At 40.0% G+C, this 144179-nt stretch overlaps 1 protein-coding gene across 2 annotated transcripts; it reads right to left on the minus strand.

The window, feature by feature from the left end:
* Window positions 1–37904: 37904 nt before the first annotated feature.
* On the minus strand, window positions 37905–105092 carry LOC101428609 (zinc finger protein 665-like). 2 transcript variants are annotated; one of them, XM_058280738.2, is made up of 4 exons: window positions 104879–105092; window positions 81786–81872; window positions 67198–67324; window positions 38924–46073 (listed from the first exon to the last, which is right to left on the minus strand). In XM_058280738.2, the coding sequence occupies exons 2-4, from the start codon at window positions 81798–81800 to the stop codon at window positions 43840–43842; spliced, it is 2376 nt and encodes a 791-aa protein (XP_058136721.1). In that variant the 5' UTR covers window positions 81801–81872; window positions 104879–105092; the 3' UTR covers window positions 38924–43839. The 2 variants fall into 2 exon arrangements, with proteins under 2 accessions (XP_058136720.1, XP_058136721.1); XM_058280737.2 differs by lacking the exon at window positions 81786–81872 and having other exon boundaries at window positions 37905–46073; window positions 104879–105087.
* Between the last annotated feature and the right edge of the window lie 39087 nt (window positions 105093–144179).

Consider the following 144179-nt stretch of genomic DNA (forward strand, 5'->3'; position numbering starts at 1 on the left):
TTTTCAGCTATTATTTCCTCAAATACTCTTTCTGTCCCTTTTCCCTTCTCTTCTTCTGGAACTCCCATAACATGTATGTTCTTGTGTTTTGTGTTGTGATTCAACTCCCTCAGCCCCTGTTCAAATGTTACTATTATTTTCTCTCTCAGTTCCTTTATTTCTTAAAGTTCAGCTGTTCTCTCTTTAATAATCCTTATTCTTTCTTCCATCATTTTGAGTCTGCCTTTGTATGCCTCTAAACTGTTTTTGATCCCATCTATTGTGTCTTTCATTCTCATGAGCTGTTACTTTTCTGTTCAGGATTTCAAATTTTTCTTCTTCTTCTTTTTAAATATTTATTATTTATTTATTTCTCTCCCTTTCCCCCACCCCCCAGTTGTCTGCTCTCTGTGTCCACACACTGTCTGTTCTTCTGTGTCCACTTGTATTCTTGTCAGTGGCACCAGGAATCTGTGTCTCTTTTTGTTGCATCATCTTGCATGCATCAGCACTGTGTGTGGGCCAGCTCACCACATTGGTCAGGAAGCCCAGGGTTTGAACCCTGGACCTCCCATGTGGCAGGTGGATGCTCTATCTGTTGAGCCAAATCTTCTTCCCTCAAGTTCTTCTTTGTGTTCACTCAATGTTTTCTTTTATTTTTTTAAAAAAGAGTTGTTTTATTTATTCCTCTCCACCCCCTTATTGTTTGCACTTGCTCCGTCAGTTCTTCTTCCTTATTTCTTTAGGCAGCACCGGGAACCGAATCCAGGACCTCTGATATGGGAGGGAGTTGCCTAATCACTTGAGCCATCTCCATTCCCTGTTTTGTTGTGTCCCTGTGTTTCTGTGTTTTTCTTCTTGTGAATCTTGTTTCATCAGCTTGCAGCACCTGCCTGTCATGCCAACTTGCTGTCTTGCTCTTCCTCCCTAGGAGGCACCGGGAACCTCTGTTCCCTGCTTTGTTGTGCTTCTCACTATGTTTTTCTTCTGTGTCTCTTGTGTCAGCTTGCTGCACCTGCCCATCATGCAGCTTGCTGTCTTCTTTAGGAGGCACCAGGAACTGAACCAGGGATCTCCCATGTGGTAGGCAGGAGCTCAATCACTTGAGCCACATCTGCTTCCCTCAATGTTTTTTTTAAGATTATTTATTTATCCCCCCCCCCATTGTTTGTGCTCACTGTGTCCATTTGCTGTGTGTTCTCTGTGCCTGTTCATCTCCTCTTTAGGAGGTACTGAGAACCAAACCTGGGACCTCTGTGTGAGAGAGGCACTCAATAGCTTGAGCCACTTCAGCTCCTTGGTTTGTTGTGTCTCTCATTGTCTTTCCTCTTTGTGTCTCCCACTTTGTTCTGGGTGGTGTCCAGTCTTTGCCTGGTGTTCAGAACCCTAGAAGATCTTTTTTAAGGGCACTTCAATCTGTCTTCTAGCTATTTTTCTGGGGGAGAAGAGAGTCCCATGTCTTTATATTTCACAATCTTCCCAGAAGTCCCCCAATTTCTTTTTAAAGTTGAAACTTACTAGAAACGGTAATTAAGTGTTAATATCATCATACAGCAGAAGAATAATATCTAAAATTCCTGTATCTGTGGATTTAACCTAGAACCTCCTACTGTGATGGTAATCTTAGACTAATATACCTTTGTTTATGGTTACTCCTTGCTTATGGTTATTTGATAACAACTTCTGCTCCCCCCATGGCTCAGAGGAAGGCAAGTTTAAGACCCACCTGTCTCCTGCCTTCCACTGGTATTAGTGACACTTTCTATGGTGACTCCAGGTGACCCTGGATCTCCCATGTGGTAGGCAGATGTTCTCTCCATTGAGCCAAATCCATTTCCCTCAAAGAGATATTTTATTTTTATTTATTTATTTAAAATTTTTATTTATTTCTTTCCCCTCCCCTCTCTGTGCCCCAGTTATCTGTTCTCTGTGTCCATTTGCTGCGTGTTCTTCTTTTTGTCCACCTCTGTTGTTGTCAGCAGCACAGGAATCTGGGTTTCTTTTTTTGTTGTGTTATCTAGCTGTGTCAAGTCTCTGTGTGTGCAGTGCCATTCTTCAGCAGGCTGCACTTTCTTTCACTCTGGGTGGCTCTCCTTATGGGGTGCACTCCTTGCACGTGGGGCTCCCCTACGCAGGGGACACCCCTACATGGCACGGCACTCTTTGCACGCATCAGCACTGTGCATGGCCCAGCTCCACACGGGTCAAGGAGGCCTGGGGTTTGAAGCACGGACCTCCCATATGGTAGACAGACACCCTATCAACTGGGCCAAGTCCGCTTCCCTCAAAGAGGTATCTTAAATGTTATTTTACAACTAAACTTATTTTGCAAGAGAATTAAAATGGTAAGTAACATTAGTGAGGTGTGTGTTTGTGTCTCTTTTGGTATCTGCCTATTTCTTCAGTATATGTCTTTATACATTGGGATGGCAATATTAAATTAACAACTGAAAATTTTAAAAGAGTTCTATTTAATTGTTAAAAGTTAAAAGTGCACTTAAATATTTGAATAAATATGCCTGGACCCCAAATTAGGCTAAGCAAGGTTATATAGAAATCTGAATATAGAAACAATTGGGGGAAGCGGATGTGGCTCAACTGATAGAGCATTTGCCTACCACATAGGAGGTCCAGGGTTTGGTACCCAGGGCCTCCTAAACCAAGTGGTGAGCTGGCCCATGTGCAGTGCTGCAGTGCACAAGGAGTGCCATGCCATGCAGGGTTGTCCCCTTTGTAGAGGAGCTCCATGTGCAAGGAGTGCACCCTGCAAGGAGGGCTGCCTCACACAAAAAAAGTGCAGTCCACCCAGGAGTGGCACACACAGAGAGCTGACACAGCAAGATGATGCAACAACAAAAACAACAACAAAAAAGAGACAGATTCCTGGCACCACTGACAAGAATGCAAGCAGTCACAGAAGAAGATACAAAGGGAAAGGACACAGAGTAGACAATGAGGAGTGGGGGAAGGAGAGAGAAATAGATAGATAGATAGATAGATAGATAGATAGATAGATAGATAGATAGATAGATAGATAGATAGAAACAATTGGGAAGGGGGAAAAGATTTTTCTAAGCTCTTTGACCTACCCAGCCTCCAGAGCCTTTTCTTTGCAAGAGCTATGAGGAAGGGGCTAGGTGTGGCAGATTAAAACTCTGTCTTCTTGGCTGGGGAATTAAGAATCAGTTTGTCCTGTAATTCCCCAACTTAAACCTTTTAATAGCCTTAAAATAAGGGTGGTTAATAGTCCTATCACCAAATTTCAGAAAATAAAGAAGAATCCTTGAAAACAATGGAAATTTCTAAATTGTAATGAAAACAAATTAACTGTAATATATTCAAGAACCTAGCAGTCACTATGCTTTTAAAGTTATTCACAGTTGTAGAATTTTATTAAAGAGGTTTTAACCACTTGTAAAGGGAGGAAAAAGAATATTACTCGCATAAACAATAATGGTTTGAATTTTATTTACCTTGCGTGTTATTTCCCTAGGTTTATTGAATATTAATTAAATAAATTATCATTATATGTATTAAATCTTTAAGATGATGAAAGTTATATGTTACCAGATTTTGTTTAGGTTCTTTGACTATGCTGGAGAAATGAACTTCAAGAGCATGTCAGGTGAGTAAGGCCAGTAATTTATTCAGGTACAGAGGGAAGAGAAATAGGAGAAAATAACAGATTGGGGTCCCAGGTAGAGAGGAAGGGGGTGAAGAGTGATAAAGAGGAGCTGATTTGCAGGCTACAATTCCCCATTATAGGTTATAAATGCCCAGGTTTACTTGTGTAGTGATCCAAGTGGGGGAGAAGCAGCTGGAGTCCAGGGTCCAGAGGCAAGAGAGCAGGAGAGAGTGAACTCAGGCCCCATGTTGCTTTTTGAACTGTTAATTATCCCATCCCTTTGCTAATGGCAGGGAGGAGTTCCAGCTGTTTACTCTTTTGATTGCTTATTTCTCTTATCAGTCTCCCAGGCGGGCCCAATGATAAAGTCCTTGGGGATTATCCAGGGCTTCTCCTGGCTTCTGGAGGAAATCTTCTTCATAGTGGCAGAATCTTGAGGAAGGTTTTCCAGCAGACATCTTGGGGGTTATTGATGTCCACGTGGACTCTCTGCCACGTTCCAGATCCATCTATTGATTCCCTATCTTACTAGCCTACTTCATTCCTCCCTCAGAGAGTATACACCTTTAATCTTAAAGGGGTGCTGAAGGGAAATGATCATTCTTCTGTAGCTACTTCCTGCTGGTTAGGAGCAGTAGGCCCTACCTGACAAGGTGTAAAATGCTCCTGGTATTCTATCTTCATTGGTGGAAGATGGATCTGGCATCCTGGACAAAGCTGGATGAAGTTCCCATATGGCTAACAAGATGTCAATTCTGGAAGAAATAAACTTAATTAAAATTTTGAGAAATATGGTTTTACTAAGAAGACAGAGGACAACAGAAGTAGAAAAGGCCAGGTGCCTGCAAAGGCTGCATTTTCCCAAAGTTGGTGGGAAACAGTACTTTTCCTTGAGTTATTTTATGCTTTTGGTTAACTCTAGAGAGAAATTGCAATAGAAAACGGGGTTAAGTACAAATTGTCAGTCCTAATTCCTATGGTAGAGGAGAGGAATGAGAAGAGGCATTTTCCTTTTCAGTTAAGCTAAAGGAGATGAAAACAGACACAGTTTCTTAAAGGGGTATTTGGTTCACTATTCCCCTAGCAATAGGCATTTGGGCTAGAGTTAGAGGGAATAGCTGACTGTGACATAGACACTAGTTAGCTTTGTTTCTTGAGGAGGTATTTCAGGCTGTCCAATGACTGGCATGTACACATCTTGTTAGGTGCTTCTAGTGAGTTGGCACTTTCTTGGGCAGCTGGCTTCACTTAGGATTAGTGCACCAAGCTGACATTCCTTTAACTTTAATAGCTGTGGGAGTGATCAGAACTAGAATAAAGTTCCTTACATTTTGGCTCTAATTGAGCAACTCCTGGTAATTTCTTTGACTGTCTTTACCAGGCTTTGTCTTTCAAAAACCCATTTGGCTAAGCTGATTGGGGCATCCTTCCCCAGATGAGTGGCTTGGTGAAGTCCATGAAGGGCTTCCCACTGCACTGCTCCTAGCAGGTAGACTTGAGTATCCTTAACAAGCCACCCATCAGCTGTTGAGGATTTGGACCTGAAGGGTATCAGGAATGTAAGAAAGAGAAAAGGGGGAAGGAAACAAAGAGCAAGAATGAGTGAGCTGGGATCAGGGGGTCTGTGAGTAATGACTCCTCAGACAACTTTATTGTTTACAACGGGCTCTCTATATACCCCAGTCTACATGAGAACTAGCAACAACATGCTGTCTATGTGACAACAAGCAGTAACATGCAGTTAACTATTAGCATTACTAAGGAACTCAAAAAATCTTATCTCAAGGTACAAAGTCTAAGTGTTCTATTTACTACAAAAGGTAGGTGCTCATCTTTTCTTTCAGCCTTTAATAGCTTCATCCTGTTTGCCAGGCACTCTTAATTACTGCATTCCTTAGGTTGCAAGCATAGCCATGGAGACAGTGTCTCTCCTTGTGAGGCCACTGTGCCTTAGTTTCCAACATTTCCCACTTTTTGTTTTAGTCGAGGTGACCATTCCTGTCTTAGGTTGCCCTCCTCTTGAGAGTCTTACCTGTCATTGACTACCAGTCAAGCTCTTCAACTTGGGGAAATTATTGAGTGCTTTTGCTAGCACCAGATTATTCACATGTCCCATGGCTGTTACACTTTGCAATTTTCTTCTAAATCACTGTCCGGCACAGGTGAAAATCATGAGCAACAGAACAAATAGGATTAGCCCTATTTTTAAAGCTGATAGGAAATGCTGTGATTTCCACCAATTAATTGGATTAAACTTTGTAATATGCAAGATCATGTCTGAAGAAAATCCTTATCATTGGCTACATGAATTTGATTATGAGACTTTTCTAATTTTTTTCTTTGTAATTCAATTATATCCAGAGAGATATTACTTTTATGGCCTAGCAAATGATTCTTAATTTTTAAAAATTCTATATCAGATGAATTATAGGCAAGAGGAGTAATACAAAAGTTGCTTTCATTCCAATCACATTTCCATCCTCTTAAGTTTAAACTATACAATTGATCTCCAATATGCAAAACAGTAGATTCTAAATCATTAACCCAATTATTTAACTGTTCATCAATGTGTTCTTGGCTATGCCACAAATCACTAGCATTTTTATGCCAATCATGTACATATTGTTGTGTTTGTACTTTCATGTAAAGCTACCATAGCAATAACAGCAGCTGTAATGATTCCAATCAGTCCCAAAATGCTTATAATAAGCAGTCCAATAGAGTGTCTAGTCTGTTTCAAGAATTATGCCATATGTAGCAACTACTGACTTTCAGGAGACAACTGCCAAATCCATGTCATTCTCACAGGTATCCAGATGCCTTTTCTTCTTCTGGCCATTGCTATTATTTCTCCATCCTGCAACACACTTCCTGAAATGTATACAAGGCATCATTTTCATAAAACAGTGAGTCATTCTTAATAGTTATCTTACCAGTTATGAAAACAAATGGATCTCTAACACAGACTTTAAAATGATATGTTTGATTAAGGGTCAAATACTGTCCTGTCTTATTTATATTTCCCAGCCATTCATATGGAGGGGCAATTCCAAGAAAAACTTTCCACAAATTCTTTTGTAGGTTATGACTATGAGTGTCATTAGCCCAAGGGGCCGGTATCCATTTTCCTTTGTAATGTTAATGGTTCCTGCCATAATAGCATAAGGAGAGGGCACACAGGCCCAAAGTCCATAGGCAGACACAAGCAACAAGTTCACAGTTCCAGGATTTGTAAAATTAATGTGATGCATGGCAGCAATTGCCACAGGTCTTAGTGAAGTATTTTAACCTCTGGCCATATTTCCACATTTCCCCCTTTTTGTTTTTGTAAAGTAATAAATACAGCTCGGATGGTTTTTTGTTGTCTTACTTCCCAGAGGGTTTGAATTGTGCATCTGAGGGCTTATTCCTCTCAAGGGCAGGAGGGATCTGATGTTCGGTCATTGAAGTGGGCACAATGGACACTCATGAGTAAAGTCCATGAGCTGTTGACAAGTAACAGGCAGCTGGAACTGCTGGGCTAGGCATCACAAGGTCTGGTACACACAATGTTTTCCTTTCTGGTGGAGCCACTCTGCCTCTCCTCAGATTTCAGTGGTAGGGTCCTGGATCTTCACAAAGACATCTTCATCAACAGTCCTAAAAGGAACGTTAGAGGAGTGGGCAGGGACATGACAGTCACCTGTTACTACTAGCAGGTATCCCAGATGTATTTTCATAGATCTGAGGGTGATTTACAACAGTTCATCATTTCTGTTTTGCTTTTAGTATTTGCAATCTACCCCTGGATAGGGATGGCAGTCTTTAGAGTGACCAAACACTATTGGGTTAAGTCTATCACTTTTAACAGGGCCTCCCATGCTGCACACAATCGCTTTTTCATATTTTGCTTTTAGCCTCTTTTCAGAATTGTGATTAAAACCCAAGGTGTACTTGTTTAGAATTTTGCCTTTGCCACAAACCCCATCCAAAGCCAATATTGGTGCCAGCCACATCCAATTTATAGGCTAAGTTAAAGTCCACAATTTACCTTCCTTTTATTATTATTTAAAGCAGCTTGCTGGAGGTTTTCCTATTTCCATGAAGGACTTTTCCCAATTAATACATACAATGGTTTTAATATTTGAGCACTTCAACAATATTACAAACTCTATTAACATGAGAAAACTTTCCATTCCATCAGTTACAACAGAGGGCATGGTTTCATCCCACCCAACCAAACCACATTTAGGAATTTGATAGAGCAGCAGGGACTTCACAGCCTGACCCAATTGTTTGCTTATTTCAGGCTCTTAAGATAAGATACTATTGTCTCTGGTGTTTCTTTTCATTCTGAAAAAAAGATTACTGGTTAACATAATGTCATCAGTAGAGTTTCAACCACCAATTTTTTTTTAGTGTGGCTAGATTATCATCACCATGACAGGACAGATGGTTGGGCTATGCACACAGCCTTGGTGAGGCACTGCAAAAGTCCATTGTTGGGTTTTCCACAGGTAGGAGAATGCAGGCTGGCCTGATTTGCCTAAGGAAATACTAAAAAAGTCTTAGCATGTTTTAAAACAAAGTGATAGTGACATAGTTGGATATTAATTTCCTGCAACAAACTAGCAATATTTGGGACTGCTGCATACTACAGTGTTATTTTAGTTTATGATAAGAGGTTGTTTCTATGGCACATACCTTTTCATAATAATTAAAACTATAATTAGCCACATTGTACTTCTGTTTAATATTATGCTGAAATATTGATAAATTTATACACTCTTAGTATTCATTTGAACCTTTTACTCATATAGCTTTAATTAACAGAGAGTTAAAAAATCCTCTTAATTTTATAACACTTTTAAACACCTTCTACTTAGATGAACTCAACTATTACTGGAGGAGGGGCAACCAATACCCCAGGATTTGTTTGAATTTGTCCAGTTTGTAGTTGCACAGTGTTTACAGGGATCAGCAGAAGTTTAGAAGTTTTTATTCTGGACAGTAGAATCTTGGGGCAGGGCTCCCTGCAGTTATCTTGGGGCCACCGGTGCTCACGTGGATTTCCAGTCAGGCTCCAGATCCATCTATTAATTTTGTTTTACCTTTAAAGAGTTTACACCTTTAATCTTACAGGGTGCTGAAAGGAGATGATTTCTTTTCTGTAACTGCCTCCTGGGGCCATGGGCTGTAGTCATTGCCTAACAAAGTGTAAAACTCTTATTTTATTTTAACTGGAGGAAGAGGGATCTGGCATTCTGTACGAAGTTGGATGAAGTTTTCATATGGTTAATAAGATTTTCATCTGAAAGAAACAAACTTAATTAAAAATTTGGAATACCTGTTTTTAAAAGAGGACATTGGATTACAGAGGTAGACAAGGTTAGGTGCTTATAAAGATGGCACCCCTTTTTAAAAGCTGGTGGGAACAGTATATATATATATTTTTCTAAGTTATTTATTTTCAGAGAGAAATTGTAATAGATACTTAGCTTTGTTTGAAGACACATTTTAAGCTGTTTAATGGTTGGCACTCATGTGCTCTGTCAGGTGCTCCTGGTGAACTGGCACCCTTTGGGCAATTGGTTTCATTCATGATTAGTACACCAAGTTGGAAATTTTCTTAGTTTTTAGCTGTGGGAGTGATCAGAACTACAGAATAAAGATTTTTTTTTACATTTTGGTTTTAATTGTACAATTTCTAGTAATTTTGACTTATTTAATAGGTGACTCATTATTAGCAAGCAAGCCTCATTTTTGCTACACAGTAGAGTACAGTAGAATATAGTAAGTTGACTGAGCCTGGCTGAGACTGCCACCTTATTCTATAGACATGTTTATTAACTGTTTAGAAAATGAATTTACTAGGAATTTAACATGTATAATATACTTCTGCACTTGATCCAAAATAGAAAAGATAACGTTATAATTATTAGGCATATATTTAGTACAGGATAAGAGTGCAGCACTTAATGTATTACTTAATGCAAAGGATTTAGAGTATCAATTAATAGTTTTAAGTTTCAGGTTTGTAATACTTTACATGTTATCTCTCCATGAGAGCAGGCCATAATGCCAGTTGTGTTTAAGTTTTATTTACAGCATCCTGGTATCATGGCTCCACTTTGCATGTTCTTCACACAGTGAGCAAGTCGCAGCATCCTTGATCTTAGTGAGATTTTCCAGTATTCTACTAGCCTGGTGTGTAGTGCTCTCTGGCACTATGGAACAGTGCCAGTCTGGAGGCAATATTCATTGTACACTTGGCTGTACCAAGTCATCATTGGCTGCTGCAGGAGCTTGAAACTGCAATGTAGTTTTCACCGATTTCAGAAGCAAAACCAGAGGCTGATATGGCAAATTTTTCTAATTGAGGGGTCAGTGACCAGCCTAGCCAATAACTCACATGGAGGCAACCTGTAATGTATTCAAAGCCTGGTTTGAATGCACAAAAGAGTTTGACAATGTTAAAGTTTAGTCCTTGTTTTTATATATATTTTAAACAATTTAATGCAACACATTATATATCAATTGACTGTTTACTTATACAATTTTACCATTAAGATAATAGTAGGTATTTTATTGTAGTAATAGAGGGAAAAAACTATTTTTCACTGTTAAAATGAAAACAGAAGATTCTTAATAGAATCAAGATAATTTTTATTACTATTTATTTAAATATACACCTTGTGGTGGCTTTCAGACAGGTTTTATTATCATGAAGTTATTCTTTGCAACTAATATCAATCCAAGTTTTTAGTTAATAATGACTTTTAGAACTATAATTATTTAAACATTTTCAGCTTGGAAGATGTTCTACAAACTTTTTATAATTGACCTTATATTTCAATAAACTTATTAAATTACAATTATCTTATATTTCAATAAACTTATTAAATTACAATTACTAACCAAAGAAATTTATCTTATTTATTTAAGAGAGCACATTTACAGTTTTTCTTCTTTAGCTTAATTTTATCAATGTAAACTTATAATTTTTATTGCTCAAAAGATCCTGTACATACAATGCCAATTTATTTAATGGGCACTTCATAAACCGATGGAGATTATACTCAAGCTAAACAAAATTGAAATTATTATAGTTTATGCAAAGAATGTTCTTTCTTTTTTTTTTTTTACAGGAAGTTAAAAATTCTTGTTTGTTATGAAAATGAATAATTTTCAAAAGCATACAGATTACCAGGTTTTAAAACATATTATAATTACTTAATTTGTTTAAGTATAATCCCAGAAAGATTTTTCCATACTTTTTATGGACTTTTTTTTTACTTGTTGGAAACTGAGGCACGGTGGTTTCACAAAGGGAGACGTGCTGTTTTTATGGCTACGCTTCTAACATAGGAATGTAGCAATTAAGCTTTTCAAGTTAACAGGATAGAGCTGTCTGGGGCAGGGAGAAATACAAGTAAACACACTTTGTAGTTTGAAAGGAATACTGAATCTTTGTACTTTGAGATAAGTTTTTAAATTTATGAGTCTTGTTAATGTGTAGTTACACTGCTTGTTATCTTTTTGGTTTGAGTATATATAATGCCACATGTAGAAAATAAAGTTGTTTGAGGAGTCATTACTTGCAGACTCCTTGATCCCAGCTCATTAGTTTTTTGTTTGTTTTTTTGTCCCCCCCCCCCCTTTTCTCTTTCTTACATTCCTGATATGCGGTCACCCCTCAGGCTGAAGTGTGGTTTGCTGGCCTGGCGGGGGAGCAGCCGCAGTAGGCCTAATTCCAAGCCGCTGCCCCATAATAGGGTGGCTGGTCGGACTCACCGCCACCCTTGAAGGGAGCTCGGCATGGGCGCAGAGTGCCCTCGGGTCTCCCCTTCTCGGCAGCCATACTTCCGCGGCCACCCCTCCTCCCGGATAGCGCCACACGATGCCTTATGAGGCAACACCCTTCTTCTTACTCCCTGCGCAGGTGCAGGGCGGAAAATTCCAGTCTGCCTCCCCCCCCCCCCCCACCAACAGCAGCAACAGCCAGGCACAAGGCGGGAAACTCAAGTCTGCCCTCTACCCCAGCAACAGCAGCCACCAATCCCTAAACCCTGCCACTTCCCCCAGCAACAGCAACAGCCAATCCCTAACCACCACCCCTCCCCCTTCCAGTACCTCCCACCGACCTTTCTCCCCAGTAACTGCTTGCGGCAACCAATCAGAACATGGCATAAGCTTCGACCAATCAGCCTTCCCCAGCCCCTATAAAACTGTAGCCACTTCCTCAATAAAATTGGACCTGCGTGTTTACCTCGTCTCCGCGGTAGTTCTTCTGCTGTGCACCCTCCAGTCCTGAGAGCTCCCGACAAGGGCCTGGCCTCCCTTGTCCCCAGTTCATCGCCTGCTTCTCCGGGCGACCCCTTCATCGCCGGCTTCACCGGGCGACCCCGTCAGCCGAACCGTGCAACCCCTGTGAGACCGACCACTCGTCTGCTGCCAGACCGACCCCTCGTCCCGAGCTGGACTGACCTCTCATCCTGAGCTGGACCGACCCCTCGTCCCAAGCTGGACCGACCCCTCATCCGCAGCCAGACCCCACCGCCACCGACAGAGCAAGCCGCCGCACTGATACACTTCGGGTCCAAATCTCTAACATTTACTTACTGAAATTTGTTAACAGAACTATTAATTACTTTTATTTTATGGCTGTTAAAAGGTTTAAACTGGGAAATTACAGGGCAAACTGATTTTTAAATTTTTAGCTTACTAGATAGGTTTAATATGTCACACTTAGTCCTGCCCTTAAAACTCTTGCAGAGAGGAGGCTCTTTTTTAATAGTTTTTATAATTAGATTTTTATAAGACTCTGTTGATCTTGCTCAGTTTAATTTGGGCTCCAAGAATATTTATTCACATATATAACTGCATATTTAATTTTTTAATAATTTGAATAGAGCTTTTAAGAATTCTTACTTGTTCATTTGATACTATCATCTTCATATATGAAGACATACACCGAGCAAACGGGTGGACACAAATAGAGTTAGATACAGAAACACAATTCATTGATGTTACTTATAATTTGCATTATTTTATATACTGTTTAGCTTAATTTGGGTTTCACAAATATTTATTACTTATATACCTGCCTATTTAACTTCAACAATTTGAGCAGATAGGCAGACATGAATAGTTTGTTATAAAAACATAACTTTAGTTACTTAAAACTTTCATTTTTTACAAAAAAGTGTGACTGCAAAACATTTTAAAGATTCTTGAAACTTTTCTAATTTGCACTATGACTGTGCAGTTTTGCACAAGAATTTTGTTTTTTACTAATGGTTTGTAGCTAAAATGTTTCTAATGCTTTAGCACTATTTTTTTTTTACCAGAACTTCATACTTTGTTTTGTTTTTTTTTATTCACAACCTACATTTATTTTTTTTGAAGTTAATTATGCTATACACTTTTTTCTTCTTTATTTTTTTAAAATGTTACATTAAAAAATATGAGGTCCCCGTATAACCCCCACCCCCCTCATCCCACTCCTCCCACATTAACAACCTCTTTCATCATCGTGGCACATTCATTGCATTTGGTGAATACATTTTGGAGCATTGCTGAATCACATGATAGTGGTTTACATCACATTGTAGTTTATACTCTGCCCCAGTCCACCCAGTGGGCCATGGCAGTACATACAATGTCCAGTGTCTGTCCCTGCTGTACCACCAAGGACAACTCCAAGTCCTGAGAATGCCCCCACACCAGATCTCTTCTTTCCTCTCCCTACCCTCAGCAGCTACCGTGGTCACTTTCTCCACATCAATGGTACAATTTCTTCCATTACTAATCACAACAGTTTCATTACACTATACACATTTTTAAAAAATTTTTATTTTATTCATTCATTTAAAAAAATTACATAAAAAAAATGAGGTCCCCATTCACCCCCACCGCCCCCACCCCACCACTCCCCCCACAGTAACACTCTCCCCCATCATCATGACACATCCATTGCATCTGGTGAGTACATCTCTGGGCATCGCTGCACCCCATGGCCAGTGGTCCACACCATAGCCCACACTCTCCCATGTTCCATCCAGTGGGCCATGGGAGGACATACAATGTCCGGCAATTGTCCCTGGAGCACCACCCAGGACAACTCCAAGTCCCAAAAATGCCTCCACATATCATCTCTTCCTCCCATTCCCCACACCCAGCAGCCACCATGGCTACTTTTTCCACAACAATGCCACATTTTCTCGATTATTAACCACAATAGTTCATGAATAGAATATCATTAAGTCCACTCTAATCCTTACTGTATTCCTCCTTCCTGTGGACCTTGGCTTGGTTGTGTCCATTCCACACCTATGTCAAGAGGGGGCTTAGATTCCACATGGATACTGGATGCAATCCTCCTGCTTTCAGTTATAGGCAGTCTAGGCTCCATGGTGTGGTGGTTACATTCTTCAACTCCATGTTAGCTGAGTGGGGTAAGTCCAATAAATCAGAGTGTAGGAGCTGAAGTCTGTTGAGGCTTAGGGCCTAGCTATCATATTGTCAGTCCAGAGATTCAAATCCCCTAGATATATCTTAAACCCCAGCACCAACTACAATTCCAGTAAAGTAGCATGAAAGTCTTGTGAAAAGAGATCCCATCTGAGTCCAGCTCCATCATGCAGAAACACCAGCTCCAAAGAAGGGCCAACTGACATGGCAGTGAACTCCATCTGCCATGACCATAAAACCTGTGGGTCTCTTTAGCCCTCAAAAGAACCAATACCTGGGGTTGTATCTACTTTATCTGTCTCTGAGACTCTGCTCAGGTGTGCATAAGGGCAATCCTTCTGACAACCTCCAGACTCTTTTTTAGAGACTCATAGCCATATAAACTCATTTGTCCATTCCATTTCCCCCTTAATTTAGGTCAAACAGCATTTTTAACTCCTGTTATTATATGTAGACAGGGATATTCTGCTGGTCCGCGTTGAACCTTTTATTCAAGGTCATTTTCTAGTTACGTCATCAGCTGGTACTTGGTAGTGATCACTTGGTGCCAGGGAGGCTCATCCCCGGGTGTCATGTCCCACGCTGGGGGGAAGGCATTGCATTTACATGCTGAGTTTGGCTTCAAGACTGGCCACATTTGAGTAACACGGAGGCTGTCAGGAGGGATCTCCTAGGCACAATGCTGCTCTAGACCTTGTTCTTATTTCAGGTGTATAGGCTCACAAGCATAGTCATTAGTATCAGGGGCTCACTGTTGGACCCTCATTTCTTTCTGGTCCTTGCTGTTGCACCCAGGGGACTGCTGCTGCTCCCCTAGGGACCATGACAGAGCTCCCCCTGGCCAGGAACCCAGTACCCCCCCAGCTGTTGTTTTTAATTGTTTCCACTATGAGTATATCCAAACATTTCCATGCACCCTGGACACATGCCTTGTATAACTCCCTGTCAACCATATGTCCCCTGTCAATAACATCCCATACCAGTATTCATCCACTGCCATTGTTGAACCACTCTGTGATCCAAAACTTCCTGAAAAGTGAAGCCCAATATAATGCCAGGTTCCCTTAATAGTAAAATGGAATATAGCAATGAGTTTAAAGGTTAGATATAGAATACATATTGATTTGGAAAAATTCTACATCCTATCTTTTTCTTTTCTTTTCTCCTAATTATTGAGCTTCTCTTCACAAGAGCCATAGATCACAGTAATTCATATATACAATATACAGTACTCCCACATATCCAATATAAAACCTTTTCCCTTCCACAGTGATAATCTTTTAACTTATTCATATCATGTTTACTGAAACTGATGTACAGATATTGAGAAAATAGCTTTCAAACAAGGTAACATTTGTGTTTACATTGTGGTTTATACTTTAGGCTATACAGTTTTCTAAATTTTTAGTTATCCTATGTTTTACAGTATGGTTTACATTATTAGTCTGTCATCCCCCATATGTTTTTGGTGTAATATTACATGTTTTATATCCATCCTTGTGTACTCTTGTGAAGCACTTCTATTGCCCTCACAGTTACTTTGGTTCCATCTATTCAATATCTATTTCCCCCTCCCCTGGGGGCCGACAGTGACAGTCAATCTTCATTTCTTGAGTAGCCATGTTCAGAGATACTTACAACAGTGTTGATGGCTTGACTTGCTCAACTGCCCTAATGCCCTGGGAGCCACCATTTCTCTTGAGAGAGAGAGTTCCCTCTATTTGATGGCATCAGTCCTCCCCAGGATGTGAGTCTACCTTTACTCTCATTATATGGGTCTCTACCCAATGGTATAACCCACTCTGGCAAAATGAGCATTCAGATATTCCCTAGGAGTCTGTCCTACATCAGATTATCCCCTTTGAGTACCTTAAACAGGTAACTTTCCTAATTATATTTTGAAAAGGTTTTCTCAGCATTTTATTCTCAACCAACACCTGAGAATCTCCTATGTTCATATGTTGCCTCACCCTCCCCCCAATTTCTTGGGCAATATTACCCATCCGCCCATCCCTAACCCCCCTCAAGCCCCCAAAGCCCCACCCAATGGTAACCCTATGCCCCCATTTTATTCCTTCCTTGTACACATACTTACCTCCAGCTTATCATAGAGTTCACCTATGTAGATGTCAGTTTACATCCTTCCTCTACCCCCTGATTTCCTGTAAGCCTATCTTCCAGTCTCTAGCTCTCTGAGGCAGCTTGCTTATTTCATATCATTGAGGTCATGTAGTATTTGTCCTTCAATGCCTGGGTTGCTTCACTCAACATAAGGTTCTCAAGATTCATCCATGTTATCACGTGTTTTTATAGTGTATTTGTTCTTAAAGCCGAATAGTATTCCATTGTATGTATATACCACATTTTATTGATCCACTCATCTGTTGATGGGCATTTGGGTTGATTCCAGCTTTTGGCGATAGTCAGCAATGCTGCTATGAACATTGGTGTGCATATATCGGTTTGTGTCCTTGTTTTCAGTTCTGCTGGGTATATACCCAGCTGTGGAATTGCTGGGTCATATGGCAAATCCATGGTTAGTTTTTTGAGAAACCACCAAACTGTCCTCCAGAATGGTTGGATCCTTCTGCATTCCCACCAGCAGTGGATGAGTGTTCCCATTTCTTCACATCCTCTCCAACATTTGTATTCTTCTGTTTTTTTTTCACAGCTGCCAATCTTATGGGAGTAAGATGGTATCTCATTGTAGTTTTGATTTGCATTTCCCTGATAGGTCAAGATTTGGAGCATTTTTTTTCATGTGCTTTTTAGCCATTTGTATTTCTTCTTTGGAGAAGTGTCTGTTTAAATCTTTTTTCCATTTTTTAAATGAGTTATCTTTTTATTTTCAAGATACAGGAGTTCTTTATATATGCAAGTTATAAGTCTCTTATCAGATATATGGTTGCCAAATATTTTCTCCCATTGTGTAGGCTCCCTTTTTACTTTCTTGACAAACTCCTTTGAGGTGCAGAAGGCTTTAATTTTGAGGAAGTCCCATTTATCTGTTTTTTTGCTGCTCGTGCTTTTGGTGTGAAGTTCATGAAGCCATTTCCTATTACAAGCTCTTGTAGATGTTTCCCTACACTGCTTTCCAAGGTCTTTATGGTCTTGGCTCTTATATTTAGGTCTTTGATCCATCTTTAGTTGATCTTTGTATAGGGTGTGAGATGGTAATCCTCTTTCATTCTTCTACATATGGATATCCAGTTCTCCAGGCACCATTTGTTGAATAGGCCATTCTCTCCCAGTTGAGAGGGTTTGGTGGCTTTATTGAATATTATATGGCTATATATATGAGGGTCTATATCAGAATTTTCAATTCAATTCCATTGGTCTGTGTGTCTCTCCTTATGCCAACACCATGCAGTTTTCACTACTGTAGCTTTGTAGTATGTTTTGAAGTCAGGTAGTGTGATTCCTCCTATTTCGTTATTCTTTTTCAAAATGTCTTTGGCTATTGGGGGCCTCTTTCCTTCCCAAATAAATTTCATAGTTAGTTTTTCTAGTTCCTTAAAGAATGCTGTGTTGATTTTTATTGGGATTGCATTGAATGTGTAGATCAGTTTTGGTAGGATGGACATCTTAATAATATTCAGTTTTCCTATCCATGAACAGGGAATATTCTTCCATTTATTTAGGTCTTCTTTGATTTCTTTGAACAGTCTTGTATAGTTCTCAGTGTATAAGTTTTTACATCTTTAGTTAAATTTATTCCTAAATATTTGGTTTTTTAAATTTACTATTGTGAATGGTATTTGTTTCTTGATTTCCTCCTGATCTTGCTCATTATTGGTGTACAGAAATGCTACTGATTTTTGCACATTAATCTTATAACCTGCGACTTTACTAAACTCATTTATCAGTTCTAGAAGCTTTGTTGTAGACCTTTCAGGGTTTTCTATGTATAGGATCATGTCATCTGCAAATAATGAAATTTTGACTTCTTCCTCTCCAATTTGAATGCCTTTTATATCTGGTTCTTGCCTCAGTGCTTGAGCAAGCACTGCTAAGACAATGTTAAATAGAAGGGAAGAGAGTGGGCATCCTTGTCTTGTTCCTGACGTTAGAGGGAAGGATTTTAGGATTTCTCCATTGTAAAAGATGTTGGCTGTGGGTTTTTCATATATACTCTTTATCATGTTCTAAAAATTTCCTTGTATTCCCATCTTTTGGAGTGTTTTTATCAAGAAAGGGTGCTGTATTTTGTCAAATGCTTTTTCTGCATCTATAGATATAATCATGTGATTTTTTTCCTTCAATCTGTTTATATGGTGTATTACATTGATTGATTTTCTGATGTTGAACCATCCTTGCATACCTGGAATGAATCCCACTTTGTCGTGGTGTATAATTCATTTAATGTGTTGTTGAATATGATTAGCAAGTATTTTGTTAAGTATTTTTGCCTCTAGGTCCATTAGAGAAATTGATCTGTAATTTTCCTTTCTTGTGGTGTCTTTGTTTGGCTTTGGTACTAGGGTAATGTTGGCACCATAGAATGAGTTAGGCAATGTTCCTTCTGTTTCAATTTTTTGGAAGAGTTTCAGCAGGATTGGAGTTAGTTCTTTCTGGAATGTTTTGTAGAATTCACTGTGAAGCCATCTGGCCCTGGGCTCTTCTTAGTTGGGAGGTTTTTAATGACTGATTCTATCTCTTTACTTGTGATTGGTTTGTTGAGATCATCAATTTCTTCTTTCATCAATATAGGCTGCTTATGTGTTTCTAGGAATTTGTCCATTTCCTCTGAATTGTCATTTTTGCTGGAATATAGTTTTTCAAAGTATCCTCTTATGATAATCTTTACTTCTGTGGGGTCAGTGGTGATGTCTCCTCTCTCATTTCTTACTTTGTGTATTTGCATCTTCTCTCTTTTTTTCTCTGTTAGTCTCGCTAAAGGTTTGTCAATTTTCTTGATCTCAAAAAACCAGCTCTTGGTCTTGTTTATCTTTTCAAGTGCTTTCTTATTTTCTATTTCATTTAGTTCTGCTCTTATCTTTGTTATTTCCTTCCTTCTTTTTCCTATTGGATTACTTTGTTGTTTTTTTTCTAATTCCTCCAAATGTGCAGTTAGTTCTTCAATTTTTGCTCTTTCTTCTTTTTTGATGTATGAATTTATGGCTATAAATTTCCCTCTCAGTACTGCTTTTGCTGCATCCCATAAGTTTTGGTATGTTGTGTTATCATTATCATTTGTTTCAAGGTAGCTTTGATTTCTTTTGAGATTTCCTCTTCGACCCACTATTTTTCTAAGAGTGTGCTGTTTAATTTCCATATCTTGGTGTGAAATCTGGGCCTCTGGCCCTTGCAGATTTCCAGATTCACTCCACTGTGGTCAGAGATATTATTTTGTATGCTTTTGATCTTTCTGAATTCATTAAGCCTTTCTTTGTGGGCTAGCATATGATCTATCTTGGAGAAAGATCCATGTGCACTTGAGGAAAATGTATATCCTGCTGTGTTTGGGTGTAATGATCTGTATATGTCTATTAGATCCAGCTCCTCTAATATACTGTTCAAATATTTTACTTCTTTAGTGATTCTCTTTTGAGATGTTCTGTCCAGAGTTGATAGTGGTGTATTAAAATCCCCCACTATAATTGTAGATGCATCTATTCTCTCATTTAGTTTTTCCAGCATTTGCCTCACATATTTAGAGGCACCCTTGTTAGGAGCATAAATATTTATGATTGTTCATTCTTCTTGACAGATTGTCCCTTTCACTACGATGTAGTATCCTTCTTTGTCTCTCACAATTGTTTCGCATTTAAAGTCTATTTTGTCTGATATTAATATAGCTACTCCTGCCTTTTTTTGGTTATTGTTTGCTTGTAAGATTGTTTTCCAACCATTCACTTTCAGCCTCCATGAGTCTCTGGGTCTAAGATGTGTCTCTTGTAGACAGCATATAGATGGGTCATATTTCCTTATCCAATGTCCCAGTCTGAATCTTTTGATAAGTGAGTTTAATCCGTTGACATTCAGTGTTATTACTTTCAATGAATTATTTATGTTAGCCATATTTTTATTGGACTTGTGTTTGTCTTTTTTTGTTTTTTGTTTTCTTCTCTTTTTGTCTTTTTTGTTTCTCTTACACTCTCCTCCATCTCTTCCTGTCCTGTTTTTTCCTTTCTTCCTGCAGAACTCCCTTTTGAATTTCTTGAAGGGGACTTTTCTTGTTGTCATATTCCTTCAATTTCTGTTTATCTGTGAATATTTTGAACTCTCCACCATTTTTGAATGCTAGTTTAGCTGGATAGAGTATTCTTGGTTGGAAATTTTTTCTTTTAGTACCTTGGCTATCATACCACTGCCTTCTTGTCTCCATGGTTTCAGATGAGAAATAAGCACTTAATCTTATGGAGTTTCCCTTGTATGTGATGGTTTTCTTTTCTCTTGCTGCTTTAGAATTTTCTCTTTGTTTTGAGCACTGGATAATTTGACAAGTATATGTCTTGTGGTGTGCCTGTTGGGGTTTATGATGTTTGGGGTGCATTGTGCTTCTTGGGTATGTACATCTGTCTCTTTCAGTAGATTTGGGAAGTTTTCAGCCATTATTTCCTGCAACACTCCTTCTGACCCCTTTCCCTTCTCCTCTCCTTCTGGGATGCCTATTATATGTATGTTTGTGCATTTTGCATTGTCACTCAGGTCCCTAAGTCCTAGCTGGATTTTTCCTATCTTTTTATTGATCAATTCTACTGTTTGATTTCTGATGTACTGTCTTCCACATTGCTAATTCTCTGCTCTGCCTGTTCTAATCTGCTGCTATTTGCTGTGAGTGTATTTTTGATTTCTTGAACTGTCGTGTTCATTCCCATCATATCTGTTATCTTTTTGCGTATGTCTTCAATTTCCTCTCCAAGTATTGTCTTCATATTGTTAACCTCTTCCTTTACTTCATTAAATTTGTCTCTGATATATGTTCTGAGATCTTTAATTAGTTGCATGAAGTTCTGCTCCCTTTCCTGGTTTTTAGTTTGTTTTTCAGATTCAGCCATATTTTGCATATTACTGGTTTAGTTTGTAGATTTTTGTTGCTGTCTGGTCATCATTTTATCTTGACAGGTTTAATCAGTTCCTTAGCTTCTTTGTCTAGTCTTGGGGATTAATTAGCTGTTGTTTTTGCGTATTATATATTCTCTTTGTCACTTTGTTCTTCTTATTCTAATTTCTTATTGCTGGCTGAGTTCACTCTGAAGGAAAGTATTAGGGCCAGGGAAAGGCAATTGTGTAAGAAAGGAAAATGTGTAAAGTAGTATTGGTAATAAATGTTAACAGAGCAACAGTATGAGATCTGGGAGGATGGATATTAGATTCATGTAAGTTGTGTAGAGTTATAGCAGGAAGTAGAGTACCTATAATGAGGTAGTTGACTGAATATGGGAGGCATATGGTATGAATTAAAAAGCTATTGTTTTCATGAGAGAGGGAAAGAGAAAACAAAGACAATAGTTTCAAGAGTGGATATAAGACAGAAAAGAAAACAAAGGTATTAGAAATTAAAAGTTAGATAATTTGGGGATCAAAGAAAGGGAGGTGGAATATAGGAGACACAGTAGGTGATGGAGGATATCAAGATGTGGGGGAAAGGGAATAGTGTAGGTAGCCAAAATCAATTCACACAGAAATGAGGCAATGGAGGATGAGGAAACCCAGCAAATGTGAGGTGTTCCTTGTAGCACCTATTGTATAATTAAGATAAAATAAAATAAGAAGAAAATGAGGGACAAGAGAAAAGAAAAAAAAGAGAAGAAAGAAAGAAAGAGAAAGGGGGGTGGGTAAAGAAAAGGGAGGGGAACAAGTAAGGAAAAGAAAAGAAGATATAGAACAACAACAGCAACAACAAAAAACTCCTAAATAAATGAAAAAAAAAAGATCTTGGGGGATACAATGGGAGAAAATACTAGGAAATAATGCAATATTAGCAACTAGGACAATAAAAAATAAAAAATAAAAATAGAAAAACCCACAAACTTTGAGGGCTAGGACAATCAAGGATCTCAGATGGACCTCAGGGCATGGTGGATTCAGGGATGGAAAGTCTGTGATATTTCAGACTCAAGAGGTGTCTCTGGGTTGTGGGTCACCAGAGTTAGGGGACACAGACCTGGCAACCTCAAATCCGGTTAACAGGGAGCCTGGGAGCACTGCAGTGTAACACAGCCTTCAGGGATCCCTGCAGCTGGGTGCCAGCCCTACGGGGGAGGTCACATCCGCAAACTCTGACATATGTGTCAGAAACCCACAATTCTCCCTCTCACTAGGGTCTCTTCTGTGGCTGTATCACCAATTCGACTTCAGGACACCTCCCACCCTGCAAGCCCCCGAAACAGCCAGCTGGGGGCGCCTCTATATTGCAGCCAATTTAAGGATGCTGCAGATCCGCAGCCAGGCCTAGGGGGTGGGGCTCTAGATGGAAGTGTTAATATCAGTGTCCGAAACTGAAAATGCCCACGCCTTGCAAAAGATTCCCCTAATTGGCTTCCAGATGCCTCCCACCCTGCAAGCCCCCGAAACAGCCTCCTGGTGATGTCTCTTTATTGTGAGTGATTTAAGGCCGATGCAGATCGGCAGCTGGCTTGGGGGCGGGGCTCTAGCTGGAAGCACTATTATTCGTGTCCGAAATCAAAAATTCCCTGCCTCACAAAAATCTCCCGTTTGTCTCACCAAATCGGTTTGCAAAGGCCTCCTGCCCTGTAAGCCCCTGAATAGCCTGCTCAGGGCTTATAAATTCCCCAGTAGCACAGAAACTCCAGGAATCACTGCTGGGGTGCCGGTGCTGCAGTTCTGCCCACCCCAAGGGGGAGCATCCTGCATGCAGCCCCTAAGTCTGTGTAAGAGAGCCTCAGTTTTATCTTTTACATGAATTTTCTCTGTTACCTTCCCACCAAATCGATGTCCAGACACCTTCTGCCCTGCAAAATCCCAAAACAGCCTGGTCCTGAAGAATTTCTAACACTGCCCAGCCACTTCTTTGCAGGAGAGACTATAAGGTGCACTCACTCAACCACCATCTTGCCCTGCCTCACCCATCCTTTACTTTGAACCCAGCAGAATTTTGGATAAGTAATAAGACTAATTTTATGTATATTTACCAAGGCTATTTAAAGCTTCAGGGAGACAGACTGGTTTCTCTCATGAATTGCTACTCTTAGGAATACTGACAGTTAAAGCAGGAGACTTCCTTTATTCCTCCCAGTCCTTGGAGATAATAAAATTCCAGTGGTCATTTAATTCTTAGTTACAGTTTTTATTAATTTTTTAAACCTGTTAATTTCATAACACTTTTAAACTCCTTTCATTCGAATTATAACATATTAAATAAACTTAACTATTATTTTAATTTTTCCTTTAAGGTAAAGGAACAAATTTCTTGCAGTTAGTTTGAAACAAAAAGCTACTTTTCAGGATTTGATTTTTAGAACATTATTTTCTCTTAAAAGAGATAAGACCCTTTCTTCTTCAAACACTGAGGAACTGATGAGGTTAAAAGCACAAGAAGCTCTTTTGATAAAACAGACTTTTTAAAATATTGATTATTCAGGAAACTTTTACTAAAAGAGACTAATGACTTGAGAGACTTTGAGAAAGAACAACAGTTTTAACTTTGCATCAGTACACTATTTGATACTAAACCTTTAAAACTTTATAGATAGACCCATCAAATCTTACTCAATTTTAATCATAAGAATTTCTCTTCCACAAACCTTCTACACTTTCAATATTCATTCAGGTTTTGTTCCACACTCTACTCTTTCCAATAATCAATCATTTTATCTTAGGACAAAATCATCTCCTGTTTCCTTAACAATAAAAACATATTCCATATATCCCGCATACTAAGTTACCAGGCAAACTTTCTACAACATATAATTGCCATCAACACTAAACAAGCTTGTTAAAATAATGAACTTTTCTTCACTTTAAATACTTAGTAGCATGTGATACCAGAAACAGTCCCCTAGAAGCAAGTTGGCAGGGGAGGCTGGCCACCAACAAGTTTTCCTGTTATAAAATTACCTTTTATTATTAGTATTATCAATTCAGGTTTTGTTTAATAATGACTTTTTGGAATTAGCCATTTAAATACCTTAATTTAAACAATGTTTCCTTAAACTTTTTATAATTATTTATAATTTTAAGACAAATTTTATCTTCACAGAACACATTCCCTTACTTAAATTACCACAATACCTTCTACAACTTGCCACATGCATCTGAGTTCCAAGAGCTCATGAAAATCAGCCATCCTATTTTAGGACAAAACACATCCTTCCAGAAAAAACTCATTAAATTTTAGTCAGCATTCCTACAAACTTTTAACTTTCTTTAATGTTCATTTAAGTTTTACATCCTTCATATTATCCTGTGAAGAAAATACTCATTTCAATTTAGACAAGAACTATTTTTTAATGAAAAGACATAGTAATTTTGTTAAGACTTACAATTTTTTGTTATTGTAGAAATCCCATTAACATTCAAACTTATGTATTAATACAAGCACTTATTTTATATTTGGTCATTTGAATAGAGCTCTTTTCAAAAAAATTTTTATTTATTAATTTATATCACCATCTGGAGGTATCAGAATATACACTGACATTGAAAGGCAAACACAAAACAATTACAACACATTAGCAGAAACATACAGTTTACAATTGACTCATAATTTTTCACAAATTACACAGAACAGAAATACAAAAAGACAAACAATTAAGACAGACAAAAAGAGAAACCAGACAACCTGAACTGAAGTCAAGAGTGACGTCTCGCTCTGACTGGTGGGTGGAATCTATTTGCTGCATCCAGCAGATCCATTTCCCCACATTCCACAGATTCTGCAGAGGTTTTCCAGAAAACAGACTCACCGAGGGATGTCCCGTTTGCTGATCCTGGGCCCAGGAACTCCTGACACTCTCGAGATAGAATTTAGGTGGAGACAAGTTCCAGGGCCGGGCAGCATCTGGGGCAGAGGAACATCTCTCTGAGACCTTCCCCTAGACCGCTGGTCCATCCCCAGAATGTACCCATATTCCTGAGTCTGAGGAGATCAACCCTGCTGGAGTGGGGGATCTCATCACTCAATCTCACTGGGTCCTCCAAATGTTATAGATTAGTGATATTGACCAGACTCAGACTTTGAATATAGTTCCAATTGAGAGTTTTACTAGCCGCGCAGCGACTGTCTCATCCTACGCAGAGGAGAGAGCAGCCCCGAGTCTCAGGAAAGAGGTGTTTTTATAGTCTTTTAGGAGGGGGAGGGGTTTACAAGCAAGCAAGCAGGCACAGAAGTGGAACACTGCAGTTAGCTGAAGATAGAGTATCTATTTTTTTCTTCTAAAAGCCCTATGTTATTTTATTGGCAGTTTTCTTGTGGGCAGTCCTGAGTTATTTATTGGCACTCTCCTTGGAGGCCACCTTAAGTTATTTACTGGCACTCTCCTTGGAGGCTGCCTTAAGTCATTTATCTATCTGAAGGCACCTGCAATTCCCACCTCCCAATGTAGTTCTATTCCTATTTTCCCAGTGTGGCCTTACCGTTACATTGAGAGACTTTGAGAAAGAACAAAATTTTTAACTTTGATACATACTACTTGATACTAAAGCTTTTAAAACTTTATAGATAGACCCATCAAATTTTATTTAACTTAAAAATAAAAATTTCTTTTCCCTGAACCTTCTACACCTTCAGCATTCACCTAGGTTTTGTGTCACACTCTACCCTTTCCCGATAATCATCATTTTATCTCAGGACAAAATCATCTCCTGTTTCCTTAACATAAAAACACATTCCATATATCCCACATACTAAGTTACCAGGCAAACTTCTTACAACATATAATTGCCATCAACACTAAACAAGCTTGTTAAAATAATGAACTTTTCTTCACTTTAAATACTTAGTAGCATGTGATACCAGAAACAGTCCCCTAGAAGCAAGTTGGCTGGGGAGGCTGGCTGCCAACAAGTTTTCCTGTTACAAAATTACCTTTTATTATTAGTATTATCAATTCAGTTTTTGTTTAATAATGACTTTTTGGAATTAGCCATTTAAATTCCTTAATTTAAACAATGCTTTATTAAACTTCTTATAATTATATGCACATAGGCTATAATTATATTATTTTAAGAGAAATTTTACCTTCACAGAACACATTTCCTTACCCAAAGTTACATACAATACCCTTTATAACTTACCATATGCATTCAAGTTCTATTCTGCATATGTTCTTTCTGATTTTATGAAGACCAGCTGTTTTATTTTAGGACAAAATACACTTTTTCTAAAAAAGACTTATTAAATTTCAGTCAGCATTCCCACAAACTTTTAACCTTCTTTAATATTCATTTAAGTTTTACATCCTTCATTTTATCCTGTGAAGAAAAATAAACTATTCACTTCAATCTAGGCAAGAACAACTTTTTATGAAAAGACTTACAGTAATTTTGTTAATCAAGACTTACAATTTTTATCACTGTAGAAATCTTAACATTTAAACTTATGTATTAATATAAGCACTTATTTAATTTTTGGCCATTTGAGTAGAGCTCTTAAAATTTTTATTTATTAATTTATATCACCATCTGGAGGTATCAAAATATACACTGACATTGAACAAACAAACACAAAACAATTAAAACACACCAATACAAACATACAGCTTACAATTGACTCATCAACAATGCTTTTGTATTAAAGCAAAGAATTCTAGTAATTCATAACTTTTTACAGGCACCCCATTAACTTTCAATAAAGTTTTAAACACTTGCGAATATGCTTCCACACGTCCTATTTGGTTACCCGTTACCCTGATGACTTCGTGGAAATGTTACTTACTTAATCTTTTTTTTTGAAAGATGTATTTATTTATTTATTTCTCTCCCCTCCCCCGCTGGTTGTCTGTTCTCTGTGTCTATTTGCTACAAGTTCATCTTTGTTCACTTCTGTTGTTGTCAGTGGCATGGGAATCTGTGTTCCTTTTTGTTGCGTCATCTTGTTGTGTCAGCTCTCCGTGTGTGCGGTGCCATTCCTGGGCAGGCTGAAATTTCTTTCGTGTTGGGCAGCTCTCCTTACGGGGCACACTCCTTGTGCATAGGGCTTCCCTATGTGGGGGACACCCCTGCATGGCACAGCACTCCTTGTGTGCATCAGCACTGTGCATGGGCCAGCTCCACACGGATCAAGGAGGCCTGGGGTTTGAACCGTGGACCTCCCATGTGGTAGGTGGACACCCTAACCACTGGGCCACTCTTGAAGCCTCGAGTCACACTGCTTTGGACATCATTCACGACTCTCGTAGGAGTCCTTTTTTGTGATTCCCCATACTGTTTTGGAAGAGTCACTTCTTTGGGCCCCACGTTGGGTGTTAGATGTTGGGAGATTTGGACCTGAAGGGTATCGGGAATGAAATAAAGAGAAAGAAAGAAAGAAAAAGAAAGAACAAGAGAGCTGGGATCAGGGGGTCTGCGAGTAGAGACTCCTCAGACAACTTTATTGTTTACAAGGGGCTCTCTATACCCCCGTCTACATGACAACAAGCAGCAACATGCAGTTAATTATTAGCTTTACTGAGGAACTCAAAGAATCTTATCTCAAGCTACAAAGTCTAAGCATTCTATTTACTACAAAAGGTATGTGCTCATATTTTCTTTCAGCCTTTAACAGCTTCATCCCCGTTTTCCCAGGAACTCTTAATTACTGCATTCCTTAGGTTGCAAACATAGCTATGGGGACAGTGTCTCTCCTTGTGAGGCCACTGTGCCTCAGTTTCCAACAATCACCCTCCAGGGTGAACCACAGGCTAGGTGCCCTGGTTGGTTCATCCTGGGTATACTGTGGAACTCTAAGTACTAGTACAGTTGCTGGAATAAGGGGTAGGAGTGAAACCTGGGTTTGTGCTGCCACTTTAGCAGCTGCATCAGCTTGAGCATTTCCCTTTGCTATAGCAGTGTTTGTTTTCTGCTGCCCCGGACAATGCATAACTGCTATCTCTTGAGGTAACAGTACAGCTTCCAGTAAATTTAGGATTTCTTGCCTGTGCTTAATAGGTGATCCACTGTTAGTAAGCAAGCTCCTTCTTGCCATACAGCAGAGTGAGCATGAAGGACCAGGAAGGCATACTTACAGTCTGTGTAAATATTAATCCATTATTTTGGCTGCTAGTTTTAAGCTTCAGGTAAGGGCAATCAGCTCTGCTTTCTGGGCTGAAGTTATAGGGGGAAGAGCTTTGGCCCCTATGGTTTCAAATTGAGAAACCACTGCATAGCCTCCCCTTTTAATTTCTTTGAAAAACTACTTCCATCTGTGAACCATTCAATGTCTGGGTTCACAAGAGGCTCACCTTTTAAATATGGCCTGCTTGAGTAGTTTTGGTTAAGAATCTCAAGGCAGGAGTGGAGAAGGGGCCCCTCAGGATCTGACTTTGGACCCTCTACTGATAGTAGGGTGGCTGGGTTAAGAGTCTGACACACCCTTATCTGCACTTCAGGGGTCTCTAGAAATTGAGCCTGGTATTTAATTAACCAGCTACCTGTAAGCCACTGGTGGCCCCTGGCCTCAAGTACATCCTTCACCTGGTGTGGGGTGAAGACTGTGAGAGGCTGTCCCCACAGTCAACTTTGATTTTTCAATTAAAAGGGCTGTTGGCCCCACTGCTCTCAGGCAAGGAGGCCATTTTTATCTTATAGACATGTTTATTAAATACATAGAAAATTAAGTTTACCAGGACTTTTAACATGTTCAATGTCCTTCTGCATATGGTCTAATAGAAATATCACCATAATCATCAGACATATATCTAGAATAGGATATGGATACAGTATTTAATGTTAATTAATGTACTACTCAATGCATAAGTTTTCCTTTGAGCTGTAATTAATATATTTAAGTTTCAGGTTTGCAATACCTTACATATTATCTCTCCAAAGGAGCAGGCCATAATGCCAATTTGTTTAAGTTTTACTCACAGTATTCTGGTGAACATTGCTCCACTTGGTATGTCCTTTACACATTGAGCAAGCCACAGCACTATTGACCCTAGAGAGAAGCTAGGAGACTAGTTTCCAGTATTCTACCAGCCTAGTGCATTGCACTCTTTGGCACTATGAAACAGTACTAGTTTGGAGGTGATATCCATTGTACATATGGCTGTATTGAGCCATCATTGGCTGCCACAGGAGTTTGAAACTGCAATATAGTTTCCATTGACTTCAGGAGGACAACCAGAGATGTAGTAGATACCCTTATTGTTTTAGGCATCAGTGACCAACATAGCCAATAACTCAAATGGAGAGGCAGCCTGCAGTGTACTGAAGGCCTGGTTTGACTGCACAAGAGTTTGACAATGCTGAAGTCTATCTCTCTATTTTTATACACTTCTTAAACATTTCCAATGCAATGTGTACCAAGAAGACATAATTAGCAGGTATTTTACTTTAGCAGTAGAGGAAAAACTACTTTTTCCATTTTTAAAATGAAAACTGAAGATTCCCAATGGAATCAAGTTAACTTTTAATTACCACCATTTGATTATGCACATTGAGGTGACTTCCAGACAGTTTTCATTGCTATGAAGTTACTTTTTGCCATTAACATCAATTTAGGTTTCTAGTTAATAATGCCTTAGAACTAGCCATTTAAATGCTTCAGTTTAGAAGATGCTTTTACAAACTTTTTATAATTGACTACAACCACATAGATTGGCTAGTTTACCTTAGATTACAATTAGCTGGGAAGTGGATGTGGCTCAACTGATAGAGTGTCTGCCTACCACATAGTAGGTCCAGGGTTTGATACCCAGGGTCTCCTGGCCTGTGTGGTGAGTGGGCCCACATGCAGTGCTGCCACATGCAAGGAGTGCCATGCCACACAAGGGTGCCCCCACACAGGAGTGCCCCCATGCAAGGAGTGTGCTCTGCAAGGAGAGCCACCCCATGAGAAAAAAGTGCATCCTGCCCAGGAGTGGCACTGCACACACGGAGAGCTGATGCAGCAAGATGACGCAACAAAAAAGGACACATATTCCTGGTGCCACCTGACAAGTATGCAAGCTGACACAGAAGAACACACAGTGAATAGACACAGAGCAGACAATGGGGGAATTAGGGGGGAGAGAAATAAATAAAAATAATTCTTTAAAAAATGATTACAATTAGCAACCAATAGAATTTACTTTATGCATTTAAGAGAGGGCAGCCCTACATTTCTTCAACTTAATTTCATTAAATATGAACTTAGAGTTTTCATTTGTTAATTTTTTTCTCCCCTCCCCCCCCAGTTGTCTGCTCTCTGTGTCCACTTGCTGTGTGGTCTTCCATGACTGCTTCCATGCTTATCAGCGCCACTGGGGGGGATCTGTATTTCTATTGTTGTGTCATCTTGTTGTGTCAGCTCTCTGTGTGTGTGGCACCATTCTTGGGCAGGCTGCACTTTCTTTTGCACTGGGCGGCTCTCCTTATGGGGCACACTCCTTGTGCATGGGGCTCCCCTATGCGGGGGACACTCCTGAGTGGCATGGCACTCCTTGTGCGCATCAACACTGTGCGTGGGCCAGCTCCACATGGGTCAAGGAGTCCTGGAGTTTGAACCATGGACCTCTCATGTGGTAGGCAGATGCCCTATCCATTGGGCCAAGTCTGCTTCCCTCATTTGTTAATTTGATATTATCATCTTGATGTATGAAGTTACACACTGAGCAAATAGGCAGACATGAATAGTTTGACATGGAAATACAACTTTGTTACTTAAAACTTTCATTTTTTTACAAAACAAGTTCAACTGTAAAACAACATTTGAAATATCTCCCTGAAGGCTTTTTTTTGCACTATGACCATGCAGTTTTACACAAGAATTTGGTTTCTTAATTAATAGCTTATAACCAAAATGTCCCCAATGCTTTAATACAAATTTCCTTTGCTTTAGAACTTTATATTTTAGTTTGACTTTAGCAGACTTTGGCGGAGCAAGACTAATTATATGTATATACACTGAAGCTATTGATGCCTCAGGGAAACTGGTTTCTCTCATGAATTGCCACTTTTAGGAACTCTGACAGTCAAGGTGGGAGACCTCCTTCACTTCCCAGTCCTTGGAGATAACAGGACTCTGGCGGCTGCTGACTGGAAGAGTGGACATTCAACCCTGAGGGTCAAGAATTCCACCAGGCAGCAATTTAGTCCACACTTGGAGCCATGAGAGAAGGCAGGGTCACTAATACCAGTAGGACAGGAGACAGGGATGTCCCAAGTTGTTTTCCTCTGGGCCATAAGGGCAGAAGCTGTTATGAAATGACCATAAGCAAAGGCAAGGGGTGAGGCTAGGCTTGAAGTGACCATAAATGAAGATAAGATTAGTTTAGAATTTACTCTTATAATAGTAGGTTTACACTAAATTGACCCAATTATAATTCAGTTATTATCCTTCTATTTTATAATATAAAGGAATTTATAAATTATCTTAATGCTTACTTACAGTTTCTAGGAAGTTTTTACTTTAAGGCGAACCAGGTACCTTTATTAACTAAGTCACAAGAATTTTATTAGTAACAACTTTGTGACTAGGCACAGGCAAACTTACAAAGTTAAACACAGATTTCAAAGTTGAACACAAAGTTAAACACAGATTAGAACAGAGAATTTTATACCTTTAGCATTTCTAGGAACTCTTAGACCTTAATTGATGGTACATGAGGTTTCTTCATTTTGATCACTTTTCACACTTTTTATAGGTACAACCAAGTTTAAAGTAATGGAAGTTTGAGGTTTATTTATTTGTTTAAGGAGACGCAACATGAGGTTTCTGGGCCTCAGATCTATCTGTTCTCTTTTCTTACACAGGTTTAACCGGAATTCAGGGTCCTACACAGAGGCTGCTCTTGGCTATACTGAGGCCATGTAGACCAGCAGCAGGCAGAATTTCCTGATTTCTAAGAGACTCCTATGGGGAGTTTGCTGGCATGTTAGAGGCTGCACCCATTATTCTAGGAAGAACAAAGAAGCAACTTTTTAGTTGACTGATCTGGTGTCCCAGAGTCCTAGTCTGACTAAAGTTCACCACTCCCTATAATTTGGAGCTGATGCTCTGTCTCAGTATCCTGAGAATTTCAATATTCAGAGCCAGCCTGGCCCACAGGCATCCCTAAGTGGGTGACCTAGGTCCTGGGGAATATCTGATGCTTCCTCTGGAGATCAGATCAATGTGCCCAAGTCGAATTGGTGGGAGACTGAGCAGCAGCCCCAAATCAAAGCACCCAAGGTGTCCATCTCTCAAAGGATATTTGGCTGCTCTCTGAATGGATGGGTCCAAGGAATGAGGGCTATTCAGTTTACTTCTCTGTTCTTGGCACCCCTGACCATTACAGGGTCTGAGACCAACTGACTCAAACAGAAGTTCCTGAGTTAAATCTCAGGAAATGTTTGGCTGCTCTCTTATTCCTGCCACCCCAGGGAATCACAAAGCCCCTGCCACCAGCCATTCCTGGGGCCACCTAGACTTGGGAGACAGGCCGACTAGCTTTCAACCTGAAGCTGCCAAGCCGAATAGTGCTTATTCCTCGAATATTGGGAAAAAATAAAGCCATCCTAGTTTTATGACTTTACTGTCTGATAGTTTCCTAGTTAAACCAGCTTTCAAAAGATCATTAAGTGATTAGAGATTAATTGCTCCAGCTAACAGGCCCCGGGGCCCTAAGACAACAGTTTTTTTTTGCTAGACAAAGGCACTTTTCATTTTCAGTTTTAAAAACAGACCAAAGCATTCTAACAGAAACCTGTAAAGAGAAGTTCAGTAGCAAGAGCTAGAAAGGTAAAACATGGGTAAAGGTTAGTTATGCAAATGTATCCTGGCCTGTGACACCCCCGAGGAAGAGAACTCCCAGGGCATCCATTTTGGCTCTGCCAGCAACCTTCCCACTTCATCCCCAAGGTAGCTGGGTGTGGTTAGATAGGAAAACTGCTTGCAAAGGTGTGGACCCAGTGGGAGGGGTTTCTACCTTTGCCAAGATCCCCCTAGGGAGAGGGTGGGAGAAGACAATTGCAGGCAGGCCCAAGGATAAAGACACTGGCTATTAAAATGACTTGAAAAAGAATCTTTGCAAGGCCCAGTGCTCTGCCGGGGAACCTCTGTCTTGGCAGGGCCATGATTTAAGCCACTGTCCTATGGCCCAGCCATTTTGGCTGGGGTCAGATTCCATAAACCTGGGTGCACAGCATGGATGAAGAGAATTCCCAAGTCCCGGCCCCTTCCTTCCTGGAATTACAACCTTTGGGGGCTCATAGGCAAGCCTATTCAAAATAGAGAACCAAAGAAAGGTGTTAAACAACCTGTAGGCCATAGTTTCACTCACTAATACACTCCTGGACTGGCTTACCACACACATTACTGGATTTCATTTAGGCTCTTTGACAATGCTGGAGAAATGAATTTCAAGAGCACATCAGGTGAGCTGGCCAGTAATTTACTCAGGTAGGGAAGGAAGAGAAATGGGAGAAAATAACAGATCAGGGGTTCCAGGCAGAGAAGAAGGGGGTGAAAAGTGCTTATTTCTCCCATCAATCTCCCAGGAAGGGCTAATGTTAAAGTCCTTAGGAAATATCCAGGGCTTCTCCTGGCTTCCGGAGGAAGTCTTCTTTTGAGTGGCAGAATCTTGGAGACGGTCTTCCAGAAGCCATCTTGGGGTTTCTGATGTCCATGTGGACTTCTTGCCAGGTTCCAGATCCATCTATTAATTCCCTATCTTACTAGCCTGCTTCAGTAAGTTCTTATTTAATGAAGTTAAGATAAAGGCAAACTTCATTGGTTGCTAATTGTAATTTAATAAGCTTGTAAAGTAACTAGTCTGTGTGGCCATGGTTAATTATAAAGAGCATATACAAGCATTTTCTAAGGAAGCCATTATTAACTAGAAACCTAAATTGGTATTAACATGAAAAAGTAAATTCATAACAGAGAAATCTGTCAGGGTACACCTCAGACTGCATAGTAAAGTGGTGGTAAGGAAAGATACTCTTTCATTGGGAATCTTAGTTTTCATAAAATAGGGGGAAATTAGTTTTTCCTGTGCTGCTGAAGTAAAATACCTGTTAATTAATGTTAGAGGTTTCTCCTTACAAGTTTTGCAATGATTAATAGGTCATAAGACTGTGACTCCATTCCAATCAATTGAGCAAAGCTGCCAAAGTGCAGGGAGCAGCGTATTTCCCCTCAAGAATAAGCCTTATTTCAGTGGGAATGGAGCAGATAAGGACCCATCCCTTCCAGACCCCCACATTCCAAGAATACCCTACCTCCTAGCCCACTCCCCCCAAACCATGCATGAGAATTCACTTTTACAGCCCCTTATTAACCAGAGGCTATACTCAGAGTCTAACCCCCTCCGCATGAACTGCCTATTGATGTACTATATAAATTCACATCTGCACCTTCAATAAGCAGGCTGAAATCTAATCTTCAGACCCCCTCCATTGGGAGAATTTCCCAATAAACTCCTGCCTGCCTGCAAATGATTAGTCTCTGTGTTCCAGTGAGCATCATTTTTTTTCTCTAACAATTAACACAATCATGGTAAAGGTGTAAAAGTAAAAAGTAAAGTACGAAGATAGTTAAGTTCATTTGATATGTTATACATTGCATTGGAAGTGTTTAGAAATTGTAGAAAGATTACAAGAGATAGACTTCAGCATTGTCAAACTCTTGTGCACTCAAGCCAGGCCCAGATACTCTGCATGGTGGCACGGTGCCCCTCTCCATTTGAGTTATTGGATAGGTTGGAGACTGACCTAAAACAATAAAGGTATCTACTATATCTCTGGTTATGTTCCTGAAGTGGATGAAGAGTCTGACTTCTGCAGCAGCCAGTAATGGCTTAATACGGCCAGATGTATAATGGGTATTGCCTCCAGACTGGCTCTGTTTTATAGTACTGAAGGGCAATATACACCAGTGAAACACTGGAGCCTTACATTCCTAATCTCTCTCTGGGACCACTGGTGCTGCAGCATGCTGGCTGATTGAAGGGCATACCAAGTGGAGCAATGAGTACCAGAGTACTGAGTAGAATTTAAACACAATTGGCATTATGGACTGCTCCCATCCAGAGATAACATGTATGGGATTACAAACCTGGAGCATAGATTAACTACAGCTCAAAGAGGAACTTGTGCATTAACTGTACCTCCATACCTGATGAATATGATAAAATCTCTTCTAAAGCATATGCAGAAGGATATTGAAGATGTTATAAGTCTTGGTGAACTTAATTCATTTTCTAAGTAGTTAATGAACATATGTATAGGATAAAGGAATAGCTCTCTCAAGCACTGGCTTTATTTTACTTGTCATATGCTTGTCTCATTACCTGTACTATCTTTGTAGATTTATGTCTAGGGCAGTGCCTCTCTTCATACCTCTCCTAGTTGTCCTCAGAATAACCACTGCTGTGGGAACTAGGGTTGGCAGTTTATACCCAAACCCAGCAGGTCCACCAATCTCTCCCTAGAGTTAACCAACAGCATAAACGAACTCAAGGAAGAATGCCATTTCCCATCAACTGTGGAATAAAGTAGCCTCTGAAGGCACCTGGCCTTTCTTGCTCTCATGGCCCAGTATGTCATTGCTGGCTCTCCCTTTTGGGGCCTCCTTTCCACCATCTTATCCTTTCAGTGGCATTGTATATCTTCAAAATCCTATTTATTTCTTACAGCATCAATGCCTTATTTGTCATGTGGGGATTTAATCCAGTTCCAACCAGGGTGCCAGATCTGTCTTCCCTCAACTGCAATAGAATAGCCAGGTTTTACACTGTCAGGTAGGGCCTATTCCCCCTTACCAGCAGGAAGCAGCTACATAAAAATGACCATTGCTCTTCAGCACCCCCTTAATAAGGGTACAAACCCTTTGAGGGGGGAGTTGAGGCAGGTTAGTGTAGTGAAAGGGGGAAGGCGGCTGGCCTAGCAGACAACATGGCTGACAGACCACACGGCCATGAAACCCTGCCTGGAAATCTCCTGATAAGGTTGCTGGAAAGATACTGCAAGATCCTGGTCATGAGAATCTCACTTGGGGTCAAGAGAAAGCCTGAGATACCCTATAGGGGTCTTACCATTGTCTCCCTGGGGCACAACCAATCAAAATAGCAAACAGACTTTTAAAAGCCCTGACCTGGGGTCCCACATGTGCAACTCACCCTGCAGTATGCCCATGACCCATGCCTTGTCATGGTCTGTTTACTTTTCTTGCCCTTGTCACTTAATAAATTTAGTCCCTTGCCTACCCTATGGCATGTCCTTGAATTCTTTTATGACATAAGAACCTACAAGCCCAGAAACCAGATCCACCTGGTTAACACTAGGACCCCTGGACAGGTGTGAATACCTCAAGCATCTTTTCCAAATGACATGCCCACTTGGGTCAGAAACTACTCCCCATAAAACCGTGTGTGTGTGTAGGGGTATTTCAGCCTCTGCCCTCCAGATTCTCAGGCTTCCCTCCCAAGCCCACTGAGGCCACAGATCTTTTCTTGGGGGGCCTGCTCTGATGTCAGACTGTTTAGGGCCTTGGATTGGGGCCTTTTCAAAGGACTGGGACTTTTCAAAGGCCTGTAAGGCTTTTTTATTATTTTTAATAAAGCATCAAAACAAGATTTAGGATTTAATACAATAGTACATATTTTAGAAGAAATAGCTAGATTGTGACAGCTGGTGTTTTTTTTTAACCTCAAAGACAAAAGGAAAAGAAGTATTGGTTCCCAATATGAAAACTGCAACTTTAATATCTATTTAAGAAAATTACACACTTTTTAAACAAATCAATTTTATTGATAAATATTAATAAAACAAAGAAGTCATCCAAAGTGTACAATCAATGGTATTTGGAATCATTACATACTTGTGCATTTATCACCTCAATCACCATTAGAGAATTTTCATTGTTACAAGCATTATGCTGGGCTTTCATCTTTTCTATTCATTTCTAAAGATTAACATATCGTTTTTTGTTTGTTTGTTTTTTTACCAATTCTGCACAAGTGAACCTTCACCTTTACATTCTCTAACCTCATTCTATTTTCTGGTGACCACATTCAAGTTACTAAATCCATGAGATTACACAATATATTTAGTTTATAATAGCACAAATATACCGTATTTATCCTTTTGTGTCTGGCTTACACTGAATGGGTGTAGCTGAGTGGTTGAGAACCTGTATTGCATGTATGAGGTCCTGGGTTCAAATCCTTACACTTCCAAAACAAAAAAACCAAAATCCCTCTCCCCTGGTGGTGTAGTGGTTAGAATTTAATAAAATTGTACAAATTTCAGAAGGAATGGCTAGATTCTGCGACACTTGGTTTTTTCTAAATCTCAGACAAAAGGAAAAGAACTATCTCCAAATACAAAAGCTGCAACTTTAGTATTTAAGAACTATCCAAATAATACAATATTGATGTCAAATAATGGACACTTATAGTAAATTGCACTCCTTCACAACAACCTATTAGATAGGTAAAGGACCATTATCACAACTATTTTATGAACCAAGAATGTGAGGTATAGAGTTTTAGGAATTCCTTCCAGATCTTCACACCTGAATAATCTCCTTGAATAAGATGAAAGCTTTACATAATAATATAAAAATTATAGAAAATTATACTTAGTGTGGGATTTGGGATTATTATGTTTGAGCTCATGTAGGCAGGGGACTTTAACCTAAAAAAAGCATGGTCTGGATACCCTGAAGTCACATTTATGAGAACAAATGGCTGACAGTTGGGAAACATGCAGTGATTAATGTAGAAGTGTTCACCAGACAACTGGAATTTTAAAAAATGGCCAAACTTGAAAAATAGAAGAGAGGATGTACAAATAGACAAAGGTGCTTACCAGGAGAAGGAAAGATTGTATAGCTCTGGACTTAGAGGAGAAACCTGGAGAGATGTCGCTTATGAATATTATACATGGCAAAGGGGTTTTGCTGTTGTAGTGCAGGTTAACTCAACACCTGACCTGAAGTTGCAGAGATTAGCCTGGATTATGTAGATTTGCACAAAATAATAATCTTAGGAAGGAGATGCCCAAGAAAGCTGGCAGAAGTAAGAGATTTGAAGCATGAGGATATATATCCTGATGGGGAGGAGGGGTACATGGAAAGCGGGAGGAGGAAATGGATTCTGCCAACACCCTAATGATGCTGGAAGTAGATTCTTCCCCAGAGCATCAAGATTAGTGCCGAGGTTGGCCAACACCTTGATTTAGGCCCAGTGATACTCTAAGCAGGGTAACCAGCCAAGCCCAAAATACTTCTGCTCTGAGAACCTGGATTATGCAGGTATTGTGTTAAACTGCTAAATTGTGGTGATTTTGTCAGTAAAAGTAATGTATTAATACATAAACAATTTTAATAAGGTATTTATGCAATGAAATAGAGGGAGATGGAGAGACATATAAACACAGAAATACTTCCAATAATAGATTCTATTCTTGTTTCAAAATCTATGTAAATATGTCTTCATGGGCTTATTCTCTAATGGAATTGTTTTCCTCAATCAGTAATCTATGAAGGAGATATTTTCATACTCTATTGCCTAAATCATGACATCAAATTCCCTACTGATTAGTCAAGAACCATTTTTATGGAAACAGTTGTTGATATATGTTCAACATTGAATGTGTCTTTCTGTCTTCTGCTCTCATGCCTATCATGGAACAGGGGCTACTGAGCAAGTTGACTTGTACACATGGTGATTATCCGGGTCTTTTGGAGATTTAGGAGTGGTGCATGATCACAGTGGCATATTCTTACTGTGGGTTAATGTTAATTTGTACCTTCAAGAATCTACAAAACAAATTAACTGTGCCCCCACAGACCTCTACTTTTTTTTTTTTTTAAGGAGGTACAAGGGATTGAACCCAGGACCTTGTATACGCAAAGCAGGCACACTAAATGCTGAGCTAAGCCTGCTCTACTCTACTTTCATTCTGAAGAACACACTAGATCCTTGCTCAGCACAGACTCCTGCCCTATCCCAAACTCTCCAAACCAGAGCAGGTGCAACTTGGTTGCTGCACCTCTGAATACCTGCTTAGATTCTTGTCAGTCCCCACCCTACAGGCTGAAGCTTCAAAGTACTGGTCTGCCTGTGATCACAATCTGTGGTACAAGCCAGTCCTTCCACCCAATTTTCCCTACTTCTTATGGACCCTTACTGGCCTCTTCCCCCTTTTCCACCTCCTCCTTCCAATCCAAGCCCTCATGCAGGTGCAGGCAGGGTGGCCCTCTTCAGCCTGAGTCCAGCACTTTCCTGGATGCAAATGTCAAGAACCACTGCAAGGCCCTGGGACCGCATACCCAGAACCACTGTGGGCACAGCCACAAACAGGGTCGCCCAGAAGATGAAGGTGGAGCGGCCCCTAATGGGCAATTCCTGGCTCACACATCAGGGTAGCACACCTATGGTCACAGAGCCCAGCCTTTCCCAGAATCTGCATCGAATAAATGGTTCTCTCTGCCTTTCTGGGATCTGCAGGCCCTAACAGAACATCTTCAGTCCAGATTCCATTTAAAATAAGTCCTAAAACCAGCAATTGACTTGGACCTGGTGCCACTTTATGGGTTCCCTTCTCAGAAGAGATCAGAAGAGTTGGGGAAACTCCTCCCCCTGCATGTTCCCTCTGGCCCTCACAATTTCCTGGGACCATGATGCTGATAAAGAGGATTATAGAACTTCAATTTGCTGAGTAGATTTTTGTCATTTTCGTTGAAACCTGTGCATTGTCAGTATCTCCTACCACTCTTCCATTCCTTGAGGTCCTTCACTACTTTCACATATTAAAAAGAAATATACAGACACAAATGAACTGTAAAGATAGACCTCAAATCTACTAAATCAGTTCTCTTTTCTGCCTTGTTTTTGTCCATCTATAGTTGCCATCAAACAAGATTTTTGTGATTAATGATGAGACAAAGAAAATCTCAGCCCTTAGAAAAGAAAGAGCCAGCATCTAAATCCCTCTGTGAAAAGTGTACATATGGTACCCCAGTACTCTCTTCCCAGATCTTATGGGAAGGCACAGTAAATTAAATTAAAAATACACTGGAGGACTTCCAGGAAGGTAGAGAACTACAGAGACACAAGACTCACTTCCCTCTCAGAAAAATAGTTAAAGAACATGCCAAAATTGCCTGGAAAAAAAATGTCGAAGGGTTTAGGAAACCAGGGAAAGGCTGGCCACACAAAAGAGGGGTGAAGAGTATCAATAAGAAAACCGAGTAAAAGGTGTAGCTAAAGGCACCCATCCACCAACCTCAGAGCAGACAGCTTTGAGCCCTACAGCCTCTGCCCTTCAGCTATAGACAGAGGGAGTCACAAGGCTCCACCTCCCCAGGAAAGGGGAGAGGAATGCACCTTAAGGCTGATTCGGCTTTTGGCCAACAAATTTGGTCTGCTGTGTCCTACAAGCCATTTGAGACTGGCTGGAGTACTGCCATTGTTTGCCATGGGAGCAGACATGGTACTAAAGAGATCCAACCCTATCAAACACTCTCCTTACTGGCTGGGGCTGATTGCTGAGAACACAGAGTGGAGTGGAATTATTTCCTATCTGGGAAAAAGAAGGTGCTGCCAACAAAGGTTGGGAACAGCTTCTCAGAAATCTTGAGTTCTGGAAGAATAACTAAAGGAGTAAAATGAAAGACAAAAATATGAAATATACAAGCCAAAGAATAACCTGGTAGAAGTAAAAGATGCATCGATGTGAATGGATTAAACCCCCAATCAAAAGATACAGGTTAACAGAACAGATTAAAAAACATGATCCACCCACATGTTGCCTACAAGAGACTTACCTTAGACTCAGCAATACAAATCAGCTGAAAGTGAAGAATTAGGAAAAGATACTCCAGGCAAACAGTAACCAAAAAGAGAAGAGGTAGCTATACTATCAGACAAAACAGACTTCACATGCAAAAAAAGTTATGATACAGAAGGCTGTTACATGTTAATAAAATGGACAAACCATCTGAAGAAATGATAGTCATAAATATCCAAGCATTTATCCAGGGTGACAGAAAATATTGAGACAAAACTGCAGAGAGAATTGGACAGCTCTATCATAATGGTAACTTCAACACACCATTCACATCATTAGAACTAGACATTAAGATAAACAAGGAAACAAGAGAACTTGACCTATATGATAAATGAGGTAGACCAAAGAGACATACACAGAACATTCTAAATCAGCAGGTTATTCAGTCTTCTCAAGTGCTCATAGCCTTTCTCCAGGATAGACCACATGTTAGGTCACAAAGCAGGTCTCAATAAATATAAAATGATTTAAATTATACAAAAAACCTTCTCAGATAATAATGGAATTAAACTGGAAATCAATAACAAACGGGCAAGGGGAAAATTACCAAATGTGTGGGGGCTGAACAACACACTTGTAAACAATCAGTGGGTCAAAGAAGAAATTGTAAGTTAAATAAGTAAATATATTGAGATGAATGAAAATGAGAACAAACTTATCAAAACATGTAGGACACAGTGAAGGCAGTGCTAAGAAAGCAATTTATAAACTTAAACTCCTTTATTAAAAAGAAAGAAAGCTAAAATCAAAGATCTAACTTAACTGGAGAAACTAGAAAAAGAACAGCAAACCATTCCCAAGGCAAGCAGAAGGAAAGAAATAATAAAGATTAGAGGAGAAATAAACGAAATTGAAAAATAATTGAGAAAATCAACAAAACCAAAAGCTGGTTCTTTGAGAAGATCAATAAAATTGGCAAACCCTTAGGGAGACTAACAAAAAAAAAAAAAAAAAAAGGGAGATGCAAAGAAATACAATCAGAAATGAAAGGGGGGAATTTATGGCTGACCCCTCAGAAATAAAAAGGATCATAAGAGGACATCATGAGAAACTGTATGCAAGCAAACTAGACAATCTAGATGAAAGAGACAAATTCCTAGGAATGCACAAACAACCTACACTGATGGTACAAGATATACAGGAACTTAACCAATTACTTTTAAAGGAGACTGAATCAGGTATCAAAAATATCCCAACAAATAAAAATCCAGGACCAGACGGTTTCACAGGTGAGTTCTACCAAGCATTTCAAAAAGAATTAACACCAATCCTGTTTAAATTCTTCCAAAAAGCAGGAGGGAAAATTACCCAACACATTTTATGAAACCAAAATCATTCTAATACCAAAGCCAGACAAAAATATTACAAGAAAAGAAAATTACAGACCAATCTAATGAACAAAGCTGTAAAGAAAGTGCAACAAAATACTGCAAATCAAATCCAACAGCATTTCAAAAGACTTGTACACCACAACCAAGTGGTATTTATTCCTGGTATGCCAGTGTGGCTCAACATAAGAAAATCAATCCATCTAATATTAACAAATTAACAAATTGAAGGACAAAAACCACATGATCATCTTGAAAAGAAAAGGCATTAGATAAAATCATCCATTCTTGATAAAAACTTATAAAAAGATATGTATAAAAGGAATAGCCCACAGTATGATAAAGGGCATACATGAAAATCCCACAGCCAATATCATAGCCAGCGGGAAAAAGATGGAAACTTTCCTTCTAAGACCAGGAAAAAGACAAAGATGTCCAATGACACCACTGTTATTCAATATTGTGCTAGAAGTTCTAGCTAGAGCAATGAGACAAGAAAAAAATAAATAAGTATCCAAATAGAATTTGAGAGTCTTGAGAGGTCATATTGTTGTCAGATCATTCTTTTCTTATAGGCATGGCCCATGGTCATGGACCTGAACATGGTCATAATGAAATGGAACTTTCAGATTATAAACAATAAAAGATACAAGGAACACCATTAGAAGCTATCCAGGAGAAACTGGCTTCACAAGGCTTAAGGGATCCATAGGGACACAAGGAAGCTTGGAGATATGTGTGTGGCTTTACAAACCAATGTTTCTTTCATTGGTGCATTACTGAAAGGATTCAAATGGGATATGCTGCATTTGTAGTAATTGTAGGCACTGAATATTTCCTGGAATCCTCAAATAAAGATGAGAAACATCACTGAAGATAGTACCTGGAAGTATCTAAGTGACTTCTTAACTGTTACAAAATAGGAGACATCTTTACTGTAGCCTACTTTCCTGTGTGTTTGTCCCTTAAACAATACCTGTAAGATTTAAGAAAACTTTTTTTTTAAAAAAAGTATCCAAACAAGAAAAAAGGAAGTAAAACTCTATTTGTGGATGACATAATCCTATATTTAGAAAATTCTGAAATGTCTACCACAAAACTACTTGAGCTAAAAACAAGTTCAGCAAAGTGACAGGATATAAGACCAACATGCAAAAATCAGTAACATTTCTGTATACTAGTGATGAACAATCTGAGGAGGAAATCAGGAAAAAAAAACCCTCTATTGACAAAAGAAACAAAAAGACTCAAATACCTGGAAGTCAATTTAACCAAAGAAGTACAGGACCTATATTCAGAAAACTACAAAACAATATTAAAAAATCAAAAAAGAAATAATCAATTAGAAAGAAAGACATTCCATGTTCATGGATTGGATGACTAAATATCATGAAGATGTGCAGTTATTTTCAATATCCAAATTGATTTTTTTGGAACCAAATTTATATACAAATTGGTACATACTACTAATTAGCTAAAATTATTTTACAGAACATGTGAATTTACTTGGTTATTTAAAAATGTTTTTTCTCCTTTATTGTGTATATTCATTCATAAGGAGAAATGAATAAACAGGGATCATTTGTGTGGCTTCTACTCATGATGTGTATGTGTATTCTGGTGTCTAGAGAGGTGTGAGAACTGCTTAAAGACTTTGCCACATTCATTACATTTGTAAGGTTTCTCTCCAGTGTGAATTCTTTGGTGTGTGTTCAGGGTAGACTGTCGCCTGAAGGCCTTGTCACATTCGTTACATTTGTAAGGTTTCTCCCCAGTATGAATTCTCTGATGTTCCACAAGGCATGAACTATGGATAAAAGCCTTCCCACACACATTACATGCATGTGGCTTCTCTCTAGGATGTGTATGTGTCTTCTGATGTCTAGAAAGGGGTGACCGCTGACTAAAGGCTTTACCACATTTGTTACATTTGTAAGGTTTCTCTCCAGTGTGAATTCTTTGGTGTATCTTAAGGTTAGACTGCCGCCTGAAAGTTTTGTCACATTCATTACATTTGTAAGGTTTTTGCCCAGTATGAATTCTCTGATGTTCCACAAGGCATGAACGATGCGTAAAAGCCTTGCCACACACATTACATGTGTGGGGTTTCTCTCTAGGATGTGTATGTGTCTTTTGATGTCTAGAGAGGGGTGATCGCTGACTAAATGCTTTGCCACATTCATTACATTTGTAAGGTTTCTCTCCAGTGTGAATACTTTGGTGGGTCTTGAGGCCAGACCGTTGCTTAAAGGCCTTGTCACATTCATTACATTTGTAAGGTTTCTCCCCAGTATGAATTCTCTGATGTTCCACAAGATACAATCTTCGCCCAAAAGCTTTACCACATTCATTACATTTGTATGGTTTCTCTCCAGTATGAACTCTCTCATGACACCAAAGGTCTGAACATTTCATAAAAGCCTTACCACACTCATTACCTTTATGTGGTTTTTCTCCACTATGAATTCTCTGATGATTCACAAGATGTGAATTATGCATAAAAGTCTTGCCACACACATTACATTTGTGTGACTTCTTTCCAGCATGTGTATTCTGATGATTAGAAAGGTGTGAGGACCGCTTAAAGGATTTGCTACATTTATTGCATTTGTAAGGTTTCTCACCACTGTGAATTCTTTGGTGTCTCTTGAGGCTAGACTGTAGCCTAAAGGCCTTGTCACATTCGTTACATCTGTAAGGTTTCTCACCAGTATGAATTCTCTGATGTTCCACAAGGTTTGACCTTCGCCTAAAAGACTTACCACATTCATTACATTTGTGTGGTCTTTCTCCAGTATGAGTTTTCTGATGTCTCACAAGGCTTGAACTATGGATAAAAGACTTGCCGCACACATTACATGTGTGTGGCTCCTCTCTAAGATGTGTATGTCTATTCTGATGCCTAGAGAGAGATGAGAACCGATTAAAGGCTTTGCCACATTCATTACACATGTAAGGTTTCTCTCCAGTATGAATTCTTTGGTGGATCAAGAGGCCAGACCATCGCTTAAAGGCCTTGTCACAGTCATTACATTTGAAAAGTTTCTCTCCAGTGTGAATTCTTTGGTGGCTCTGGAGGCTAGACCAGAGCCTAAAGGTCTTGCCACATCCAACACATTTGTATGGATTTTCTCTGGTATGGATTCTTTGATGTCTCGTAAGGTTTGAGAACCTGTTAAATGCTTTGCCACACTCATTACATTTGTATGGTTTGTCTCTAATGTGAGTTTTCTGCTGGTGTGCAAGCAATGAATAATGCATGAAAACCTTATATTTATTGCAAACGTTGGTTTTGACACTACGAGGAAATTGTTGAAGTGGTGAAATTGAGAAATAATTTTTGATAGACTTCTCAACTTGATTACATTCATAAATTTTCTCTTCAGTTTGAAATCTCTGCATTTCAACATCTGACTGAAATTCAACTCTGTTTTCAAAGGATTTGACATACTTGTTCCCTGCATAGCTTATAGTATTTTTTAGAGTCAAAGAATTCCTTAAAAATGTCGTGTCATATTTGAAGTATTCATACGCAAATTTTCTAACAAAAGCACTCTGCTTTAGAGGGAAATTATTGCAGGATTTTATATGTCCTTGATCTTTTCTATAAGCGACATTATTGTAGGTAATAGGGAGTTTTTTGCAATTAATTTTGCCATATCCCTGCAGAATCTCATATTTATGCATATCTTTCCAGACTTCCCTGATGTCAAAATCCTCAATGCCTCGGCTTTCACGTCTTTGCAATATGACTGGTTGGCATAATTCTCCCATATTAATGTCCTCTTTTGGCAATAATACCTTGATTTCACATTTAGGAGGGATTTCTGAAAGATAAAAAAGACCATAAGCTTCCTATTAACTAGAGTTGGAACATGAATATATTGCATTGGAAAACATATTATTACACCAAAAGTGATATTTAAAGTGAGCAGAATTTTAAAAGTTCTCCATCATGGTCTTCAAATGTTTAGGAACACAGAGACCGGGATCCTTCAAAAAGGGTGATTACATGTAATTGAAATTCTTTTATTTGAAGCTTAGCTTCATATACCCTATGATCAATCCATTCACACTATGTAAACTTACGTATGTCCTGAAACAATGAGTATTTTTCCACTGCCATCAAAAACCACAAATCAGTTGGCAGTGGACATATGGATATCTGATGTTTGGAGAGAAACATATTTGATTATAGACTATCTACTGCATAATTGCTGTATGCAAGGAAATACTAAGGCACAGAATTTGCAATATAATGTAAATAATACACAAAAAACTTTTGTAAAGAACAACAAACTTTACAAAAACCACTGGAGGAATAAGAAAAAAAAATTCTGAAGTTATTATAAAACTAACAGCTATTTATCCATCCAGTAAAGGCATTTTGCAACATTTTATTCTAGGAGCAGCATAAAATATGAGAATTGAAAAACAAGTTAAGAATCACTGATGGCTGAAATATTAATCTTGGATAAAAACCAACTTTTATAAAGAACTCTGGGATTTTCCAACCCTGTGGTTAAAACTACAATGGTGAGAATGTTCTTTTGGCAGATATCACAGGGGAACATAACTATTGCAAGGCATTAGGCATGGGGTGATATGTGGGACAGGGTGCACCTATGGTATGCTTCTCTGGAATATGAAAATATTCATCTTGTCATAGTGTGTTATTGCAGTGGGTGGAGGCCCACACAACAAACGAGAAAATATTAAACTCTCATCCTGGAAAGTCCTGCTATGTTCCCAATTAGAGGGGCAAGAATCTCAAGGGAATATAGGCAATACCTAATAAAGTAAAATAGACCAATATGTCAAACCCTCAATATTAATGCATGTAACTATGAAGCTTACTCTTCAAAAATTGAAACTTAGTGGTTACAATAGGTCCCAAGGAAGGATTGGGGTGGGTGGGAATGGAATAGATGGAACATATGGAATTTTTAGGGCATTGGAATTGTTCTGCCTGATCTTGTAATGAGGGATACAGGCCATTATAAATTTTGTCAAAACCTATAAAAGTATATGGTACAAAATGCAGTCCATAAGGTAAACTATTGACCATGGTTAGTAGCAATGCTATAATATTTGTTCATCAATTGCAACAAATGTACCATACCCATGTAAGATGTTATCAGTAGGAAAAATGTGAGAAGGGGAGGGGGTGGGATTTAGCAGAATTCCCTATATTTTCAGTGTGATTTTTTTATAATCTAAAGCATCTCTGAAAATAAAGCCAAAAAAAAAAAAAAAAAAAAAAAGGACACTGGGGTGTATCCTATGGTGATTAAAAAATATTTTACTTTTTATTTTATTTTTAAGTTATTTTATTTCTCATTTTTATTCTTTTTTGTTTTTGTATTTTTATTGTCTTTTTTTTTTAAAGTACATAGATCACACAAAATATTTTTTATTTTTTATTTTGGGGAGGTTTTGGATTGCAGAAGGGTTGCAACTGTAGCAGGGGATCATTGGCACAGGGTGTAAATGGTATGGAGATGTGTGGGGAGGGTTGCCGTTATGGAATATGAATATGTTCAAGGGTACACTGGGTATTGTCTAGGTGGGTGGAGACCTACACAAAAACCACAAGAATAATGAATTCCCATCCTGGGAATTCCTGCTACATTCTCCAGTAGAGCGGCAAGAACCCTTAGAGTACATGGGCAGTGCCTAGCAAAGGAGAACAGCCCCAATACACGAAGCCCTTGATGTTGATGGCTGTACTTATGAATCTTGTTCCTGGGTAACTGAAATTTAGCCTAGTATTATTGTCTAAGAGTAACTCCCTGAAACCTCCCCTTATTGCTCAAATGTGGCCTCTAAGCCAATCTCAGCATATAAACTCACTACCTTGCCCCCTCCCCAGCATGGGACATGACTCCCAGGCAAAAGCCTCCCTGGTACCAGGGGATTATTACCAAGTACCAACTAGCAATGCATTTGGAAAAATACCTTGATAAAAGGGTTTTTATGGCTAAGAGATTTCAAAGTGAGTCGGGAGGTCATTCCAGAGGTTATGCTTATGCACATGACAGGAGGACCCATTGACTGCCACAGTAAACAGTGCCTCAAGCAGGGATACTCCTGAGGACTCTAGAGGCACCTAGACACTATAGGCAGGGCAGACAATCTCAGGAATTCAGCACCTTGTCAGTGAGCCTTACTTGGAATATATGTTCCCCAATGTACCAGAGTTAGACTCATATAAATTTCCCTGTACATTGGCTCTTCTGCCCCTTTTATACAAACCTACAATTAGCACTATACTCTTTAAATGTATGTACCAGAGAGTTAAATCTTCAGTCTGTTCACATGCTGGTTAAGCCCTGAATCTCAGCAGATCTGCTATCCAGAAACAGGGTGGGCGTCACCACCCCAAAATCCTCGAGATTGAGGAATGAACAAACATAGGGGAGAAATACAACTATGGATGAAAGTAGACATTATTATTCTAGCAGTGGACGATCTTGTGTCACTGATATAAAGGCAGAGTTTCTGAGGGGAGGGAGGAGGTAAAAATAAGTGTAACAGGGCATTTTGGGGGTGCTGGAATTGTTCTCAATGACATTGCAATGATGGATATCACCATTAAACATTTGTCAAAACTTACAAAAATGCTCGGTGCTAAGTGTAAACTACTGATGATGGTTAGTAGCAATGCTTCAATATGTGTTCATCAACTGGAACAAATGTGCAATACTAATCAAAGATGTTGCTAATGTGGAAATTGTAGGAGGGGGAGGGGGTGGGATATAGGAATATCCCTATATTTTCTAAGTATCATTTATGGAATCTAAAGTCTCTTTAAAAATTAAGTTAAAATTTTTAAAAAGACAACAGGTGTTCAAGAGGATATGGATAAATTGAAGGTTAAGTACATTGTTGGTAGGAATGTAAAATGGTACAGCCACTGCAGAAAACAATATGGTAGTTTCTAAAAAAATCAAAGACAGAATTCCAGCAAAGATTCGGCAATTTGTCTTCTAGAAATAAACCCAAAGAAAATGAAAACTTGGTCTCAAATAGATACTGGTACAATAATGTTTATAGCAGCAATAGTCACTGTACACAAAGGGTGGAAAGAACTCATGACCAGCAACAGTTAAATGGATAAAGAAAATATAGTATAATACACATAATGGAATATTAATTGTAAGAGAGAATGACATTTTGAGACATGCTTCAACATGGAAGGACCTTGAAAATATTATGCTCAGAGAAATAAACAAGACACAGAGGGACAAATAATCTACCATGTCACTTACAATGGATGTCTAGAAATAGTAAATTTGCAGAGTCAAAAGTAGATTAGAGGTTACAAGAGGATGGGAATGGAGAAAGAATATAAGTTTGGTGGATATGGAGCTTTGTTTAAAATAAATAACAACTTCAAAGACCACCATGAATAAAGTGAAAAGACAAATCATAGAATTCAAGAAAATATCTGAAAGCCATATATATAATGAGGGAATTGTAGTTAGAACACACAAAGAACTATTACAACTGAATAACTGATAGACAAACAATCCAATTAATATGTGGTCTGAGGATGTGAACAGACACTTCTCCAACAAAGATATATATATATATTGAATAACCACCCGAAAAAGTGTTCATCAACTTAGTTATCAGGAAAATGCAAATGCAAACTACAATTAAAAAAATCATTTCACACGCACTATGATAGCTAAAAGAAAAAAGAAAGGCAGAAAAATAGGAAGATGACGGACTAGAAAGAAATAGGACTCTCTTCTCTCCCGGAAAAACAGCTAGAGGACAAGTAGAGATAGTCTGGGAAAAATCTTCTGGGGTTTAGGACACCAGGGAAAGCAGGACACCACACGGAAGAGAGAGGCACAAAGGAAAAGAACCACAATGGCAAAACTATGACTTAAAAACACCCAGGAACAGAGCAGGTGGGGCCATGCCACTGGCTTGGAAGGCAGCAAGGTCTACAGAGATCCAACCCTCTCAATCTTCCTCTCTACTGACTGGGACTGGTTCTTGAGGACATAGAGAAGAGAGGAATTATTTCCTACCTGAGAAAAGGGAGGGGGGTGCCAACAAAAGTTGGAAACTGCCTCTGAGAAAGTTTGAATTAGAGGCTCTGAGCCTCCAGGCAGGATACTCTATCACTTTGATCTGGTATGTGTTACAGTGAATGTACTCTGACCAGGCGTTGAACTGAGAGGTTTGTTCAAAGAGTCCCACCTCTGGGCAGTCCAAGGAAGTGCACGTGAGGAAATTAAGTAAATTAGGGGAAGCAGATGTGGCTCAAGTGATAAGGGCTCTGCCTACCATATGGGAGGACCCGGGTTCAATCCCTGGGGCTTCCTGGTGAAAAAGAAGAAAAGAATGCATGCCTGTGCAGCGAGCCAGCGCCCACATGACAAGCAGAGTGCCCGCCTGATGACCTGAGTGCCCATGTGGGTGCCCACGTGGTGAGCCAAATGCCCACATGAGTGCCCACATGGCAAGCCAAGTGCCTGCATGACTGCCTGCTTGGTGAGCCAATGCCCGTGTAGCAAGCCAGTGTCCATGCGAGTGCCTGTGCGGTGAGCCAAGTGCCCATGTAGCAAGCTGAGTGTCCACATGGTAAGCCAGTGACTGCACAAGTGAGTCACACAGCAAGATGATGATGCTGCAACAAAAGAGAGACGAAGGGGAGAGCCAAGGTGAAGCACAGCCGAGACCAGGAACCGAGGTGGGGCAAATGACAGCAAACCTCTCTCCCCATCAGAGGTTCCCAGGATCAAATCCTGGTGAATCCTAGAGGAGAAAGACAAGAAGAGAAGACAAAAAGAGAAAGATAAAGAAGATCACACAGCAAATGGACACAGACAGCAAAAACAGCAGGGTGGGGGAGGGACAGGGGAAGAAAAAAAGGTAAATTAGTGAGAGGTTTTTTCTGGCCTTTACAGGCTAACTTCCCAAAGGCCTCGGAAGAGGTTCTGAAGCCCATTACTGGGTCCAGGGCCCAGATTTGAGCAACTAGCAGAGATAATCCTAAAAACCCAGAACAGGCTGAATGAAGAACCAAAGAACAGTAGTAAAACACAGCCCACTTCCACTAAAATCCTTACAAAACAGAGAGAAATTAAGCACCTGTATAAACTCACCATCCTAATCAGATGCCTAGACATCAGCAAAAAATTACAATCCATACTAAAAAAAATGGAATGAGTGCCATGAAAACGTATGTATCAAACCCCAGAAGAAACAGAGGATTTGAGACAATTAATGAGATGTGCGCAACTTTCAAAATTCAAATTAATGAGTTGAATGAAAATATGGGGAAATGGATGTGGCTCAACCACTTGGGCACCCACCTATCACATGGGAGGTCCTGGGATTCAGGCCCTGGTTCCTCCTAAAGACAATGAGCAGATGCCATGTGCTGCTCCAACAGAGCTAGATGCCACCATAGCAGAGCTTTATGACTCCTCCTGCCACAACAGGGCTAGATGCCACCTTCTGCCGCAAAAGAGCTACATACTGTCTCCCACCACAACAAGCTAGCCTCTGCTTCCACCACAACAAGCAGAGGCAACAGCCAGCAGACACCACAGCCCACAGGGAGCAGATGTGGCTCAGTCTGTTGAGCACTCACCTTTCATGTAGGAGGTCCCAGGTTCAGTTCCCAGTACCTCCTGAAGGCAAGCAAACAATGAACAGACAGAGGAGTGAATCATCTGGGGGAAGAAGGGAATAAAGAAAAATAAATTTAAAAAAAAATGTATATAAAAAGGGCAATATGGCTAAAGAAATGAACAATATCAAGAAAACATGGAGTGAGCACAAAGAATTTGAAATCCTGAGTAGAAAGGTAAGAGTTCATGGGAAGGAAAGATACAATATGTGAGTCCAAAAACACATTAGAGGCATACAAAATCAGACTCAAGATGATGGAAGAAAGAAAGGGATAATAAAGACAGAACAGCTGAAATTGAAGAGACAAAAGAACAGGGAGAAAAGAATGGAAACAACTGAGCAGGGGTTCAGGGAGTTGAATGACAACACAAAATGCAACAACATACTTATCGTAGGAGTTCTAGAAGGAGAAGAGAAGGAAAAGGGGGCAGAAAGAGTATTTGAGGAAATAATAGCTGAAAATTTCCCAGCTCTCACAAAAGAAATGAACGTATATGTCCAAGAAGCACACCATACCCCAATGAGAATAAATCCAAATGGACCTACTCCAACACACATACTACATAAAATGTCAAATGTCAAAGATAAAGAGAAAATCCTGAGAGCAGCAAGGGAGAAGTAAACCATCACGTACAAGGGACACTGAATAAGAGTGCAGATTTCTGATCAGAACCCACGGAGATGAGAAGACAGTGGTATGGGAGAATTAGGATACTGAAAGGAAAATTGCCAGCTGAGAATTCTGTATTCAAAAAAATGAAGGTGAGGGAAATCAGATGTGCTTCAAGTAACTGGGCTCCTGCCTACCTCAAAGGAAGTTTGGAATCAGTTCCTGATGCCTCCTAGAGAAGACACACAAGGCAGCAAGCTGATGTGATAGGCTGGCACAGCAAGCTGATGCAATGAGATGATGCAACCAAGAGATACAACAAAGCAGGGAGTGGAGGGGGCTGAGGTGATTAGGTGTCTCCCTACTCTATGGGAGGCCCTGGGTTCGGATCCTGGTGCCTCCTAAAAGCAACAAGGAAGGTGAACAGATGCAGCAAGTGCAAACAATGAGGGGTTGGGTAGAAATAAAATAAATCTTAAAAAAAAATATGAAGGTGAGTATAAAATGTTCATAAGACTAAGAGAGTTTGTAACAAAGAAACCACCTTGCAGGAAATATTAAAGGAAGCCTTACAGCCTGAAAGAAAAAGACAGAAGAGGGAGGCTTGCAGGAGAGTATAAAAGAAAGAACAGCAGAAAGGATAAGCTAAAGAGTAAAAAGACAAAAATATGATGACATATGAAAACCAAAGAATAAAATGGTGGAAGTAAATAATGCATTTACGATCATCATCCACGTGGAATCTAAGACCCCTCTCAATAAAGAGGTGGAGTGGACATAACCATCCCAGGGTCCACAGGATGGAGGAATAGAGTATGGATTAGAGTGGATTTACTGATATTCTACTATGGAACTATTGTGATTAGTAATGGAAGAAATTATAGCATTGATGTGGAGAAAGTGGCCAGGGTCGCTGCTGAGGGTGGGGAGGAGGAAGAAGAGATATGATGTGGGGGCATTTTTAGGACTTGGAGTCATCCTGGGTGGTACTGCAGGGACAGATGCAGGACATTGTATGTCCTGCCATGGCCTACTGGGTGGACAGGGGAAGAGTATAAACTACAATGTAAACCATTATCCATGTGGTGCTGCAGGGCCCCAAAATGTATTCACCAAATGCAGTGAATGTCCCACGATGATGAAAGAGGTTGTTGATGTGGGAGGAGTGGGATGAGGGGGGTGGGAGGTATATGGGAACCTCTTATTTTTTTTAATGTAACATTTAAAAAAACACATTTATGGGAAATGGATGTGGCTCAAGTAATTGGGCTCCTGTCTACCATATAGACCCATGTGGAGAGCTGGCCCATGTGGAGAGCTGGCTCACACAGAGTGCTGCCTTGTGCAAGAAGTGCCCCCTACACAGGAGAGCTCCCCACACAAGGAATGCCGCCCTGCACGGGAATGCCCTCTGTGCAAGGAGTGCCACCCTGTGCAGGAGTGCCCCCCGAGCAAGGAGTGCTGCCCCGCGCAGGAGTGCAGCCCGCCCAAGAGTGCCACCCACACAGAGAACTGATGCAGCAAGATGACGCAACAAAAAGAGACACAGAGAAGAGACAATAAAAGACAAAATGAACTAGGGAGCTGAGGTGGCGCAAGAGAATGATCGCCTCTTTCCCACTCCAGAAGGTCCCAGGATCAGCTCTCAGAGCCGCCTAATGAGAATACAAGCAGACACAGAAGAACACATAGTGAATGGACAGAGAGAGCAAACAATGGGGAGAATGGGGAGGGGAGAGAAATAAATAAATCTTTTTAAAAAATGCATGTACAGTAATATCATTGAATGTGAATGGATTATACTCACCAACCAAAAGATATAGGTGGGAAGCGGACTTGGCCCAGTGGTTAGGGCATCTGTCTACCACATGGGAGGTCCGCGGCTCAAACCCCAAGCCTCCTTGACCCGTGTGGAGTTGGCCCATGCACAGTGCTGATGCGTGCAAGGAGTGCCGTGCCACAGGGGTGTCCCCCGTGTAGGGGAGCCCCACACGCAAGGAGTGTACCCCGTAAGGAGAGCCGCCCAGCACGAAAGAAAGTGCAGCCTGCTCAGGAATGGCGCCGCACACACAGAGAGCTGACACAACAAGATGACGCAACAAAAAGAAACAGATTCCCGTGCCACTGGCAACAACAGAAGCGGACGAAGAAGAACATGCAGCAAATAGACGCAGAGAGCAGACAACTGGGTTGGGGGGCAGGGGGGAGAGAAATAAGTAAGTAAATAAATAAATAAATAAATAAATAAATAAATAAATAAATAAATAAATATTTTTAAAAAGTAAGCTGCATTGTTCCCTAATATGTGATCCATCCTGCTCCATGGGCACTTGAGAAGAATGCATAACCTGGTGTGTTTGGATGCAATGTTCTGTATAAGTCTGTTCAGCCTAACTTATTTATCATATTGTTCAACTTCTCTGTTCCCTTGTTGATCTTCTGTCTAGTTGTTCTATCTAATGATGTGAGTGGTGTGCTGAAGTCTCAAATGATTAATGTGGAAATGTCTATTTCTCCCTTCAGTTTTCCCAGAGCTTGTCTCATGTATTTTTGGGCACCCTGTTAGGTGCATGGATATGAATGGTTGTTAAATCTTCCTGACACATTGTCTCTTTTATTAATATATAATGACCTTCTGGATCTCTTATAACTTCTTGGAATTTAGCCTGTTTTTTTCGATATTGGTATAGCTACCTCTGCTTTTTTTTGGTTACTATTTGCATATAGTAACTTTTTCCAATCTTTCGCTTTCAGCCTGTTTGTATCTAAGGTGGGTCTCTTGTAAGCTTGTAAGCAGCAAATGGATGAGACATATTGTTTTATCCATTCTGTCTGCCTGTATCTTTTCTTTTTTAAGATACTTAGATCAGCCAAATGCCTATATCTTTTTAAGATTTATTTATTTTATTTATTTTACTCCCATTCTCCTCCCCCCCGCCCCCCGCATCCCCACCCCCCAGTTGTCTGCTCTCTGCGTCTATTTGCTGCATGTTCTTCTTCGTCCGCTTCTGTTGTTGCCAGTGGCACGGGAATCTGTTTCTTTTTGTTGCGTCATCTTGTTGTGTCAGCTCTCCGTGTGTGCGGCGCCATTCCTGAGCAGGCTGCACTTTCTTTCGTGCTGGGCGGCTCTCCTTACGGGGTACACTCCTTGCGTGTGGGGCTCCCCTACACGGGGGACACCCCTGTGGCACGGCACTCCTTGCACGCATCAGCACTGTGCATGGGCCAACTCCACACGGGTCAAGGAGGCTTGGGGTTTGAGCCGCGGACCTCCCATGTGGTAGACAGATGCCCTAACCACTGGGCCAAGTCCGCTTCCCACCTATATCTTTTGGTTGGTGAGTATAATCCATTCACATTCAATGATATTACTGTACATGCATTTTTTAAAAAGATTTATTTATTTCTCTCCCCTCCCCATTCTCCCCATTGTTTGCTCTCTCTGTCCATTCACTATGTGTTCTTCTGTGTCTGCTTGTATTCTCATTAGGCGGCTCTGAGAGCTGATCCTGGGACCTTCTGGAGTGGGAAAGAGGCGATCATTCTCTTGCGCCACCTCAGCTCCCTAGTTCATTTTGTCTTTTATTGTCTCTTCTCTGTGTCTCTTTTTGTTGCGTCATCTTGCTGCATCAGTTCTCTGTGTGGGTGGCACTCTTGGGCGGGCTGCACTCCTGCGCGGGGCAGCACTCCTTGCTCGGGGGGCACTCCTGCACAGGGTGGCACTCCTTGCACAGAGGGCATTCCCGTGCAGGGCGGCATTCCTTGTGTGGGGAGCTCTCCTGTGTAGGGGGCACTTCTTGCACAAGGCAGCACTCTGTGTGAGCCAGCTCTCCACATGGGCCAGCTCTCCACATGGGTCTATATGGTAGACAGGAGCCCAATTACTTGAGCCACATCCATTTCCCATAAATGTGTTTTTTTAAATGTTACATTAAAAAAAATAAGAGGTTCCCATATACCTCCCACCCCCCTCATCCCACTCCTCCCACATCAACAACCTCTTTCATCATCGTGGGACATTCACTGCATTTGGTGAATACATTTTGGGGCCCTGCAGCACCACATGGATAATGGTTTACATTGTAGTTTATACTCTTCCCCTGTCCACCCAGTAGGCCATGGCAGGACATACAATGTCCTGCATCTGTCCCTGCAGTACCACCCAGGATGACTCCAAGTCCTAAAAATGCCCCCACATCATATCTCTTCTTCCTCCTCCCCACCCTCAGCAGCGACCCTGGCCACTTTCTCCACATCAATGCTATAATTTCTTCCATTACTAATCACAATAGTTCCATAGTAGAATATCAGTAAATCCACTCTAATCCATACTCTATTCCTCCATCCTGTGGACCCTGGGATGGTTATGTCCACTCCACCTCTTTATTGAGAGGGGTCTTAGATTCCACGTGGATGATGATCGTAAATGCATTATTTACTTCCACCATTTTATTCTTTGGTTTTCATATGTCATCATATTTTTGTCTTTTTACTCTTTAGCTTATCCTTTCTGCTGTTCTTTCTTTTATACTCTCCTGCAAGCCTCCCTCTTCTGTCTTTTTCTTTCAGGCTGTAAGGCTTCCTTTAATATTTCCTGCAAGGTGGTTTCTTTGTTACAAACTCTCTTAGTCTTATGAACATTTTATACTCACCTTCATATTTTTTTTTAAGATTTATTTTATTTCTACCCAACCCCTCATTGTTTGCACTTGCTGCATCTGTTCACCTTCCTTGTTGCTTTTAGGAGGCACCAGGATCCGAACCCAGGGCCTCCCATAGAGTAGGGAGACACCTAATCACCTCAGCCCCCTCCACTCCCTGCTTTGTTGTATCTCTTGGTTGCATCATCTCATTGCATCAGCTTGCTGTGCCAGCCTATCACATCAGCTTGCTGCCTTGTGTGTCTTCTCTAGGAGGCATCAGGAACTGATTCCAAACTTCCTTTGAGGTAGGCAGGAGCCCAGTTACTTGAAGCACATCTGATTTCCCTCACCTTCATTTTTTTGAATACAGAATTCTCAGCTGGCAATTTTCCTTTCAGTATCCTAATTCTCCCATACCACTGTCTTCTCATCTCCGTGGGTTCTGATCAGAAATCTGCACTCTTATTCAGTGTCCCTTGTACGTGATGGTTTACTTCTCCCTTGCTGCTCTCAGGATTTTCTCTTTATCTTTGACATTTGACATTTTATGTAGTATGTGTGTTGGAGTAGGTCCATTTGGATTTATTCTCATTGGGGTATGGTGTGCTTCTTGGACATATACGTTCATTTCTTTTGTGAGAGCTGGGAAATTTTCAGCTATTATTTCCTCAAATACTCTTTCTGCCCCCTTTTCCTTCTCTTCTCCTTCTAGAACTCCTACGATAAGTATGTTGTTGCATTTTGTGTTGTCATTCAACTCCCTGAACCCCTGCTCAGTTGTTTCCATTCTTTTCTCCCTGTTCTTTTGTCTCTTCAATTTCAGCTGTTCTGTCTTTATTATCCCTTTCTTTCTTCCATCATCTTGAGTCTGATTTTGTATGCCTCTAATGTGTTTTTGGACTCACATATTGTATCTTTCCTTCCCATGAACTCTTACCTTTCTACTCAGGATTTCAAATTCTTTGTGCTCACTCCATGTTTTCTTGATATTGTTCATTTCTTTAGCCATATTGCCCTTTTTATATACATTTTTTTTTAAATTTATTTTTCTTTATTCCCTTCTTCCCCCAGATGATTCACTCCTCTGTCTGTTCATTGTTTGCTTGCCTTCAGGAGGTACTGGGAACTGAACCTGGGACCTCCTACATGAAAGGTGAGTGCTCAACAGACTGAGCCACATCTGCTCCCTGTGGGCTGTGGTGTCTGCTGGCTGTTGCCTCTGCTTGTTGTGGTGGAAGCAGAGGCTAGCTTGTTGTGGTGGGAGACAGTATGTAGCTCTTTTGCGGCAGAAGGTGGCATCTAGCCCTGTTGTGGCAGGAGGAGTCATAAAGCTCTGCTATGGTGGCATCTAGCTCTGTTGGAGCAGCACATGGCATCTGCTCATTGTCTTTAGGAGGAACCAGGGCCTGAATCCCAGGACCTCCCATGTGATAGGTGGGTGCCCAAGTGGTTGAGCCACATCCATTTCCCCATATTTTCATTCAACTCATTAATTTGAATTTTGAAAGTTGCGCACATCTCATTAATTGTCTCAAATCCTCTGTTTCTTCTGGGGTTTGATACATACGTTTTCATGGCACTCATTCCATTTTTTTTAGTATGGATTGTAATTTTTTGCTGATGTCTAGGCATCTGATTAGGATGGTGAGTTTATACAGGTGCTTAATTTCTCTCTGTTTTGTAAGGATTTTAGTGGAAGTGGGCTGTGTTTTACTACTGTTCTTTGATTCTTCATTCAGCCTGTTCTGGGTTTTTAGGATTATCTCTGCTAGTTGCTCAAATCTGGGCCCTGGACCCAGTAATGGGCTTCAGAACCTCTTCCGAGGCCTTTGGGAAGTTAGCCTGTAAAGGCCAGAAAAAACCTCTCACTAATTTACCTTTTTTTCTTCCCCTGTCCCTCCCCCACCCTGCTGTTTTTGCTGTCTGTGTCCATTTGCTGTGTGATCTTCTTTATCTTTCTCTTTTTGTCTTCTCTTCTTGTCTTTCTCCTCTAGGATTCACCAGGATTTGATCCTGGGAACCTCTGATGGGGAGAGAGGTTTGCTGTCATTTGCCCCACCTCGGTTCCTGGTCTCGGCTGTGCTTCACCTTGGCTCTCCCCTTCGTCTCTCTTTTGTTGCAGCATCATCATCTTGCTGTGTGACTCACTTGTGCAGTCACTGGCTTACCATGTGGACACTCAGCTTGCTACATGGGCACTTGGCTCACCGCACAGGCACTCGCATGGACACTGGCTTGCTACACGGGCATTGGCTCACCAAGCAGGCAGTCATGCAGGCACTTGGCTTGCCATGTGGGCACTCATGTGGGCATTTGGCTCACCACGTGGGCACCCACATGGGCACTCAGGTCATCAGGCGGGCACTCTGCTTGTCATGTGGGCGCTGGCTCGCTGCACAGGCATGCATTCTTTTCTTCTTTTTCACCAGGAAGCCCCAGGGATTGAACCCGGGTCCTCCCATATGGTAGGCAGAGCCCTTATCACTTGAGCCACATCTGCTTCCCCTAATTTACTTAATTTCCTCACGTGCACTTCCTTGGACTGCCCAGAGGTGGGACTCTTTGAACAAACCTCTCAGTTCAACGCCTGGTCAGAGTACATTCACTGTAACACATACCAGATCAAAGTGATAGAGTATCCTGCCTGGAGGCTCAGAGCCTCTAATTCAAACTTTCTCAGAGGCAGTTTCCAACTTTTGTTGGCACCCCCCTCCCTTTTCTCAGGTAGGAAATAATTCCTCTCTTCTCTATGTCCTCAAGAACCAGTCCCAGTCAGTAGAGAGGAAGATTGAGAGGGTTGGATCTCTGTAGACCTTGCTGCCTTCCAAGCCAGTGGCATGGCCCCACCTGCTCTGTTCCTGGGTGTTTTTAAGTCATAGTTTTGCCATTGTGGTTCTTTTCCTTTGTGCCTCTCTCTTCCGTGTGGTGTCCTGCTTTCCCTGGTGTCCTAAACCCCAGAAGATTTTTCCCAGACTATCTCTACTTGTCCTCTAGCTGTTTTTCCGGGAGAGAAGAGAGTCCTATTTCTTTCTAGTCCGTCATCTTCCTATTTTTCTGCCTTTCTTTTTTCTTTTAGCTATCATAGTGCGTGTGAAATGATTTTTTTAATTGTAGTTTGCATTTGCATTTTCCTGATAACTAAGTTGATGAACACTTTTTCGGGTGGTTATTCAATATATATATATATCTTTGTTGGAGAAGTGTCTGTTCACATCCTCAGACCACATATTAATTGGATTGTTTGTCTATCAGTTATTCAGTTGTAATAGTTCTTTGTGTGTTCTAACTACAATTCCCTCATTATATATATGGCTTTCAGATATTTTCTTGAATTCTATGATTTGTCTTTTCACTTTATTCATGGTGGTCTTTGAAGTTGTTATTTATTTTAAACAAAGCTCCATATCCACCAAACTTATATTCTTTCTCCATTCCCATCCTCTTGTAACCTCTAATCTACTTTTGACTCTGCAAATTTACTATTTCTAGACATCCATTGTAAGTGACATGGTAGATTATTTGTCCCTCTGTGTCTTGTTTATTTCTCTGAGCATAATATTTTCAAGGTCCTTCCATGTTGAAGCATGTCTCAAAATGTCATTCTCTCTTACAATTAATATTCCATTATGTGTATTATACTATATTTTCTTTATCCATTTAACTGTTGCTGGTCATGAGTTCTTTCCACCCTTTGTGTACAGTGACTATTGCTGCTATAAACATTATTGTACCAGTATCTATTTGAGACCAAGTTTTCATTTTCTTTGGGTTTATTTCTAGAAGACAAATTGCCGAATCTTTGCTGGAATTCTGTCTTTGATTTTTTTAGAAACTACCATATTGTTTTCTGCAGTGGCTGTACCATTTTACATTCCTACCAACAATGTACTTAACCTTCAATTTATCCATATCCTCTTGAACACCTGTTGTCTTTTTAAAAATTTTAACTTAATTTTTAAAGAGACTTTAGATTCCATAAATGATACTTAGAAAATATAGGGATATTCCTATATCCCACCCCCTCCCCCTCCTACAATTTCCACATTAGCAACATCTTTGATTAGTATTGCACATTTGTTCCAGTTGATGAACACATATTGAAGCATTGCTACTAACCATCATCAGTAGTTTACACTTAGCACCGAGCATTTTTGTAAGTTTTGACAAATGTTTAATGGTGATATCCATCATTGCAATGTCATTGAGAACAATTCCAGCACCCCCAAAATGCCCTGTTACACTTATTTTTACCTCCTCCCTCCCCTCAGAAACTCTGCCTTTATATCAGTGACACAAGATCGTCCACTGCTAGAATAATAATGTCTATTTGCTGCGTGTTGTTCTTCGTCCGCTTCTGTTGTTGCCAGCGGCACGGGAATCGGTTTCTTTTTGTTGCATCATCTTGTTGTGTCAGCTCTCCGTGTGTGCGGTGCCATTTCTGAAGAGGCTGCACTTTCTTTTGCCCTGGCCGGCTCTCCTTACCAAGTGCACTCCTTGTGCGTGGGACCCCCCTACGTGGGGGACACCCCTGTGTGGCGTGGCACTCCTTGCACGCATCAGCACTGCACATGGGCCAGCTCCACATGGGTCAAGGAGGCCCGGGGTTTGAACCATGGACCTCCCATGTGGTAGGCGGATGCCCTATCCATTGGGCCAAGTCTGCTTCCCTGCAGCTTTCAATAAATATAAAATACAAGAACTTAATGAACCAACCATATTTAATGAGATTGAATCTGTCATCAAAAATCTCCCAGGAAATAAAAGTCCAGGACCATATGGCTTCAGAGGTGAACTCTACCAAGCATTTCGAAAAGAAATAACACCATCCTGTTTAAACTCTTCCAAAAAAATTGAAGAGGAGGAAAAATTAACCTAGACATTTTATGAAGTCAACATCACTAATACCAAAGTCAGATAAAGATACTACAAAAAAAGAAAATTACAGACCAATCTCTCTAATGAACACAGATGTAAAATTTCTCAACAAAATACTTGCAAACCGAATCCAACAACATATCAAAAGACTTATATATCAAGACCAAGTGGGCTTTATTCCTGGTATGCAAGGCTGGTTCAACATGAAAATCAAACAGTGTAATAGACCACAATAACAAACTAAAGGGAAAAAAAACATGATCACCTCAATTGATGCGGAAAAGGCATTCCACAAAATCCAGCCTCCTTTCTTGATAAAAACACTTCATAAGATAGGAATAAAAGGAAAATTCCTCAATATGATAAAAGGCATTTATACAGCAAGGAAAGATATGATGTGAAAAAAATTTTTAAATTTTATATATTTTTTATTATTTTAAACTTTTCAAAAAATTTTGTATTTTATTCATTATTATATCATTTTCCTATTAATTGTATTCAGTTATTTTGTTGGTTTCAATTTTGAAGAAGTGTTGGGTAACAGAAAGGATATCATTGACTGCCAAAGTAAATACTGTCTCAAACAGCGGGGCTCCTCAGGCTCTGGAGACATCCAGACACTATAGGCAGGGTAGATAGCTCAGGAGTTTGGTGCCCTGCCAGTGGGCCCTACTTTGCAATTTATGCTCCCCAGTGTGACAAGAGTTGAGAGTCAGTTGTGGTTTCCCTACAGATGGCTCTTCTGCCCCTTCTATTTGAATCTATAGTTAGTACTAGAGTAGATAGGTGTATGTCCAAGAGACTTATATCTTTGGGCTGCCCATGTGCCAGTTGTGCCCTGAATCTCAACAGATTTGTAACACCTACTTTCCAGTTCATTGGACTTACCCAGGACAAGTAACAAGGAAATGATGATGGAATATGACCATTTCAAGGAACAGAGAATCTTCAACTGCAAGCAAGATAGTCTTATGTATTTGCCCCATGGGATCTAAGAGCCCTCTCAATTAGAGGGGGAGTGGGCATCAGCATCCCAGAATCCTCAGAATTGGGGAATGAATAATGGATTAGAGTAGACTTACTATTATGCTATATAGACTTACTGTGATTCTAGCAATGGAAGAACTTTATATTGTTGTGCATTGATGTGAACCTGGAGGACATTATGTTTGTGTGTATGTTCTAATAAAACTGTACTTATAGACAATGAAATATGAATTTCATATAATTTTCATGCATCATGAAATATCATTCCTCTTTGAATTTTCATCATCAACCACTTAAAGCCATCAACCATCTTTAGCTTATAGACTATATACAAATAGGCATTGGGTTGCACTGATCCATGGGCCATGGTTTGCCGACCCTCCTTTTAGACAGCTTGTGTCATAATTAGATTTTTAAAAAAAATTTTTAACTTTATTTTGTAAATTTAATAATTGAAAATATAAACAACTAAAACATAAAAAGAAAGCACAGTTGAATAAAAATATCAACTTCTCAATTAAAGTACTGGATACATAAGTTTTGTTTTTTAATCACACAATATGTTACACATACAGTATTTGTCCTGTTGTGTCTGGCTTGCTTCACTCAACATACTGTCTTCCATGTTCATCTATGTTGTCATGGGTATGAAAGTGGTTTAAAGAGGAAGTCTAAGGTCATGTATATTATTAAAAGGAAAGCTAAAAAATGTAACATGGGACTGTACAGCATAGTAAAACTTCATGCAAAATATAAGTATGGCTAAAATTGCATATATAAGACTGTTTTTCTTTGAAATTGAACAAATACATGCTAACACTGCAAGATGTTAATGTCAGACAAAAAATAACCCCACAAACACTAAGTAAAATAAACCAGACACAAAGTACTACATATTGTAGCATTGGATTTATATGAAATGTAAATATAAATTAATTTCTAAAGATGAAATTAGATTAGTAGTTATGTAGGGCTAGGGAAGGACTGCTAATGGGTATGGAGTTTTTCTTTTTTGAGTAATGAAATTGTTCCAAATTTTTGGGGGATGATGAATGCACAAGATTGTGATTATACAAAAAGTCATTTATTATGCACGCTGGATAGATCATGTGGTATGTGAATTTATCTCGAGAAAAATGCTTAATAAATAAGTAATTGTACAAGAATAGCCAAAAATAGCAGCTATCTACTGCAGGGGAAGCATAGAGAGATTGAGAGGTTAAGTATTTTCTTGTTTGTCTATTTTTTATTATTATTGAAATAATGAAAATAATAATTATTGAAGTGTGGAATGTACAACTATGTGAGTATAACAAATACCATTAATTGCACACTTTGGATGAATTGTATGCTTTCTTAATATGTATCAATAAAACTGATTTATTTAAAAAATAATAATTAGGGGAGCTGGGGGAAAATACACCAAATGTAAGATATGGGCTATAGTTAGTAATATTTTGACAATGCTCTTTCATAGTTTGTAACAAATGTTTCACAGCAATGCAAGGTGTTGGTGGTAGGCAATGAATGGGAACCTTATTATGCATGCTGTTTTGTAAATTTACAACTCTTATCATACAATGTTTATGTTTGTTCATGTATGAATAATATACTTCAATAAAATTTTATTTGAAAAATATCAGGCAATATGAAGTGTTGGTTTCTTATGGATGTCGAGAAACTAGAAATACGGCAGATTGAACTATGTACCCCATTTGGGACATTGTGGCAGTTTGAGATTATTTTATAAATCCCCAAAAAAGGAAGATTTGGTTTATAAACTAATCTAGTACTCAGGGTGTGATATTCTTTGAATTAAATTCAGCTGAGGGGCCTCTTTAATTCAGATTACTTGATAGGGAAGTAGACGTGGCTCAAGTGATTGAGCTTCCACCTACCACATGGGACGTCCTGGGTTCAGTTCCCAGTGCCTTCTGGAGAAGACAAGCTAAAGAGATGAAAGACATCAAGAAGACATTGAGGGGAAAGCGGATATGGCTCAAGTGATTGAGTATCTGCCTACCACATGGGAGGTCCAGGGTTTGGTTCCCAGTACCTCCTAGAGAAGACAAGCAAGACAGCCATCTGATACAACAAAGGAGACACAAAGAGGAAACACAATGAGAGACACAACAAAGCAGGGAGTGGAGGGGGTTCAAGCGATTGAGCACTTCTCTCCCATATGGGAGATCCCAGGTTTGGTTCCCAGTGTTTCCTAAAGAGAAGATGAGCACACAGTGAATGGACATGGAGAGCAGACAGTGAGCGTAAACAAGGCAGGGTATAAATTAAAAGAAATAAATCTCACCATGGAGCCTAGAGTGATTACAACTGAAAATGGGAGGATTGCATCCAGCATCCAGGTGGAATCTGAGCCTCCTCTCGACATAAAGGTGCAATGGACACAACCAATCCAGTGTCCACATAGAAGAGGTGGCATTGGATTGGGAAAAGTGGACATAATGGACAAAGGGTATGGGGAAAGGCAGGAAGAGATGAGAGGTGGAGGCGTCTTCGGGACATGGAGCTGCCCTGGATGGTGCTTCAGAGGTAATCACCGGACATTGTAAATCCTCACAGGGCCTACATGATGGAATAGAGGAGAGTATGGGCCATGATGTGAACCAATGTATATGAGGTGCAGAGGTGCCCAAAGATGTACTTACCAAATCCAATGGATGTGTCATGATGATGGGAACGAGTGTTGTTGGGGGGGCGGAGAGGGGGGGTGGGGGGGGTGGGGTTGAATGGGACCTCACATATATATTTTTAATGTAATATTATTACAAAGTCAATAAAAAAAAAAAAAATTAAAAAAAAAAAAATAAAAGAAATAAATCTTAAGAAATAAAAACGGGAACAGAGGTGGCTCAAGTGATTAGGTGCCTCCCTCAACTTGAGAGGCCCCAAATTCAGTTCCCGGTGCCTCCTAAAAAAAAGGAAGATGAGCACAAAAGGAATAGACAGTGAGCTCAAACAAGGAGGGAGTGAGGAGAAATAAATAAATAAATCTGAAAAAAAAGTCATTAAAGATAAAAAAGATTACTTGATAAGGTCTATTTAAGGCTTTTCATTGGGCTATGTCAATAGGCCTAACTCAGGTTGGGATTCTGCCCCCTTGCTGGGTCTGATATACACAGACACACATTGAGATACATGGAAGAGAAAGAGCTCTGTCATTTTTAAGGCTGCCATGTGAACTGAAAGGAAAAAGCTTAAACAGCTGAAGCCCTGGGAAGAGATGAGACATTTTGCCTGATAGCTTATAGTTGAGACTGGGACAAAAGGAGAACAAAGACTGATACAGGAGGTCTGGAAAGAAAGAAGCCATATGCCAGGAGAGAGAGGACTCTAGGATCACTGAAGGACAGAGCCTCAAGAAGCTGGGTCCACAGAGCCTCAAGAGGAAGAGGAAGCCCAGAGGGAAGGCAGAGACCATCAGAGACAAGGACCATCTTACTTCAACACACAGCTGAGGATCCCACGTGACTCCCAAGGCAAAATGCAAAGATATCTCTAGCATTTTGATAATATTTATGAATTCCAAAAGTAGATATTGGATTATATTTGAAAACTGGTCTGTTCCTCTGGGCATATTAGATTGCATTAGATTCAGAGGTTTCATTTTTAGTTGATTAAATTATAATCAAGGCTTTGATTCAACACATCAGTAGAGAAAATGACATGACAGAGGAGAGAGTTGGAGTTTTGATGCTGGAGTCCTGAGAAGTAAATACACAGAGAAGTAAATAAGTGAGGAAAGAGAGAAGGCTCCATTATACTCAGCAGAGGCTCCGGAAGAGAGAAAGCCTGCTAGTCTACAGGTGATCTTGTGAAGAGAATAGAGCAGCTGAGCCCAGAAAGAATCGAGCCCCTGGGAGAGAGACAAAACCTTATGCCAGCCTGTAGTAGACATTGGAAAGAGCTGGTACCAAGGAGGCTTAGGAGGAAGAGGAAGGTTGAACCCTCACAGAGATGGCAGCCATCTTGCTCTAACACGTGGCAACAGACTCTGGTGGGGGAAGTAACTTACACATTACAGTCTTGTGACTGTAATATTCTACCCCAATAAATACCCTTTATAATACCAACAGATTTCTGGCACTTTGCATCAGCACCCCTTTGACTAGTACAGTACCCAAGGGCCCCGCCTGACTTCTGGAAGGAAGTTATCCTTACCCAGGGAGACCAGGTTTCTGTAGTTCTCCAACATCACGTCTCTGTACAAAGCCCTCTGCTCAGGGTCCAGGAATTCCCATTCCTCCTGAGAGAATTCTATGGCCACATCCCGGAATGTCAATTGTCCCTGAAATGAAAAACACATTTCACCAAGTGACCATGGGGGGCACTCTTACCCTCCCACAAAATGAGGGTTAAGGATTAATTCAATTGATGTGTGTTCACAGATTCATGTAGCTTAATTCTGAACAAGTTATTTTATCATGCTTTTCCATGAAAGGATATAAATTACTATGAACTTCAAATTTTTGTGAATTACAAAAAGGATACAAATAAAATTATTCAATACAAAGTCATCTATATGGAAGTGGTAGATACGATGTACAAAAAAAAAAAACAGTCAATTTTGAGATGAGCTAGAGTAGTAGTGTCTTCAGGAATGAAAAAGAACAAATTGGTTTATAAAGGTAGAATCTAAATATTGTTGAGGAGACAGCAAGAGCAATGACTAACAGTTTTTGAATACTTATATGCTCAGTGTTACTCTAAATGCTTTACTTAAGTTAACCACTTAATGATGTTAAAGTTTATTAGAGAAAGATCGAACTCTACTTTAGAGAGATGAATGAGTCAAAAGAACGTAGAGAATCTGACTCAGATCAAAAAGCTAATAAATGGCAGACCCAACACTTGAACCCAGGACATTGGGCTTTGGAATTGAGACTAAAAAATCAAACAATTAAGAAACATATTCAGCATTAACGGGCTTTCCTAACTGAGAAAGCTAGAAACAAGTTCAAGTCTAACAACATGGGACTACATAAAAGATCATTATATACATGCACAGATACATATATCACACCTAATGAGTTACTATTCTTATTAGTATTATCTCAGTAACATGATAACGTAGAATACCTTTAATTCCATGGAAAGCATTTAAGGCATTTTCACATGTTAATATAAAGGTTAAAATTATTTATGTAATGACAATGTATTTTGTATATACCACAGGCTCCTGGGCATGCACATACACATACACACACACAAATCATTGCAACTGTAGTCATCTCTGAATGACAGATTTTTAAAATTTTCATATGTCCCCTTATATAAATATCACCTTCAGCATCTTCAGTAGAATGAATATCCATAAACTGTACTTAATTAAAATGAGGTTGTCAACATTATTCCCAAGAAAAGGAATACAAAAAGCCCCAGAAGAGATGCAGGATTTGAGAGAACTAATTAACAAGATGCACACAGATTTCCAAAAACAATGGAATGAGTTGAAAGGCAATATGGGTAAGGAGAAAAATGACATCAAGAAGACACTGAGGGAAGTGGACTTGGCCCAGTAGTTAGGGCGTCCGTCTACCACATGGGAGGTCCGCGGTTCAAACCCTGGGCCTCCTTGACCCGTGTGGAGCTGGCCCATGCGCAGTGCTGATGCGCGCAAGGAGTGCCGCACCATGCAGGGGTGTCCCCCGCATAGGGGAGCCCCACGCTCAAGGAGTGCGCCCCGTAAGGAGAGCCGCCCAGTGTGAAAGAAAGTTCAGCCTGCCCAAGAATGGCGGCACACACACGGAGAGCTGACACAGCAAGATGATGCAACACAAAGAAACACAGATTCCCGTGCTACTGACAACAACAGAAGCAGACAAAGAAGAACACACAGCAAAATAGACACAGAGAACAGACAACTGGGTGGGGAGGGGGAAGGGGAGAGAAATTGAAAAAAAAAAAAAAAGAAGACACTGAGTGAGCACTAAGAACAACTGGGAAGCCTGAACAGAAAAGTAACAGAGCTCATGGGAATGAAAGGCACAATAAGTGAGATCAAAAACACATTAGTGGCATACAAGAGAAGACTCAAAATGAGAGAAGAAAGAATAAGAGATGAGAGAGAATAGCTGAAATTGAAGAGAAAAAAGAGCAGAAAAGAATGGAAAAAATTGAACACAGACTCAGAATGTTGAATGACACCATGAAACACAACATATGGGTCATGGGACTTCCAGAAGAAGAAAAGGAACAGGGGCAGATGAGTATTTGAGGAAGTAATAGTAAATTTCCCAACTCTCATGAAAGAAATGAACTTACATGTCCAAAAAGCGCACTGTACCCTATCAGAATAAATATGAATAGACTTACTCAAAGACACGTACTACTCAGAACGTCAAATGTCAAAGATAAAGAGGAAATTCTGAGAAGTAAAGGAGAAGCAAATAATCATATTCAGGGGACACTCAGTAATATGAATTGACTTACTCGAAGACACATACTACTCAGAATGTCAAATGTCAAAGATAAAGAGGAAATTCTGAGAAGCAAAGGAGAAGCAAATAATCATATTCAAGGGATGCCCAGTAAGACCTAGTGTATTTTCCCCATCAGATACATGGAGGCAAAAAGACAGTGGTATGATACAATGAGGATGCTAAAAGAGAAAAACTGCCAGGAGGCGGACTTGGCCCAGTGGTTGGGGCATCCATTTACCACATGGGAGGTCCGTGGTTCAGACCCTGGACCTCCTTGACCCATGTGGAGCTGGCCCATGCCCAGTGCTGATGCACACAAGGAGTGCTGTGCCATGCAGGGGCGTCCCCTGCATAGGGAAGCCCCACGTGCAAGGAGTGTAGCCCATAAGGAGAGCTGCCCAGTGTGAAAGAAATGCAGCCTGCCCAAGAATGGAGAGTTGACGCAGCAAGATGAAGCAACAAAAAGAAACACGGATTTCTGTGCCACTGACAACAACAGAAGCGTACAAAAAGAAGAACACACAGCCAATGGACACAGAGAACAGACAACTGGGAGGGGGGAAGAGGAGAGAAATAAATAAAATAAATCTTTAAAAAAAAAAAGAGAGAAAAACTGCCAACTGAGAATGCTTTATCCAGGAAAATTGTTCTTCAGATTTGAAGGTGAGTATAAAATATTCACAAACAGATACTAAAAGAGTTCTTAAAAAATAATCTATGCAGGAAATATTAAAGAAAGCTTTAGAGCCTGAAAGAAAAAGACAGTAGAGTGAAGCCTGGAAATTAGTATAGAAAAAAGAATAGTAGAAAGGATAACCAAAAGAGTAAAAAGACAAAAATATGATATGACATATGAAAGCCAAAGAATAAAATGGCCGAAGGAAATAATGCATTTACAATAATATCACTGAATGTAAATGGATTAAACTCCCTAATCAAAAGATACAGGCCGACAGAACAGATAAAAAATATGAGCCACTCATACACTTCTTAAAAGATACTCACCTTAGACCCAGGGATACAAACTGACTGAAAGTGAAAGGTTGGAATAATATATTCCACACAAATAGTAACCAAAAAAGAGCAGAGTTAGCTATACTAATATCAGACAAAACACACCTTAAGTGCCAGAAGTTATAAAAGATACAGAAGGCTATTATATATTAATAAAAGGGACAATCCACCAGGAAAATGTAACAGTCATAAATATCTATACACCTAACCACAGTGCACCAAAATACATGAGACCAACTGGCAAAACTGAAGGGAGAAACAGATATCTCTAGACAATCACTGGGGACTTCAATACACCATTCACATCAATAGACAGATGACTAGACAGAAGATCAACAAGGAAACAGAGAACATGAACAATACGATAAATGAGTTAGACCTAAAAGACATATACAGAATGCTGCATACAAATTCAGAGGGTTATACATTCTTCTCAAGTGCCCATGGATTTTTCTCCAGGTTAGAACACATTGGGGCACAAAGTACCTCTCAACAAATATAAAAAGATTGAAATTTTACAAAGCACCTTCTCAGATCATAATGGAATGAAAGTAGAAATCAATAATAGACAGGAAAAAGGTAAATTCCCAAATGTGTGGAGGCTAAACAACACACTCTGAAATAATCAGTGGGTCACAGAAGAAACTGCAAGTGAAATCAGTAAATATATTGAGACAAATGAAATCAAAACACAACTGATCAAAATTTATAGGGGGAAGCAGATGTGGTTCAAGTGTTTGAGCTCCTGCCTACCACACGAGAAGTCTGGGTTTGGTTCTCAGTGCCTCCTAATGAATACAAGCAGACAGCAAACTGATGTGACAGGCTGTTGAGGCAAGTTGACGCAACAAGATGATGCAACAAGAGACACAGAGGAAAACATAATGAGACACAACAAAACAGGGAGGAGAGGTGGCTCAAGAAATTAGGCATCTCTCCCTCCCTCATGGGAGGTCCCAGGTTCTGTTCCTGGATGCATCCTAAAAAACAAAACAAAACAAAACAAAACGAAGAAGACCAGCACCAACAAACAGACATAGCGTATTAAAAAAACAACAACAATGGGGTGGAGAGAAATAAATAAATAAAATAAATTTTAAAAACCCAAAAAACTTTATGGAATATATCAAAGGCAGTTTTTTTAGTTTTTTAAATTTTTTAAATTTTTAAAAATTTTTATTTATTTCTCTCCCTTTCATCCCCCCTCCTCTGTGTTCATTTGCTGTGTACTGTGTTTGCTTGCATTCTCAGTGGCACTAGGAATCTGTGTCTCTTTTTGTTGCATCATCTTGTTACGTCAGCTCTCCATGTGTGTGGTGTCACTCTTGGGCAGGCTGCGCTTTTATCGCGTGGGGTAGCTGGTTGCAGGGTGCACTTCTTGTGCGTGGGGCTCCCCTACACAGGGCACATCCCTGTGTGGTATGGCACTCCTTGCACACGGCAGTGCTGAACATGGGCCAGCTCACTACACAGGCCAGGAAGCCCTGGGTTAAAACCCTGGACCTCCCATATGGTAGGCGGACACTCTATCAGTTGAGCCACATCTGCTTCCCTCAAAGGCAGTCTTAAGAGGGAAACTGACAGCCCTAATTGCCCATATTAAAAAAGAAGAGCAAGCTAAAATCAAAGACTTAACTGAACAACTAGAGAAACTAGAAAAAGAACAGCAAACCAATCGCAAAGCAAAAGGAAAGAAATAATAAAGATGAGAGCAGAAATAAATGAAATTGAGAACAAAAAGACAATAGAGAAAATCAACAAAACCAAGAGCTGGTTCTTTGAGAAGATCAATTAATTTGAGAAGATGCAAATAAATACAATCAGAAATGACCCCACAGAAATAAAAAGGATCATAAGTGGGCACTATGAGGGAAACGGATGTGGCTCAAGAGACTGGGTTCCCGTCTACCATATGGGAGGTTCAGGGTTCAATTCCTGGGGCCTCCTGGTGAAAGGCAAGCTGGCCCGCATGGTGAGCTGGCCCATGTGGAGTGCTGGTCTATGCAGGAGAGCTGGCCCATGTGGAGTTGTGGTCTGTGCAGGAGAGCTGGCCAATGCAGACAGCTGTTGCAGCAAGATGATGCAACAAAAAGACAGAGTAGAGACAATGGGAGACTGAGCATACCAGGGAGCAGAGGTGGTGCTAGAGACTAAGCACCTCTCTCCCACTCTGGAAGGTGCCAGGATTGGTTCCTGGTGCTGCCTAAAGAGAAGACAAGCAGACAGAAAAGAACATACAGAGAGCACAATGAGCTCAAAATGAGGCAGTGGGGAAGAAATAAATAAAATAAATCTTAAAAAAAAAAAAGAAGACATTATAAGAAACTGTATGCCAACTAACAAAACAACCTAGATGAAATAGACACATTCCTGGAAATACACAACCTATGCTATTAGATATACAAGAACTTAACAAACCAATCACATTTAAAGAAATTGAATCTGTCATCAAAAATCTCCCAAAAAGAAAAGTCCAGGACCAGATAGCTTCAAAGGCGAATGCTATAGAATATTTCAGAGTATTAACACCAATCCTATTTAAACTCTTCCAAAAAACTGAAGAGGAGGGAAAATTACCCAACACATTTTATGAAGCCAACATAACTCTAATACCAAAGCCAGATAAAGACATTACAAGAAAATTACAGGCCACTCTCTAATGAACATAGATGCAAAAATTCTCAACAAAATACTTGGAAATCAAATCTAACAGCATATCAAAAGACTTATACATCATGACCAAGTGGAATTTATTCCTGGTATGCAAGGCTGGCTCAATATAAGAAAATCAAGCAATGTAATACAGCACATTTACAAATTGGAGGGAACTTCCACATGATAATCTCAATTGACACAGGAAAGGCATTTGACAAAATGCAGTATCCATTCTTTATAAAAACTCTTCAGAAAATAGGAATAGAAGGAAAATTCCTCAATATGGTAAAAGACATATATGACAGCCCATAGCCAACATCATACTGAAGGGGGAAAGGTTGAAAGCCTTCTGTCTAAGATTGGGAACAAGACAAGGATGCCCACTGTCACTACTGTTATTTAACCTTGTTCTAGAAATTCTAGCTAGGACAATGAGACAGGAAAAACAAAATTACAGGCATCCAAATAGGAAAAGAGGAACTAAAATTCTCACTGTTTGTGGATGACATGATCCTGTTCTTAGAAAAGTCTTAAGTATCCATGACAAAGCTACTTGAGCTACTAAATGAGTTCACCAAAGTGGCAAGATAGAAGAGCAACATGCAAAAATCAGTAATGTTTTTGTATTCTAATACTAAACAATCTGAGGAGGAAATCAGGGGGGAAACTCCATTTACAATAGCAACAAAGACTCAAATACCTAGCAATTAATTTAACCAAAGAAGTACAGGACCTATGTGCAGAAAACTATGAAACAATACTAGAAATCAATGAAGACCTGAACAAATGGAAAGATATTCCATATTCATGGACTGGAAGACTAAATATTGTGAAGATGTCAATCCTACGTAACCTGATTCATAGATTCAATGCAATACCAATCAAACTTCCAACAGTCGATTTTACAGAATTAGAAAAGGCAATTAAATTCACTTGGAAAGGAAAGTGCACCCGAATGGCCAAAAGCATTCTAAAAAAGAATGACATGGGAGGCATTTCATTGCCTGACCTTGAAACATATTACAAAGCTACAGTGGTCAAAACAGCATACTACTGGCATAAAGATAGACACATCGATCAGTGGAAGAATTGAGAGTCCAGAAATAAACCCTCACCTATACAGTCAACTGGTTTTTTAAAATTATTTTTATTTTAAAAAAATATTTATTATTACTATTATTTTATTTATTTCTCTCCCCTTGCCCCCTCTCTCTGTTGTCTGCTCTCTATGTCTATTCACTGTGTGTTCTCTGCCCACTTTCATTCTTGTCAGTGGCACTGGGGATCTGTGTCTCTTTTGTGTGTGTGTTATCTTGCTGCGTCAGTTCTCTGTGTGTGTGGCGCCATTCCTGGACAGGCTGCACTTTTTTTCGCACAGGGCAGCTCTCCTTGTGGGGCGCACTCCTTGCGCATGGGGCTCCCCTACACGGGGGATAGCCCTGTGTGACATGGCACTCCGTGCGCACATCAGCACTGTGCATGGGCCAGCTCACCATATGGGAAGGAGGCCCTGGGTTTGAACCCTGGACCTCCCATATGGTAGGTGGATGATCTATCAGTTGAGCCAAATCCAATTCCATCAACTGGTTTTTGACAAACCTTCCAAGTTAATGTAAATGGGACAAAACAGTCTCTTCAAGAAATGAGGCTGGGACAACCGCATATCTATAACCAAAAGATGGAAAGGGACCACTATCTCACTCTCTACACAAGAATCAACTCAAAATGGATCAAAGACCTAAATGTAAAAGTTAGGACCATAAAGCTACTACAAGAAAATGTAGGGAAACATCTTCAAGACATTGTAGTAAGAGGTGGTTTCCTGGACATTACACCCAAAGCAAACGCAACAAAAGAAAAAATTGCTAAATGGACCTCCTCAAAATTAAACACTTCTCCACCTCACAGGTCTTTGTCAAAAGGGTGAAAAGGCAGCCAACTCAATGGGAAAAAAATATTTGGAAATTATATGTCTGATAAGGGTTTAACATGCAGAATATATAAAGAGATGTTTAAATTCAACAATAAAAAGACAAACAGCCCAAATGAAAAATGGGCAAAAGACTTGAATAGACATTTGTTCAAAGAAATAATACAAATGACAAAACAAACAAACAAACAAAAAAAAACACACGAAGAAATGCTCAACATCACTACTGAGTACAGAAATGCAAATCAAAACTACAATGAGATATCATTTCACACCTAACAGTATGGCCACTATTAAAAGACAGAGAACTACAAGTATTGGAAAGGATATGGAGAGATAGGAACACTTATTCACTGTTGGTGGGATGGTACAGCCACTGTGGAGGACCATTTGGGAGCTCTTAAAGAAGTTGAATATAGAATTGCCATGTGACCCTCCAATACTACTACTACTGGGTATATACCCAGAAAAACCGAGGGTATATACCCAGAAAAACTGAGGGCAGTGACACAAACAGACATCTGCACACCAATGTTCATAGTGACATTATTCGTGATTGCCAAAAGTTGGAAACAACCCAGGTGTCTGTCATCTTATGAATGGAAAAACAAACTGGTGTATTCACACAATGGAATATTATGCAGCTGTAAGAAGAAATGAAATTGTAAAGCATATGACAACATAGATGAACTTGGAGACATTATGTTGAGTGAAGCAAGCCAGACACCAAAGGACAAATACTGTATGACTGTGTTACTATGAAACAGATATATTGTGTAATATACTGTATGATGCCATTTATATAAAATGTAAATACAAATCAATTTATAAAGATGAAAGTTGATTAGTGGTTATATAGGGCTAGGGAAGACATGCTAAGGGGTGTGTAGTTTTTCTCTTTGGAGTAATGAAATAATTCTAAAACTTTTTGTGATGATGAATGCACAACATTGTGATTATGCTAATAACCACTGGTTATACTCTTTGGATAGAGAGTATGGTATATGAATATATCTCAATAAAACTGCTTAATAAATAAGTAACTGTGCAAGAATAGTCAGAAATAGCAGCTATGTACAGCAGGGGATGCATAGAGAGACTTGAGAGGCGAAGCATTTTCTTATCTGTGTTTTTTTATTATTATTATTGAAATAATCAAAATGCTCTAATAAAGGCTAAAGTGATGAAAAAAGTATATGGAGAATCATATGCATACCCTGATACCCATACTAAACAATTGATTATACACTTTAGATAGGTCATATGTTATGTGAATATATCTGAATAAATCAGTTCATAAATAAATAAATAAATAAATAAATAACTGTGCAAGAATAGCCAGAAATAGCAGCTATGTACAGCAGGGGAAACAAAGATCGAGGGGTGAAATTTCTTGTTTGTCTTTTTCTTATTATTAGTACTGAAATAATGAAAATTTACTACTAATGATTGAAGTGGTCAATGCACAGCTATGTGATTATACCAAATACCACTGATTGCATCCTCTGGATGAATTGTATAAATTATTAATATGTATCAATAAAATTGATTTTGGGGAAAAATATACAAGTTTCCCTTTGAGCTGCAGTTAATAGAACTAAGCTTCAGGTCTGCAATACAATACAGATAGTTTTTCCATGGCAGCAAGCCTTATATATTTGTTTAAGGTTTACTCACTTTACTCTGGTAATTATTGCTCTAATTGTTATGCAGTGCTGCAGCATGCTGGCTGCAGCACTGCTAGGCCTTGGAGGGAAGCTCCAATATTCCACTGGTGTTGAGCACAGCACCCTTCAGCACTACGAAACTGGAGGCAAAATCTGGCCATATCAAGCCATTGCCAGCTGCCATGGGAGTCCAAAACAGCAATGTAGTTAGTTTCCATCCACTTCAGGAGCCATGTCCACAGATGTGGTAGATACATTAAGTCTTTTAGGGGTCATATGATGGACTGATCCAATAACTCAAATGGAGAGGCAGCATGCAAGGTACTGGGGGCAAAAGAAAGTTTGAAAATACTGAACTTTACTTCTTATAATTTTTTTTTAAAGACAGGATCCAGGACTTTGCATGGAAAGCAGGCATTCAACCACTTGAGTTACATCTGTATCCCCTCTTTTAGATTTTATACACTTCTAAATACTTTCAATCCAGTTTATAGTATATTAAACAGACTTAACTATTTTTATTGCTTTACTTTTTACTTATACACCTTTACATGATTACATTAACAGGTATTTTATTATAGCAGTATAGAATAAACTATTTATTTTGTGAAAACCTGATTCCCAATGGAATTAAGGCTATCTTTTTCTACCACCATCTTAACATGCAGATTGAGGTAGCCTTTGACAAGTTTCTTCTGTTATGAAGTTACTTTTACCTTTAAATAAGCTCATTAAATCACAATTAGCAACTTATGAAATTTACTTTTATCCATTTAAGTCTTGTCTTAGAGTCCTCATTCTGTCCTATGAAAACTAGTTGTTTTACTTTAGGACAGAGCCATATTTCATTAAACACAAACTTGAAATTTTCATCATCTTAAAGATCTCGTTTTTAAAGATTTATTTACTTGGGAAGCAGATGTAGGTAAAGTGATAGAGCTTCCACCTACCATATGGGAGGACCTGGGTTCAATCTCTGGGGCCTCCTGGTGAAAAAGAAGAGAAAGTGTGCCTGCATGACAAGCCAGTGCCTGTGCAAGTGCCTGTGTGGTGATCCAGTGCCTGGACAAGTACCCACGCGAGTGCCCATGTGGTGAGCCAGTGACCTGTGCAAGTGAGTCATATAGCAAGATGATGATGCAATAAAAGAGAGACAAGGGGAGAGTTAAGGTGAAGTGCAGCAGAAACCAGGCACTGAGGTGGCCCAATTGACAGGGAACATCTGTCCTCATCAGGAGTCTCCAGAATTGAATCCTGGTGAGTCCTAGAGGAGAGAAAATGAGAAAAGAAAACAACACAGACAGCAAAAAACAGCAGGGCTGGAGGAGGGGAAGGGGGGAAAATAAATAAATAAATCTTTTTTTTTTTTTTTAAGACTTATTTACTTATTTCCCCCACAGATGGCTGCCTCATCTGCTTGTTTTGCTTTTTTTTTTAACCAACAAGTTATATTACTTTTATTCATGTTAGAATTTCTATCAGTGTTTGAATATTAATATTTAGAGAGTTTATACATTTTCACTTTCCAAGATTTAAAATGAGAACCATGTTAGGTCACAATTCACAATTGCATGGATATTCATGCGTGCTCACTCTCTTAACTGTTAAACATTTCCGTTTCCTTGCTGCAGTTTACAATGAAGTGTGCCCCACGCATGTCTCAGCAAAGTTCCAGAAATTATGGATTCACCACCTATATCATCTGCTTGTTTGCGCTGGCTGTCTCCTCTCTGTGTCTGCTCAGTGTCTCCTTATCTTCTTTAGAAGGCACTGGGAATCAAACCTGGGACCTTTCACGTGAGAGGCAGATGCCCAATCACTTGAGCTACATCTGCTCCCTCCCGGTTGTGTCTTCTTCGGTGCGCCATTTCATTTGCTCATCTTCTTTTGGAGGCACCAGGAACCAAATCCAGGACTTCCCATGTGGGAGGCAGGCACCCAAATGCTTGAGCCATATCTGCTCCCATCTTAAAGATTTAATACATACTATGCTAATTTATTTTATTAGTATCCTATAAACCTAGGTAGATTACATCTAAGCCAAATAAACTGGAACAAGTATAGTTTATCAAGAAGTTTTTTCCCCTTTACAGAAAGCTAAAACCTCTTTTCTTTTTAGTAAAATTTTAAAATTGTAAATAGCCTTAAAAGCATACAGACTGTCAGATTTTGGAATATATAATTGTTTAATTACTTTTAATTAAAATTTAGAAAAGGTATTTCCATAGCTTTTAAGGACTTTTTCTTTACTTCCTGGAATTTGGTAATCGGATAAATTACTCTCATTTTAAGGCTGTTAAAAGGTTAAATTTGGGAATTACAGGACAAACTATGATTTTTAATTCCCTGGCCTACATTTCCCTATTTTGTTGCACTTAGCCTTTTCCCCATTTTTCCTTTTTTTCTTATTTGAGGAAGAGTCCACAGGTCCCACATCTTAGGGTCCCACCCAGGGGTGGTCAATATCCTCCAGACCTGGTCCCTGGCCCAAGCATATCTACAACCTAGAGTTTCTAACTGATTACTAAATTGGTGCAAGAAATTGGTTAAAGAATCTTTCACCTCTGCCTGTGCCAGGCACATGTCATTTTCTAGCTTTAACTCTTCTTTTAAGTGGAGCACAGAGGCCTTTGCCATTTGTTCTGCCTCACTAGCCACCTGCAAGACTCCTAAGAGGGACCATGCTATAGCCATCACTATCTGGCAGTCTCCTTTTTTCTTCTTTAAATGCAGCTGCTAGGAAATAGATGCAGCTCAGGTAACTGGGCTCCTGCCTACCACATGGGAAGTTGCTAGTTCAGATCGTGGTGCCTCCTAAAGAAGATAGGAAGCTGGCACAACAGGCAGACATGGTAACTGGAACAAGAGACATGAGAAGAAAAAACATGAGAGACACAACAAAAGCAGGGAGCAGAGGTTCCTGGTGCCTCCTAAAGAAGACAGTGAGCTGATGCAACAGGTGCAGTGAGTAACACAACAAGAAGACACAATGAGACATGGGGAGGAAAAACAGAATGAGAGACACAACAAAGCATGGAGTGGAGGTGGCTCAAGCAATTAGGTACCACCCTCCCACATTAGAGGTCCCAGGTTCGGCTCCCAGTGCCTCCTAAAGAAAGAAGGAAAACAAACAGACTCAGCAAGTGAAAAACAACAAGGGGGTGAGGAGAAATAAATAAATAAAATAAATCTTTAAAAATTGCAGCTACTTTGCTACCTGCTGTAGCACAGTCAGTATACCTGCCAGAGTTTTTAGGGCATCCCCATTTTCTCTCGGCAGTCTCTACTCATCCTGGAGGAGGGTGGCCACCCCTCCCCACATGGATGCTACAGGCTGCAGCAGTTTGACATTATTTATGAATCCAAAAAAAGATACAGATTATATTTGTAAACTGGTTTGCTCCTCTGGGTATGATACCCTGTGACTGATTTAAATTCAAAGGTTTTAAGTTTACTTGATTAAATCAATTTAGGGACTTTGATTCAACCACATCAGTATGGCATGACTCAGGGTCAAGTCCCCACCCCCTTGGGAGGCATATAAATGGGACACTCAGAGAAGAAGATACATAAAGGAAGAATGATCCACAGATCAGAAGAGGAGAGAATGTTGATCCTGGTGTCCCTGGGAAGAGAGATGAGTCATTCACCTGATAGTTTGCAGGTGAAGAGAGAACAGAGCAGCTGAGCCCTATGCCAGCCTTCAACTGAGACTAGAAGAAGCAGAGCCCATGGAGCCCATGGAGATGTAGCTTTAAGAGGAAAGAGGAAGGCTGGTCCCTTGTAGATACATAGTCATTTTGCTTCAACATGTGACAAGAGACTTGGGTGAGAAAGTACCTCTTATCTATAAGGATTTCAAGTCAGTGAGATCATACAATTTTTGTCCTTTTTTAAGGAGTCCAACCTTGAGTTGGACTCTTTAGGACCCTGTAACTGTAAGCTTTTACCCCAAATAAATACTCTTTATAAAAGCCAACAGATTTCTGGTACTTTGCATCAGTACCCCTTTGGCTAATATACAGGCTAACCTGGGATTTCCCCCACAGATTCTCCTTTCCCTGAGCTCATGCCTGCTACTGCCAGTAATCCTTTGGTCTCCTGGCTCACTGTTCCCCAGTTGTTGCAACACCCAGGCCCTGAAAGGCACAGGCTGGGGTGGCAGCAAGACCAAAGGATGCACTTGGAATAGTGTCAAGCATAAGCTTTATTTATTGGGATTTAAGGACAGGAGAGATTTTCTCTGGTGGCAGCAGTCCAGAAAATGAAGACAGTGATCCGACAAAGAGGCAGGAAAATGAGGGCCAATATACAGGGTCTCAGAACAAAGACATTTCATAACAGTTTCTACTAGGATCACATGAAGCACATAAATGGGGTCTGGTGATATTACTGTAGGAAGGAATTGTATAGTCTGGAGAAAATTACTGTCTACAATACCATCTGTACTATTTTCCTGTGAGGAGGTTTGTTAAATTTTAACTCATGTCCTGGGGCATGCATGCAGCTGCATACTGTGGGCTGAGTTTCACTGAGCCAGGGCTGGGGACTCACTGGACCCCCACAGAAACATGAGATGCAGTCCATGTTTTAAAACCAATTATGGCATAAAATATTCTCTATCACTGCTGCCTGTTATTGAATGGTTCCCAAACCACTAATATTTTGGAGCCAGAAACATAATGATTCACTAGTTTAGCTTCAAATATATAATATAATCAGGGAGAGCAGGTTTCTCCTTATTCTTTTACAGAATTTTCCAGTGCTCCTGTACATTAATGAAATAGTGTCATGAATCTTGGTGTATGGAGAACTGACAGTGCATCCAGATTTGCAATCCTAAAGAATCCTTATAGTCTACCTTCACTGACACCATGGGACCCACTCCCATCTCCAATCCATGCCTTTTCAGGAAGCCTTCCCATGATGATCCCCTGGGTGAGTATAAACAAATATGTTCGGGAGGATACATCAGAGTCAGAGTCATAGAAGATTAAGAAGGCCAAAAAGTGGCATTTCAGTAAAGAGAGAGAAAAAATTAACAAAGAACATGAGTTTTACCTGGAAAGGAGACATTCCTGACACTTTTTTCTCAGGTACGCTCTCTGGGATTTGTTCTCAGGCAAGATCAGTCTTCAGAAGTCAATCCTAAGTGTTGAAAATATGCTGTTTAATGCTTAAATTCAACATGCCCCATTCCTGTGTTACAACCACACATATAAGAAGGACCTCAACATGGGGAAAAAAGATGATCCTCCACTGTCTACTGCAAGAGGAGGGATTCAGGGACAATACAATCATTCATGGAGAACAGCAGTGAGTTTTCCACACTTTCCTCAAAATGTCCACTCATCCTAGTGACACTGCAAACTTTGCTACTAGACTAGGGATTTGGGCAACAAAGAGAGATACATTTTTCCCAAAACAACCCATTTTCCTGGAAAGACAGGAAAAGTGTTTTAAATCAACGGTGTAATATGCTGATAGGAAAAGTAAGATAACGAAAGAGAATTAGTTGACCAGATTTACAAAAGAATAGGTCTTTGGTGACTGTGACAAAGATTTATCAGTGGAATGGTGGATGTGAAAGCATGATTGGATGGGGCTCAAATGACAACTGGAGGCAAAAATTGAAACCAGAGAATATGAACACATTTTTGTTGTATTTTGCTCTATAATGGAAAATGGAGAAGGGACACTTATAAAATGGGAAGATAAAGTTAATAGATGACTTCTTATATTTTAAAAATGCAAGAATGTACTGATTAAAAAAGAATGCACCAAGTAAAAGGCTTTATTTTCTCCTTTTTTATATGAGTTGTCTATTTAGAGAACGATCATACACGAAATATAGGATTCCCATACACCAACACATCATCAACAACCTGCATTGGTGTGGAACATTTGTTTCATCGATGAGAGCATTTTTACAATAGTACAATTATTAAAGTCTATGGTTTAACTTAGGGTTCATGCTATGTGTAGTACAATTCCATGGATTTTATTGCTACCATATTATGCAAGCTAAATTTCCCTTTTTAATCATATTCAGATATATTTAAGTGCTGTTCACATTTCCATCATGCCAAATAGGAACCCTGTACATTTTAAGCCTTACTGGCACATTCCCTATCTGCATCCTGTCCCAGGTAACCTATATCCTCTATGAGTTTGCTTCTTTGAATTGTTTCAAGTCAGTGATATCATACAATTTTTGTTCTTTTTTGTCTGATTTATTTCACTCAACACGATGTCTTCTAAGTTCATCCATCCATATGCAGCATGTATCAGGACCTCAATGCTTTTTACAGATTAATAATAATCCACTGTAGGTATATATCACATATATCACATTTTATCCTTGGGTTGTTCCCATCTCCTGGCAATAGTGAGTAATGCTATGAACATCTGTGTGCAAATTATCTGTTAAAATCCCTGCATTAAATTCTTTTGTGCATATATCTAGCAGTGGGGTTTAGGTATATGGTAGTTCTATACTTTGTTTTCTGAGGAACCACCAAACTGTCTGCCATAGTGGCTACACCATTTAAGTATCTTATGTAGATTCAGTATAAGAGTGATGTTGGCTTCATAAAATATGTTGGGTAATTTTCCCTCCTCTTCAATTGTTTTGTAAGAGTTTCAAATATGATTAGTGAAAATTCTTCTTGAAGTGCTTGGTAGAATTCACCTGTGAAGACATCTGGTTCTGGACTTTTCTTTTTGGGAGATTTTTGATGACTGATTCAGACTCTTCAAATGTGACTGAGGCTCAGGTTTTGAACAGAAAGCTCCCAAGTCCAGCCGGCCAAAAATAAATTCCTTCTTCCTTCTCAAAATTATTGCTGAGTCTTGGCCTTTTCATATGCAAATAATAGAACCCCTCTTGACTTCTGCAACATTTTTGGGGGCCTCTCCCGGAATTTGCAAATGAAGGCCAGAGAAGGTAGCATTTCACTACCCCTTCTGGATCCCTGAGGAAGCCAGGACGACTCAGGTGAATCCCAAATCTGGGTGCCCCTGGATCTTTTCTGGATAGTCCAGAAAAGATGTGAGCTCCACCGGAATCTTCCCAACAAAAACTGAGGGCAATGAAAGGTCTGGAGAAAAATTCTGGGAATGAAAAAGACTCCAAACATGGAAGAAGCTAAAAACTAAGATAATTTCCAACTTGGTGCCCTAATCCTGAATGAAACCAATTGCCTAAAAGGTACCAATTCACCAGAAGCACCTGACTAAACATGAGTGCCAATTATTAAACAGTCTGAAATATATCTTCAGAACAAAGCTGAGTACCTAATACTGTTATCTATTACAATTTCTCTCTAAAAAGAAATGACTTAAAAAATATATATATACTGTTTCCCACCAACTTTTTAAAAAGGTGCCAACTTTATAGGCACCTAACCTTCTCTGCCTCTATAATCCAATGTCCTCTTTTAAAAACAGGTATTCCAAAATTCTAATTGGTTTCTTTCAGAATGAACATCTTATTAACCATAGGAAATCTTCGTCCAGCTTCATACAGAATGCCAGATCCATCTTCCTCCAGTCAAAATAAAATAACAAAGTTTTACACCTTGTTAAGTAAGGACTATAACCCATGGGCAGCAGGAAGTAGTTACAGAAAAGAAACCATCTCCCTTTAGCACCCCTTTAAGATGAAAAATATAAACTCTAAGGGTAAAATAAAATTCATAAATGGATCTGGAGCCTGGCAAGAATTCCATGTAAGTACCAATAACCCCCAGGATAACTGCTAGGAGGTACCCACCCCCAGAATTCTACTGTCCTGGATAAGAACTTCTCTGAAAACAGAATAAGCCCAGGGCGCTACCCAGGAACTTTGTCTTTAGGTCCTCACAGAAAAACTGATAAGTGGAACAATCAATCAAAACAACAAACAGCCACACACCTCATAACTCCAACAATAATCATGCCAAACCTTAGCAAGTTAAGCTGGCATAAAGGGGGGAAATGATGTGGGCTATGGGTGGGAGGCTGTTCATCTCTCTGTAGATAACCGGAGCTGTTATGTGTCCTGAGCTGTGTGTGTGGAACAGTAAGAACTGCAGCCCTGCCCTTGGTAACCATGGCAACAACTCCGGTCCCTGAAAAACCATTTAGCAATGCAAACTCTAGAAATTTTAAAGATTCAGGGAAAATGCAAACCAAATGTGCTAGAAACTTACATAGAATATATGAAGCCCATGCTAAAAGCTTACATGGAATGTATAAAGTCCATGCTAAAAGCTTACCTGGAATGTAAAAGATATATGTTAATTCAAGTTTACGGAACATGGAAACAAAGAACCATTTGGTATAATACCTCTGTATAAAAAGAACTCAAAAATCTTGTTCAAGGTTAGGGTTTTGAACAGAAAGCTCCCAAGTCCTGCCGGCTGTGAATAAATTCCTTCTTCCTCCCCTTCCCAAAAATGTGATTGGTTTGTTGAGTTCTTGTATTTCTCATAAAGGCAACGTAGGTTGTGCATTTTTAGGAATTTTCCCATTTTATTTATGTTGTCATTTATTGGCATAGTTTCTCATAATATCCTTTTATTAACAAATCTATTTTATTGATACATATTAGTAAAGGACACAATTCATCCAAAATGTACAATCAATGGTATTTGGTATAATCATATATTTGTGCATTCATCACCTCAATCATCTTTAGAACTCATTCATTATTTCAACATAATAATAAAAACAAACCAAGAAACTTCTTTACCACTCAATCTCTCTCTGCTTCCCCTGCTGTACAAAGCTGCTATTACTGGCTATTTTTGCACAATTACTTATTTATTTATTAAGCGGTTTTATCAAGATACAGTCACATACCATACAATCTATCCAAAGCACATAATCACTGTCTTTGAGCATAATCACAATGTTGTTCATTCCTCACCTCAAAAAATTTTAGAACAATTTCATTACTCTAAAAAGAAAAACTCCATACCCTTCAGCAGTCTTTCTCCAGCCTTACATAACCACTAATCTGACTTCATCTTTATAAATTGATTTATATTTACATTTTATATATGGAATCATACAATATGTAGTACTTTGTGTCTGGTTTCTTTCACTCAGCATAATGGAGTTTTTTGGTCTGTTATTAACATCTTGTAGCATTATCATACACTGGTTCAACTTCAAAGAAAAACAATCTTATATGTACGATTTTACTCATATTCATATTTCACATATGGTTTTGTTATGCTATACAGTTCCATGTTACATATTTTAGCTTTCTTTTCAGTAATATACATGACCTGAGACTTTCCCTCTAAACCACTTTTCATGTTGAAAATCTTTTCATGTGCTTTCTGGCCACTGTATATTTTCTTTGGAAAGAAGTCTTTTGCCCATTTTTTAATTGCCTTTTTTGTTGCTAAGTTGAAGGATTTCTATATATTCGCAATATTACAACTTTATTGAATAAGTGATTTCCAAATACTTTCTCTTATAGTTTAGGTTCTCCCATTATTTTACTTTAATGATAAAGTCCTTTGAGGAAGAGAACTCTCAAAATTTTTATAAGGTTCCATTCATCTATTTTTTTGTTGTTGCTTATACTTTGGGTGTAAAGTCTAAGAAATCATTACCTAACTCAAGGTCCTGAAGGGAAGGGTTCTTAAGTTGGAGTTTTGATGTTGCAGTCTGATGCTGAAGACTTAAGCTGGAGGCCTGGGAAGTAAGCTCATAGAGGAGAGAGAAGCAAGACCCTGGATCAGAGGAACTCTGCGCCCAGGAAGAAGCAAGCCCTGGGAAGAAAGGAACCTTGAACCCAGAGAAAAGCAAGACCCTGGAATTTTGTATTTTGTCTGTATTTTGTTTGTATTTTGTCAAATGCCTTTCTGCATCAATTGAGAGCATCGTGCATTTTTTTCCCCCTTTCATTCTGCTAATGGGGTGCATAACAGTAATTGATTTTCTTATGTTAGACCACTCTTACATATCAGGCATAAATCCCACTTGATACCTGGTATGTAATTCTTTTAATGTGCTCTTGATTTGGTTTGCTAGTGTTTTCTTGAGGACTTTTGCATCTATATTCTTAACAGATATTGGTCTGTACTTTTCTTGCAGCATTTTTATCTGGCTTTAGTATGAGAGTAACATTGGCTTTGTAGAGAGGTATTCCCTCCTCCTCAACTTTTTGGAAGAGTTTGAGCAGAACTGGAGTTAAGTTTTCTAGGAATGTTTGGTAAAATTCCTCCTATAAAACCCTCTCTCTAGAGAAATGGTGGCTCCCAATTCATTAGGGCAGTCAAGCATGTCAGGCCCTCAACATTGTTGCAATATCTCTGAACATGGCCCTTGAAGCCATGAAGAGTGATTGTCACTGTGGGCCCTGAGGGGAGGGGGAAAGAGGTATTGAATAGGTGGAATCAGTGTAACTGTGGGGCAATGGAAGTGTTCCACAAGATTATGCAAAGATGGATATTACTTTTTGTTAAATTACAACAAAAATGTATATGGGCCTATAGGCTAAAATGTAAATCATAATGTAAAACATAAGTTAACTAAAATTTTAGAAAATTGTATGGCCCTTGGTTTTAACTACTGCTTGTGATAGTCTGAAGTTTCTTGTGGATCCCAGAAAAGACCATATTCTTGAAGCTAATACATTCCTGTGGGTGTGAGACCCTTCGCTTGGATTGGATTCAGCTGGGGGGGGGGCTTTGATTGGATTACTTTAGTGAGGTATTGCTCCTCTTGATGGAGTATTTTATAAATGCAGAATTAAATACAGAGACATGCAGAAAAAAGTGGGAGAAAACAGAGAAACCCTGAGAAGCTGAGAGTGAGGTCTTGGAAGCCAGAAGCTGCAATCAGTGTAGCACAGACACACAAAAAGGGGCCCCCAAAAGGCTGAAAGAAATGAGGCCCAGAGAGGAGGGGAAAGATAAATCTTAAGCCTAATCATGCATAGCTGAGCTTCAGGGAAAAAAATAGGCCTGGAGAAGGCAGAGACCCAAGCAAGCAAATGCTTCAATGTACCTTGCCATATAGGAATCCAGGATCACCAGTAGCCTACCTTTGGTGAGGTACCATCTCTGACGATGCCTTGGTCACTTTCACAATGTCAGAACTGTAAGCCTTCTTTCTAACTTTATTTTTAAAGTTTTAGATTACTGAAACATTACATTGAAAATATAGGGATTCCCATATACCCCACCCCTTCCCACTCTCACAGTTTCCCCTATTAATAACATCTTACATGAATGTGGAACATTTGCTAAAATGATGAACACATACTGAAGCACTGCTACTAATCATGGTCTATAGGTTACATTATGCTTTACACTTTGTACCATGTATTTATAGGTTTTGACAAAATGCATAATGGCCTGTATTCATCATTACAAAATCATACAGAACAATTCCAATGCCATAAAAATGCCCTATGTTCCACCTATTCTTCCCTTCTCCTCACCTCAGAATCTCTGGTAACCACTATCTTTATATCTACAAGTTCTGCAAATTCTTCCATTACTACAGTATTACTAAGCCTACTTTAGTCCAGGGTTGTATCCCTCCTTTTGTTTGTTCATTCTGCAATGTTGAGGATTTGGGGATGGAGATGTCTGCTCTGCTTCAAATTGAGAGGGAGCTTAGATCTCATGGGGCAGACGGAAGGAACTCTTTGCCTGCAGTTGTGGATAACTCTTTGCTTTTTGGGATGGGGGATGTCCATCATCATCATTTTGTTAGTTGTCCTGGGTGAACTAGAGAGTAATTTTTGGCTGCAACTCTGCTGAGATTCAGGGCTCAATCTGGCATATAAACAGACCAAAGATTTAGTCTCTGGGACATAAATTTAATGGGTATAGTGCTAATTACAGGTTCAAGTAAAGGGGGTAGAAGAATCATGTATAGGGAAATTATAAATGAGCCTAACTCTGTTACAGTGGGGAAAAAGGTATCATATATTCCAAAGTACGGCCCACCAACAGTGTGCTGACTTCACAGGTTGTCTTGCCTCTAGTTTCCAGATGTCCATAAGAGACTTCAGGATCACTCATGTTTGAAGCTTGGAGTGAGTGAGATCTACCTGAGATGTTCATAAGTGTAACCTCAGGAATGACTTCCTGACTATGAAACCTCTTAGCCATTAAAACTCTTTTGTACTTAATTTTCTCCTCTTTTGGTCAAGGTCTTTTTCCAAATAAACCACTGGTAGGCATTAGGTAAGAGAAGAACTGTGAGCTTTTAACCTAAAGAATTCCCATTATAAAAGTCAAGACATGTCTGGTACATTACTCTTAGCAGCCTTTCGCAAGCTAAAACACTGATTCAATCTATTTGAATTGGTTTGTTCAGATCTTCTATTTCTTCTTTTTTTAAAAATTTACTTTATTTAATTCTCCCCACCCCCTTGTTGTCTGTTCATCTTCCTTGTTTCTTTAGGAGGCATCAGGAGCTGAACTTATGACCCCCGCTGTGGGAGGGAAGCATCTGATCGCTTGAGCCACCTCTGCTCCCTACTTTGTTGTGTCTCATTATGTTTTTCTCCCTATGTTTCTTGTTGCATCATCCTGTTGTGTCAGCTCGCCATGCCTGCCAGTCACGTCAGCTTGCCGTCTTCTTTAGGAGGCACTGGGAACCTCTGTTCCCTGCTTTGTTTTGTCTCTCATTATGTTTTTCTTCTTGTGTCTCTTATTGTATCAGCTTGCTACACCTGCCTGTTGCACCAGCTCACTGTCTTCTTTAGGAGGTCTGGGAACAAAACCAGGGACCTCCTATATGACAGGTGGGAGCTCAATCGCTTGAGCCACATCCACTTCCATTCTATTTCTTCTTCAATGTAGGTGGTATGTGTGTTTCTAAGAACTTGTCCCTTTCATCTGGGTTACATAATTTATTGGCATACAGTTGTTCACAGTATCCTTTTATACTCCTTTATTTCAGTGGGGTCAGTAGAAATTTCCCTCTTTTCATTTCTGATTTTTGTTATTTTTTTTTTTAAAGATTTATTTTTCATTTTTTTATTTAATTCCCCTCCCCTCCCCCGGTTGTCTGTTTTCTGTATCTTTTTGCTGCGTCTTGTTTCTTTGTCCGCTTCTGTTGTCGTCAGCGGCACGGGAAGTGTGGGCGGCGCCATTCCTCAGCAGGCTGCTCCCTCCTTCGCGCTGGGCGGCTCTCCTTATGGGTGCACTCCTTGCGCGTGGGGCTCCCCTACGCGGGGGACACCCCTGTGTAGCACGGCACTCCTTGGGCGCATCAGCACTGCGCATGGGCCAGCTCCACACGGGTCAAGGAGGCCCGGGGCTTGAACCGGGGACCTCCCATGTGGTAGACCGACGCCCTAACCACTGGGCCAAAGTCGGTTTCCCTGATTTTTGTTATTTGTATTCTATCTCTTTCTCTGTTAGTCTAGCAAAAGTTGTAAATAAAATTGATCTTTTCAATGAAACAATTTTTTACTTTGACTCTATTTTTTGTTGTTGTTCCTTTCTATTTCATTTACCTCTGCTCTAATCTTTGTTATTTCCTTCCATCTGCTGGCATTCAGTTTAGTTTGGTCTTCTTTTTCTAGTCCTTCAGTTTTGAGGTTAGGTCTCTGATTTGAAGTCTTTCTTCTTTTTTAATGTAAACATTTTAAAGAGCTATAAATTTCCATCTCAGCACTACCTTCACTGCATCCCTTAAGTTTTGTATGTTGAATTTCTCCTTTCATTCATCTCAAAGTATTTCCTAATTTTGCTTCTGATTTCCTCTTTAAACCATTCATTGATTATGTTGTTTATTTCCACATATTTATGAATTTTCTATTCCTCCCTCTTTTACTCATTACACCGTGATAGGAGACTACACATTATACGATTTCAATATTTTAAAATTTATTTGGCTTGTTTTGTGACCAAACACATGGTCTATACTGGAGAGTCATCCATATGCACTCGAGAAAAATGTGTATTCTGGTGTGTAAAGTCTCCTGCTATTAATGTGGAAATGTCAATTTCTCCCTTGAAATTTTTATTTGCTTCATATGAATTGGGAATTCTGCTGTTAGGTACACATTATTGTTACATCTCCCTCTGGAATTGTCTCCTTTATCAGTATATAATGACCATTTTTGTTATGTAAGTTAAAAACATTACACTATTTTATCTCATATAGTATAGGTACCCCAACTCTCTTTTGGTTAATACTTGCATGGTACATTTTTTTCTATCCATTCACCTTCAACTTACATGTGTCTTTGACTGTAAGGTCTCTTGAGGATAGCAAGTGTTTGGGTCATGCTTTTTTTCACCAGTGTGCCAATTTCAGACTTTTGACTGGAGAGTTTAATCACTACTGATAATATAGGTCTTTCTTTTGCCTTTCTGCTATTTAGTTAAGTCCTATAACTTTTTTTGTACTTCAGTTCTGCTGATGCCTTTTATATTTACTTTCTTGTGTTGCATCACATTGAATACCTTCTCATTTCTCTTTAGATGTATTTTTTTATATATTTTCCTTTTGGTTACCATCAGGTTAAAATGTAACATCCTAAATATGTGACAGTCATAATTGGTTTGATACCAAGTTAACTTCAATAGCATGCACATACACTTTTCCTATATCCCTCTGTTGCATTTTCTAAACTTGTTATGATTAATATCTTTATATATTATAAATCCAAATACAGATTTATTATTCCATTTCATGCATTTGCATTTTAGCACCTGTAGGAAGAAGTGAAGATACAAAACAAATACAATAATACTGGCATTTATATTAACCTGTTTATTGAGGCTTTTGTGGGCCCCACAAATTATGTTCTTAATTTAACCCTTTCCTATAGATGTGAACTTATTATAGGGGGACTCTTTTGGTTAAATTACTTCAGTTAAGGGCCTTTGATTAGATTAGTTCAAAAAGTACGACCAGGGGTGGGTTTGTCATCTTACTGGAGTACTACACAAATGGAATAAAGACAGATACATAAAAGGCTGCAGAAATGAGAGAAATCCACAGAGGCAGAGACACATGGCCCCAGGAGCCAGAAGCTGAAATCAATGGAACACCTCAGCTGAAATGAACCACTGAAAGCCAGAAGCTGAAAATGAGGCCCCGAGGAGTGGGGAGAGATGGATGGACACAGCCATGTGCCTCGTCTGATGAAGGTTTTTTTTGGACATTTTCACAGCATCAGAACAGGATACTGTACAGTGTTTTGGCCTCTGGAGTTTCAAAATAGTTGTTTCAGGGACCTCTTGCCTATTTTTTTATTTGATGGAAGGACTGAGTTATGGAGCACCCTATTCTGCCATCTTCCCAGCAAGTCTCTCATGACTTATCTTTGCATTGTTTTGTATTAAGATGGGACAACACTACCATCTGTTTATCCTTACTGAATTAATTCTCTGGAAGTAAAAATTGATTATGTAAGTGATGTCATTAACAGGCTACATAAGACATCCACTATAAAAATCTCCCTGAAGATTCAGCTGATGTAAGAGCTGATATAAGGACAAATCCCACTTGCTTATAACTCTGGAGGATGATAGAGTCTGGATAAGGGCTTCACAAATGCTGAATCAATGAAAACAAGAAATAATCTCCAAGAATAGCTAGGAAATTCCCATCCCAGAAATGCTGATCTGGACACACCCTTCCTTGGTCCCACGCAGCAAAGACGTTGCAGAGCAGCAGCATGGCTGGAGTGCCTTCTGTTGTGGTTGCAGACTATAGAGCCAGACACTGCAAGTTAGATCCCACACATATCCAGGCACAGAGATCCAAGTCCATAGAGACTCAGGGCGGTATGCAAGCTACTGAGTTGTACTGCATAAAGTAAAGAGAGAAACCTCGGCAGAACTGTTGGAAATAGGTGCACACACACAATTGAATTTCTGTCGGCTGGACCATCTAAAGGCAAAATGAACAATTCTGGATCGACCCACCTTTCTAGAGCGACTCTTATCATGCTCCCCAGGGTGGATACACCATAATAGAGAAAAAACTGAAGGTAGAAAATCATCACAGAAAAAAAAAGAGATGGGGGAGTGTACTGCTGAAAGACATGAAAAGTCCCAGAAGTAAAAAGCATAAGGAAAAGGGAGCACTGAGTAAAGGAGAGAATTTAAACAAATCATAGGAACTGGGAAGAATATGTTACAGAAAAACAAATAGAACAGATAAAGAGTTCCAGAGAAGGAACAGAGAAAAGGAAACTCCCCTGGGGGTGAAATAAGTGCACAAAAAGTGCAATTTTAAAAGTTGCACTGCATATCCAGGACAAGAATCAAATGAGGAAAAACTGAAAAAATCTGAACAATTAATCACAGGCTATTCTAAAGGTCCAGAATATGTTGGAACAAGTGTCAGAGAGTCTTTACACAAATCCAATCACCAATAAAACCAGAGAGATAGAAAGAAACTGACTTTTATTTTATTTGGGCAACTGACCTTCAGAGTTAACGAATCAAGATTATCAGATGCCCAGACATCAGGAAAATATCGCAATTCACACTATGAAAGAGGACAATATGGCTCAGTAAAGTGAACAAATAAAAATTAGAGGAGGGCGCCAAACCCTAACCACTAGACCACCAGGGAAGAGGTTTTTTTGGGGGGCTGGGGTACAAGGGATTGAACCCAGGACCTTGTACATACAAAGCAGGCATTCAACCATTCAGTTATACCGGCTCAGTGTAGGCCAGACAAAAAAGAACAAATATGGTATGATTGTACTATTATGAATTAACTATACTGTGCAAACTCATGGATTTAATAATTTGAATATAGGTCACCAAAAAATAGAATGAGGTTAGAGAACAGAAAGCTGAGGGTTAACTTGTACAAAACTGACTTTAAAAGATTGTGTGTTAATCTTTGGAAATGAATAGTAAAAGTGAAAGCAAATGTTTGTAACTAGCAGTGCTATTATATGGGTATGACAGTGGTTGAAAGGAAAAGTCTAACATCATGTATATTACTAACTGTTAGTACCCTATACTCTAGAGTTTATATCTGTGAGTATACTCATTGTATTTAACTCATACTAGACCATACAATATTTGTCCATTCCTGATGAGCTTATTTTACTCAACATAATGCCCTTATTGGTCATCCAAGTTTTCATATGCATCCCAATTTCATTTCTTCTTATAGCTAAATAGTATTCTATTTTATGTATATACCATGTTTTGTTTACCTATTTATCAGTTGATGGATGCTTGGGCTAGTTCCATATTTTAGCAATTGTAAATAATGCTGCCATGAACACTAGTGTGCAAAATATCAGTTTGCCATCAATCAATGAGTGGATAAACAAATTGTGGTATATATACATGATGGAATATTATGAAGCTGTAAAAAGAAATTAAGTCATGAAACCTATGATGACATGGATAACCTGGAAGATGTTATGTTCAGTGAAGAGAGTCAGGCACAAAAGGTCAAATATTCTAAGCTTGCACTATTATGAACTAAATAAGTTACATAACATATTAATAATTCATGTGTTACATAACATATTAATAACTAGAATATAAATCACTAAACAATAGAATGTAGGTAGAGAATGGAAAGCTGAAGTTAAATCTGTGCAGAACTGGTAAAAAGGTTGTTTGTAAATCTTTGGATATAAATGGAAATGGAGAAAGCACACCACAGTGTTTGTAACTAGCAGTGCTTTTATATGGGTATGACAGTGGCTGAAAGGGAAAGTCTAAGGTCATGTATATTACTGAAAGGAAAGCTAAAAAATGTAACATGGGACTATGTAAAATATGAATATTGTAAAATATGAATATGTAAAATATGAATATTGGTAATACTGCACATATAAAGACTGCTTTTCTTGGAAACTGAACAAACATATTATTATTTTGTTAATATTAATATCAGACAAAAAAATTATGCTATGTGAAAGAAGCCAGACATGAAGTACTACATATTGTATGATACCATTTACATAAAATGTAAATATAAATCAATTTATAGAGATGAAATTAGATGAGTGGTTATGTAGTGTTCAGAAAGGATAGAGGGATTGAGATGCAACTGCTAAGGGATTTAGTTTTTCTTCTTCATGTAATGAAATTGTTCTAAAATCTTTTGTGGTAATGAATGCACAACATTGTGATGATATTAAGTCACTGATTACTCATTTTGGACAGACTGTATGGTATGTGAATATATATCAATAAAACTGCTTTAAAAATTAGTGGAGATAAAGAAGCTTTAAACAAATCAACATCAATACAAGAAGAAGGAAAATATTTATATAGACAAACAGGACAGTAAGAAGACAAGATGTTTTGGGGCACCATAGTTAGGTGTAAAGATATTTATGACTGTTACTGCTTTCTGGTGGATTGTCCCTTTTATTAATATATACTGGCCTTCTGTATCTGCTATCACATTTTTTGCATTTAAAGTCTGTTTTGTCAAACACCAGTATGGCTACCCAGCTTTCTTTTGGTCACCATTTGTGTAAAATAGCCTTTTTTCCCAATCTTTCACTTTCAGTCTATTTGCATCCTTGGGTCTAAACTGAGTATCCTGCAGGCAGCATATAGATGGCTCATGTTTTCTAATCCATTCTGTCAAGCTATGTTTTTCATCAGGGAGTTTATTACACTAACATTCCGTGTTGGGAAGCAGATGTGGCTCAGGCAATTGGGCTCTTGCCTACCACATGGGAGGTCCGTGGTTCAGTTCCCAATGCCTCCTAAGGAAGACAGTAAGCTGGTGCGACAGGCAGGCATGGCAAGCTTACACAAGATGATGCAACAAGAGACACAAGAAGAAAAACAATGAGAGACACAACAAAGCAGGGAGCAGAGGTTCCTGGTGCCTCCTAAAGAGGATGAGAGGACAGCAAGCTGGCATGACAGACGAGTGTGGTAAGCTGAAAGGAAAAGATGATGCAACAAGAGACACAAGAAGAAAAACAGAATGAAAGACAACGAAGCAGAAAACAGAGGTAGCTTAAGCGATTAGGTGCCTCCTTCCCATGTCGAAGGTCCTGGGTTTGGTTCCCAGTACCTCCTAAAGAAATAAAGAAGATGAACAGACACAACAAGTGCAAAAAATGAGGGGGTGGGGAGAGATAAATAAATAAAATAAATCTTAAAAAAAAATTTCAATGTTATGTGGCAAACCATGCTAGCTCTGTGAGACCATGATGGAAGTTTAAGGAGTACCTTGAACGCAGATGGTTGAAGACAACCGTCACCATCATGTCTGGCTGAGGAGCCTTGTAAGTCACACAGTACCCACAGAAATCTGTTGAGTACTCAAGGGGATGAAAGCAACTGTGATGTTCAGAACATAGCCTGCTTGGAACGCACAATGAGACATTTAATCATGAGCTGTACAAGGTTAGACATGCTTATGATTAACCAGGGAGATAGATTCATGAGTCATGATCCATTGTTAATTCTTCATCAAAGCTAGAAACAAAGGGATATATTAGGGGAGAAAAACTAAGGGAGCTTCTTCTTTGAGCATGCAACTGCAGTGTATGTGTGTACTTTCTTCATGTGTCTAAGTCTTGCTGGACAAGACTATTCCCAAGACTATGTAATCTTTTCAGATAGTCTTCATTTTACACTCTCCTCCAAGCCTCTCTCTCTCTCTTTTCTTTCCTGGCTGCAGAACTCCCTTTAATGTTTCCTGCAGACTGGATTCTTGTTTATGAACTCCTAGTTTTTGTTTATCTGTGAATATTTTAAACTCACCAACATATTTGAAGGGCAGTTTTTCCTGAAGAACTCTTGACTGGAAGTTTTCATTTCAGTACCTTAATTATATCATACCTTTGCCTTCTCATCTTCACTTTTCTGAAGAGGTATTGGCTCTAAGTCTTATTGAACGTCCCTTGTATGTGATATTTCACTTTTCCCTTGCTACTTTCAGAATTTTTTCTTTATCTTCAACATCTGACATTCTGATTATGTGTCTTGGGGTAGGTCTATTTGTATTCATTCTGATTGCAGCATGCTATGCTTCTTAGACACATATATTCATCCCCCCGATTTAGATAAATTATATGGTTTATGAAAAAAATATATAATGGGTTGGGGGAAAATACACCAAATGGAAGATTTGGACTATAGTTAGTAGTAATACTTTGAGGATGTTCTTTCATAATTTGTTACAAATAATTCACAAAAATGCATGGTATGTGTAGTGGGGGGATGTATGTTTAATGTTATACATTTTTGTTTTGTAAGTTCACAAATTGTACTATACACTTACTGTTTATGTATATGCATGTATGAATCATATGCTTCAATAAAGTGTTTTTAAAATGAAAAAGTAAATAATGGGGGCATTTTCAGGACTTGGAATTGCCCTGAATGACACTGCAGAGACAGATACAGAACATTATATATCCTGCCATAATCTACAGAATGGAGTAGGAGACAGTATAAAGCACAATGTAAACTATAATCTATGCTGTGTGCTCCAAAATGTATTCATCAATTGCAATGAATGCACCACACTAGTGAAAGAAGTTGTCAATGTGGGAAAAGTGGGAGGTGTGGGGAGTGTGGCATATGGGAATCCCCTATGTTTTTTTAAGTAACATTTTACGTAATCTATGTACCTTTTAAAAATAAATAAAAAATATATTAAAAAACAAAAATAAATAAAAATGCCATTCCACAGCCCCAAAACTCATGTATTTCAACTGATTTCTTTCCGTCAGAATTTAAGATAAAAACACAAAACTGGTCTTCACTGTCCTGCAGTGTCTAATATATATCCCACTCCATCCAGGGATATATGCTAAAAAGCCACTATTTTTCCTATGTAATCTTTACTGATAATCACAAAGGCTGTAACAGTTAATAAACTCTTCTCACTTCTCTTTCTAGCTTATTCCAGGGAAATTTTAATTTATTGGGACTAAATTTACACATTCAGATAAGTTGTCATTATCTCCCAAATTATTAAGGACTTATTCTAAGCAAGGTTGCCATGAACCTTCAATTTGTAAAACACAATATATTCAAAGCACAATAAAGCAAAGCACAATAAAATTATATGCCTGTATATGATATTTATTCAAGTCTAATTTAAAATTTATCCATCAAAAACTTTCCATCAGTTTTAACTTAAGGTAAACATCTTAATTTTGTTGTAAACTGCATATTTGCCTGTTACATTTGCTTTTTTTTTTTTTTTAATTGGCTTCTGGGGTAATCTGAATTTTATCTGTAGATTGCTGAAGACTGTCATTAATTCCAATACTGTTATCTACCTGTAGATTCCCTTGAAATTCTCTATCACTGGTTCTCATATTTGATAGCACATGGGGGTTTCAATGTTCCCCTGCCTGGGTCCCATTCCAGGAACCTATGATATGAATGGTCAGAGGCCTGGCCAGGACTTTATACATAAAATGCTCCCTTGAGAATCACTGATCTTACAGTCATACAAGTTTCAAATAAAGAGAATGTTGTCAATCCCTTCCTCATTAATATTCTTAGTTCTCTTCCTTACCTAATTATCTAGAAAATACACTATATTCCTGAGTAGAACTGGGACTCTGAGGGAAAGATTAATTCTTGACTTCTTCCTGACATTAATGGAAACACTTCTAACATCTGGTCATCAATATATAGATCTATATTCATTGTCAATGGATGCCACATAGTGGATTTATTTCCTTCCTGGTGATAATGTGCAAAGCATAGATTTTTCTTTGAAATATAACTGTTGAAATGTCTCAAGTGCTTTTCTGAAGCTATAAGCATGATGGAGATCATTTTTATTAGGGTGTATCATGCCACAGCATATTAAAATGTCAACCATTCCTGTTAAAAGCATCCTGAGTTGAGACAACCAGCAAGATGGTGGTGGGGTAAGGAGCCCCTAGAGTCAGCTTCTGCTGCACGGCAGTTAGTAAATACCCAGAGCTATCTGGAGCTAGCAGAAGCACCTGTTTGGGGGCTCCAGGAGACCAGAAGAGCATCCAGCCACATCCTTGAAGGAATGGAAGGAGGAGACTGCCCATCTGCAGAGAAGATTCGTAAGTAGAGTGCAACATGCCACAGAGGCCAGTGCCCATCCTATACTGGAGGCACAAGCCACCTCAGGAGCTATTCTATGGCTGGAATTCAAAGCCCAACTTCCCAAAAATGGGAGAGGAAGAGATGGTTAGGCACCAACTTTAGCTACTGATGAGTAAATTCAGTGGTCTAAAGTATAATCCTAAGAACAGCTAAAGTTTGAACTCGTCCAAGTCAGAAAAAGGCCAGTAGCAGCCATCTTAACTCCACACCAGGCTTGAGGGGAAACAGAGCAGACTGAAAATCACAGTGCTGGCAGGGACTGGCTTCTTTCCATCCAGGTCAGATTGCAGCTCTAGCCTAAGCCCCAATCCCACCTCCAGTAGGGAAGAAGCTGGGGGGACCTGCACCAGCCTTTCTAGGAAATTACGAGCCAAGCCATGGAGGCCAGTGATCATCCTACTTTGGCAGTGTAAATCACCTGAGGAGCTATTCTGTGGCTGGAATTGGAAGCTCCATTTCCCAAAAACAGGGGAGGAGGAGACAGTTGGTCACCAATTTCGGCTACTGATTAGTAGACTCAGCTGGCTAAGGTATAACCCTAAGAACAGCTAGGTTGTGAATCTGTCCAAGTCAGAAAGAGGCTGGTGATGGCCATTTTGACTCTGCCCCTAGCATGAAAGGAAGCCCAGGTGACTGAAAATCACAGTGACGATAGAAACCAGTTTCTTTCACCAAGATTGGTCTGCAGCCCTTGACTAGGCTTCAGTCCCACCTCTGATAGGGAGGAGGGTGGCAGCCCCTGCACCAGCCTATCCAGGTAACTGCAGGTACCTTTGGTTGGCACAGACTGCATACTCAGAAGTCTACCGGGGCAACTGCGGTCATCTTGGAGCTGCACTGCATAGTCTGCTGTCCACACCTGCAGTTCCATCCCTGCCCCAGGCAAGGGAAAAAGGGGTGTGAAGCTTCATCAGTCTCTCTGGGCAACTACAGTCTAGGCCTGCATGACTTGGGTTATTCCACACAGCTGTGACTCTGTCCCTACCCCAAGCAAAGGAGAAAGTTGAGAGAAGCTACATCTGTCCCTCGGCAATAAGGGCAGCATGAGCCTCCACAGCTTGTAGCACCAACCACACCCGTGGCTCCTACTACACAACCAGCAAGGGAGAAAGAGTAGGAATCCCTAAACTAAAGAGAAAAACTGCACCCAGAATAAATATTCTAGTAAGCCAGATGCCAAGACACCAACAAAATATTACAACCCACACCAAGAAACGGGAAGATTGCGGCCCAGTTTAAAGGAAAAAGATAAGCCTCCAGATGACATAAAGGAGTTGAGACAACTAATTGTAGATGTTCAAACAAATCTCCTTAATAAATTCAGTGAGATGGCTAAAGAGATTAAGGATATTAAGACACTGGATGAGCACAAAGAAGAATTGGAAAGCATACAAAGAAAAATAGCAGATCTTATGGGAATGAAAGGTGCAATAAATGAAATTTTAAAAAAAATTGGAATCATATAATAGCAGATTTGAGGAAGCAGAAGAAAGGATTGGTGAGCTCCAAGAAATGGCCTCTGAAAGTGAACATACAAAAGAACAGATGAAGAAAAGAATGGAAAAAATTGAACAAGGTCTCAGGGAACTAAGTGACAGCAAAAGATATGCAAACATACATGTAATGGGTGTCCCAGAAGAAGAAGAGAAGGGAAAAGGGGCAGAAGGAATATTTGAAGAAATAATGGTAGAAAATTTCCCAACCCTGTTGAAGGACACTGATATCCATGCCCAAGAAGCACAATGTACTCCCATCTGAAAAAATCCAAATAGACCAACTCCAAGACACAAATTCATCAGAATATCAAATGCCAAAGACAAAGAAAGAATTCTGAGAACAAGAGAAAAGCAAAAAAAAAAAAAAAAAAAGAGAAGAGCAATGCATAACATATAAGGGATACCCAATAAGATAAACTGCTGATTTCTCATCAAAAACCATGGAGGCAAGAAGACAATGGTATGATATAGTTAAGATACTACAAGAGAAAAACTTCCAGCCAAGAATCTTATATCTGGCAAGACTGTCTTTCAAAAAGTAGGGTGAGATTAGAATATTCACAGATAAACAGAAACTGAGAGAATTTCTAAGCAAGAGGTCAGATTTTCAGGAAATACTAAAGGGTGTACTAGAGCCTAGAAAGAAAAGACAGGAGAAAGAGGCCTAGAAGAGAGTCTAGAAATGAAGATTATATCAATAAAAGTAACTAAAAGTGAAAATAAAATATAACAGATAAAACTCAAATAGTCAGGAATAAACTTAACCAATGATGTAAAGCACTTGTACTCAGAAAACGGCAACTCAATGTTAAAAGAAATCAAAAAAGGCCTAAATAACTGGAAGGACGTTCCATGCTCACAGATTGGAAGACTAAATATCATTAAGATGTCAATTCTACTCAAAATGATATACAGTGGAAGACTAAATATCATTAAGATGTCAATTCAACTCAAAATGATATACAGATTCAATGAAATCCCGACAAAAATTCCACCAGCATTTTTTAAAAATGAAAACATGATTATCAAATTTATCTGGAAGGGTAAGGGGTCCTCAATAGCAGGACCATCTCAAAAAGGAAAAGCATCTCCAGACTTTAAATTATATTACCTAGCTATAGTGGTAAAAACAGCATGGTACTCACATAAAGACAGATACATAGACCAATGGAACCAAACTTATGGTTCAGAAACAGACCCTCATATGTATGGTCAAGTGATTTTTGACTAGCCTGTCAAACCCACACAGCTCGAGCAGAACAGTCCATTCAACAAATGGTGCTGAAAGAACTGGATATTCATAGCTGAAAGAAGGAAAGAGGACCCACCTCACATCTTATCCAAAAATTAACTCCAAATGGATCAAAAACCTAAAAATAAAAGCAAGAGCCATAAAGCTTCTGGAAGAAATTGTAGGAAAATATCTTCAAGACCTGGTGGTAGTTGGTGGATTCTTAGCAAATGTACATCACTGCTGCAGGGTGATGGGAATGTGGAGAAGCATGGGAAAAATATAACTGGAGTTACCTATGGACTGTGGTTAGCAGTAAGAATATAATATTCTTGCATTTATGCCAAAGATGTAGAGTTGATAATGGGGCAGTATGGAAAATGTGTGCCAAATGTACACTATGGATGTGGTAACAATCAGATGATATTTTATCTTATCTCTAACAAATGTTCCACCACAGTGTGGTATGTTGACAGAAGGGTGTTTTTGGGAATTCTGCACAGGTTTACAACTTCTATCATAAAAAATATATTTAAAAAATAACAATGGGATGGGTTAGGGGAGGAGTATACCAAGTGTGAGATGGGGACTATAATTAGTAGTAAGGTTTTAACAACATTCTTTCTTAATTTTTTTTTAAAGATTTTTTATTTATTTCTCTCTCCTATCCCTCACCCCCCCAGTTGTCTGCTCTCTGTGTCCATTTGCTGTGTGTTCTTCTGTGACCACTTCTATCCTTATCAGCGGCACCGGGAATCTGTGTTTCTTTTTGTTGCATCATCTTGCTGTGTCAGCTCTCCGTGTGTGCGGTGCCATTCTTGGGCAGGCTGCACTTTTTTTCACGCTGGGCAGCTCTCCTTATGGGGCGCACTCCTTGCGTGTGGGGCTCCCCTACGTGGGGGACACCCCTGCATGGCATGGCACTCCTTGTGCCCATCAACACTGTATATGGGCTAGCTCCACACAGGTCAAGGAAGTCCGGGGTTTGAACTGTGGACCTCCCATGTGGTAGACAGATGCCCTATCCATTGGGCCAAGTCTGCTTCCCATTCTTTCATAACTTGTAACAAACGTCTCATGACAATGAAAGGTGTTGGTGGAGGGTTGATGTATGGAACCCCTGTATGATGTTATGCACGATTGCTTTGTAAGTTCACAACTTTTACTATACACTTATTGTTTATGTATGTTCATATATAAACGATATAAAGATAATAAAGGGGTAGGTTGGGGGAAAATACTTTGTTTAGTAGTAATATTTTGACAATGCTCTTTAATCATTAGTTAAAAATGTTTATCAGCAATGAAAGTTATTGGTGATAGGGTGAGTTATGAGAGTCCTGTATGATGTTACATATGTTTGTTTTGTTAGTCCACAACTATTACTATGCACTTATTGTTTATGTATGAGTGATATACCTCAATAAATTTTTTAAAAAAGAAAAAAACCACAGCATACTGAGTCATGCGTAGTTTAAGGATTTACTGGGCATTGCAAATTGAGAAGTCAAGTTACTTTGTTGTTGATGTTTTAATATGAGGGATATACTAGCCACATTAGGTATTTTCATTTTTTGTTTTGAAAAAAAATTAATAAAGGAGAACTATGAAGACTAACATTTGCACACTGATATTCATAGCAGCATTATTGACAATAGCAAAAAGATGGAAACAATCCAAGCGTCCATCAGCCAATGAATGAATAGGCAAAATGAGGTATATACATATGATGGAATACTGTGCTGCTATAAGAAAAAATGATTTGGGACACATGATATCATGGATGTACCTTAAGGACATTATGCTGAGTGAAGTAAGCCAGACAGAAAAGAAAAACACTGTATGGTCTCACTATTATGAACTAAATATGAAGAATACACACATGAAGTTAAAATCAAAACTACAGGTTACGAGGAGATAGGATGAGGATGGAGAAGGGGCACTGATGCTTAAAGTATATAGAAGGGAAGAGGATTTGGACCAACAGATAGGGCATCCGCCTACCACATGGGAGGTCCAAGGTTCAAACCCAGGGCCTCCTGACCCGTGTGATGAGATGGCCCACACGCAGTGCTGATGTGCACAAGGAGTGCTGAGCCACGGCAGGGGTATCCCTCGCTAGAGGAGCCCCACCTGCAAGGAGTGCGCCCCTGTAAGGAGAGCTACCCAGTGCAAAAAAGTACAGCCTGTCCAGGAGTGGTGCCGCACACATGGAGAGCTGACGCAGCAAGATGAAGCAACAACAACAAAAAGTATATAGAAGTTTCAATTAGCTTGACCATAAAACTGTGGAAATGGACAGACTGATGGTAATATATTATAGTGAGTTTAACTATCATGGCTGGTTTATTAATGGGCCTGCGGCTGAAAGGGATGTAAATATCAATTGTAAGAAATCTAGAGAATAATTCAGGACTGAATAACATAGTGAACTCGGTTGTGGATGAAGATCATGGTTAAAAATACAAATACAAGAATGTTATTCCATGAACTAGAACACATGTGCATCAATACTACAAGGTGTTAAGGATATAGGGGTCCATAAGGACCTAAGGAGTAGGGGCAGAAAACCTAATAAATCTCCACACAAACCACCCAGTAGGAGAGACTGAGGTAACATTCAGATGGACTCAGCAAACAAGTTATGGGGGGGGGGGAAGGGGGAGAACTTGGAGCTTTCAACTGTCAATTTGGTAATCAGCTCCACATGCAGTGCCTGCACAAACAAGTTATGAGGATTAGCGTGAAATGTTCACCCAACAAGAAGAGAAACCTGGACATTCCCATACCGCCCACCTACTTTCATAACCACCCCGAGCAGCAAACTCCAGCAGATCTCCCGATTAGCCAAAACCAATGACCGCTCAACACCGTTAGACAACTGGGACTTTACTCAGGAGCAGGAGCCAGAAGCCAATCACAGCCGGACAGCAACCCCTACAATCCAGACCACCCAATGAGTTTACCCGCTTTGCCTCAAATACATAATCAGCACAAACCCCAACCCTTTGTGAAGGCTCAAAACCGGGAACCGCAGGGAGCGCACGCCCTTACTCGTCTTCAGTGTGTACTTTTCCCTTACTAAACCTGGAACCACCAGCTCCGGGAACAGACACCGCCCGAACGGCTATTTTCAACAGAAGGGCCAGCCAGGGGCTGCCGCACATTGAGCAGAAGCGGAGGTCTGGGCTCGCGCTTGTCCCAACCCTCCGCAGCCCGCCGCGGACCGACAACCAATCGTTGGCGTCGTCTCATGGGGTCCGAGGACCTCGAGAGATGAGAGCTGGACGCTGATTGGCCGCACTCCTTTCCACACTTAGGTCCAACGCTGTGCTTCTCCGCGAGCGCCTCCCACGTCCCCTCACGTCTTCCTGGAGCCCCGAGTAGCCTCCTGACCTGCACATCTTCGTAGTCGAGCTCGTCTGTGAGCACCGCGACCGGGTAGAGCCCCTCGTAGCCGGCGGCTGCCGCCATCTTGGCCCCCTCCCTTCCGATCAGCCTCGGGTCAGAGCCGCGCTACGCGGGACACAACAGAGGCGGGAGAGGAGGAGAGGCGGAACCGGGACGCCCTGGCCACTTAACCGGCCACCCCGCCATCATTGGCCGCGCTATGCCCCACCCATCCCGCATTTCATTGGTCCGGGCATACCAAGTCCCGCCCCCAGCCCATTTGCCATTGGTCGAATCGAGGAGGCGGAGCCTGCCGGAGCCTAGGACCGGGTGAAAGAAACCAAGTCCCCGGGCTCTTAGCAACCAAGGGCGTTCCTTCGAACGTCAACGCTGACAATGGCTAAGCGGGCAAGGGGCGGGACCCGCGGAGGCGAAGCCGGTCCTTCCTTGAGTCCCGGAGTTGGCTGCAGCGCGCGGCAGGTAGGAAGGCCACACATCGCCTGGCGCTGGGCCTGCGCAGCTTGGTGCTGGCGGCGGGTCCCGGGCCTTTGTGCACGAGGAGGGAGAGCGCGTCCTCGGTTATGTCTGGGCAGGGGCGATGTGGTGTTTCTCTGGGTGAAACTCAAGGCCCTCGTGGGTCTGGGTACCGCACCCCATTACTGCCGTCACCCCCCTGCCCGCCTCACCGCCCCCCCCCCCCCCCAGCAGTCCTGGCAAACTGGAGCCGCCTCAGCACGTCTCGCTTTTCCAGGTCGCACCTTCGTGGAGCGCAGCCCTGTTCACTGGTCAGATCTCCCCATAGGTCTCCCCCCTTCCCTACCTCTGTCCTCTGGGCCTCCCTCTCACAAAAGTCCCCACATCCCCGCCTGGGGTTGTGATCCACGCTGAGGAGGCGCCTGTCTCCTCCTCAGCGTGGGCGCAGGGCCGGTTCTGACTGGTGGGTGTTCCCAGCCTCAGTCCACACAGCACCCCCCACCCCCGCAGTCTTAGGACCACCCAGAAGGTGATGTGAATCGAAGCCCTGGACACCCCTGCCCCTTTTATCATGCTCACCTGAAGGACTGGGCCCAGCTAGGAGCCCTGAACAGGTGTGAAGACCCCAAGCTTCTTTTACAAATACCCCCCACCCGCTCTGGTTAGGAAACTACTCCCCATAAAAGTGTGTGTGTGAGAGAGGATATTTCTACCCAGTCCTCCAGATTCCCAGGCTTCCCCCCCAATGAAGCAAACGATCTTCTCCTAGTTAGGGGATCCTGCTCTGATGTCAGAGTGCTTGACGTCTGGGCCATTTATCCTTTAAGAAGCTAAGGCCTAGAAATTTTCAAAGGCCTATAAGGCTTTTTTATTCTTTATTTTTAATACAGCATTAAAACACAAGAAATTTAGGATTTACTATAATAGTACGTTTCAGAAGAAATGGCTAGATTCTGTGACACTTGGTAATTTTTTAAATCTCAAAAACAAGGGTGAAAGAACAAATTATTGGCTCCAAATATGAAAAGAAAACTGCAACTTTAATATGTATTTAACAAATATCCAGGGAAGTGAATGTGGCTCAAGCCATTGAGCTTCTGCTTACCATGTGGGAGGTCCCACGTTCAGTTCTGGGTGCTTCCTGGAAAAGGCACCTGGCTCAACAAGATAACGCAACAAAGAGACACAAAGAGGAAAGATAATGAGAGACACAAGTGATTGAGTGCTTCTTTCCCACATGGGAGGTCCTAGGTTTTGTTCTCGGGTGCCTGCTAAAGGAAGGTGAGCAGACACAGAGAGCAATGACTTCAAACAATGAGGGGGATGGGGGAGAATAAATAAAATCTTAAAAAAAAAATCCATACAATACAACATAGATACCAAATTATGAACATGTAACTATAGTAAACTATAGTGCACCCCCTCACAACAACCCTATGAGATGGGCCAAGGACCATTATTGCCCCCATTTTATGGAATGGGAAACTGAGGCATAGAGAGTTTTAGGAATTCATCCCAGTTCTTTGAACCTGGGCACACTGACTCTGATGTTGTTCTTGAATAAAGTGAAAACTTTTTTTTTTCTTTCTTTCTTTTCTTTTAAATGTTACGTTCAAAAAATATGAGGTCCCCATATACCCCCGACCCAAACCCTCCCACATCAACAACCTCTTCCATCATTGCGGCACATCCACTGCGCCTGGCGAATACATTCTGGAGCAACGCTGCTGCACATGGACAGTGGTCCACATTGTAGGCCACACTCTCCCCCAGTCCACCCAGAGGGCCAGGACAGGACATACAATGTCCAGCATCCATCCCTGCAGCACCACCTAGGACAACTTCAAGTCCTGAATATGCCCCCACACCGTATCTCTTCTTCTATCTCCCTACCATCAGCAGCCACCCTGACCACCCTATCCACATCACTACTACAATTTCTTCCCTTACTAATCACAATAGTTCCCCAGCAGAACACCAGTAAGTCCACTCTAATTCATACTCTATTCCTCCAACCTGTGGACCCTGGGATGGTTATGTCCAGTCCCCCTCTACATCAAGAAGGGGCTTACATTCCACATGGATGATGGATGCAATTCTCCTGCTTGCAGCTGTAGGCACTCTTGGCTCCCTGGTGTGGTGGTTGACCCTTTTCACCTCCCTGTCAGCTGGCCAGGGTAAGCCCAAGAAACTGGAGGGTAGGAACCACAAGTCTGCTGAGGCCCAGGGCTTGGCTGTCACATGGACAGTTCAGAGATTCAGGTCTCCTGACTATACACCAACCCAAATGCCAGCCACAGATTCAGTAAAAGTAACAGAAGTGGCATGTATAGAAAGGTCATATCTGAGTCCAAATCCATCACACTCAGGAACACAAACTCCAAAGTAGGGCCAACTGACATGGCCTGGAACTCCAGAGCCACCTGCCATGACCATAGAACCTGTGGGTCTCTGCATCCCTCAGGAGAACCAGCACCTGGGTTTCCATCTACCTTGGCTTTCTCTTGTACCCTGCTGAGGCATGCAGAAGCATCACCCCTCTGATGACCTCCTAACTCTTTTTTGGAGACTCATAGCCACATAAACTCACTTGTTCTTTCCATTTCCCCCTTTTATCCAAAGTCAAAAAACAGTTTTTAACACCTGATATTACATGTAGGCTGAGTTATTTTACCAGTCTGAGTTGATCCCTTTATTCAAGGTATTTTTCTAGTTATATCATCAGCTGGTGCTTGGTAGTAATCATTAGGTGCTGGGGAGGCTTATCCCTGGGAGTCATGTCCCACGCTGCGGGGAAGGCAATGCATCTACATGCTGAGAGAGTGGCCACATTTGAGCAACATGGAGGCTCTCAGAAGGTTATTCTTAGGCACCCCGCAGCTCTAGGCCTAGTTCATATTTCAGGTACACAGGCTCATAATCGAAGCCATCAGTATCAAGGGCTCATCATTGGGCCATCCATCTTTGTTGGTCTTTGCCATTGTACTTGGGGGATTGTTGCTGTTCCATTGGGGAATGTGATAGAGCTCCCCTGGCCAGGAACTCAGCCCTCTCTCATCTGTCTGAAGCCACTATGAAAATATCCAAACCTTTCTATGTACCCTGTATACATTTCTTGGAGAACTCCCTCCCCACTGTGTGTCGCGCACCAATAACACTCCACACAAGTACTCCTCCCCTGCCATAGTTGAACCTCTAGTAGTCCAAAACTTCTTCAAAAAGGAAGCCCAATATATTGCCAGGTTCCATTAATAGTAAAATGGAATATAGTGATGGGTTTAAAGGTTAGATATGGAATACATAGTAATTTAGAAAAATTAAATAAAGTAAAATTAAGTTGGGGTATCACAAAAATGAAAAAAAGAAAAAGCTTTGTTTTTGACATTTTGCCTTTGATCACTGCTATAGGTGTTGCCCTGTATGTACAGTCGCAAAGCAATTTCTTCCATTTCTTCTTCAATTTCTACCTCCTTTCTTTTTTTTTTCTTTCTAATTATTAAGTTTGTCTTCAGAAAAGTTTTAGATCACAGTAATTCACATATACAATATATGGTACTCCCACATATCCAACATCAAACACTTTGTTCCTTCCCCAGCAATGATCTTTTTACATGTTGATATTATATTTGCTGCAGCTGATGTACAGATATTAAAACATAGCTTTCAAACATGGTTTCATTTTGGTTTACCTTATGGTTTATATTTTAGACTACAATTTTCTAAATTTTTAGTTATCTTATGTTTTACATTATGGTTTACATTTTAGCCTATAGACTTTTTTACATTTTTGGTGTAATTTAACATGTCCTCTATCCATCATTGCATGATCTTGTGAAACACTTCCATTGCCCCACAGTTACACTGATTCCATGTATTCAACACCTCATTCCCCGTCCCTTCAGGGCCCACCATGACAATCAATCTTCATTACTTGAAGGACCATATTCAGAGATACTTGCAAAAATGTTGACAGCTTGACATACTTGACTGCCCTAACTCATTGGGAGCCACCAATGCTCTCGAGAGATACAATTCCCTCTGTTTGAGAACATCAGTCCTCCCCAGGATGTGGGTATAACTTCACTCTCATTGTATGGGTCTCCACCCAATGATATAACTCACTGTGACAAAATGAGCACTCACACACTCCCTAGAAGCTTGCCCTATGTCAGATGCCCCCATCCCCCAAGCATCTTAAACAGATAACCTTCCATAATATATTTTCTAGAGTTTTCTCTGCATTATAATTTCAACCACTACCTGTGTTCAAATGTTCTCCTATGTTCAAATGTTCCTCCCACCCTCCCCCCAATTTCTTGGGCCATCTGACCCATCCTCCCATCCCTAGCCCCTCTCAAGTCCACACCCAAAGTTGTCCCTATGGCCCCATTTTATCCCTTCCCTGTACAAATACTTACCTCCATCTCATTATAGATTTCACCCAAGTAGGTGTCAGTTTACAAACTTCCTCTATCCCCCAACTTCCTTTAAGTTTATCATCCAGTCTCTAGCTCTCTGAGACAGCTTGGTTTACTTATTTCATATCAGAGAGGTCATGTAGTATTTGTCCTTCATTGCCTGGGTTGCTTCACTCAACATAAGGTTCTCAAGATTCATCCATGTTATCACATGTGTTTGTACTGTATTTGTTCTTATAGCTGAGTAGTATTCCATTGTATGTGTATACCACATTTTATTTATTGCTTTATCTGTTGATGGGCATTTGGGTTGATTCCAACTTTTGACAATAGTGAATAGTGCTGCTATGAACATTGGTGTGCATGTATCGGTTTGTGTCCTTGTTTTCAGTTCTGCTGGGTATATACCCAGAAGTGGAATTGCTGGGTCATATGGCAAATTTATAGCTAGTTTTTTGAGAAACCGACTAACTGCCCTCTAGAATGGCTGGGTCCTTCTGCATTCCCTCCAGCAGTGGATGAGTGTTCCTATTCCTCCACATAATCTCCAATAATTGTAGTCTTCTGATTTTTTGATAGCTGCCAGTCTTATGGGAGTAAGATGGTATCTCATTGTTGTTTTTTTTTTTTTTTTTTTTTTTTTTTTTTAATTTTTTTATTTTTTATTGACTTTGTAATAATATTACATTAAAAATATATATGTGAGGTCCCATTCAACCCCACCCCCCCACCCCCCCTCTCCCCCCCCCAACAACACTCGTTCCCATCATCATGACACATCCATTGGATTTGGTAAGTACATCTTTGGGCACCTCTGCACCTCATATACATTGGTTCACATCATGGCCCATACTCTCCTCTATTCCATCATGTAGGCCCTGTGAGGATTTACAATGTCCGGTGATTATCTCTGAAGCACCATCCAGGGCAGCTCCATGTCCCGAAGACGCCTCCACCTCTCATCTCTTCCTGCCTTTCCCCATACCCTTTGTCCATTATGTCCACTTTTCCCAATCCAATGCCACCTCTTCTATGTGGACACTGGATTGGTTGTGTCCATTGCACCTTTATGTCAAGAGGAGGCTCAGATTCCACCTGGATGCTGGATGCAATCCTCCCATTTTCAGTTCATTGTTGTTTTGATTTGCATTTCCCTAATAGCTAGTGATTTTGAGCATTTTTTCATGCATTTTTTAGCCATTTGTATATCTTCTTTGGAGAAGTGTCTGTTTAAATCTTTTTCCCATTTTGTAGATGGGCTTTTTGTCTTTTTATTTTCAAGATATAGGAGTTCTTTGTATATGCAAGATATAAGTCTCCTATCAGATATATGGTTACCAAATATTTTCTCCCATTGCGTAGGCTCTCTTTTCACTTTATTGACAAGCTCCTTTGAGGTGCAGAAGGCTTTAATTTTCAGGAAGTCCCATTTATCTATTTGTTCTTTTGCTTCTAATGCTTTTGGTGTGAACTTCATGGAGACTTTTCCTATTACAAGTTCCTGTAGATGCTTCCCTACATGGCTTTCCAAGGTCTTTATGCTCTTAGCTCTTATATTTAGATCTTTGATCCATCTTGAGCTGATTTTTGTTTAAGGTGTGTGTTGGTAATCCTCTTTATCCAGTTTGCCAGGCACCATTGGTTCAAGAGGCCATTCTCTCCCAGTTGAGAGGGTTTGGTGGCCTTGTCAAATACCATATGGCTGTATGTATGAGGATCTATATCAGAACTCTAAATTCAGTTCCATTGGTCTGTGTGTCTCTCCTTGTGCCAATACCATGCTGTTTGCACTACTGTAGCTTTGTAATATGTTATGAAGTCAGGTAGTGTGATTCCTCCAATTTTGTTTTTCTTTTTCAATATGTCTTTGGCTATTCGGGGCCTCTTTCCTTTCCAAATAAATTTCATAGCTAGTTTTTCTAGTTCCTTAAAGAATGCTGTGTTGATTTTTATTGGTATTGCATTGAATGTTTAGACCAGTTTTGGTAGGATAGACATCTTAATTATATTTAGTCTTCCTATTCATGAACAGAGACTATTCTTCCATTTATTTAGGTCTTCTTTGATTTCCTTGAACAGTGTTGTGTATTTTCCTGTGCATAAGTCTTTTACATCTCTAGTTAAATTTATTCCTGGTATTTGATTTTTTTATTTACTATTGTGAATGGTATTTGATTCCTGATTTCCTCCTTAGATTGCTTATTATTGGTGTACAGAAATACTACTGATTTTTACGCATTGATCTTGTAACCTGTGACTTTACTGAACTCATAAGTTCTAGAAACTTTGTTGTAGACTTCTCAGGGTTTTATATGTATAGGATCATATCAACTGCAAATAGTGAAATTTTTACTTCTTGCTTTCCAATTTGGATGCCTTTATGTCTGGTTCTTGCCTCAGTGCTTAAGCAAGTACTTCTAAGACTATGTTAAATAGGAGGGGTGATAGGGGGCATCCTTGTCTTGTTCCTGATCTTAGAGGGAAAGATTTTAGGATTTCACCATTGTAAATTATGTTAGCTGTGGGTTTTTCATATATACTCTTTATCATGTTCAGAAAGTTTACTTGTATTCCGATCTTTTGCAGTGTTTTTATCAAAGGGTGCTGTATTTTGTCAAATACTTTTTCTACATCTATAGATATATGATCATGTAATTTTTTCCCTTCAATCTGTTTATGTGGTGTATTACATTAAATGATTTTCTTATGTTGAACCATCCTTGCATATCAGGAATGAATCCCACTTGGTCATGATGTATAATTCATTTAATATGTTGTTGAATATGATTAGCAAGTATTTCGTTGAGGATTTTCACGTCTAGGTTCATTAGAGAGATTGATCTGTAATTTTCCTTTCTTGTGGTGTCTTTGTTTGGCTTTAGTACTAGAGTAATGTTGGCATCATAGAATGAGTTAGGCAATGTTCTTTCAGTTTTGATTTTCTGTAAGAGTTTAAGCAAGATTGGTGTTAGTTCTTTCTGGAATGTTTGGTAGAATTCACCTGTGAAGGCATCTGGCCCAGGGCTCTTCTTGGTTGGGAGGTTTTTAATGACTGATTCTCTCTCTTTACTTGTGATTGGTTTGTTGAGATCATCTGTTTCTTCTTTTGTCAAAGTAGGCTACTTATGTGTTTCTAAGAATTTGTCCATTTCCTCTAAATTGTCCTTCTTGTTGGAATATAGTTTTTCTAAGTATGCTCTTATGATAGTCTTTCTTTCTGTGGGGTCAGCGATGATATCCCCTTTCTCATTTCTTATTTAGTGTATTTGCATCTTCTCCTTTTTCTTTGTTAGTCTAGCTAAGGGTTTGTCCATTTTATTGATCTTCTCAAAGAGCCAGATCTTTGTTTTGTTTATTTTTTCAAGCACTTTCTTATTTTCTATTTCATTTAGTTCTGCTCTGATCTTTGTTCTTTCTTTCTTTCTTCTTCCTTTGGGGTTAGTTTGTTGTGTTTTTTTTACTAATTTCTCCAAGTGTGCAGTAATTTCTTCAATTATAGCTCTTCTTTTTTCATGTATGAATTTATGGCTATGAATTTCTCTCTTAGTACAGATTTTTCTGTGTCCCATAAGTTTTGATATGTTGTTTTATCATTTTCATTAGTTTCAAGGTAGTTATTGATTTCTTTCAAGTTTTCCTTCTTGACCCACTATTTTTCTAAGAGTGTATTGTTTAACTTCCAAATCTTGGTGCCAAATCTGTGTCTCTGGCCCTTGCAGATTTTCAGCTTCATTCTGCTGTAGTCAGAGAAATTATTTTGTATGATTTTAATCTGTCTGAATTCTTTGAGACTTTCCATGTGGTCTAGCATGTGGTCTATCTTGGAGAATGATCCATGTGCACTTTAGAAGAATGTTTATCCTCCTGTATTTGGGTGTAATGTTCTTTATATGTCTATTAGGTGCAGATCCTCTAATATATTGTTCAGTCTTTTTTTTTTCAATTGATTCTCTTTTGAGATGTTCTGTGCAATGGTGATGGTGGTGTATTAAAGTCCTGCAATATAATTGTAAAGGCATCTATTCCTTCGCTTAGTTTTTCCAGTGTTTGCCTTATGTATTTGGAGACAACCTTGGTAGGGGCATAAGTTTATGATGGTTCTTTCTTTTTATAAGAATATCCCTTTCACTAATACATAGTGTCCATCTTTGTCTCTCACAATTGTTTTGCGTTTAAAGTCTATTTTTTTCCCGATATTAACATAGCTACTCCTGCCCTTTTTTGGTTATTGTTTGCTTGTAAGACTGTTTTTCAGCCATTCACTTTCTTTTTTAAAATATTTATTTCTCTCCTCTTTTCCCCCTACTCCTCAGTTGTCTGCTCTCTGTGTCCATTCTCTGTGTGTTCTTTTGTATACACTTGTATTCTTGTCAGTGCCACCAGGAATCTGTCTCTCTTTGTTGCATCATCTTGCTGCTTCAGCTCTCCATGTGTGCGGTGCCACTCCTGGGCAACCTGCACTTTTTTCACATGGGGTAGCTCTCCTTATACCTTGCACATGGGGCTCCCTTATGTGGGGGACACCCTTGTGTGGCATACCGTTCACTTTCAATCTCCCTGAATCCCTGGGTCTAAGATGTGTTTCTTGTCGACAGCATATAGATGGGTCATATTTCCTTATCCAGTCTTTCAATCTGTTTCTCTTAACAAGTGAGTTTAATCCATTGTCATTCAGTGTTATTACTCTTGAGGAATTACTTATATTAGCCATATTTTCTTTGGATTTTTGTTTGTAATACTTTGATTTTTTTTTCTTTTTGTCTTTTTAATTGTTTATACACTCTCCTCCAACTCTGTCTTTCCTGTTTTTTTCTTTCCTCCTGCAGAACTTCCTTTAGTATTTCTTGAAGGGCAGGGTTCTTGTTGGCATACTCTCTTAGTTTCTGTTTATCTGTGAATATTTTGAGCTCTCCATCATTTTTGAAGGCTAGCTTTACTCGATAGAGTATTCTTGACTGGAAATTCTTTTCTTTTAGTATCTTGACTATGTTATACCACTGCCTTCTTGCCTCCATGGTTTCAGATGAGAAATCAGCACTTAATCTTATGGAGACTACTTTGTATGTGATGGTTCTCTTTTCTTTCACTGCTTTTAGTATTTTCTCTTTGTCTTGAGCATTGGATAATCTCACAAGTATATGTCTTGGGATAGGCCCGTTGGTTTTTATGGTGTTTGGGGTGTGTTGTGCTTCCTGGACATGAAAATCCATCTACCTCAATAGGTTTGGGAAGTTTTCAGCCACATTTCCTTCAACACCCTTTCTGTCCCCTTTCCCTTCTCTTCTCTTTCTGGGATGCCTATAATGCATATGTTTGTGCATTTTGCATTGTCATTCAGATCCCTAAGTCCTTGCTGGATTTTTTCTATCTTTTATTGATCAATTCTACTATCTGTTTGATTTCAGATGTACTGTCTTCCACATCACTAATTCTTTCCTCTGCCTCTTCAAATCTGCTGTTATTTCCTGAGAGTGTACTTTTTATTTCTTCGTGTTCATCACCATCATATCTGTTATCTTTTTGCATATGTTTAAAATTTCTTCTGTGTGCTCTCCTTAGTCTCTTCCTTCTCTTCATTAAATGGTCCCTCATACATGTTTTGCGAGCTTTGATTCATTGTTCAATGTTCCACTCCTGTTTCAGGTTTTTAGTTTTTTCATTGGATTGGGCCATGTTTTCCTGATTTGGTATGGTTTGTAGTTTTTTGTTGCTGCCTGGTCATCATTTTATCTTGATAGGTTTATTCACTCGATTAACTTCTTCATCTTGTCTCAGGATTTAAGTAGTTGTTGGTTTTGTGTGCATGTTAAGTCTTCTCTTTGTCACTTTGTTCTTATTCTATTTCCTTGTTGTTGGCTAAGTTCCCTTGAAGGAAATTATTAGGGCCAGAGAAACCAAAAGGAGTAAGAAAAGAAAAAGTATAATAGCAATATTGATAATAAATGTTAGCAGAAGGACCACATGAAAAATAGGAGAATGGGTATTAAACTCATGTAAGCTGTGTAGAGTTATAACAGTAAAAAAGAGTGGAATACCTATAATGAACTAGTAAACGAAATATAGGGAGGAATATAGTATGAATTAAAAGACCAGTGTGGTCAAGAGAGAGGGAAAGAGGAAAGAAAGGACAATAATATAAAGAGTGAATAAAAGATAGAAAACAAAATAGAGGTATTAGAAAAAAAATCAGAAAAATTGGGGGCTAAACAAAGAGGCGGAATGTAAGAGAAACAATAAATAATGGAGGATAGAAAGATGTAAGGGAGAGGGGAGAGCGTTGGTAGCCAAAAACAGTACACATAGAAAAGAGGAAGTCAAGGACGAGGAAACAAAGCAAATAAGAAATGCTGCCTGTAGCACCTAATATAAAAAAAGAAAAGAGGAAAAAAGGGGGGGGGGGTGTTAAGCAAGCAAGAAAAAGAAAAAGAAAAAAGGGTCATGGAGGGATAAAGAGGAAGGAAAAACAAGAAAACAAACCAACAAAAAAGACCAGACAAGGCCTCAAGCAAGGAATCCTCTTTGCAATTGAATAAACTGCTTAGGACTCTGACCTCCCTTTCTCCCTTCCTCACTTCTCTCTCTACCAGGGCAGCAGGAAGCCTGAGGGGTCCTGTAGGAAATTCAGATGGGTCCCTGGTGAACCACCTCACCACAGAAAATAATGATCTTATTTTCTTGAGAGAGAGCACCCACTCCGTGCCAAAAACCCTAATTATGCTATTGGAAGCCTGCAAAGCACATCCTATTGTCCCTCTCCCTTAGATGTGCTACAGGGGGGCAAGTTAATTTTCTGATTCCACCTTCTCCCAGACCAAATTTCATATCTCAGGGCATTTACGTAATTGTCTCTCTCAGCAGATTCACCTCTCCTCTCTTCCTAGGGTCCCCTCAAGCCAGCTGGTATGCTCCTCCAAGCTCATAAAAAAGGGGGAGGGGACCAGAAAATTGAACTTGTATTCCTCAGGCCCCTCTATACCTCCCACCAAAACCCTCCCACTCCTGGAGTTAGTCTGAGACCAGAGGGCTAGGGGAATGCCGGATTTCAGGGAGTACTGGGTTCAGGAAATGGAGGCCCAGGAGAATGCATACTTGGGGTATGTGGGTCTGGGGAATGTGGGTTATGAGGGTTCAGGGAACATGGGCTTGCGGATCATGCTTTTTGGGAACATAGGACTTGGGAATGCTGCCACGTGACCAGCAGTTTTCAGGAAACACCACAGCCCTTAGCCCTAGGGGGAGGGGTTTTGCCTTCCCACAGCTTCCAGCTTCAGTGTTAGAAACCCACAGTTTTACCTTCAGCAAGCACTACTTTTGTCGCAATCTCTCCAGATTGACATCCAGATACCTCCTGCATTGTAGGTTCCCGAAACAGCCTGCTCCAGCAAGACTCCGTCCCCACTCAGCTGGTCCACTCTGCTCCCCAGGAAGACCAACTTCAATATGCTCAGACCATCCCAAAATCTTCCTGACTCAGCTTCTTGAACCACACATTTAGTCTGCTGTGTCCCAGGAGCTCTTCCAGGTGGGGTGGGGTTGCACCATCGTTTGTCTTGGGATCCAGTTCAAGATTAAAGAGATCTGAGGCTAAAGAGATACAACCCATTCAATCTCCCTATTAACTGGAACTGGTTGTTGAGGATGCAGAGTAAAGTGGAATTATCCCTGCCTGGGAAAAGGGAGGAGGCTACCAGCAAAGGCTGGGGAACTGTCTCTGAAAAAGTTTGAATTACAAGGCTCTTAGCCTTCAGGCAGAAACATATATCCCATTAATCCAGTCCATGTTGCAGCAAACACACTCCTATGAGGCACTGAACTCAAAGGGCTGCCAGAGTTCTCCATCTCCTGGCAAATGAAGGAAGTGGGTGTGAGGAAATTAAAGATAAAAGAGGATTTTTCCAGACTTTATAGCCTCCCTCCCCAAGGCCTGAGGAAGCAGTTCTGCAACCCATTACTAGGTCCAGAGCCCCATTTTGAGCAACTGACATTCCTAAAGACCCAGCTTGAACCAAGAATCAAAGAACACCAATAATACACAGCTTCCTGCCACTAAATCTCTATGAAAGATATAGAAATTCAGCATTTCAGTAATCCACCATCCTAATTAGATGCTAGACTTAAGCAAAAGATTATGAACCATAATGAGAAAATGGAAGACAGGCCCCAAAAGAAGGAATATACCAAAGCCCCAGAAAAGATGCAGAATTTGAGACAACTAATTAAGGAGCTGCACACAAATTTCTAGAATCAAATTAATGCTTGAACGACAATATGGCTAAAGAGATAAATGATGTCAAGAAGACACTGAGCAAACACAAAGAAGAACTTGAAATCCTGAATAGAAAAGCAACATAGCTCTTGGGAATGAAAGACACAATAAGTGAGATGAAAAACACACTAGAGGGAAGCAGATGTGGCTCATGCAATTGAGCTCTGGCCCACCACGTGGTCGATCCGTGGTTCAATTCCCAGTGCTTCCCAAAGAAGACAGCAAGCTGGTGAAACAGGCAGGTGTGGCAAGTTGATACAACAAGATGATGTAATAAGAGATACAAGAAGAAAAACATCAGAAACACAACAAAGGGAGCAGAGGTTCCTGGTGCCTCCTAAAGAAGGCAAGCAAAACAGCTGATGCATTGGGCAGACATGGCAGGCTGATGCAACAAGATGATGTAACGAGACAAAAAAGAAAAACAATGAGAGTCACAACAAAGTAGGGAATGGAGGTGGCTCAAGGAATTAGTCACCTTCCTCCCACATGGGAGGACCCTTGTTCAGTTCCCGGTGTCTCCTAAATAAAGAAGATGAGCAGACACAGCAAGTGCAAACAACAAGGAGTTGGGGAGAAATAAATAAATAAAATCTTTAAAACACCCAAACATATTAGAGGCATACAACAGCAGACTCAAAATGATGGAAGAAAGAAAAAGTGATACTGAAAACAGAACAGCTGAAATTGAAGAGAGAGAGAAAAGAGTGCAAAAAATTGGTCAGGGGCTCAGGGAGTTGAATGACAACATGAAATGCAACAACATCCATATCATAGAAGTTCCAGAAGCTGAAGAGCTGGGAAGGGGGTGGAAAGATTATATGAGGAAATAATAGCTGAAAATTTTCTAATTCTCATGAAGGAGATGAACTTTCATGTCCAAGAAGCACAGTGTGCCACAGTCAGAATAAATCTGAATAGACCTACTCCAAGATACATACTACTCAAAGTGTCAAACATCAAAGATAGAGGAAATTCTGAGAGCAGCTAAAGAGAAGCAAACTGTCACATGCAAGGGACACCCAGTAAAACTTAGTGCAAATTTCTTATCAGAAACCATGGTGGCAAGAAGACAGTGGTATGATACAATTAAGATACTGAAAGAGAAAAACTGCCAGCCGAGAATTTTTTATCAGGAAAATTGTCCTTCAAATGTGATGTTTAGTATATAATATTCACTAACAAAGAGAGTTCTTAAAAAATAATTTACATTTGCCAGAAATATTACAAGAAGCCTTAGACCCTGAAAGGAAAAGACAGAAGAGGCTTGGAAGAGAGTATAGAAGAAAGAATAGCAGAAAGAGTAACTGAAAAAGTAAAAAGACAGACAAAAATAAGATATGACATGTGAAAACCAAAGAATAAAATGGTAGAATTAAATGCGTTTACAATAATATTAAACTCCCCAATCAAAAGATACAGGCTATCTGGAAGACATTATGTTGAGTGAAGCAAGGCAGACACAAAAGGACAAATACTGTATGATTTCATTACTATGAACCAAATATATTGCATAACATATTCTATTTTTAAAAATTATATGTATCTAATACACTTAATTGAGAAATGTTTTATTCAAGTGTTTTCTTTTTTAATTATTGTTTACCTTTTCAATTACTAAATATAGAAACTAAAGTTTAAAATTTTACATCTATATATATTTTATGCTCAACAGATTTATTTATTTAATTTTTATTTTTATTTTTTTATTTCTCTCCCCATCCCCTCCCCCCACCCCAGATGTCTGTTCTCTGTGTCTATTTGCTGCGTGTTCTTCCTTTATCTGCTTCTGTTGTTGTCAGAGGCATAGGCATCTTGTGTCTCTTTTTGTTGTTGTTGTGTCATCTTGCGTCAGCTCTCCATATGTGTGGTGCCATTCCTGAGCAGGCTGCACTTTCTTTCACGCTGGGTGGCTCTCCTTACAGGTGCATTCCTTGCGTGTGGGGCTCCCCTACACGGGGGCACCCCTGCGTGGCACGGCACTCCTTGCTCGCATCAGCACTGCACGTGGGCCAGCTCCACATGGGTCAAGGAGGCCCGGGGTTTGAACCGTGGACCTCTCATGTGGTAGACGGATGCCCTATCCACTGGGCCAAATCCGCTTCCCTCAACACAGATTTATACTTACTACTCTATGCTGTTGTCTTTTAAAGGAGAAAGAAATTTTAAAAGTTACAAACAAAAGATATAGGCTGACACAATGGATTTTTAAAAATGAGCCATCCACATGCTACTTACAAAAGGTTCACCTTAGACATGGGGTTACAAACCAGGTGAAAGGGAAATCATAGAAAAAGATAATCCACACAAATAGTAACCAAAAAAGAGCAGAGGTAGCTTTACTAATATTGGACAAAACAGACTTTAAATGCAAAAATGTTATAATTGATACAAAGAACCATTATATATTTATAAAGGGATAATCCTCCAGGAAGTTATAACAATCATAAATATCTATGCTCCTAACCAGGGTGCCCCCAAATACATGAGACAAACTGCCAAAACTGAAGGGAGAAATAGACATCTCTACAATAATCTTTGGAAACTGTGACATACCACTCACATCATTAGATGGAACAATTAGAAGATCAACAAGGAAACAGAGAACTTAAACGATGTGATAAATGAGTTAGAACTTACAGACATTCACAGAATGTTGCATCAAAACTCAGTGGGTTATACATTCTTCTCAAGTGCCCATGGATCTTTCTCCAGGATAGACCACCTGCTAGGTTACAATGCACCTCTCAATGAATACAAAAAGATTGATATTATACAAAGAACCTTCTCAGATAATAATGGAATGAAACTGGAAATCCATAATATACAGGAAAGGAGTAAATTTGCAAATGTGTGGAGACTAACACACTCCTGAATAGTCAGTAGTCAAAGAAGAAATTGCAAGTGAAATTGATAAATATATTGAGACAAATGAAAACAAGATAAAAACTTATCAAAACTTATGGGATACAATAAAGGCAGTTTTGAGAGGGAAATTTATAGCCTTAAACACCTTTATTTAAAAAAAGGAGAAAGCTGAAATCAAAGATCTAACTGAACAGCTAGAGAAAGTAGAAAAAGAACAGCAAACCATTACCAAAGGAAGAAGGAAAGAAATAATTAATATTAGAGCAGAGGAGAAGGGGGGAAGTGTGGGGAGTGTCACATGTGGAAATCCCATATTTTTTTTTGTGTAATCTAAGTATCTTTTTAATAAATAAATGTACATTTCCATGAAAATTTTAGAAAAAGATTAGAGCATAAATAAATGAAATAAAAAAAAAAAAAGAAAATCAACAAAACCTAAACCTGGTTCTTTGAGAAGATCAATAAAATTGACAATCCCTTAGCTAGACTAACCAAAAAAAAAAAAAAAATTAAAAAAAGAGAGAGAAGATGCAATTAAATACAATCAGAAATGAGATGGGGGAAGTTTATAAATGACCCCACAGAAATAAAAAAATCATAAGAGGATATTATGAGAACCTATATGCCAACAAATAAAACAACCTAGATAAGATGGGCAGATTCCTAGAAATGCACCAACAACCTACACTGATGCTGCTAGAAATACAAGAACTTAGCAAAACAATCACCTTTAAAGAGATTAATTCTGTCATCATAAATCTATCAAAAAAGTAAAGTCCAGGACCAGATGGCTTCAGGTGAATTCTACCAAGTATTTCAAAAAGAATTAAAATCAGCCCAGTTTAAACTCTTCCAAAAAACTGAAGAGGATAAGAAATTAAACAATACATTTTATGAAGCCAACATCACCCCAATACCAAAACCACATAAAGACACTACAATATATATATATTTTGTTACTGTTTTTATTTAGAGACTAAGTGAGGTTTAAGGTTGAGGTATATGGTTGGCAAATTGACAAGGGATGCATTTTGATTGTTTCAACTTGGCCAGGTAGTTGTGCCCAGTTGTTTGGTTGGGCAAACACTGGGCTAGTTGTGGTATGGGGACATATATATACACTCATACACAGACTGTATTAGGTTTTCCTAGGGAAATGCCTATATTAAAAAAGAAGAAAGAGCTAACTCAAGGATTTAACTGAACAACTGGAGAAACTAGAAAAAGAACAGCAAACCAATCCCAAAGAAGCAGAAGGAAAGAAATAATAAAGATTAGAGCAGAAGTAAATAAAATTGAGAATAAAAAAACAATAGAGAAAATCAACCAAACCAAAAGCTGGTTCTTTGAAAAAATCAATTAAATTGACAACCCCTAGCTAGACTAAGAAAGAAAAAGAGAAGATATAAATAGGTGCAATCAGAAATTAAAAGGGGGAGGCTGATGTGACTTCAAGCAATTAGAATCCCGTCTATCATATAGGAGGGCCAGGGTTTGATACCTGGGGCCTCCCTGTGAAGGCAAGCTGGCCCATGTGCGAGCTGGCCCACGCAGAGTGCTGGCCTGTGCAGAGTGCTGGCCTATATAAGAGTGCTGCCCCATGCAGGAGTGCTGGCCCATGAGGACAGCTGGTGCAGCAAGATGATGCAACAAAAAGAGACACAGAGGAGGGACAATAAGAGACACAGCAGACCAGGGAGCTGAGGTGTTGCAGGAGAATGATCACTTCTCTCCTACTCAGGTAGGTCCCAGGATCCATTCCCAGGGCTGCCTTGTGACACAGACACAGAAGAACACACAGCTAAAGGACATAGAGCAGACAATGGAGGGAGGGGGGGAGAAATAAATATAAAGTTAAAATGAAATGGGGGAAGTTCCAACTGACTCCACAGAAATAAAAAGAATCATAAGAGGATATTATGAGAAACTGTATGCCAACAAACTAGACAGTAGATGAAATGGACAAATTCCTAGACATGTACAAACAACCTGCAATAGTGCTACAAGAAATACAAGAACTTAACAAATCAATCACATTTAAAGAGATTGAATCCATCATAAAAAATCTCCCAGCTTACATCAGTTGTAACAAATGTACCATCCATATAAATGTTAATAAGGGAAACTGGAAAAGGGGGAAGAGTTTGGATATATGGGAGTTGCCTATATTCTGTATGTGACTTTGCTGTGACTGAAAACTTCTTTGAAGACAAACTGAAAAAAGTGAGACATTGGGGGAACAAATGAAAGAAAATGTCACTGTACATACAGGACAACAGATCTTACAGTGATGAGAGGCAAAATGTCAAATTTTAAAATGTTTTTAAATAAATTTTAATAAAATTTATTTAAATTTATTTTTTTATTTCCTATTTTTAAAACCATCATTATTTCATTTTCTTTTTAATTGTGTTTGTTTTATTGGCTTCATTTTTTGAAGAAGTTTTGGATCACAGAAGGGTTACAACTGTGGCAGGAGAGGACCATTTGTATGGGGTGTCAGTGAAGGGGGATATATGGAAGGAGGTTCACCTGGGCATACATATAAGGCACATATATGTGTTCAAATGTTCATGGGGTATTGTCACAGTGGATGGAGATTCACACAATAACGAAGAATATTGAATTCCCATCCTGGGGAGCTCTGCCACATTCTCTGTTGGCACATAAAGAATCCCCCAAGTACAGAGACAATGGCTAGTGAAGAAAAATTGTCCATTGATGGGCCCTTGATATGAACCTTTACTCTTGAAATTGAAACTTAGCATAGTATTATAGGGTGCCTAAATGTTACCTCCTGAGAGCCTCTTTATTAGCTCAAATGTGGCCTCTCTGTAAGCCAAAATCAGCATATAAATACAATAACTTCCCCCCAGTATGGGACATGACTCCTGGGGATGAGCCTCCCTGGCACCAAAGGATTACTACCAGGCACCAACTAGTAATGTAACCAGAAAAAGACCTTGGCCAAAAGGGGGAAAAGGTAAAGACAAATGAGTTTATATGTCTAAGAGACTTAAAAGTGAGCCTGCAGGTCATTCCAGAGGTTATGCTTATGCATGTCTCAGCAGGATTTCATTGACTGCCAAATTAGACACTATCCCAAATATCAGTGCTCCTGGGGGCTCTGTAGATATCCAGGTAGATAGCTCATGAGCTTGATGCCTTGCCTATGGGCCCTACTTTGGGGTTTGTGCCCCCCAGTGTGACAGAATTGGACTCAATTGTGGTTTCCCTACACATGGCTCTTCGGTCCCTTCTGGTTGAACATATAGTTGGTGCTGGAGTTGGTAGGTGTACATCCAAGAGACTTGATTCTTTGGACTGTCCACATGCCAGCTGGACACTGAACCTCAATGGAGTTGCCACACCTACTCTTCAGTAAGTTGGACTCGCCCAGGACAACTAACATGAAAGTGATGATGGACAACCACCATACCAAGAAACTGAGAGAGCCTACAACTGCAAGCAAGAGTTCCATCCATTGACCATATGGGACTGAAGCTCCCTCTCAATTAGAGGTGGAATGGGCATCACCATCCCCAAATCCTCAGGATTGGGGAATAAACTATGGACTAGAGTGGACTTGCTGTTATTATACTATAGACTTATTTTGATTCTAGCAATGTGAGAAATTATATCGCTGATATGGAGGCAGTGGCCACTGGAGGTTGTGAGGTCAGGAAGAGGGAAAACAGATGTAATATGGGGGCATTTTTGGGACTTGGGAATTGTCCTGAATGACATTGCAGTGACAGATAAAGGCCATTATATATCTTTCCATAACCCACACGATTGTGTAGGAGAGAGTGTAAACTACAATGTAAACTCTAATCCACATTTAGTAGCAATGCTCCAAAATGTGTTCATCAATTGCAATGAATGTAATGAAGGATGCTGTTAACGGGGGCAAATGGGGCTGTGTGGAGAGTAAGGCATATGGGAATTCCCTATATTTTTTATGTAACTTTTATGTAATTAAATATATTTCTAAAAATAAATTTTAAAAAAGGAATAGGTGAAAGAAAAAAATCTCCAAGCAAAGAAAAGCCCAGGACCAGATAGCTTAACAGGTGAATTCTACCATGCATTTTGAATTAATGCCAATCCTGTCAAATCTCAAAAAAACTGAAGAGGAGAGAAAATTACCCAACACATTTTATGAAGCCAACATTATCCTAATACCAAGCCAGACAAAGATACTACAAGAAAAGAAAATTACAGACCAATCTCTCTAATGAACATAGATGCAAAAATTCTCAACAAAATACTTGCAAATTGAATCCGACAGCATATCAAAAGGCTTATACATCAATACCAAGTGGGCTTTATTCCTGGTATGGAAGGCTGGTTCAACATAAAAAAAATCAATCAACATAATACACCACATTAACAAGTTGAAGGAAAAAAAAACACATGATCATCTCAATCGATGCAGAAGAAGCATTTGACAAAATCCAGGATCCTTTATATATATGTGTATAAACACTTCAAAAGAAAGGAATAAGGGAAGAAGAGGTGATATGGGGACATTTTCAGGACATGGAGTTGTCCTGAATGATCTACAGGGACAGATGCAGGACATTATATGTTCTGCCATAACCCACTGAATGGATTGGGAGAGAGTGTAAACTACAATGTAAACTATAATCCACGCTGTGTAGCAGTGCTCCAAAACGTATTCATCAAATGCAATGAATGTGCCACACTGATTAAAGAGTTTGGTGATGTGAACTAATAGTATATGTGTTAGAGAAGATGTGGAGAGATAGGAAAACTTGTTCACTGTTGGTGGGAATGCAGAATGGTACAGCCACTGTGCAGGACTGTTTGGCAGTTCCTAAAGAAGTTGAATATAGACTTGCCATGTGACCCTGCAATACCACTGCTGGGTATATGCTCAGAAGAACTAAGAGCAATGACACGAACAGACATCTGCACACCGATGTTCATAGTGGCATTATTCATGATTGCCAAAAGTTGGAAACAACCCAAGTGTCTATCAACTAATGAATGGATAAACTGTGGCGTATTTACACAATGGAATATTCTGCAAGTGTAAGAAGAAATGAAGTCGTAAAGCATATGACAATGTGGATGAACCTGGAGAATATTATGTTGAGCAAAGCAAGCCAGACACAAAAGAACAAATACTATATGATTGCATTACTATGAACCAAATATATTGTGTAGCATAGAGTATGATTAAAAATATATATATTTATATGTATCCAGTCCTTTTAATTGAGAAAATTAACAATAACAGACAGGCACATATATATTTCTACCTACCAATATTCAACCATCCTGCGTACAACTGGAAATGTATTAATTCCCTACAGAATAGGGTGTCAGTCCTCGGGAAATAGCCAAACTTAAACTTAGGCTGACATCCTTAAATATTATGACACAAAAGTAATAAAACTTGTATTTGATAAAAGAAAAGGTTAGGGAGGAAAACAAAGATATATACAACCATACTCATAACAAAACAAGGAAGAAAGATTCTTGACCATTGCAGTCATTGTTCTGTAACTAATCATGTGGTTGAAGTTCATATTTATCACTACCTTCTTCCACTACCCCTTCCATGTTCCCATTGCCCTAGGTAAGCACGTCAGGTGGCTGTGGTTTGTCTGGTGGGGTGATCCAAACTTGTATTCCTGAAGATTCTGGGTCATTGTGAGTCCTGCTTGGATTGGGTTGTTCCAGTTTTTCATTGGCTTTAATCACAGGGCATGTCCGTACTAAAAGACACCCTAGAGGATCTCCTGTATTCCAGGAAAACTCTTCTTTAGCTCCATTATGTAGATGCAGTCCTATTCACCTTCATAGCCAGGATCAGTAACCCCAGCCAGTACAATAATTCCCTTTGCATGTTGATTCAGAATTATGAGGAGCCCAAAGTGGCCAGGTGGCAGTCTTAACTTCCAGTTCAATAGAATCATTGTTGGGTTGCCTGGTGGAAGCACTCCTCCTTTTGGAACTAAGACATGTAGACCAGCAGAGCTTAAGTTTGCAGGGACAGGAAGCAAACATTTTCCTACTGGATCAGTAGGGATATAGTGAATGGTGCCACTCCCATTTCCACCCTTTGATTCCTGGACCCATGAATCCTGGCTATGGGAGAAATAATATCATAGAGTGGATGCTGATTTAGAGCATAAAAAAACTCCTGGAGAACATTGCCCCAGCGCTGCAAGGTATTCTCACCTTGTTGGTGCGGTAATTGTCTTCAAAAGGCCATTCTACTGTTCTATCAATCCATCTGCTTCAGAATGTTGTGGAACATGATAAGACCTGTGAATTCCATGACATGTATGCATTCCCACATATCATTTGCTGTGAAATGGGTTCCTTGATCAGAAGCAATGCTGTGTAGAATGCCATGGCAGTGGATAAGATATTCATTAAGTCCATGGATGGTAGTTTTGGAAGAAGCATTGTGTGCAGAAACACAAATGCATATCCAGAGTATATTTCTATTTGAGTTAAAACAAATCACTGCCCCTTCCATGATGGAAGTGGTCCAATGTAATCAACCTGCCACCAGCTAGCAGTCTGATCACCTTGGGGAATGGTGCCATATTGAGGTCTGAGTGTGGGTCTCTGCTGCTGGCAGATAGGGCACTCAGCAGTGGCTGTAGCTAAGTCAGCCTTGGTGAGGGAAAGTCCATGTTGCTGAGCCCATGCATAACCTCCATTCCTACGTCCATGGTCACTTTGTTCAAGAGCCCACTGGATAATGACAGGAGTAGCTGGGGAAAGAGGCTGAATGTGAGGTGACCTTATCCACTTCATTATTAAAATTTTCCTCTGCTTAAGTAACCCTCTGGTGAGCATTGACATGACACACAAATATTTTCATGTTTTTTTGCCCACTCAGAAAGGTTTATCCACATACCTCTAACCCAGACCTATTTGTCACCATTTTTCCAATCATGTTCCTTCTAAGTCCCTGGCCATCCAGTCAAAACATTGGCAACCCATGAATCAGTGTACAGATGTACCTCTGGCCATTTCTTCTTCCAAGCAAAATGAATGATAGAGGACACTGCTCAAAGTTCTACCCACTTGGAGGATTTGCCCTCACCACTGTCCTTCAGGGACATCCCAGAAAGGGGTTGCAGTGCTGTAGCTGTCCGCTTTTGGATGGTACCTGCATATCGTGCAGGACCATCTGTAAACTAGGCCTGAGTTTTCTCTTCCTCATTCAACTGATTGTAAGGGACTCCCCAAGGGGCCAAAGCTATGGGCTGGGAAAGAAGGTAACATGGCAGGCGAGGTGACCATGGACATTTGGGCTACTTCCTCATGTAACTTACTTGTGCCTTCAGGACCTGCTTGAGCCCTACCTCATATATACCACGTCCACTTTATTATGGAATGGTGCTATCCATGCCCAGCTTGATGGTTTGGTGAGTCAGACAATACCCAGCTCATGATAGGCAACTCGATTTTCATGGTAACTTGATGGCCCATGGTTAAGCATTCAGTCTCTGCTGTGGTCCAATCACAGGCCAAAAGCTGTTTCTCAAAAGAAGAGTAGTTATTTCCAGAGAATGGCAGGGCTTTGCTCCAAAATCCTAAGGGTCTGCATTGTAATTCTGTAGGGGTGTGCCAAAGGCTGCAGATGGCATCTCTTTGCCACTGAAACTTCCAGCACCATTGAATCTGCTGGATTATATGGCCCCAGTGGTAGTGTAGCTTGCACAGCAGCCTGGACCTGTTGCAGGGCCTCCTCTTTTCCTGGCTCCCAATCAAAATTAGCAGCTTTTCTCATCCCTCAGTAGATGGGCCAGAGTAGCACACTCAGATGAAGAATATGTTGTCTCCAAAACCTGGAGAGACCAACTAAATGTAGTGCCTCTTTTTTGGTAGTAATAGGAGTCAAATGCAGCAGCTTATCCTTCACTTTAGAAGGGATATCTCAACATTCCCCACACCATTGGACATCTAGAAATTTCATCAAGGTAGAATGCTGCTGGATTTTTGTTGTATTTATTTCCCATCCTCTCTCATGCAAATGCCTTACCAATAAGTCTAGAGTTATTGCTACTTATTGCTCTCTAGGTCCTGTCAACATGATATCATCAATCTAATGGAACCGTGTGATGTCTTGTGGAAGGGAGAGATGGTCAAGATCCCTGTAGACAATATTATGACAGAGGGTTGGAGAGTTGATATACCCCTGAGGCAGGACAGTGAAGGTATATTGTTGGTCTTGCCAGCTGAAAGCAAACTGTTTCTGGTGGTCCTTACTAATGGCAATTGAGAAAAAAGCATTTGCCAGAACAATAGCTGCATACCAGGTACCAGGGGATGTGTTGATTTGCTCAAGCAATGATACCACAACTAGGACAGCAGCTAAAATTGGAGTTACCACCTAGTTAAATTTATCTACTGTCATCCTCCAAGATCCATCTGTGTTCTGCACAGGCCAAGTAGGATTGTTGAATGGCATGTGGTGAGAATCTACCTGCATCCTTCAGATCCTTAAAGGTGGCACTAATCTCTGTAATCCCTCCAAGAATCTGATATTGCTTTTGATTTACCATTTTGTTAGTAAAATAGTAAATAGAGACTATTTACTGTAGTCCTTGTACTATAGGGTCTATAGTTACTATAGGGACAGTTCTAGTGACTTCCACTTGGCCTTTCCTACTATAGTAGCCCTCTTTACAAGTCAGGGATCCAGTGTGGGGATTCTGCCAGTTACTATGTCAATTCCCATTATGTATTCTGGAACTGGGGAAATAATCACAGAATGGATCTGGGGACCCACGTGGCCCACCATGAGATGGACATGAGCTAAAACTCCATCAATCCCCTGACTTCCATAAGCCCCTACTCTGACTGGTGGACTACAGTGATGTTTTGGGTCTTCTGGAATTAATGTCACTTCTGAGTCAGTGTCTAATCCCAAAAATGTCTGATCATTTCCTTTCCCCAATGCACAGTTACTCAGGTAAGAAGCCATTGGTCTTCTTGGGGAAAGCTGGGAGGAAGATTAACAGTATAAATTTCTGGCAGTGTAACAGACCTTTCCCAAGGAGACCTGGCCTCTTCCTCATTCAAGGGGCTCTGGGTCTGTAAACTGTCTCAAGTTTGGGAATTGATTAAGGGGCCATGATTCTCTGTAATTTGAGTTAGGGTTTTGTTAACTTGACCTAGAACTCTTTTGCTTATACAGATCAAGAAGGAATTTAGTAGACTGCCCACCTATTTCACTTTTAAGTACCCCATGATCTACTAACCAATGCCATAACTCTATGGCACTCAGATTATTTTGATTGCTGCTTTTAGTCTGCCTTTCATTGTGGTAGCCACACCCACCTTATCTTAGTCAATTAACTGATACTTGACTTTCACTGTCCAGAGAGCCCATCATCATAATTTTTAAGGATTCTAGTTCCATAAGAGCAGTCCCTACAGTAGTATCTGTATTACAGAGAAGAGCAACCACAGAGCTTTTTAGGAAAGAAGGAGTTAGTCTTATAATTTATTCCTCATAGTCCTGGTTAAAGGTGTGTCCTCTGGACATTACTGGGGTGGATGGGCAGGTCTTAAATTGTAAATCCATTCTAGCATTCCCATCTCTCTAAGCCTGTGAAGTCTCTCTTCTACTGTATGCCAGGGCAAATCAGACATCTCAACCTCAGACATGCTAGGTCCTCTTTTGGATCATGTTTCAGTCAGTCACCCAAACTCTTAGAATCTGCCTTTTCTAACCCCTCAGGCTACAGCATTGAACCCAGAATTTCTGCTTAGTGGGTCCATATTAATAAATTCAGCATGATTCCAACTTTATATTCCTTCCACCATTATCCCATACCCTTACTATCCATTCCGACACATATTCCCCTGATTTCTTGCTATATAAATTGGAAAACTCATGCAGTTCTTTTAGAGTATAACATGCTTCCTCATGGGTCACACTTTGTGTTTTGCCTTTAGGGGCTTGTTGTGATTTTGGTCTAGTAATGTATGTCGTAGAGTCGAGGGGCAGTGGGGGAGGATAAGGAGAATTAAAAATTCCTTGCAAGCTATTCACTTCAGGACATTCCTTTGCCTTTTCAGGATTAATCTTTTCAGGCAGGGGTTGGAAGGCAGATTCCCCAGGGCAGGGTGGAGGTTGGGTAGTGCATTAGTACCTGCCTCAGGGCTGGGAGGAGGTACATATTCCCTGGGGCAGGCCGAAGGCTGGGTGACAAGGTTGACTTTGTGTGGTCTCTACAGTGCAGGTCATCACAGGTTTATCTGGCAAACTCAGCAGAATTTAGGGTTCCAAATGTCCCCATTTCCTTTGTAACTCTCCTACTCATACAATGAGATTCTGAGTTGTTTTCAGAGATCTCAAACCTATGGCTGCATGAAACAAAGTTTTCTTTCAGAGCACACATAGAAACTTTCATATCATTCATACAGCATTTAAGTTGCAAATTTGGAGACTTTAGCTCATCCCTTTCTTTTGTAACTGTATCCAGCATGTATAGGAAGAACCAGCCAACATCATTGTACCTTTTGACTCCACAAAACTCTGTTAAGGGGTTGAAAACACTCTCACCCAGTTCCTTGCCTCTTATAAGCATGGAAATAGTGGAATCCAGTGATGATATTTTATGTATCTCCATTACCAGCTTTTAGAGGCTTGCAATAATTAACAAGCTGCATCTCAGTTTCCCCTGATATGCACTGGGGAAAGGCTAACCCCATCTCCCATAAGCCTACGTGTCAAAGGGCACAGCACTTCCCCACAGGTTAAACAAAGAAACCATGTAGAGATGGGAGTAAAGGGAAATGGAGACCTTCCCTACCTGCATATCAGAGGGAGATAAGCCCTTTAATCCCTGCAGATCAAAGAAACATCTGTTCCTGCAGCATTCCAAGAAAACATAACTCCCTAACCCACTATCCTCTAGTCATTATCAGGGAAAATTTTCACCTTTAGGGCTTCCTATTGGTCCCAGCACCTCATGCAGACCCTCAACCCTGCTCCCACTAACTATCAACTATGATTTCCCTGCCTAGGAATGTACTGTATAAATTCAAATTACACCCTTCCAGGAGTAAGTTGAAGTCTCTGTTCAGATCCCCTCCATTGGGAGAACTTCTCAATAAATTCTTTCCCTGCCTGTGGTCATATCAGTCTCTGCGTCTCAGTGAGCACCATTTTTCTCCAACACAACTCATGCCAACTGTTAGTGGCCTCCTCATGTTTGGAAAGGGAGTCATTAGGACCCTTGAGTCCAATTAGAGTAGAGAGCCAATTGCAAAACTCCCAGAACCACTTCAGAAATCCCATGTTTAAGATTCTTTTCCTCAAGAACCACTCCTGGTACCAAGACGGATTAGTCAGCATTCTCTAAGGAAACAGAATCAACAGGAGAGATCTGTAAATAGTATGAGATCTTATAGAATTTTCTCACATTACCATGGGGATGCACAAGTCCAGATTCCACATGCAGACTGCAAACCAGTGGCTCTGATGAAGGTCCAATGAAGATCCTTGATGAGTTCCCAGGAGACATTGGCTGTCCAAAGACAAGCTAGAAAATTTGCTCTGAATGCCAAAACCACTTCCCCCTTTAAGGCACTCAACTGGTTGAATAAAACATCACTCATTTTGTTACTGGATTTTGTTTAGGTTTTTGACTATGCTGCAGAAATTAATTTCAAGAGCATGTCAGGTGAGTTAGGCCAGTAATTTATTCAGGTAGGGAGGGAAGAGAAATGGGAGAAAATAACAGATTGGGGTGTCAGATAGAGAGTAAGGGGTTGAAAAGTCATAAAGCAGGCTCATTTACAGGCTACAATTTCCCATTATAGGTTATAAATGCCCAGGTTTACTTGCATAGTGATCCAAGCGGGGGAGAAGGCATCCAGAGTCAGGGTCCAGAGGTGAGAGGGAGCACAAGAGAGAGCTAGGGCCCTGTGCCTGCCTGTTTGAACTGTTAATTGTCCCACCCCTTTGCTAATGGCAGGGGAGGAATTCCAGCGGTTTACCATTTTCATTGCTTATTTCTCCCATCAATCTCCCAGGAGGGCCCAATGATAAAGTCCTTGGGGTATATCCAGGGCTTCTCCTGGCTTCCAGAGGAAGTCTTCTGAGTGGCAGAAACTTGGGGAGGGTCTTCCAGCAGACATCTTGGGGTTATTGATATCCACAGGGACCTCTTGCCAGTTTCCAGATTTGTCCTTTGATACCCTATTTTACTAACCTGCTTCGATTGTTGATGGCTCTTTCCCTGCCAATTGCAGATGGAATCAACCATCCATGCAACAAATTCATCAATGACCAAAGTCCACAAACATCCCCATACCAAAACTAGCTCAGTGCTTTCCCGACCAAACAACTAAGCACAACTACCTGGCCAAGTTGACACATCAGACCAGCCATCATACAGACCATTCTCTCTAATGAACACAGATGCAAAAATTCTCATCAAAATACTTGCAAATTGAATCTAACAGAATATCAAAAGATGTATACATCACAAGCAAGTTGGACTTATTCCTGATACACCACTGTAGCAGTTTGAGATGGTTATGAATTCCAAAAATAGACATTGGATTATGTTTGTAATCTAGACTGTACCTGGGTGTGATTAAGTTATGATTAGGGCTTTGATTGGGCTGTATCACTAGGACATTGAGTCCCCGCGGGGACTTACAAATATAAGGCATGACAAAGGACAGAGTTGGAGGGTTTTTGATGTTGGAATTTTAAAAAAAAGATTTATTTATTTCTCCCTCCCACCCTCCCCCAGTTGTCTGCTCTCTATGTCCATTTGCTGTGTGTTCTTTTGTGACCACTTCTATCCTTATCAGCGGCACCGGGAATCCGTGTTTCTTTTTGTTGCGTCGTCTTGTTGTGTCAGCTCTCCATGTGTGTGGCACCATTCTTGGACAGACTGCACTTTCCTTCACACTGGGTGGCTCTTCTTACAGGGTGCACTCCTTGCACGTGGGGCTTCCCTATGTGGGGGACACCCCTGTATGGCATGGCACTCCTTGCATGCATCAGCACTGCGTGTGGGCCAGCTCCACACGGTTCAAGGAGGCCTGGGGTTTGAACCGCAGACCTCCCATGTGGTAGGTGGATGCCCTATCCATTGGGCCAAGTCTGCTTCCCTGATGTTGGAGTTTGATGCTGGAGCCTGGGGAAGTAAGCTCACAGAGGAAAGAGAAGCCAGCTCCAGGAGGAGAGGAACACTGAGCACAGGAAGACGCAAGCCCTTGGAAGAAAGGAACCTTGAACCTAGAGGGAAGCAAGACCCTGGAAGGGTGGAACCCAGGAAGCCTGAACCCTCAGAGACATCAGCAGTCATCTTGCTCCAACACATGAAAATAAACTTTGGTGAGGGAAGTAACTTATGCTTTATGGCCTGGTATCTGTAAGCTCCTACCCTGAATAAATTCCCTTTATAAAAACCAACCAACTTCTGGTATTTTGCATTAGCACCCCTTTGGTTGACTAATACAACCACATTAACAAATTGAAGAAAAACACATGAACATCTCAAGCCATGCACAAGTGGAATTAGAAAAAATCCAGCATCCTTTCTTGATAAAAACACTTTAAAAGATAGGAATAGAAGGACGATTCCTCAATATGATAAAAAGCACATATGAAGAGCCCACAGCCAACATCATACTTAGTGGGGAAAGGTTGAAAGCTTTCCCTCTAAGATTGGGAATGAGACAAGAATGCCCACTGTCACCATTGTTATTTAACATTGTACTAAAAGGTCTACTTTAAGCAATTAGACAAAAAAAAAAAAAGGCATCCAAATAGAAAAAGAAGTAAAACTCTATTTGCAAATGACATGATCATACATTTAGAAAATTCTGAAATGTCTACCACAAAGCTACTTGAGCTAATAAACAAGTTAATAAAAGTGGCAGTATACAAGATCAACATACAAAAATAAACAATGTTTTTGTACACTAGTATTGAACAATCTGAGGAGGAAATCAGGGGGGAAATTCCATTTACAATAGCAACAAAAAGACTCTAAAAGGGAAGCAGATGTGGCTCAATCAACTGGGCTCCCATTCTCCATATTGAAGGTCCAGGGTTCGATTCCCAGGGCCTCCTGGTGAAGGCAAGCTGACCCACATGGAGAGCTGGCCTACACAGAGTACTGGCCCAAGTGGCATGCTGTTGCAGCAAGGTGATGCAACAGAAAAAGACACAGAGGAGAGACAATAAGAGATGCAGCAGACCAGGGAGCTGAGGTGGCACAAGAGATTGAACAACTCTTTCCCACTCCAGAAGGTCCCAGGATCAGTTCCCGGTGTTGCCTAAAGAAAAGACTAGCAGGCACAGAAGAACACACAACAAATGGGCACAGTAGACAATTAGGTGGTGGTGAGAAATAAATACAATAAATAAATCTTTTTAAAAATACCTAGGAATCAATTTAGCCAAAAACGTACAGGACCTATATGCAGAAAACTACAAAAAAAAAAAAAAAAAAAGCTGAAAGAAATTGATGAAGACCTAAACAAATGAAAGACATTCCATGGATTGGAAGCCTTAATACTGTGAAAATGTCAGTCCTACCCAAACTTATAGATTCAATGCAATGCCAATCAAAATTCCAATAGTCTACTTTACAGAAATAGAAAAGGCAATTACCAAAATCATTTGAGGGAAAGTGCACCCAAATAGCCAAAAGCATTCTAAAAAAGAACAACATGGGAGATATTTCATTGCCTGACCTTGACACATATTACAAAGCCACAGTGGTCCAAAACAGCATGTTCTGGCATAAAGATAGACACATCAATCAGTGGAATAGAATAATTGCAAGTCCAGAAATAAACCCCCATCTGTATGGTCAACTGTTGTTGTTATTTTTAAATAATCTTTTATTTTTATGGGAGCACAATGTGCATTTGTAGAAATTTAGAAAACTTAAGTAAAAAATTTCAAAATAAACACATTATTGATCTTCCAGGAAGAGGCAGTCTAGAAACACATGGGAATCTCTTCTCTCCCAGAAAAATAGCTAGGGGAGGCTGAAATGGCCTGGAAAAAAATCTTCTCGGGTTTAGGACACCAGGCAAAGGATGGATACCACCCAGAAGAGAGAGGGACAAAGGAAAAGAATTGTGATGGCAAAAAAATCCTGAATTAAAACCAGCAGCTGCTACTGCTGGCACCCTCCCCCTCAATAAGGTCTTTGGGCCTACTGCATACAAAGGGGACTCCAAGGACCCACTACCCCAGGAACAGGGAAAGAGAGGGACACAGCCTAAGGCTGATTCCGGTTTTGACCCTCAGATTTGGTCTGCTGTGTCCCAGGAGCCCTTCCAGTCCAGGTAGGGCCACACCATTGTTTGCCTTGGGAGCCAGCTCAGGACTAAAGAATTATAGGACTAAAGAGATGGGACCCTTCCAAGATCCCTCTCTACTAGCTGGGACTGAGTGTTGAACCCTCGGAAGGGAGTGGAATTATTTCCTACCCTGGAATAGGGAGGGAACTACCAGGGAAGGCCGTTGGACTTTCTCTGAGAAAGTTTGAATTCAAGGGTTTTAGCTTCCAGACAGGAACCTCTATCACATTAATCTAGTCAGGTCGTTGCTGCAACAAACTGCACTCTGGCCAGGCACTGAAATTAGGGAAATGCAAATCAAAACTCCAATGAGGTATCATTTCATACCTATCAGAATGGCCACTTTTAAAAAGACAGAACTACAAGTGTTAGGACGTGGGGATTTAGGAAAACTTGTTCATTGTTGGTGAGAATGCAGAATGGTACAGGCACTGTGGAGGACTGTTTGGTTCCTAAAGAAGTTGAATATAGATTTGCCACATGACCCTGTTGTACCACTACCTGTACTATGTATATACCCAGAAGAAATGAGAGCAGTGACATGAATAGACAGCTGCACACCAATGTTCATAGCGGCATTATTCACGATTGCCAAAAGTTGTAAACAACCCAGGTGTCCATCAACCAATGGATGGATAAACTGAGGTGTGTTCAAATGATGGAATGTTATATAGCTGTAAGAAGAAATGATGTCATAAAGCATATGACATGACAACTAGCACGCACTGTAACCAGTGCAATGAGCAGATGCCACACTGGAAGGAGCAGACACCATGCTACAATGAGCAGATGCTGCAACTGCTACAACCAGCAGATGCCACAACCATTGCAATGAGTAGACACTAAAACGAGCAGATGCTGCAATCAGCAGCCACCAGCAGGTGCCGCCACAAGCAGAGAGTGGATACACCTTCCATATGGGAGATCCTGGGTTCAGTTTCAAGTGGTTCCTAAAGAAAATAAGCAGACACAGCAAGCAGACAATGAGCAGATGGATGAGGGAGCCATTGCAGGGGGTGGGGTGGAATAAAAATAATTTTAAAATAAAAGTTTTTAGCGAAGTTGTAGGTTTAAAAAAAAATAAAGCATATGACAAAATGTATGAATGTGGAAGATATTATGTTCAGTGAAGCAAGCCAGACATGAAAGGACAAATACTGTATAATTGCACTATTATGAACTAGATATATTGCATAACATATTGTATGAGGCAATTTTTAAAAGATTTATTTATTTATTTTTAAATTTATTTCTCTCCCCTTCCCTAACCCTTACCCCCAGTTGTCTGCTCTCTGTGTCTATTCACTGTGTGTTCTTCTGTGTCTGCTTGTATTCTTGTCAGTGGCACCCAGAATCTGTGTCTCTGTTGCTTCATCTTGCTCCATTGGCTCTCCATGTGCATGGTGCCATTTCTTGGCAGGATGCACTTTTTTTTTTTCATCTGGGTGGCTCTCCTTACAGGGCACACTCCTTACATGTGGGGCTCCCCTATATGGGGGACACCCCTGCGTGGCACAACACTCCTTGCATGCATCAGCACTGCGTGTGGGCCAGCTCATCACACGGGTCAGGAGGCCCTGGGTTTGAACCTTGGACCTCCCATATGGTAGGCAGATGCCCTATCCATTGGGCCAAATCTGCTTCCTAAATTTTAACTTTTTTTTTTTTTTTTAACAATTCCCCTGCACCCTCCGTTGGCTGCTTTCTGTGTCCATTTGCTGTGTGTTCTTCTTTATCTGCTGTATTCTCATTAGGTGGCTCCAGGAACCGATCCTGGGACCTTCCAGAGTGGGAGAGAGGTGATCACTCTCCTGTGTTACCTTGGCTCCCTTGAGTCCATTTATAAAAAATGTAAATATAAATCAATTTATAAAGATGAAATTTGATTAGGGGTTATGTGGAAGTAGGGAAGGCATGCTAAGGGGAGTTGAGTTTTTTCAGAGTAATGAAATAACTCTAAAATTTTTGATGTTGATCAATGCACAACATTGTGAGTATACTAAAAGCCATTGATTATATGTTTTAGATAGATCATATGGTATGTGACTATATCTCAATATATTAGTTAGCCAAAGGGGTGCTGATGCAAAATACCAGATATCTGCTGGGTGTTATAAAGGGCTTACAATTACCAGGCCATAAAGTATAAGTTACTTCCCTCACCAAAGTCTATTTTTACATGTCGAGCAAGACGGCTGCTGATGTCTATGAGGGTTCAGGCTTTCTGGATTCCTCTGGGCTCAGCTCCTCTGTTTCCTCCACAAGGTGAGCTGTAGACTATCAGGCGAATGGCTCTGTCTCTTTCTTTCCCCAGGGCTCCAGCTTAAGACTTCAGCATCAAACTCCAACATCAAAACTCCAACATTAAGAACCCCCAACTCTGTTCTTTGCCATGACTTTTATCTGTGAGTCCCCATCCACCAAGGGGTGGGGACTCAACACCCTAATCATAACTCAATCATGCCCAGGTACAGATCAGATTACGAGCATAATCCAATATTTCTTTCTGGAATTCATCAATTATATCAAACTGCTACACTCAATAAAACTGTTTAATAAATAAATAAATTAATAAATAACTGTGCGAGAATAGCCAGAAATAGCAACTTGGTACAGCAGTAGAAACAGAGACATTGAAAGGTGAAGAATTTTCTTATTTATTTTTTATTTTTATTGAAATAATGAAAATACTTTAATGATTGAAGTGCTGAATGTACAACTGTGTGATTATGCCACATACCACTGATTGTACATTTTAGGTGAATTGTATGCTTTATTAATATGTATCAATAAAACTGATTTCTTTATATTCCCATCCATCAGAGATCATTGTTAATTCCTTTTTTGATGTTTTGTTTTGTTTCATTTTGAGGTACCAGTACTGGGTTCCTTATATGGGAAGGCAGCGCTCATCCAGTGAGCCATATTGGCTTCCCTTTTTTGGATTTTTTAAAGATATGTGTGTACTTTGTATTTTTTAACCCTTTTTTTCCCTAAAGCAAGAGTGCCCCATCCTCAGAGGCAGCAACTTATTTTTATTTATTTATTTTTAAAAATGATTTATTTATTCCCCCCCCCCCCCCGTGGCTTGTTTCTGCTGGCTATTCTGTGTGTCCATTTGCTGCATGCTTTTCTGTGTCTGCTTGTGTCCCTTTGTTGCATCATCTTGCTGTGTCAGCTCTCCACAGTGTGGGCCGTCAGCTATCTGTGGAGTGTGGGCCAGTTTGCCTTCACAAGGAGGCCCTGGGATGCAAACCCAGGGCCTCCCATATGGTAGATGGGAGACCAACTGATTGAGCCATATCCACTTCCCTTTTTAACCCCTTTTTAAAACACTTTTGCACCTCACAGGACTTTGTCAAAAGGGTGAAAAGGCAGCCCACTCAACGGGAGAAAATATTTGGAAATCACATGTCCAATAAGGGTTTAATATCCAGGATATATAAGGAGCTGTTACAATGCAACAATAAAAAGACAAAAGACCCAACTGAAAAATAGGCAAAAACAGGAAGTGGATGTGGCTCAAATGATAGAGCTTCCACCTACCATATGGGAAGACCCAGGTTTGATCCCTGGGGCCTCCTGGTGAAAAAGAAGAAGAGAAAGCATGCCTGCATGGTGAGCCAGTGCCCACACAGTGAGTCAGTGCCTGTACAAGTAAGTCATGCAGCAAGATGATGATGCATCAAAAGAGAGACAAGGGGAGAGTCAAGGTGAAGTGCAGCAGAAACCAGGAACTGAGGTGGTGCAATTGACAGGGAACCTCTCTTCACATCAGGGGTCTCTAGGATCAAATCCCAGAGGAGAGAAAATGAGAAGAGAAGACAATACAGACAGTAAAAACATCAGGGTGGGAGGAGGGGAAGGGGGAAAAAGAAATAAATAAAATAAACCTTTTAAAAAAATGGGCAGAAGACTTGAGTAGATCTTTGTCCAAAAAAGAAATACAAATGGCAAAAAACAAAACAAAACAAAACAAAAAAACACATGAGAAAATGCTCATCACTAATGATTAGAAAATGCAAATCAAAACTACAATGAGATATCATTTCACACCTATCAGAATGGCCACTATTAAAAAGACAGAACTACCAGTGTTGGAGAGGATGTGGAGAGATAGGAAAACTTGTTCACTGTTGGTGAGAATGCAGAATGGTACAGCCACTATGGAAGACCGCTTGGCAATTCCTAAAGAAGTTGAATATGGACTTGCCATGTGACCCTACAATACCACTACTGGGTATATACCTAGAAGAACTGATAGTAGTGACATAGACAGATGTAGGCACACTGATGTTCATAGCATCATTATTTACTATTGCCCAAAATTGGAAACAACCCAGTCCATCAATACATGAATGGATAAACAAAGTGTGGTGTTTGCCTAACTGGAAATGAAGGACCTCAGATCAGTAGTCTAACTTTTCTTTAAGGATTAGAAGAGCAAACTAAAAACAAAGCTTGTGGAAGGAAAGAATTAATAAAGATTAGAGCTGAGATAAGTTCAATAGAGAATAGACATGAGAATCAACAAAACCAATTTTTTTTTTTTTTTTTATGAAACAATCAACACACACCTGGACACAATACCTAGACTGAGAGAATATTATCAGGACCCCAGAAGTACCTTCATGCCCCGGATGTCATTATCTCCTAAGAATAAACACTAATCTAACATTTAAGAGAATATATCCCTTTTTCTTGTTTGGAACTTTACATAAATGGAGTCATACAGCATGAACCCTTTTATATATAGCTTTTTTCCCCTTGTCATATAATTTTCATGAATGTATCTGTACTCTTACATGTAATGTTGGCATTGATTAGCTATTAGGATTTCATTGTATGAATATCTATCACATGAATCATTCTTTCGATAATGGGGCATCCATTGGTTTTCAGTTAAAGCTATTATGATTAGGGTTGTTAGGTGAATTCTGGAACTTGTCATTTGCTGATACATGAAGACATTTCTGTTAGGTATACACATAGGAGTTAGAATTTTGGCGACCTAAGTTTATATCTGTTCAGCTTAAGTAAATGCTACGAAATTGATTTCCAAAACGTTTGTACCAATGTTCACACCCACCAAGCGGTATATGAGATTTCTGATTTATCCACATCTTCGCCAAAACTTGGTATTTCATGTCATTTTTCAACGTAGCTTTCTGACTATTGTGTGATGGTACCAGTTTATGGTTTTATTTGTATGCTCAAGGTTATTAAGGATATTGAGCATTTTCACCTGTTTATTATCCACTGAATAATCTTTTTGTTTGAATGTGTTCTCCATTTGTTGGCATGTATTCTCCATTCCTTATTCTCTTGTGTGGCCTTTTTTTATTTCTTTGTTTGATAGAGTTATTGATGCTGGATATGAAGCTTCTCTTTCTTCCTTTCCATCTCTCTTGATGAGAATAAAATAATTTTAACAATCTAGTGTATCATTTCTCCTGAATGGCTAATGGTTTTGTCCTGGAATATTTCCTTATTCTAAGAATGTAGAGGTATTCTCTTCTGTGTTTTCCTTAAAATGTCATTATTTATCTTTAAAATTTAGATCAGCAATCCATTCAGAATTAATTTGTTATATGGTGTGGGTAGCAACAGAAATATGTTTGCATGTTATTCCAATAGGCTAACAACTCCCAGTATATTCTTAAAGTATTGCATTATGTTTTCCATTCATTTGCTCTCACTTGTCATTGCTTCATTCAGGTTCACACTGCCTCACCTTTTTTTTTTTTTCTCCCCCTGCTTGTGGCTTTTTGTGTGCTGTCTGCTCTCTGTGTCCATTCACTGTGCATTCTTCTGTGTCTGTTATTTATTTTTATTCTCCACTCCGCCTTGCGGCTTGCTTGTTGTCTGTTCTGTGTCCATTCGCTGCACTGCTGCACTCTTCCATGGGTTTTTTTTTTTTTCTGCCTGTCTCCCTTTTTGTTGCGTCACCTTGCTGAGTTGGCTCTCCACGGTGCTAGTGGATTGCCTCACCTTTGATGCTGACTTTGCTGTGAACTACGTTGGTAATTCTCTGCATTTCTTCTGACTCATGAAGTGATTAGCAATCCTACAGGACTACACAAATGAAGTTTCTCTTAGTGTTAAAGATACTCACTGCTTGATTGATTATTTCCATTTTTAAAGGACAATGTGCTGAATGGCAGAATCGCCTCCAGGGATTTGACAATGGGATTACTCTTACCACAGATTGTAGTTGGAATACTGGGGAATTCCCCTTTTCTTTTCCATTATCTTGTTCTCTACTTCCCTGGATGCAGGTTAAGGCTCACAGGTTTGACTGTTAAGCATCTAATGATAGCCAACACCTTGATCATTCTCTCTAAAGGAGTCCCCCAAGACAATGGCAGCATTTAGATTGAAACATTTCTTCCATGATTTTGATGTAAATTTCTATTTTCATAAAGTGGGCAGCAGTGTGTCCATTTCACCACCTGCCACTTAGGTGTCTTCTAAACCATCATGGTCAGCCCCATGAACTCCAGTTGGAAAGAGCTGAAAGTAAATGCTCCAAAGTACCCTGACTTTTCCACTTCCCTCTGCTGGATCCTGTATTTGTTGGCAAATATAATTTGTCCTATAGATGTGTCTAGAAAATGGAGTATCACCCAGAGAAGAGATTTCGGAGACTGTTATGCTGTAGGTCATGGCATAATCACAGACTCACTATATGCAGCATTGTTAGAATTCCCTAAAGCTTGATATTCTGCACTTACAATCTAGACCAGTGGCTCCATAATTTTCCTCCTGTACAGACACAAGCAACTGGATGAACCCATAGACAGGACTCATATTTCCCCCCAGATACTGTCCTGAATCTAGAGTCACCCAAATCATATTTGTGTCAATAATCACTTTTGTATCTTTCATACTCTCTCCATCATCTTTTATGTTTATGTATATATAAACAGAAGATATATATATATATACACACACACACAGAAGATATATATAATAATCCAAGTTGGGCAGAGCAGTTGTAGCCAAATGGTTGAGTGAGCACTTCACATGCTCGCAGTCCCAGGTTCAGTCCCCAGTACCGCCTTTAAAAAAAATCCAACTTAGTGACCTGTGAACATCTGCCATAATTTCTGTTTTCCAATGGTTAGCCCCTTTGTTCTTATGAGCCATTAGTATGTTGTGTCCAGATTTTCTTTGCCTAAATAAGAATGGAAAAATCCCCCATTTTATCAGAAATATGTAAACTGTATGGTTTTGCTAAGTGTTTAGTTGTTTATTCATTCATCACCCTCAAAAAGGTAAATTCAGGGAGGCAGATGTGGCTTAGGCAATTGAGCTCCTGCCTACCACAAGGGAAGCCCATGGTTTCGTTCCTGGTGCCCCCTAAAGAACATAGCAAGTTGGCACAATGGGTATGGCAAGCTGATGCAACAAAAGACACACACAAAAAAACATAATGAGAGACACAACAAAGAAGAGAGCAGAGGTTCCTGGTGCCTCCTAAAGAGGATGAGAAAGATAGTGAGCTGACACAATGAGCAGATGCAGCAAGCTGATGCAACAATTAAGGCAACAAGCTGACAGAACAAGAGATGCAAGATGAAAAACACAATGAGCAACACAACAAAGCAGGGAACAGAGGTGGCTCAAGCAATTAGGCACCTCCTTCCCATATTGGAGGTCCCAGGTTCAGTTCCCAGTGCCTCCTAAAGAAGCAAGGAAGATGAACAGACACAGCAAGTGCAAACCACGAGGGGGTGGGGAGAAATAAATAAAGTAAATCTTTTTAAAAAAGTCAACTCAGAAACTCAAGAGAAAGCCACATGGCTTTTAAGGTAAAGCCAAGTGAGTACTGTGATTCCTTCACCTGGTTTAATAGGGTAAAGCAGGTTAGCTTCATCATGTAGTATACTATCCTGATGCTAATTGTCTTAATCCAATATTGCTTGAACTGTAC

The sequence above is a fragment of the Dasypus novemcinctus genome, chromosome 18 (assembly GCF_030445035.2).
Source record: "Dasypus novemcinctus isolate mDasNov1 chromosome 18, mDasNov1.1.hap2, whole genome shotgun sequence".
In the NCBI taxonomy this organism is placed as follows: Eukaryota; Metazoa; Chordata; class Mammalia; order Cingulata; family Dasypodidae; genus Dasypus; species Dasypus novemcinctus.

Excerpts from the sequence above, each read along its gene's own strand:
- LOC101428609 (XM_058280737.2), bottom strand. The coding sequence starts at position 104,956 with ATGGCGGCAGCCGCCGGCTACGAGGGGCTCTACCCGGTCGCGGTGCTC. Across the intron at positions 67,325-104,878 it reads TCGACTACGAAGATGTGCAG|GGACAATTGACATTCCGGGA; the intron begins GTCAGGAGGCTA and ends TTTTCATTTCAG. Across the intron at positions 46,074-67,197 it reads CAGAAACCTGGTCTCCCTGG|AAATCCCTCCTAAATGTGAA; the intron begins GTAAGGATAACT and ends TTTATCTTTCAG.